We start from the raw sequence: 144,179 nt of genomic DNA, 5'->3' as shown, positions 1-144,179 counted from the left end.
TTTTTTGTTCACTCACTGATTGAGGATGCTAGAGATTGGTTTAGAAGATTTCCTGATGACAATATCAAATCATGGAATGATCTTGAAATTTTGTTCAAAGGATAGTATGGTGATAAGACTAATGCTAGTTTCATGTTAAATGACTTCAACAACATCAAGAAGAATCTGAATGAGTCAACTTTTGATTTCAATGTCAGATTTCAAAAGGGTATGTATAAGTTATTCCAAGTGATGAGATTAAATAAAGATGTTTGTCTTACTACTTACTTCAATGCTTTTGATAGTAAGATGGCTTATGTTCTTAGAGATAAAGATCCAAAAACATTAAGGGATGCTTATACAATGGCTGTAAATATTGAAAATAATAGAAGAGTTGCTAGTAAACTTGGGAAAAGGGATAACCCTAAGTTATTCAATCCTAGAGGTAAGAAAGATAATGAAAAGCCTTTTATATGAAAGAAAAATGAGGATGATACAATGGGGTAGGTTTTAAGTTTACTAAAGAAATTGAGTCCTCTAGCTTACTAAGCAAACAAACCAAATGTTATAGAGAAGGCTCCTTTTAATAATGATTTTAATAGATAGCCTAGGATGAAAAATTATCCTTATACTACTTAGTGGAAGGATGGTAAGCTAGTTCCTAATCTCACTCAAGGAAATAAAGATAAAGGAACACCAAATTCTTTGCAAAAAAATTCTATAAACATGGCAGGAGAGGTGCCTCGGTGTTTTACTTGTCAGTCACCTCACTCCCCTAATTTTTGTGCTGTGACTCAATATTTTGTTTCAAAACAGCAAGTGCAAAATGATGAAGAATAAAATCAAGAGGATGTTACATGTAATATGATCCATCTTTGTGACAGTGATGGAGAATTTGATATTAAGGAATCTGAACATGATGTTGCAAATCAAAGAGATTTGTATCACACATATCATCAACAAATATTTTGTGATAATGAAGATCAAGATGAGAATGTTATATGTAACACTTTGGCTGCAATTGATCATATCAATTTGTAGAGAAAACCTTCCAAAGAGGAAATTGATAGGATCACTTCAAAAATGGTTGCACGGGTCCAAAGTACTTATAATTTGAGGAATAGAACTTTAAATGTTGCCTCGGTGAATCTAGCAAGCATTTTTATCAAGGATAATACTGCAAAGGTTACTAATGAGATTAAGAAAGATGTTCCTAAGATTTCTAAGATCAAGGAAAATAAAAATAAGAAATGGGAACCAAAAAAGAGGGTATATTTTCAAGAAATTGAAGCTACCCAACCAACTACATTAGAGAAAGGATCAAAATCTGAGATTGTTAATTAGAAGGAGTCATCTGTTGTTCAAACTTTTATGCCCATAGGTATTAATGTTAAATCTACCAATTATGATCTAGTTGATATGATTTCAATGCTATCACAAATCACTATCAAGGTTCCTTTGTCAGAAATGTTTAGGATAGAAGAACATAAGAAAAAGGCTTTGTCTTGGTTAGAGGGAATAGGGAGTAATAATAATGTTGTCATACAAGAACCAATAATTATACAATAGATCCCAATCCTAGAAAAAGAAAAGGAACAGATTGGAGTCATGTCTCAAATACTTCAAATGTACTTGGACAATTCATCAGTTGCATACTTACAAAACATTGACTCCTTTTTCTTGAGCTTGATCATAAAAAATATAACTTTAAAGAACTGTATGATTGCTTCTAGTGCCTCATATAATATAATGCCTTTTAAGGTTATGGAGGCCCTTGGTCTAGGAGTTGACGCTAGGAAAGGTAGATGTAGGGCAATGGATGCTAGAGAAGTACCTATCATAGGCACTATTAATGCTTTACCTTTTAGACTTGTTGCATATCCTGGTGAAGAATTAACTTTTTCAATCCTTGTAGTAGATATTCCCCCTCACTATGGGATGTTGCTTTCAAGGAATTGAAGTGTTGCAATAGGAGGTAGTTTGCAATGTGATTTACCATATCCTACTTTCCAAGTAGGAGAAAAGGCTATCAAGGTCAATAGAGAGCCAAGAGTAACTTACATTTTTTAGGAAAATATTGAAAAAGATACAACTTGTTTCATAGAAATAGATGTGAATGCATTCAGAGCTGAATTAATTATCCTAGAAGTTGAAAATTTTCCTGAACTAATTGAACAAGAGGTCACATGCTATATGGATTCTCCAAAATTTTGGAGCATGTATTTTGATGGAGCAAGCTCAAAGGAAGGATTAGGAGCAAGAATTGTTTTTGTCTCCCCTGACAAAAATACATTTAGATATTCCTTTTCTCTTAATTTTGCATGTACAAATAATGTTGCAGAGTATGAGGCCTCATTGTTAGGATTAAAAGTTGTAGCATGCCATGGAATCAAGAAAATACATGTCATAGGAGATTTAGAGTTAACTATTTCTCAGCTTAGAGGAGTGTATGTTTCAAAAAATAAAAGATTGAAACAATATAAGAATGCTATATGGGATATGATTGAGTCTTTTGATGCCTTTGTACTAATGTGGAAAGACATGAGTAATAATAAAATGGCTTATTTATTGGTAAATGTGGCCATAAAACCTAATTACATATCATTTGTTGGTGTATCTACTATGTAAGTGTAGAATAGGCCTTCAATCCCAGATAATTTACATAGTTGGCAAGTTTTTGAGGATGATAAGGACATCTTGAATTTTCTCCTTAATGAGGATAAATATCATGGATAGGAACTTGATTATGGTGTTTGGGTAGAAATAGTAGATGGAAAAGAGAATATTTTTGGCCAAGAAATCTTATAGCTAAAGACTAACAAGGTATCCAAGGGTTTGGTTGTATTGGAGAATGCTTTTGATAATCAAGACCGAGTACATTCAAATACAAAGGATAAGAAACCACACAAGCTAGAGGAAATTAATCTAGACACAGCTGATTCCCCAAAGAAGGTATACATTGGTAAAACTTTAACCATTGAGATTAGGAAATCTTTGATAGATGTGTTAAGAAAATTTAGACATGTTTTTGCATGGTCTTATGATGAACTCAAGAGTTATAAGCAAGATTTATTCCAACATGTTATACCTCTTAAGGAAGATGTAAAACCTTTCAGACAGAAGCAAAGACCTGTGAATCCTACTTTAGCTCCTAAAATGCAGGAAGAATTATTGAAGCTTAGGGATGGGGGGATAATTAAGCCAATTAGGCATTCTTCATGGGTGTCTAATTTGGTACCTATCAGAAAAAAGAATGGTGATATTAAGCTTTATGTTGATTTTAGGAATTTAAACATTGCATCTTTAAAAGACAATTATGGATTACCTAACATGGAGGCTATGTTACAACAAGTGACTAGTGCAGACTTAATGTCCATGATGGATGGTTTTTCAAGATATAACTAGGTCCTTGTTGATGAAAAAGGATAGTTCAAGACAACTTTTACCACTCCATGGGGAACTTGTGTGTATGTGAGAATGCCTTTTGGTCTCATAAATATAGGAGCAACTTTTCAAAGGGCTATGGATGTTGCTTTCAAAGAATATATTAACAAATTCATGGTTGTATATCAAGATGACTTGACTGCTTATTCTAAGAGATCTGAAGATAATTGCAAGCATCTTGAAAATATTTTTATTAAGGCCTTGGAATATGGTGTGTCCCTAAACCCAAGAAAGTGTACTTTTGAGGTCATAGAGAGGAAGCTTCTTGGACATATTGTTTCAAAGGAAGTGATAAAGATTGACCCTAAAAGGGTAGCAACAATTGATAAGCTGATAAAGCCAAAAAGTGTTAAAGGTATATAGTCTTTCTTTGGACAAGTCAATTTCTTAAGGAGATTTGTGACTAATTTTGTTGAAGTTAGTAGGCCAATTTCAAAAATGCTCAAAAAGGGAACTACAATCATTTGGGAAGGTAAGCCTACTGTTGCATTCCAAGAAATAAAAAATGCAATTAAGAATGCTCCAATCCTTAGAACCCCTAATTATGAAAAGCCTATGCATATTTTCTCTTTTGCATCTTTTCATACTATTGCAATTGTTTTACTTCAGAAAAATGAAGATGGGTATGAGCAACCCATAACATTCTTTAGTAAGTCTTTGCAACCTATAGAACTTAAATATGACATAAATGAGAAGTAGGCATATGCCCTAGTCAAAGCTATTAAGGCCTTTAGGTGTTACTATTAGGTGCTATTGTTATTTCTTTTGTGCCTAATGCAGCAGTGAAGGACATTTTCTTTGAACAAGAAGTGTCTGGCAGAAGATGTAGATGGATTAACAAAATCCAAGAATTTAACATAGACATACAAATTACCAAATTAGTAAGGGGTCAAGGATTAGCTAATCTCATGGCACAGACTAATTTAGATGCTAATCAGATAAATGTTAAAAATCAAAACCTTAATTTTGGTAACGGTGATATGGATCAATGTGATTGGTACAAAGATGTAATATATTATTTACAACATATTCAATCTCCACTTCATCTAATAGATAATGAGAAGCGAGCTGTAAAATTGAATGTAATTAGATATATTGTAGTAAATGGAGATTTGTGGTGGAGGAATTTTGAGGGTGTGTTGCTCAAATACATTGATCAACAGAAATAAGAAAAGATATTGAATGACATGCATACAAGACTATGTGGTGGGCATTATATGGCAAAAACTATTGCCCATAAGATTATGAGAGCAAGCTTTTGGTGGCCTAGCTTGTTTAAAGATGCCCAAATCCTAGTGAGGAAATATGACTCATGCCAGAGGTTTGCAAGAAAATTAAAGTTTGTTGGGAATACACCTTTGAAGTCAGTTCAAGTCCAGGCACCCTTTCAGCAATGGGGAATGGATTTTATAGGTGAAATTTCACCTAGTTCTAGTAGTGATTTTTATTGGGTACTAGTTGCAACTGATTACTTTACAAAATGGGTTGAGGCAATACCTGCTAGGAATTCTACCAATAAAGTGGTAAACAATTTTTTACTAAACAATATTATTACAAGGTTTGGGTGCCCTAAAAAAATAGTAACTAATAATGCTATGGGCTTCAAATTTGAGGAATTCATCAATTTCTATGAAAAGTATGGTATTACTAGATTAGTTTCATCACCTTATCATCCACAAGGGAATGTACAAGAAAAATCTACAAATAAGAGTTTGTTAAATATCATAAAAAGGACCTTGAACGATAACAAAAGGGCTTGGGATTCAAAGTTACAGTTAGCTATTTGGGCTGATAGAGTGACAATAAAAATGGCAATAAGGGTATCACCGTTTGACCTTATGCATGAAATTCAGGCCAGAATGCCTCAAAACAATCTAATGGGTTTGTATAATTATATTCAGATGTATGATGATGATATTTTTGATGACATGCATGAGAGGATGGACGAATTAGTTGGGTTGGTTGAAACAAGGAAAGAAGCCTCTATCAGGAACATGAAATTACAGTTGCAAACAAAACATTTATATGACAAGAGGGCAGTGGTTAGAAAATTTCAATCTGATGACCTTGTCTTAATGTGGAATGCAAGATTAGAAGATAAAGGAAATCATGGAAAATTTGACCCCATTTGGCTTGGTGCTTATTTGGTTGACTCATCTTGGGGTGAAGATTCATATTTCATCAAAGAATTATCAAGAAATTTTATGGAATTGTTAGTTCATGGACAATTCCTAAAGAAATAATTCTCCTAAAGATATTTATCTTCTGTAAACAATAGTTAGGTTTTTTACTTATGTACATTTTTTTTGTAATTACCTATGCATATGTGTATAACCCTTGTATGTGTGTATATTTCTTCTATATAATTTCAAAAGGTTGTTACCTTGAGTTATCAAGTTTGTGGTCTACTTAAACCAAAAATTCTAGATTCTTGCATAGATACAGATTATCTATCATCCTGAGACAGAGCCACTGATAGCTCCTATTTTCACTGAGCCTATTTTTCAAATTTATGGTGAAAATGTTGAATTGAAACTTGGGGTTGAATTTATTTTGTTTCCATTTGTAGAAGAAACCTTAGAATATTTTGTCCTGGTCAAATTTTTTTGTGCTAGTTTGTCCCAAATGTGTGGTTTGGTGCCTTAGGATTTGAATTTCATCTCACATTGTAAAAATCGTCATGAAATTTGTCTAAACCCTAACCCTAGGTTTTTGAAAGAAAGCAAGTTTTTATTTTTCTTTTGACATCTTCCTTTACAATGTTACAATGAAGGGGTTAGCGGAACATCACAAGCACATATTTTCTTTGCTACAATCTTAAAATAAATGTGTCATCATAATATCATGAATGGTATAAAAAAATTTCCAACCATACGACTTCCTTTGTGTTGTAAGATTGTGTCACAATTTTAATGGTTTAGTGTGTGGCCATCCCCGACATTGTCACAAGGGAGGTCATCGTGGCATTGCAAGTGATGAAAAGGGATATTATGATATTACAAAGCAATGTATATCATAGGATCATGAAAGACATAATGGAGTGTTGCGATAATACGAGGTACCAACAATTGTAAGATCGTAGAGGTCTTAAAGGTAAGCAGTGGTGATCATGCATTAGATAGGTGTCTGATTTTTCATTGGTCAAAATAGAAGGTACAGATACCAGGTGTGTGCTTAGTCAAGAAAAGTGGGACCAAAGAAAATATTATATTATTTTTACATGGTATATAGTGATCTTGTTTGATGCTATGATGAATGGTTCATCATAGCATCTCATGACAAAATAAAGTGTGGCTCGTGATACGATGAAGCCATGATTGTAAGATCACACATAATAATTATAATGATAGTGATGATATGATGCAAAGGGTTAACCATCATTGAAGGATCATAAGAGTTCTAAATGTAATTGGCGATGTTATGAACTAGCAAATGTGACCGAGATCATAAGATCGTATGATAGGAAAGGTCAAGTTGTGATGCTACAAAGATGTTTGTCGAGACATCGTAAAGGGAGCAAAGGCTGGTACCCATGCCATGACAATAAGGTTATCATAAGATCATAGGAGGGTTTTTCCATGGGGCCCGATTGATCAACAAGGGTTTTTCAAGGGTTTTTTTAACATCGAAAAACCATTTTTGGAACAATAAGATGTTATAAAAGGTCTTTTCATTTTCATTGCCATAACATCAGAAGCCCTACTTTGACATTAAAAAAAATTCATTTCTCTAAGCTGGAAAACAACAATAAAGATCTTGACCAATAGGAATTGAGTTCAGTACAAAAAGTACATTTTTGTATAGTAATGGTGATGCTCCATTGAGTTGACAAAATGGATTGATATCATATTTCAAGCATGTTGAAATCAATGTAAAGTGAACATTGATTTGCATATATTAATTTGTAAAGATTTTCCCACTTCACAATCACAGTTCGCCATTTGTAGAGAGAAATAATTTGAGCAATTTCAAAGTTTTTCAGTGCATTCCAAATTATTGTTTCCAAAAATTTTGAGAACATATAAGTTTCCATATCCAGTGTTTACCTACATAGTATCAAATTGTCTAACCAAGAAGTAGAAGAGATTCAAATTTTAGACATCGTAGTTTTAGAACCTTCAACTTCTAAAAAAGGCAAAACCAGATAGAAGAAACTACATAGATTTGTTGAAGAATGGATAAATCTTTTCCTGGTTCTTCTAATGCAAATTTTGCAGATGATCAAGCTTTTATTGACCCATACACTTTATAGAGAGATGCTATATGCCCTAGTGTTACAAGATCAGAGCTTTTTAGATATTTCTATTATAATAGGGAGAAGAAAATTCGTATATGCAACCCATGGAAGAAGAATCTTGCCAAATTGATATTTCCAAAGGTTTTTGTGGATGTTGACTTGATGAAGGCCCTATTTTGATGCAAAAATCTGGCCACAAAATCTTTCCATAAGAGGGATGGAACTATCTTATGTACCCTAGACTGAGAGTCATTCATGGAGACCTTTGGATTGGATGGAGCTATGGGTCAACTTGTAAATCTGAAAGATTTACAAAGGAAATTTGAAGCAAACACTAAGGCATATACTGGTACATCAATGCTACAACATATTGCCATGGATTTGAAGAAAGTGGGTGATTACCCTAAGAAGGTTGAGAAAATGATGCCACTGGAAAAATTTAAAAATTATTTTGTTAAAACTGTATATGGTGTCCATAAGGTGGTGGGTAAGGATGGATCTGATGTGGTCTGTGGAGTAGAATTTAGAATTGTAAGGGATGTACAGGATTCCCACCATGCTAGGGAGTATGATTATGTTAATCATGTTTTGGAAGTGATGAAGGAAAATATTGCCCGGGCTCAGAGTGGGAATTTAAAAGACTTCACTTTCCACCACTATTCTTTACTAATGCACTTGATTCTTTACAAGAACATATGGTACATCAACTCTAATTTCATTGATCAGACTTCTAATGTAAATGGAGACTTACCATTGCAACTTTGGACATGGGTATGGGACAATACTTACCATTTCTCTAATTCTGTATCATTTTTCAATAATTTTAGTGTTGTAATTATGAAAATGTTAGATCCAAGGTACTTTACAGCTCTTGATATAATGAAGGGTCTTTTGAGACCAGCCTTGCTTCCTAAGGAAAAGAGACTTGACCACAATTGGGGAGATATTTTCTTGTTTCCCCTATTTTCTTTAATGAGATTCTATCGTTGTCCTTGACCACCCCATATATTGCCTAAATTTATCCCTCCTAGGCTAGGAATAATTGAATTTATATGGCAATTGTTCATGTTCAACATGGAGTATTTAGGAACCAAGGTGCATAGAGGAACCTTTTTATGCAGGTGTTTTAGGATTGGTGATTTTACAATTGGCAAAGAAGCCCTGGACCAAATTCACTCTTATCTTCACCATTACAATTTGTGCACTGGCCCTTATAGAATGTATGAATTTGATGGTTGGAAGAGGGTTGCCCTTAAGGAACTGAGGAATTATGTATTTCCAACCACCAAGGAATTGCCTCATAATAATATTATTCCAAATATAATAGTAGAGGGTGAGGCAGTTGATAAGCTAGCAAAGCTTGATGATGTCATAAAGGTGGAGAAAGAATTAAAAAGAATAGATCCCCAATTTTTGGGATTCTACATGTATATCCCTTATCCTTAGAGGATTACAAAGATGGTCATGGACCATGCTGAGATCATGTCTAAAATGCCAGAGGTCCCAATAGGAGAAGAAGATATAGTTTTCCCTGACAACCCTGAGCCAGATGTAACCCTTGAAATAGAAGAGGATGATGCACCTTAGGCATCATGGATGGAAAAGGGAAATAAAAGGTAGAAGATTATCCACATCTCTGCTTAGGTCAAACAAAGGACATTGCAGATTTTACCAGAGAATAGTCAGTATTTTTCTAACTTAAGATAGAATTATTTACAAAATAGAGTTAATGCAGTTGAAAATACTCTCACAGACTTGGAACTATTAGTAGCAAGGCTAGATGATAGGATCATCCAAGCACAATAGTTCTTAGAGGATGATGAATTCATCAAGTCCACTAAAATCAAGAGTTTCTTATATAAGATAAAATAGAGTGAACTTGTGTTGAAGATGACGCTAGGAGAATCTAATGAGTAGAAGATGGAACTTATTGAGAATTTGCAGGCCTATGATCGTGAGAATGAAGTAATGACTCTAGAGGAGGCTAGGGATCTTGTACAAAGAAGTGGTATGTTACTAGTGCCTGGATGAGGTTTGGAACAAGCATTTATGCTTGATCAAATGAGGAGGTAGGAGAAAGCCATTTCATATGAGGCAATTGGTGTAGATGGATTGAGAAGAGGGACTGGTTTCAACATTGATACCAAGTCTCTTATAGTTTGGAGTATGGCTCCTACCTCAAATAAGTCAAAATTGATGGATGTATAGAGCACTAAACAAGGTAACATGATTGTATGGACTCTATAGGGTACCTCTAGCACAAAAATCTCCAAGGCATTTAAATATTTTTCATTTATGAATGAAGCCAAGGTAGAGGAAATGGAGACAAGATTAGCCAAATCCATACATGATTACATTGATGTCAGGAAGCTCTATGAAGATGAGCTTAGGAGCAGCCATGTGTATAAGGAGAGAATTGTAGAGCTTGAGGTTAGAGTCCAAGAACTTGAAGATGAAGTTGCATCTCTTAGGGAGCAACTTACACAGGCAGAGAAGAGGGTTCTTCCAATTTAGAGAGAAGAGGAACATGAGAGAAAACAACTAGACAAGGATAAATAGAGGATATGGAAGAAGAGGGAGCATTAGAACCAAGAAGAATGAGCATTGATGCTCCATCTACTCAACAAGGAGGAGATATAAGGACAATTGTCCTTAAAAGTATGATGAGTCACAAAATTGAAGTGTTGAAAAACATGTCTCAGCAGGCTCATCATTTTTATGTTGCTTTACAAAGTGCTGAGCAATTTTGCAATGAGGCACTGTCATGGCTATCACCCACATTCAATCTTTCCGGGCCATATATTCAATTCCTATAGAGGCTAATTGTATTGATGGCTAAGAAGCCAAATTTTCTTGACAAAATAATTATAGTAAAGGAGGGACTAGAGCTAGTGAAGGAATTGATGGGTTTCTTCACTAGAAAATTGCAAGTTATACTAGGGAAATTGAATATTTTATCTTAGGGAATACAACCTTGTATACCATCAATTTTGGATACTGCTAGCACATTGAAAGACTGGAAGGACTAGTCAACTTTATTTGATAATATTTTTACCTAAGAGGCTACAGTGTCAATTTTTGAAGATGTTTTAGATATTTCTTTTAATAAATTGATTGATTCTTTGTTTAAAGTAGAAATAGATTTAAATAAGTTCATTGTTAAATCCAAAGTAGTCATGGATGCCAAGTGGACTAAGGCCATTGAAGACTCGCAAGAAGTAAAGGCTATAGAATGGCCCGCTAAAAGAAAAAAATATTTATGGGAAGCAGTGGGGGAAATTAAAGCTTTTCTGACAAGAGGTAGTTGAGATATTTTGTAAATAGGATAGATAAAGGAAAAAGCAGAAAAAGATCAGATGCTTGATATAAGTGCTCCTTTACTTCCTCAGCTACTTATCTTTATGATTGATATTTTGAAAAAATGTCTATGTCCCCTTTTGTTCTTTTCTTTGAAAGTTTTGTGTCCAGTAACTTTTTGATATGTGTCATCCTCTCATCTGTAGCTTATTGCAATCCTATATATGGATTTCTAGGATTAGAATTAGAGGTCGGTTGTCTGTAGAATTTTTCACATATATCATGTATTATTTTGCAATCCGTTCATTGGTTCTATAGTTAGTTGAATGAGCTCAATTGTATGCATATGTAAATACAAAAAGTGAACATTTGGGACACATGCCTTATCTTTGTGTCATATTGTGAGTTTCTATTAGCAGTATTAAGATCTAAATGAGAAGGATTTATCCTTAATTATCATTATTTTTGAGGTTTTGTCTTTTTTGCACATATCTATAACTTTGGGACTAAATGAACAAGTTTCCTTCAGCTTAATGCAATTTAGACAATTGTATATCTCTTATTGATTGCTGCTAATTTAAAGAATTGGGTAATTTCTTTCTATAATGGATAAAGTTTAGGGTTTGTGAAAAGGATGAGAATTAGAATGAAACTTAGAGTCTAATGTTGAAACTTAGAGTCTAATGTTGAAACTTATAATCAAAAGTTGATTAAAAAGGTCCAGATCTAATAATCTTTTACTCTATATCCCATTGGATAAGACATCGGTCCATTCTAAAGTTCAAGGTTACACTGATGACTCATTTCATTATGGAATTTTTACAACAACAAATCAATTCACTATTTAATGTATCAAGAACTTTAGCGTTGGTCATCACTTATTTGCATTTACCTTTTGGTTATAATTAGCAATTGTTTTCAAAGGGTTTATCAGCAAATTACAGAAGAATATTGACCATTTCTACTATAAGGAATAATCTAGAAAGAGAAAATAATCAATTAGCTAGATTAATTCCTTAGGTTTGCTTGCCTTGGCCTTGTAGAACCTAAAGTGAAGTGAGTATTGGTGACTCTGTTAATGTTGGCCCAGAACTAAGATTTGAGCCTGGTGATTATAGGATTTAGCTCATCTTTAGGCTTGCCTCTATCTTTGTTTCCTGGTATCAGGTTGTAAATCTAATTGATAGGTTCCATACCAGAAAGAACTCCAATAGAATGATTGTAATCAAGGGACAAAACATTAGAGAATTTTGTGAAGCAGAAATAAGATATCTATTTAAGGGATGAATTAGTTATTCTATAACACCCCTCCAAAGAAACCCAAGAGAATTTAACCTATAATGAAATTATGTTTTCTAAAGTTTTTTTCTTCAAAAGATTAAAACAATGAAGAGATAACAAAGTGGAAGTAATAACTCACATACATACATAAACAATACAATAGCAGATACATCTCTCAAGGTTTCCTTAATGTTAAATCACATATATATGTTTCATTAAGTTTAAATTTAGCAATTACACAAAGACGATGTCATAAAATAACCAATGTACAAAATTAGTCGGCTACAAATATTACTCTAAACAAATATATGTTATTTCATAAAATAATGAAATCCTTTATTGGCCGACCCTGCTTGATAAATACTACTTCTAGAAATTTCTTGAGTTAACCTTCTTGACTCGATTAACATTGCAATATCTGTAAAATCCTTTGGCTACCAAGTTTATTCGGTAAGAACTAAATTTCTTCATGAGAGTTTGGTAAGAACTATTTCTGCCACATTTCCTTTGATGACCGAGTGAGCTCGGTAAGAACTATTTTTTCCAAATTTCCTTTGATGACTGAGTGAGCTCGGTAACAACTATCTACTCGGTAGACACTGTAAGCCTTCTTTACTGACCTTCTGAGCTTGATAGACTCTTTCCTTTGCCTTGCTGACCAACTAAACTTAATAGACTTTTTTTTTTGCCTTGCTGACCATCTAAGCTTAGTAGACTCTGTCTGATGACTGATATGACATTTGTGTGACATCAAAGATCAACACACAATTGAACAATTGTATCCAACAATCTCCCTCTTTGGCATTGATGGCAACACAACATGTCATAGCAGAATGAAATTTGAAAACAAGTCTTTTACTAATAGAATACTTCACTTTCTTCTTCAAATACAACAAACTCCCTCTTTCATGATAATCTCTCCCTCTTACACAAACTCTTATTATTTTGCAAATTTCAAAAAGATATGATAGTATACTCTCCCTCTTTGACAACACATGCCAAAGACAACTTAAAACAACTGAATAGCATTGTACCTGATGTACTGATTCATATGCAATGTTTTCATTGGTTTGTTGCATTAACTAATAGATCTTCAATTCTATTCCTATTGATGCATCACTAAAACTATATTTTAGTGAGCTTCAAATAGGGGAATGACCCCTAACTTACCTCTTAGATACAAGAGTGCATACTTAGGTGAAGGCTTTGTGAATATGTTAGCAATTTGTTCCTTTGTATGGACATATTCCAATCTTAATTCCTTTTCCTGCACCAATTCTCTAACAAAGTGATACTTTATGGCAATATGCTTGGTTTTTGAATGCATCACTGGATTCTTAGATATTTTAGTTGCACTTGTCTTATCACAAAACATAACAACGGGTTCTTTGATTTCTTGCTTCATAGCTTCCAATAATTGTTTGAACCACATAATGTTTGAGCAGTTTACTACTACTGTGACATATTCAGCCTCTGCTATGGATTGAGATGCATAATTTTTCTTTTTACTTGTCCAAGAAACCAACCTTTTCCAAGAAAGAAAGCTCCTCCACTTGTGCTCTTTTTGTCATCAATATTCCCTGCCCAATCTGCATCAGTGAAAACCTTTAAATCCATATTTCCTTCAAGTTTATACCATAATCCATAATCTTCAGTTCCTTTTAAGTATCTCATGATCCTTTTGATTTCCATCATGTGATTTTCTTTTGGTTTTGCTGGGAATCTTGCTACAATTCCTACTGCAAGGGCAATGTCTGGTCTTGTGTACACTACATATTGCAACTTTCCAATCATAGATCTATACAATGTATGATCCACTTCCTTTGATTCATCATCCTTGGTAAGTTTTAATCTAGTACACATAGGAGTCCCAACTAGTTTACAGTCTTCCATACCAAAAATTTTAAGTATCTTCTTGATGTATTTAAATTGAGAGATGTAGATGTCATTCTTACTCTGTTGAATTTGAAGACCAACAAAGAATTTGATTTCACCAAACATTGGCATTTCAAATTCCTTGTTCATTTGTTCTAAAAATTCTTTGCAAAGATCATCATTTTCTGTGAACAAAGTATCATCTACAAATATTTCTGCCAAAACAATCTTATTATTTGGTCTTTCCTTTATGTACAAACTACTATTGTCATTAGTTCTTTGAAAACCAATCTAAATAAGATAGTTATGCAATATTTCATACCATGCTCTAAGGGCTTGTTTCAGACCATATAATATTTTATGCAATTTGTAGACCATATCCTTCTTGTCTAGATCAACAAAACCTTCAGGCTATTCAATGTAAACATCTTCATCCAATATGCCATTAAGAAATGTTGACTTGACATCCATCTGATAAACTTTGAATCCTTTGAATGCAGCATATGCAAGTAGGGTTTTGACACCTTCCAATCTTGCAACAGGAGAAAAAGTCTCTCCACAGTCTATAACTTCTTCTTGAGAGTATCCTTTGCATACAGTCTAGCTTTGTTCCTTGATACCTTACCATCTTCATTTAACTTGTTTCTAAATACCCACTTTGTTCCAATCACATTCTTGTCTTTGGGTCTAGGTACAAGAGTACATGTTTTTTTTTTCTCTATCTATTCTATCTCTTCATTCATAGCTTCAATCCAACTTGCATTGTCTAGTGCATCTTTGATATTTCTAGGTTCAAAATCAGCAAGTAAACAAGTGCCTTTCAACTTACTTCTTGTCATTGTTCCTTCTGATTTATCTCCAATGATCTGATCTAGTGCATGATATTTTCTGACATACTTGGCTAACACAGGCTCCTTTCCTTTTGAATGACTTTCATTGTTATCCTTTTGTGTCTCAACTTTTGGTTCTGATTTTGGTTACTTGGGCTCAGTAGATGCTAACTTGGTAGCTTCTATTTGCAAATCGAGTTCTTGCAGCTCAGTAGGTATTGACTCAGTTTGAACTTCTTGTGACTCAGTTAATGAAGACTCGGGAGTTGAAGATTCCTGATTGATAGATGTATTTGGTATTGTATCAGATTCAATGTAAACAAATGTTCTGTAGTCTTCAGGTTCCTTTTTTCTTTCTTCTTCTATTCTTTCTACAAACTCATCAACTTTCACATGTGCACTTTCTATGACTTTGTGAGTAGATAAGTTCAAACATCTATATGCTTTACTTTTGCAAGAGTATCCAAAAAATATTCTTTCATCACCTTTTACATCAAATTTACCTTTTCTAGAGTCTTTCAAAATGTAACATTTGCTTCCAAATACTTTTAGATAACTTACATTGGGTTTGTAGCCATGCCATAACTCATAGGGGGTATTGAATGAATCCTTTATTCAGTTGTACTCGGTTCAAGGTATGAACTGCAGTGTTGATAGCTTCCTTCCAGTATTGATAGCAATGTTTTTTCTCAATCATTAAAGTTCTTACATAGTCCATGATAGATCTATTCCTTCTTTTTTCAATTCTATTTTGTTTAGGAGTTCCAGGTTCTAAAACCTGTCTTTTGATTCCCCTTTCAATGCAAAATTTATTGAACTCATGTGAAATGAATTCACCACCTCTATCAGACCTTAAGCATTTTAGTCTTTTGCATGTTTCCTTTCTTACTCTGGCCAAATACCATTTGAACTTTTCAAATGCTTATGATTTCTCTCTTAGGTACATGATAGTCATCATTCTTGAATAATCATCAACAAATAGAATGAAAAAAATTTCACCAGTATAACTTTCAATGCCAATAGGTCCACACAAATTATTATGCACAATTTCTAGAACTTCTTCAATCTTATAGTTCTTGCTTTTAAAATTAGTCTTTCCCATTTTACCAATTTGACAATTCTTGCATAGGCCAACCTCAAGTTTCTTTATGTTAGGAATACCTCTTACTTTCCCAAATTTACTGATCTTTATCAAGTTGTCAAAGTTTACATGACATAACCTCCTATGCCATAACCAACTTTCTTCAATTTGAGCAATGAAACATGAACATTCACCAAGTTCAAGATAAAATAAGTTACCTTTTGTTTGAGTGCTTGATCCAATCAACTTTCCTTTTCCATCCAGCAATCTTGCTTTTCCATGCATAAATTCCACTTTGAATCCATTATTGAGTAGTTGTGCCACACTCAACAAATTATGCTTTAGTCCTTCTACCCAATATGCATTATCACATACAAGTTCCTTGGTTAGTGAGATTCTTCCTTGTCCTTTTATACAACAAGGTTTATTGTTACCAAATCTTACACTCCCACCATCATAGTCTTCAAAGTGTTCAAATTTAATTTTATCACCAGTCATGTGATGAGAACAACCACTATCTATAATCCATGTATCATTTCTGCTCATATGAGAAATGAGTGCCATTTCTTCATCATTATCAGACTCATCTTTTACAGCTATGTAAACAATTTCATCTTCTTCTTCATCATCAGAATTATTGAAATCTTTTGCCATGAAACATGTTTTCTTACCTTTATCCTTGAAATATTTGAAGTCTTTCTTGCCATTGTACTTGTGACCTTTCTTCTCATCCTTATTCTTCTTATTTGGGCACCTAGCAGCAATATGTCCAATTTCTTCACAAGAAAATTAGATTAGAGGAACCTTACCTTTGTATTCTCCTTTGCCTCTTGAATATTTTCTTGCTAGTAGAGCTTCAACTACCTCAAGATCACTATCTAAAATTTTTTATGATTCTTCATCATTGTCTATCTGTGTGTCCTTTGTCTTCTTCCCTTTTTCTTTGAGTGAAAGCTTGGCTTCAAATGCTGATTCAATGTTCTTGGCAGCTGGAACATAATTATCATAGTTGTCTAGCTCGAATGTAGTCAATCTTTCAACTATGGCTTCTAAATTCATTTTATGATTTGCCTCACATCTTCTTTCTTGAATTGTAGAGACTCTAATTGCATAAATGGGAAGTAGAGTTCTAAGAACTTTACTTATAACTATCTCATCATTGATATCTCCTCTAGATGATTTGATTGCACTAACACATGCTTTAACTCTTTCAACATACTTTGCAATGTTTTCATCCTCTCTCATCCTCATTTGATCAAATTTTCCTCTCAAAATTTTTTCTTTGGCTCTTCTCACATTATCATCTCCTCCATAGATCTCTTTCAGTTTGTTCCACATTTCAAAGGCAGTTTTGCAATCCTTGATGTCATCAAATTCTTCATAACTCAGAGTAGATGCTATATCTATTATCATGTTGTTGTGAGTCTTCTTTTCAGCAATATTATTGATAGATAATGTACCAGAAGGTTCTTCATATTTTTCATAAAGGTACTTTAGCCCTATATCACCAATAGAAGCTAGATGAAGCCTCATCAATCCTTGCGATGCTGAGAAGTTTTCCATGTTAAGTCTTGGAATTTCCCTTTTGTAAGACATCCTGATCTTTGGCTTAGATCCTTGAAATCTTTTCCTATAAGCACCAAAAGCTCTAATACCAATTGTTGGGATTAAAGATAGAGTAATTGAGAAGGGGGGGTGAATTAGTTACTCGCAAATATTTAATCCACGGATCCCTTAGATATCTTAAAGATCTAGTTACTACTGATACTCGGTAAACAAATGTTGTAACTCGATAAATTAAACTATTACTTATCTTCAAGCATTCATGCATATAACTGAAAACAAAATGAACACAAGAGACACCAGATTTAACGTGAAAATGCAATATGGGAAAAACCACCAAGTAACTAGTCACCAATTTTTCACTCTTCTAAAGTGAGCCCTATTAGGGGCCAACCCTGTTAAAGGTTACAATACACACTATTAGGTGTGATCTTGTTAGAGGATTTAATCACCCTATTAGGAGTGGCCTTGCTAGAGGTCTTTAGAACAATTCAACTGAACTGTCACCTTGTTAAAGGATTTACAAAATGGTTGTTAAACCAACTCTATTAAGAGATTTGAAATCACTACTACAATGGTTAGAAAGAAACAATGAATTGACCTAAACAAGATGCAATAGCATTTGCTGACTACAGGTCTCTATTCAGCATCATTAGATCCTCCTTGATCAAATATAGCTTTGTTGCTCCTCAATGATCTCTGATCATCCTTCAAATTTGCTTCCACAATAATCAGTCCTCATATCACATTAAGTCCACTTCTACTTCACTCACACTTGGAATTCGCAACTTGACCTCTTAATTATACCATTTAGATTGTCAAGTCGGCCCATTTACATGTTACATTTACCAATAAACCATACAACAGTTGGCTACAAATATTACTCTAAACAAATAAATGTTATTTCATAAAACAATGAAATCCTTTATTGGCTGACCCTGCTCAATAAATACTGCTTCCAAAAATTTCTTGAGTTAACCTTCTTGACTTGGTTAACATTGTAATATCTGTAAAATCCTTAGGCTGCCGATTTGACTCGGTAAGAACTGAATTCCTTCATGAGAGCTCGGTAAGAACTATTTCTACCACATTTCCTTTGATGACCGAGTGAGCTTAGTAAGAACTATTTCTGCCACATTTCCTTTGATGACTGAGTGAGCTTGATAACAACTATCTACTCAGTAGACACTGCAAGCCTTCTTTACTGACCTTCTGAGCTTGATAGACTTTGTCCTTTGCCTTGCTGACCAACTAAGCTTAGTAGACTCTATTCTTTGCCTTGCTGACCATCTGAGCTCAGTAGACTCTATCTGATGACTAATATGACATTTGTGTGACATCAAAGACAACACACAATTGAATAATTATATCTAACAGAGGTAACACACTTACTTTTGTTAATTCATTATAACTCTATTAATGAAATTTTATCACTTATTAATACAACTTACAATGGTTTACACAGGCAACCTCTTTAAGACTTAGACCTCCATTGCAAGCCACTTTCCAACATACACATAGATAACCTACCCTAAGCTCATAAAAGTATATCTCATAAAAGTAATAATCACATTAGTCTGATAGTAGCAATTGGAAAGCACCAATAAATAATTGATCGAAACCTCAAAGGTTATATCAAGAAAATCAAAATGTGTGAGCTTACAAAGAGAACTAGTTGATCATAGAAAATACATGAGTGTGGAACATCAGTTGAGAATGAAATAATCATGACTAAACAACATTACATATAGCCATCATAAAGATCAACTACTTCCCAAGTCTCTGGTAAACATTCCTATTTAGCCAAGCTACAAGCTTTTCCTAAACCCATCACAAGGTAAAGCATAACATCACAATTGACATTACAAGTGTAATTTCCACCCGTTTTAGTTTACATAATATTTCATAAAGTTTTATTGAGTAAAATTTGAAGGTTTTTTTTGCCAAAGTTTCTCAGTAGATATTGTTTCTTCAAGTTTAGTTCAATCAAAATATGAGTTTCATGTTCATAACTTAAGTGCCTATGTTTTCTAAATAACTACATATTTATTAGAGCCCAATAATAATCCACATAGATACTTATTTAATTTAAAAAAAAAAATTTAATCAATAAATGACCAAGGCCTTTGATTAGAGTAAAATAGATGGATACAGTTGAGATTTTCCGTTCAAATGGGCACTGGTAGGAAAGAACAGAGAAGAAAACCTCTAGTCTTGCCTAGGACTGGAGTCTTTTATTATTACATTCTAAAAGGTGCATACCCTAGTTGTTCAAATGAGACTAATTTACAGACCAAGAAGATGAGTTTCCATATCTGAACAGTGCTACTCTAGAGGAATAGACACTAATCAAATGTAATTACTCCAAATGCATCATTTGTACTGAACTTTAAATACTTAGACTCTTTCTTCCTTACATATTGTCATTTATTCTCTAAACTAATTAAAATAACATCACTTAACAAAAAGTCATTAGTGTAGTTAGTGAGTGATCAGATCTTGAATGTTGAACAATATTAATTACTATTATTAGATCTACTAGCTCCTAAATATATTAAAGCCAAATCTGCCTGAAAAAATGTGCAATGATGCAACTCCTCTTGAATGATATTTTTAATATTACAAAGATAAATCCAATAGGTGACTACCTACTTACCTGGGCACCATAAAATAATCAAAAATATAACATAGCTTCTAGTCTTGAAATAAAGAAAACTTGGTGAGAGATTATTAGATTTTGTCAAAATAACCAGATAAGCTAGAATACTAATGACAACTTAGTTTGGAAAAATAAAAATTGTATCTATGGCATAATATATTATGAAATAGGGAAGAAATATTGGAACTAAACAACACTAGTTGTGAAGGACAAACACATAATCTCCTGAGTCCTAACTCCAAGGAAGAGAGGATCAAGAGAAATTTAACCTAAAAGTTACAGAAAGGAAGTATGCACTTTAAGAAACTATAACAAATGCCAAATGATATGTCTTCCTTAGGGGATAATTAAAACATGATATTGATTATTTTCATTTTAAACCAGATGATCTGCCACTGCAATAATTTGAAGCACTGGAGCTTAATAACCTAGATGAACTGGAATTAAAATCAGTTTCCTTTTAAACAATGTTCATAACTAAACAGAGACTTATTTGAAAAAACCTGCATATAAATCTTGTAATTGCTAAAATTCCATAACAAATCTTCCATTGAGAGAAGAACACTAAAATTTACCAACATAATCTTTATATATATTGATAGCAATGTATTACAAGAGTTTGAAAAGATAAATTTGAACTATACTATGACAAACCACCTACTGAGAAACCACCAAATAGAGGAAATAACATATACATTTTAACCCAAAGACCACTATATGACCATATGACAAAACAAAACAAACTAAACATACCTACATCTTGCTAATCCCTAAGCATTAAGAATCCAACCGATATATATATCAAGCTACAAAAAACCTTGGAGAACTGAGTGAGACCCAGCTAGCCCTAATACTTCCAAAAGACCATGATAACCTCATCAATATCATTAGGGTGTTCCATCTAAAAGTATGGAGGAAATTCCAGGGAGAACTTAACCCTACTAGATAGTTCAATGTTGGGGATACAAAATTCCAGGGCCTCCAAATTATCTAGCTCTACCCCTGGATGGATATATGCATTGAACAGTCCAAGCTAGCTACGGATCCAATCCCTACCAGGATCCACCACCACCCCTCTCCAATGAAGGAGGAAATTGAATCTAGCTTCCATTTTGGGCCATACCTTATTGAAGGTAGGAGGATCTTGAACTACCAACACCAGTCTTCTTGGAACAATAGCCAATTCAAAGTTCCCAGGAGGGCAGACCATATAATATTCTAGGAGAGGAACCCTAAACCTCTCATCTAAGTGCATTATCACTTCTTCTAGCCCTCCACACTAGACTGGATCAAAGATGTTGAGGCAAAGTCTCACCATGTCCCATTTCGCAATTCTAGCTTGAGCCATGCAGCTAATGAAGGTTCCTATGATATCACTATTAGTCCTCCAAGTGAAATCATACTTCAAAAAAATTTCACCTAATGCCCTACTAATTGTAATCCTAGTCATCATGTCTACTGCTCTAAGTACCCAGTTACATCTTTCTGGCTTTATATTACCACGGAAGGCCATATTATGAATTTCCAAAGTATGAAAAACACTTACAAAAGAATCCATGATAGAGACAAGGCTAGAAAAGACAATATAGGTTCCAATCTGTATATGAAGCTAATAGAAATAGCCCTAGAAAGTACTAGAAGGTCTGAGAGGTGCCTACATCAGCTGCATCATAGTTCTGATGTCATCTTGAGCATACCAAAATGCAAAGAGTGAGGGACCATAATTAGAGGTCAGAAAACACTAAGAGATTAGATACGGTCATAAAGCCACATCCTATTGTCCAATAATTACCATATACTACTAAGTTTCCTCCACTATCTTTTGTAGGACTATCAGTCCTTAGAAAGGCTCAAGCCTAAATTGCTAAATAATAGTGATAGAATAAGCAACTATATCCGAGTCTACTTATCTGTGCGAAACCTATATTCCATGATATTATAAAATCTGGGTACCACTATTAAGAGTATATATTAGAATATCTTTCATCCATATTACAATATACCTCATGAAAGCTAGGATACCTACATGACTAAGATAATATATACTATATAGTAAAAAAGACATCAAACTAAAACAATTGCTTGAAGAAATAGCTTAACCAAATATATAAATAAGAAAACTAGAGCTTTATGCTAGGTGAATGAGTGTTTATTAACAGAAAATTCCCACCATCAGCTTCTTTATTAGCCAGTTGATCCACCTTCTGGTTTCCTTCCCAAAAGATATGAAAATTTTGAATATCTTTAAACTTGTCTAATATAATAAGAACTTCTTCCAATTTTGAGTTAAGAACCCAGTTGGGCATGGCTCTTTTCTCGATCGCATTAAGAACAATTTGAGAATCCCTTTTGATGATGACCTTGCTTAAATCTAATTTAAGAGAAAGTTGAAGGCCTTCTACCAATGCTTCAAGTTCCACCAAATTATTGGTAGTAGGGTTGATAGATTTCGCTCTTTTAGCAATCCATTTACTTGTATTGTTAGTGATAATGCAGCCAATTCCTGCTACACCTAGATTGCCTCTAGCAGCCCCATCAAAGTTAAGTTTTTCCCATCCTACTGGAGGAGGGGACCAACTATAATTATTCCTAGCCTCTTTGCTCTTCTTAAGATACATGAGCAGAAAATTAATCAAGTTAGTCCATTTCTTTCTAATATTCCCATCCCAAGTTGAAAATGAACCTTCTTCTTTCATTGATTTCGTAAGATGAGCATCAATTGCCTTGACTATACTAGCTTTTATTTTTTTAATAATTTCTTCTGGTTGCATTACTTGATCATAGAATATCCTTTTATTTCTTTCTTTCCAAATTTCCCACAGAAGGTTGGATGGACAAATATTCCATAATTTGTTGTAAATGCCTCTACAAAGATTTGTAAGCTAGCTTTTGAGCAAAGCGGCAAAGGAACCAGGAAGAGGAGAATACCAACCTAACATATGTCTGATCCAATCCCAACAAATTTGAGAGTAAGGACATCCAAATAAGATATGGTTAGTATCCTCACTATGTTGTTTGCAAAGAACATATCTAGAGAGACTAACAAAACCAAGTTTGTAGAATCTTTCGATCATCAAGATTCTATTTTGAAAAGCGAACCACAAAAAGAAGCCTACCTTAGGTAGATAGGATGGGTCCCAACAAGGACTTAGGGGGATTTCCACTTCATCCCATCTTTGGGATTGAATAATGGCTTAGTATCTATCTTTCACATTATAATTGCCATTATTTGATGCTACCCAAATAATCTTATCATTCCTATCGAATTTCTTAACTTTCCTTTGCTCAATAATCTGTTCATATTCTTTTTTTGCAGTTGGATCCACATCTGAATCCTTCAAAGATTTCCAAACCTAGTCAGGGTAGCTATTTATAAAAAAATTTGTTTTATAATTGCTAATCTTACTTCTCCAAAGATGAATTAGTTTCTCTTTGAGATCTCCTGAAATCTTACTGCTATCTATTAGTGGGTGCCCGTCCCAAGAGTCTTCCCAAAATAAAGCATTATCTCCCTTACCAACACCCCATGTCAAAAAATTTCTAGTGATGGGCCTGCATTTTACCATAAAATTCCAGCTCTCCGACCCTTTAGGTAGGGTTTTCATCCTAAAAATTGAATAAGGATCTTCTGTGTTGCTGTACATGATTTTGGCTCATTTGTTTTCTCTTTCAAAAAAAAGACACCATACTAACTTGACCCCCAATGCTTCATTTTGCCAGCATAGATTTTTAATACCTAAGCCTCTCGCTTCCTTTGGTTTACAAATGTTATCCCATCTTATTAGAGCTATTTTTTTTGTATCTTTGCAATCTTTCTAGAGGAAGTCTCTAAATTTTGCCTCTAACTTTTGATTAATAAACTTGGGAAGCAAGACACAAGAAAGCAAAAAAGTAGGAATTGCCAAGAGAACTGAACTAATCTTAACAATTTTTTCAACTTTTGAAAGCCACTTGTCTTTCCACCTACCAATTCTAGTCTCCATTTTCTCCAAAATTCTTTGCCAAGCCTTACAAGATTTAGACCCTTTTTCTAACTCTATGCCAAGATATTTGCAAGGAAAAATTCCTTTCTTATATCCCATTATCTGGCAGATCTATTTTTCTATCTTCAGTTTAGTATTAATAATAATAAAATTAGATTTTGAATCATTCACTTTTTGACCTAAAGCTATCATATATTGATGGATGATAGCCTTGATATTCAACACTTCTTTAATAGTGCTTTCACTAGGCAAAATAGTATTGCCTACATATTGTCAGTGAGTAATGTTAGGAATATTTTTTGTAACAAAAATACCATTGATCTCCCTATTATTATAAGCATTGGTGAGAGCCCTACCAAATGCTTCTTCCATGATGATATATAAAAATGGAGATAAGGGATCCCCCTATCTAATACCTCTTGAAGTCTCAAAGAAGCCTTCTAGGGTACCATTGATGAGAACCGACATCTTAGTTGTAGAGATAAATTTGAAAATGAGGTTGATCCATTAATGGGAGAATCCAAAAGCTTCCAAAGTTTTACAAAGGAACCTCCAATCAACCATATCATATGCTTTTTGAATTTCTAGTTTCATGAACATATAAGCCTTATTATCGCTATTGGTTGAATGTAACATTTCTTGAATAATAAGAATTCCATCAAGGATTGATCTACTAGGAACAAAACCCATTTTTTCTTTAGATATGATTTTAGGAAGGATAACCTTTAATCTATTAGCTAAAATTTTTTATAAGATTTTATAAATAGTATTACATAGAGCTATAGGCCTAAAATCCCTTGGATTCTTTGGGTTCTCTTTTTCAAGAATCAGAGAAATAAAGGTGCAGTTTATTTTAGATAATAATGAACCATTTTTTCTTGATGCTTCAATTGGCTTCCAAAGATCACAACCTAGAATGTCCCAACATTTCTAGTAAAAGAAAGCCTGAAATCTATTCGGACCTAGGGTCTTATCGGATTCATATTAAAAATTTCCAATTTGACTTCTTCCATAGAGATCAGTTTATTTAAAGCTTTATTATCTTCTACTAAGACTAATTTAGGAATGACTTCTAACATTTTAGATTGTGCTAACCTATTGGAACCTTCATAATTATTTAGGGTTTTTTGAAAATGACTCACAAAAATCTTTGAGATATCTTCTAGATTTTCAGAGATATTACCCAAATGATCTCTAATTTTAGTAATTTTTCTTTTGGCTCTATTTTTCAAGGTTGAATTATGGAAAAAATTTCTTATTCCAATCTCCCTCTACTAGCCAATTTTCTTTCAATTTTTGCCTCCAAAAAAATTCTTCTTTGGATAATATCATCTCTTGTCTAGTGAGTAACTCTTTCTCTAGGAGATAGCTATCATTATTCATACCATTCTTAATAACTTCTAGGTTTAATTCCTTTAAACTATCTTCAATTTCTAGTTTCTCTTTGAAAATATTATTAAAATGTTCTTTATTCCATTTGAGAATCTTCTCTTTGAGCATTTTCATTTTTGAAACAAAAATAAACATTTTGGAACCTTTGAAATTGCCTTGAGACCACCAATCTTTGATACATTCTAGGAATTTTGGATCTAAAAACCACATTTTTTCACATTTGAAAGGATTTCTAACTGGTTTACATGGCTTAGAGAATTCAACTCTTATTGGAAAATGATCAAATCTAGCAATAGGAAGGATAGAAGAATTAATATTGACATTGAGTTCCCCCAAATCTCCTTTGAGAAAGAACCTATCAAGTTTTTATGCTATAAATGAAAAATCCTTCCTTCTATTATTCCATGTATAATTTTCATTAGTACACGAAATGTCAATGAGATTATGAAAATCACACCATTGTTTAAAATCTTTAGATGCTTGAGAAATGTGTTGGGAACCTCCATATTTTTCATTTAAATTTAGAATAGTATTGAAATCTCCTCCTAGTAAAATATGATTATTTTTATATTTATTAATGAATTTACTTATTTCATCCCAAATAAGTTTTTTGTCTGAGTTATATATTGGTCCACATATATTTATTAATGTAAATTGAAGATTGGTTTTAATACTTTTGACTATACTACTAACCCAGTTATTATTTGAATTTATAATATCCAAGGATACTTTCCTTGGATTCCAAATAATGTCTAAGCCCCCAGACACCCCATTAGATTCTTGGAGACTTATGTTCCAACTACCTAATTTCCTTCCTAGTTTTATTCCTTCTATCTTATTTAATTTTGTTTCTTGCAATAAAATGACTTCAAACTCGAATAACTTTAAGTTTTGTTTTAATACCCATTTTTTTTCTAGGAGCATTTAATCCCCTAGCATTCCACATTGTGATCTTCATGTTTCCTTGGGAAGGAAATTCCCCTTCCCAACATTCAGTAGCTGACTAATCTTTTGTTGTTCCTTTTCCTAGCCATCTACTTCTCTGAATTCTTTGAGGGATTGCCTTCCTCTTTTGGATTTTATTTTACCACACTTTGGTGATTTGATTCCTTCCTGTTCATCTGAATCCCCAACTTGTTAAAATTCTTTTGTGCAATTATAGTTATGCCTGTTTGGAATCCTTCTGTCCTTTCCTTATCTTTACTTTCCAATTCCTATAATAATTGATGTTCTATGTTTAATTGGTTTGAAACATAGTCCTCCTCAGATGGTAGTTTATTAATTTCCTTCCCTTCGATATTCTCATCTTTTTTTTCCATTAATTTGGCTTCAACTATCTATATGGATCCCTTGCCTGAATCAACTTTTTGTATGTTTAACAAGTCTCTTCTTAGATCTTCTATAGTATAATCATCTCCTCCTAACTTTAGGACTCTTTAGATCAGGTTCTCTTTCTCGATATCACTATTGTTATTTATTTTTTCATAAACTAAATACTTGTATTAAGTCTTCCATTAATAAGTCTAAATTATCTATTTCAGACTTGGAGAGGTTCACATTTTCCAACTCTTCATCCCAATTCACGTCCCTATGAAGAAAATCCTAAAAAACCAAAAAAAGTTGTCTTTCCACTTTGCTTTGTTCACTAATCTTACCCTTGTGATTGCTTCCAAACTGAAGAGGAGAGTTAGACTTGGGGTGGGGGGTCTGCCAGAATTTAGATTGCCTATTGTTAGGCTCTTTATTTATGATATCATGTTGTTTCTCTTTTTTCCTATTTTGATACTGTAGCAGACCAAAGTCTTCTTGTTTATTCTGAACCTTCTTATTACTTGCCATTTCTTTTTAATATAAGAGTAGGTTTTCTTGTTCTTCTATACTGATGTCCTCATTATCTAGAAGCTTCTTAGTATGCTCATTCTTTTTACTTCCTGCTAGGACTACTTCTACATTTATTTCCTTATTATTAGTGCCAACTCCCTGTAACTAAATCTTTGTCAAATCTTGGTTGCTAAAATTACTTCCCTTAATTTCTCCTATCAGACTCTACTTACAGTTGGAATTCTGCCATTTTGGGGGAATTATGTTTTTATTTCCTATTCCCCTATTTGATGCTTCCCTATTTCCTTTTCTACTATCTGTTGATGTTGGTTTCCTTTTTACAGTCCTTTACTTATCTATTATCTTGTTTGTTAGTCTAGGTTCTATAACTTCCTTTTGTGCCTCTCTTGCCTCCGATAGGAGATTATGTCTAGTCCCTAATGCTAGTTTTTTTGATGTGCCCTTCTCTTTCCTGACTGTCCCTTTGTTCTGAGTTATTTCTAAATGAATCTGCATCTTTTGATGAGATTGAGTTGCTTCATTTTGAGATTCCTTGAGATTTCTAATATTAATTATTGGAAAATTCCTAATAAGATCCATTGTATGATGTAGTTTTTTGAACATGATTTTCCTGTTGTCATCTAATCTTATGCATTCTAAGATTTTGCCTTCATATTTATAATACTTCAATCTATACATAGCTTTGTTGGTGATTATTTTAATTTGACTGGAATCTAACTTGTTAATCTTGCATTTGATCGACACTTTAATATTATTGTAATAATGGAATGACAAATCTATTCCTATCAAATCACCTAGAGATGAACCTAATTTCATAATAATCTCCAAACTGATAAGTTCTAGAGGAAGGGATTGAAAGACAAACCAGGTTGGAATACAGAGATCTAACAAATTTTCCTTACAATCCATAATCCAATCAAAAAAATTAATAGTATAACCTTTAAAGAAAGATAAAGAAAATCTTTCTTGATATATTCATCCCTATAATGAATATAAAGTAATATATCTAAGTGGTGAGAGATACTTACCTGATTCTGGAAAAATTCCTATAACTAGCTGGAGAGATTGAGTAATTCATCTTTTGGGCCATTCAAAAATGAAAAAATACCTACCTTTTGGCAATCTCTCCATCAGTCTTCACTTTCTTGATTGCTAATTATGAGGGTTTTACCATTGAAAATGGATGGGGATTAGACATAGGAAAACTTGTTATATGGATCAAGAAAACTAGGAGACATAGTTGAGATCCTATGATGGGGAGGAACATATGATTTGGGTAAACCACATGGAGTTGAAACTCCATCGCTTTCATTCCTACTGGGTTGATCTTGATATAGATGAGAAAGACTAGGATTATCCTTCAAGAGAAACCCTTTATGCTTGTAAAACCACTTATTCTAGTTTGAGCAAGCATATTTTTGAAGATTGAAGACTCTAATCTAGTGATCCAAGCTCAATGTAGAGAAAATGATGGGATAATTTCTATGGAATCCCTATTGATCTGAGGGGCTAGGGTTAGCATCATAAACATGTTGAAATTTTTTTGTAATTTACCATTTTCTTCATAGCAGATCTGGTGCTGAGATGTCTGGAATAATGATTACGTGATCTGATTTCCATCCTTCCCTACCTTGATGTTTTTGCCATTTCTTTTTTTAAAGGAGTTATTGCCTATAAGTTGAGTGTGTCCTAATGTCTTATTTTTATCTATCTGCTCCTGCTTATTTAAGGCATCAAAAATGTTAGAAACAGGCACCGCATATTCAATCTTAATGTTAGATTTGTTGTGAGGAACGGAAATAGCAGGCTGCTCAGTCTTATTCCACTCATTCGGATAAGAAGTTTTTGATGAAACATACTACCCTAGGCCAGTGTCCAAACTTGCACTAGTCTTAGGGTTTTCCTTCTCTTTGATTTTCCATACAAATTTGTTTGATCGATTCGCTTTTTTTGCATATTCTGCTCTGCTTGCCATCGATTCGCATTACAATTTTTTCCTTATTTAATTTAAAAGTTACATATAATTTCTATTTAACAATATTTTACAAGTTCAACTGTAGAAATGAAATAATAATTATATTTAATAAACATTTAATTTAATTTAATAAAAAAATCAAATTTAATATTATTAAGTTATAACTAAAATTTAATTACACTAAACTTTAATTTAATTATATTTCAAATTAAACTAATTTTAAATAGAACTAAATTTATTTTTAAATAAATATCAAATATTATAATTTTCAAATTATATTTAAATATAACAATAAATAATTTAAAAATATTAATTTTAAAATATATATATATATATATATATATATATATATATATATATATATATATATATATATATATATATATATATTATTGTTGTTATTAAAAAAAAGGGGAAAGAAAAAGGTTGTCGCGGCAGCCTTGCTAGAACAACAACAAGGTATTTCCACGATAGTACGTGCTGCTACAATAGCAAGCCTACCACATGGGAGCTTTCAAAGCCACAACCATGGAGAGTGGGGGGTGGTGGCCCCCCACCCCACCAAAAAAAATTAATTTTCTTTTTAATAAAAAAATAAGTTCTCCCCCATAAAATATGATTTGCGAAAGTTACAAGATTAATATTTTATTACTGTGGTAATGAATATATATTTTTTGAATCTATTTTCATTATAGATCTAATAGAAAATCAACCAACAACCAATCAAATCTTTTAAACAATAATCTTTTCTCAGTTTTCAAGCTCTAGCCACGAATTTCTTCCTTAAATTCAAGTTTTCTAAGGGGGTTTCAATTTTGTTTCTCCTAGATAATTTAATAATGAAGAACAATTATTTTCCAAACAAGGTTTTTAATTTTGAATACATTTCCAACAAGCAATATTGATATTCCAAACACAAAGAATACACAAGTTTTTGAGATATTCCTTTCAATAATTTCTACAAAAATCCCTACCTTAATCTTATGCTCTAAATCTAGCAATAACTCAAAGCTTGTGAATTCACGTCTCCCAAATCCTTCAGGAAATTCCCATCTTTCAATTCCAAAAGTTGCACCTCTAAACCTGTGTGTAGAAATGACTTTCAGTTCATGAACATGCAATGGCTTCTCATTAGAATAAACTTTTATTATTTTAATTAATTTAATTCCTTTATGCAAGCTTTGTGCCTTTAATTAGAATAAACTTTATTTAAATTATTCCCACTTCATTTTTAATAAGACATTTTTAGATATTTATTATTTTAACTAATAATAATATTTAAACTCCACTATTTAAACACAAATTTTGATCATCATTTTTGGATCGATAAGAGGCTGAAGCCAAAATTAATTATTATGTGTTGTGATTAATTATTGTTTTTGATCAAGTAAAACAGGTTTTACAAGGATCCTAAAACTCAAAATTTTTTACAACATATCAAAGATAGAAAAGATTAGAAAAGTCCAGCTATATAGAAACAACTTAACAAAAGCCAACCCAAAACAACAGGCTCATGGCCAGGAAACAAAAAACCAGCTACACTAGAACAAGAAAAAATTAGCTACACAAAGAGAAGATGAGACAACAAAGTAGCACTAACTATTAGTCCTCTTTGTCAAGAATCTACAGGGTCTCTGTAGCTTCATTGGTCTTCTTGTCGTTTGCATCCTCTTGGTCTTGGTTCTGAGCATCCACTTGGTCCCTGGTTTCTTTCATATCATTCTCAACCTGCCCAATTTCCAAGCTAGCCTTCTCCATCATTTCCCCACCAAATATAGCACTAATCAATGATTCACCCAAACTGTTAATGTTCTCATTCAGGGCATTCAAAGTGGCGATCACCTGATTAGCCAAGTTCTAATGAGAGAACTCCATCCTTTGAACTCTTTGTTCAACCTTGGTGATTTTTTTCTCTTGGTTAGCCTTGTGTTCCTAGACGTTGAAGTGCCATTGGCTTCCATCCTGGCTTCTCTCCTCTTCATTGTGCCCCTGGTCACTGCTGATATTTTGGCTTCCTTCCTAGCTTCTTTTCCCCTTTAGTTCTTCAATTTCATGGAATAACCATTTGATAGACTAAAAGTTTCCTATCATGCTATTTTTAGCATTGTTCAAAAGGTTAAGCCTGATTTCCCTCACATTATCAAAGATCATGACTAGAGAAGGATCGATGAGATCATCATAGTGGACTTTGTCGTCAATTTCCTCCATCACTTGGATATTCAATGACTCCCTAATAATCCCCAAATTGGCAGTATTCAAATTAAAATTCCTCCAAGACCTCCTCCTATTTTTTGTTACCACCTCCCCACTCTCTTTTCCCTAAATTGGAGAGGTAGTGGGACCAGGGCTTGGAATCTCAGGAATCTAGTCATTGGTTTCAAAAGCCTCATTTGCTTTCCTTTTCTTGGGATTCCCTAACATTTTAGTTGAATCCTTCTCCTCCTCCTTTTCACTTTCCCTCCCCTTCTCCACCTCCTTATCATCATCCTCCCCCATCTTCTCTTCCTCCAAGTCAGTATCCCCATCGTCATCATTATCCTCCTCCTCCTAGGGATCAAGCTTAGGGGGAATGGGGGGTAAGCCTCTGGGGCTCTTTCTGTAGGGGATGCAGGTAGAGGGAGTGACTTTCCTTTCTTCCTTGGGGGCTTTACCTTTAGAGGAAACATTGACCTCTTCTTCTGATTTTATGCTCTGCACATCCTTGGAGTCTGAACTCGCATTTTCCTCAAATGCACACCCAGTATCACCAAGGGATCATCCCCTAGTTTGAGTCTTCAGATACTCATAAACCAAGAGGAGTAATCCCTCACGAAGAGCTAGGTTAGCAGTTGGTTTCCTCTTAAAACCCTCGATACCCTTGCTCATGGAGGTGAAAATGTAAAAAGGAAAAGAAATTTTGATACCATGCCTAAAGTGATAAAGCAAGACAAAATGATACATTTTGATCCTATCAAATCAAGGGTCTAGGGAAATATATTCAATGGTAATCCTAAGGACATACCTCCAAATATTTTTAGTTGACTCCATCTCATAATACATCTCCACCTTGATGAGCTTATTCAACTCCTTTTTGTCCTTCACAAAAACTTTGACAGCATTTGTCAATATTTTCTTATCTCTGAAGAAATTACTCCCATTTAGAGGAATTTCCACAACCCGAGCGATAAAGTCCGCATTGACATGGTGGGTGACCTTCTCAATTTTGACTCTTCCATTTTTCTAGGAATCTACCATAATCTTCATGATGCCCGCATCAAAACCATGGAGCTTCTCCATGAATCTAGTGATTCCACCCTTTTCCAACTTATGCCAAACCTTTGGTTTCTTCTTCCAGTTCTCTACCTCCCCCAACAGCTCCCTCCTAATTCTCTCCCCTACAAGCCCCCACCTACTCACAGATTGCTTATAGACCTTAGCCTCCTTCAAGCTGTGAAACTCAAAAATGTTTTTGAATTTACTAGTATTAATGGTAGTATTCAAGATAGCCATTAAAGCATGATGTATGTACGTGTTATCATGTTTTGAAAAGAGTTTCGCATGAGTTTTATTAACTCCCACTCTGACATGCATTCTAGCAAATCTTCCCATCATTAATTTTGGATTTTTCTAGTACTTCCCTGGATGCAATCTTGCAGTATTAAATTATTTACTTCTACTAAAAAGTTTTTTCCAACATGCCATGTCATCTCCAAATTATTGGCGACCGCTTCATTGGTAAACCAGTCGGCAGCTGAATTAGCTTCCCTGTACATGTGGTTGATATAGGTCTTGTTGAACTTACCCAAGTCAGACTTTAACTCATCGATCACATTCACAATGGTCCAAGAAGGCATAGATTTTTCATTGAGATAATTTATGATATTTAATGAATCCCCCTCTAGCCACAAGTTCTCAATCCCAGAATACAAGGCACATTTAACAATGTGATTGGCAACATTGGTTTGAGTGAAATGGTTTGTCTAATGTCCAAGCCGGTAGGAAAAAGCCGTGATTCCTCCACCATAGCTATTTTTGATGATGCCTCCATTGCCAGCAGTGCCAGGGTTCCCTTTAGTAGCCCCATCAAAATTGGCTTTGTACCAATTTATGGGGGGAAGACACCACCTGGCCGCTTGTCTTTTCTTGTCCCTATTCTTTTTCCTTTGTATGTTGTTCCTACCTTCAATATTTCCTTCCTTTTTCTCTAAAAAATTTGGTTATTCCACTCTTTCCAAATACCCCAGCAAAAATGCGGGAGGGACCAGGAGTAAATTAATTGGGTGATCAAACCTCTATGTGAACTCCTCCATTGGCTGAAGAATTCTTGAATGTTGACCGAGGAGCACCAGCTGACCCCAAAGTCCTTGGTCAAGAGGTTCCAAACTTTGGAGGAAAAGGAGCAATGAATAAATAAGTGATTGACCATCTCCAAGTTGTGTTTGCATAAACTACATCTATTGGGCATGATCTAGCCTCTCTTAGCTACATTATCCAAAGTAAGGATTTTGTCTTGGAGCAAAAGCCAAAAGAAGATGTTGATTTTTGGGGTAAGGCTAGGAATCCATACCTTATCCCAAATGGGTTTCTCCATTCTGTCCGATAATGAAAAGTACTCAGAGGTGACAGAAGATTGTCCATTTGAGTTACCTCCCCAGATGACTTCATCCCCATTGTTATTTAAGAAAATAGCATTCAGGTTAATCATCAAAGAATTAAGGTCTGAGGATATCATAGATAGGTCCTACCATCCATTACCTATTCTATAATCATTGACATTCAGATTGTATCTTCTTATGCATGGCTCTGCCCATCTACCATAATTGGGGTAATCAATAAGAGGTCCCTAGCTCATCCAATCATCCTACCAAAATAAGATATTCTCACCTTTATCAATTTTCCATTTAGCCTTGGACTTAGCTAGGGCTTTTTCCTTTAGGATCCCATTCCATATGTAAGATCCTTGAGGAATCTCAATCTCATGAAGCAAGAAGCTAAGAGACTACCTTCTCATGTACTTTTCAACCATAATTTCCCACCATTCTTTAGAGCTCTAGAAGATGCACTAGATCTGTTTAGCTAAAAAGGCATTATTGAGATGTTTGATTCTTCTAATATCAAGGCCCCCATAACATTTGGGGAGGCAAACAAGATCCCAGGTGACAAGATAATATCTTTTGTGCTCTTCAACCCTTGTCCAGAGAAAGTTCCTCTGAATCTTCTCCATTTTGTCAGCTTGCTTAGTTGGAATCCCAAAGAGGCTTAAGGCATAAGTGGGAGGATTTTGCAAAATTTATTTCACCAAAGAGCATTTGCTAGCCTGGCTGAGAGTAGCACCTTTCCAACCAGCTAATTTCTTGTTGAATCTATCAATGATGCTACTCCAAAAAGATTCTGGGGTTTGGACCCCAAAGGCATACCAAGATAACTAGCAGGAAGGGTACCAATACCACTTCCCAAGATACGAGCAATTTTCCTCTGTCTCTCCAATGGAGTATTGATGAAGTAGACCAAACTCTTGTCCCAATTAATAGCCTAGCTAGAACCCCTAGTATAATAATTTAGCAAGCCATTAAACACTCTAGCCTCTTGGACCGTGGCCTCTCCCCCCAGAATAGTATCATCCACAAATTGCTGGTGGGTGAAAGAAAGATGACCAGATGAAGGCTTGAGACCTTGCAAACTTTGATCCTATCTTTTTCTTATAATAAGCCTTGCTAAACAATCAGCCAAAATGATGAAGAGAATAGGGGATAGGGGATTACCCTCTCTCAGCTCTCTTGAAGGGAAAAAAAATTTGAAGGGGAACCATTAACCAAAATAGACAAAGAAGAGGAAGAGACAAGTTGAAAGATGAGTTTACAAACCTAGTAGTCAAATCCAAAAGCTTGGAGGACCGCCATTAGGAAATTCCAATCCACCCTATCATAAGCTTTAGACATATCAAGCTTGAGTAGGAAACCTTCCCTCTTGCTAGCTTCAAGAGAGTGGATCACCTCGTGCACCATGATAATAGAGTCCAGGATCTGTTTCCCTAGGACAAAGCCAGTTTGTTGTGGGGAAATAATCAGGTGAAGAACTCTGAGAAGCCTAGAAGTAAGAACTTTGGAAATGATTTTGTAGAAAGAGTTGCAAAGACTGATGGGCCTAAACTTATCAATCGCATCTACTCGTAGAATTTTTGGAATGAGAACCAAAAAAGTGGCATTGTTATTTATTAAGTGCGAGCAGATTTGAACCCAAGACCTCTTCGATAAGAGGCTCACAATTTACCATTGTGTTGTAGGCTCTTGCCTAATGCAACTTCTAAATTTATTATTGTTAAATTAAATAAATATAATTATACCAAATTCAATCTTAATATTTAATTGATTTAATTTCTAAGATTAGCCTTTTCATTAAATCTCTTAAATTTAACTCTTTTATATAATTCATTTCTTGATTAATTAAATATAATAGAATTAATTTTTTTTATCTTTTAAATTTTTTGTTTAATTAAATCATTTTAATAATCTCTTTGGCTAATTTAATTACACTGTAAAATCATAAAAGACTCACATACTCAAATAAGAGAACTCGACTAAAAGACAAAGTAAGAAATCAAACTCAAAGGTCAAGATCTCAAAGTCACGTCACCTTGATGAATTTAGAAAGGTAAAGAAATTAGAGGCTTTCCCTTTATCTTAGTACAAGTAGGCTTAGATTCAGGATTTGAACTTGAGAACTATCTCCCCTCTTTTACCATTGAGATAATGTGATAAGGTGTGCTCATCCTAAAAATTTAGGGAAGTCAATGCCCAATACCTACAATCTATATAAAAGTTGAACATGTACATATGCATATACATCTAAACTAAACAAGCAATGGTAGAGAGTGGTGCATCATGTAGATCCTAACTAACAACGACTCCCTCCCTCAACCACATCAGATATGTTAAATATAGAGTAAAACATACATGTACACCATACACATGCAAGTATGGGATAAGTAACCACAAAACCACATACAAATCATCCATATAACTGTCATCGTGAAAACAACTAAAATCACTATATGAGGTATACAAAACATCATCATCAAATGAACAACCATGAACACATAAAATATCTAAGTATGAAGTAGCTCATCAAATATATAATCCAAACATGTAAATAGTATCAACCAGATCAGGTAACCAAGTACCACATAATCATGAAAGCTAGCTTATAAGAATCAAGCAATATAACATAAAGAAAACTAAGGTGGGCACTACATGTTCAATGTTGTTGATCAAGTTCTTGTTGAAGTTGATACCAAGTGGTTATTGAGCATAATCATATTGCCAGATCAAGCAAGTGAAGTGTGAAGTTGATTTCTATGTGAGTGGATCAACCAAAAGGGAAAAAGAGGAATAACAAAAGAGGAAAGATGAGTGAAATGAAGATTATAAATAACAAAGGTAGTTCCATTACTTGTTAGATAATTTCACTATTACTCTCTAACAATTGTAGCAGTAAATCTCTTAGCCAAGTGGAATTAACAATCTTGCTGTTAGATAACTGAGAGGTGGGAGTGCGGGGCAGGGGTGGGGGGTGAATCAATTATATCTAGTTATCCTATAGGCTTTTAAAACAATTCAATATCAAATCAAACTTCATAAATTGTCATAACAATAACTCAAAAATCATATTCAACTTCTCAAATAAAACTTATAATCTTTTAACATCAAATTGTCATCTACTACCATTACTTTACCAAGTATCAAAGATATAACTTAGCTTATACCAAATTGCAGCAATAAGTAAATAACATGAAAATCAACTTACAATACATAAGAAATTACACATTTGACACAAATATTTTAACATGGAAACCTTGTAAAGGGAAAAACCACATGTGAATTGACAACCCAAATATTTCACTCTTATGAAGTGAGCTCTATTAGAAGCCAACCTTGTTAAAGGTTACATAAACATTTTTAGCGTGACCTTGTTAGGGGATTTTAACCAAAGATCATATTGACCTTATCATTCCTTGTCATCACTAAAGAGTGGCTTGCTCTAAAGGACTTACAAACATCACTAATCGATGTTACTATATAGGATTTTAAAGACTTGTTAGGTCCACTCAGTTAAGAGATTTTATCTACTACAATGGTAACAAAGTAATAGTCAAATGATCTATTAGGTTTACCACTACCTTGCTTTTTCAAATCTTTGTTTCTCTTTGTCTTCTTCCTTCTCATCTCTACCTAGCTAATTTACATAGTTTCTCTTTTACTTTGCACTTCCTCTGCTTGGTCTTTCTTCCTTTTCTCTACTCAGTTCACCTTGTTCTTCTTTCACTTTCAATAGTTCACACTTTTCCAGCATCTATTAGCAACCAAAAATAGTTTCAGTCATCTCCTTAAATAGTTAACTTCTTCCTTCTAGATCCTTCCATATTTTGGTGGTTATTCATGATCGTAGATCTCAGATTCATTGTATTTAGTCACTCAAAAAATAAAAATTGAACTTTTTTCTCAGCTTTATCTTGCATAAATATCCTTCATTAGATCTTCATTATATTTCTCCAATTGTAGATCTTGTAACTAACTTTGACTTTATTTTTTGAATTTTTTATCATTCTTTATTTTCACCATAAATAAACCTCATATTTATTCCTTCTTAACTAGTTCTTCTTGTTCATACTCAATGCACATTTCAACTTACTTAGGAAATACACCACTCACTTAACACTAGAATTACTCAGTTAACACTAAACTTCAACTTTTCTTTGTTAGGCGCTCAGTGATAACAATAATCACTCAGTGTATACTATGTCTTCTTCTTTCACCTAGTTGCTTGGTGTAACTTGTGTAGCTTGATAAATACATGAACTTCATCACAACATTACATGATTGTAAAATAATCAAACCAACATTATACTATCATAGTCCAATTCATTCAAGTACCCATTGAATAGCAATACTTACCAACTCTATTATCATACTTTCTTCGAATCATCTTCATTAATTAAATGATATGGTGCTTTATTGAATTAGCATAATGTCTAACCAACTAAGGCTTGACATCAATGACAATATAACAACTGATATGACTCTTTTACATACAATAATAGCATTATCAATTACATTATCAGTTTGAACTAACAATCTACCCCTTTCTCATTGATGGTGACACATTAACATAATATTTTACATTACACATAAGATAATCAAAGGTATGCATTGTCAAAAATATAAATTTTCATCTCTCTAACTTTATTTAGGTTCTTTGCAATAGATTTCAACAATATAATTCACTTGGTTAGTATCTTTATCATCTTTATCTCCACAAAGTCTCAATTTCTTCCCCTTCAAGTGTACTTCTCTATGTCTTTGTTCATTAGTAACTCCATCAACATGTATATCTTGCTTTTGTTAATCTCATATTGATTTTCACATATGAGTGAAAATATACTTAAGTCACTTACTTAGTTCATGTCGAGCAAATAATGCATGCCGATCATAATTTGTTAGATAGTATACATTGAGTGATAGATATTTAGTGTGAGCTAAGTAACTAGTAAGTGCCAAGTCACCCAAGTGCTAAGTAGATGATATGTGTTGAGCTATTTAGATGTCAAGTGGTCAGTGGATGCCCAATCATTCAAAGGCTAAGTTACAACATTGAAGTTGTAGTTGATGTCGAGCATTAGGGACTTCAAGTGTCAAGATACATAGTTTTGACATAGTTGTTTGTAATGGCACAAACTTCTATGTAAACCATTTTTGGATTGACTTGAGGATTGATTTACGATCTTTGTCAATAAGGATGAGTCTTAATTGTGAATCTCTATGCTTTACATGCATCCAATCAAAAAAAGGGAAGGTTTAAGTAGCAATATGGGTGAAACACTACCATTGATTCATACCTAACCCTAAGTCACCTAGGTCTTCTTAAGGAAGAAAAACCCTAAACTTTCTATGGAATGCTAAAGAAGAATTGAAGTGAGTTTTGCATGTGCAAATAGAGCATTCATGGTGATTAAGGTGTTATGAATTGAATTACATTACAAAATTAGTTAAAGGAGAACATAGGAAAGGAATTAGAGGACAATAGAGGTACATCTAATTAGAAAGGATCAAGTACACATCAATATAGAGGTGATCTGACATCAAGCACCAAAGTAATAACCACAAGATCATTTCCAAGATATTCTAATAGGTGAATCAGTTAAATCTCTTAACAACAGAGTAGTCCTAACAGGATATTGTAAATCGTTTAACAAGGTTCTTACTTCATTGTAAGTTAAAGTCCTCTAATTAGGCACACTTTTAGTAGGGTAAGATCTAACAATCTTGTAAGCCTTTGACAAGGTAGACCTTTCACAAGGTAGATCATTTTTCATGATCAAAAATTGTAACCTTTACTAGATACACTTTATAACTATAGTAGTGAAGATTTGTGGGTGTCATCCCCACCCCATTTTTACCTTCTCCTTGGAGGGTTCTAGGTCAATTTATATGCATAGATTGTGAGATGGATGTGTGGTGAATAATTTTAAAGGTTGAAAGTTTTATGTGTTGATTTAACCCCTGCAACCCCCCCCCCCCCCCCCTTCCCCCCTCCCGGGGTTTACTTCCCTATTTTATTTCCAACAATTGGTATTAGAGCATTAGGTCTCTAAAAGAAAAGCTTTGCAGCTTTGAGGAAAGATCTTGGAGATGGAAGTCTACATATTGGGAAAGACTATTGAGAATTAGAAGATTTAAATACAACTTGCCTTACATCAGCTAAATGAAGCAAGAAATGATTTGAAGATATCACTAAAGAGAAGGAGGGAAATTTCTATTGAAGAGAATGACACAGAATACCAAGAGATTGACACTACTAAATTATTTGCTAATGGGAACACAAAATAATTTGATGTAGTAGTTGAAAATCTGATAAAAAAGAATGGAATCCTAATTGAAGAAGCCATAAATCTAAAGAGAGAATAAGAAGTCCAATCAGTATTGCTATGTGAGGTGACCGAGTAGAAAAATAAAGTTGAAGAGGACAACGTCATGATTGAAGATGATAAAAGGATTTTGACCAACAAACTAGAAGAGACAACATTAGAGGTAACCAGGATTGCTAACATGCAATTGGAAACTTTGGGTCAAATGATGATTACAAATCATGAATTGAATCCAAAGGATATTGACATCACAACATTGAAGTTGCAGAATGAACAACTAAGAAATGATCTGAAAAGAGAAAAAGAGTTTGTTGATAGTTTCAACAAACTAAGCGAAGCCATCAAGTACTTTGAACAACTAATGAGATCCCCTAGATCCAATAGTGATACTTGTAGATTGGGATACACTAGTACTAAAGAAAGAGAATCATCCAAAAGTGGTGAAGAAAGAAGTTACAAAGGTAAGAACTCCAAACCTACTTGTCAAAATTATGGTAAGATAGGCCATACTACTAGTGTTTGCAAGAGCAAGACTGTAAATTAGAATCCTAAGCAAAAGTTCATGGGTAATCCCCATAAATGCAACATACAAGGACACAAAGCACATGAATTCAAAACCAAGACCACAAGCACACAAAGATTTGAAGGATACTATCATAACTATCAGAATTATGGACATAGAGCATATAAGTGCTGATCTAAGCCTAAATGGTCATCAAACAAGCACCATACAAAGGTAATGCACAATGGTAACTCTTATAATTGGGATTATAATACAAGATAAACTTGTCACTACTATCAAGATTATGGACATGTTGCTGAAAATTGCATAAGAACACATTTAGAAGTGACTACAGTAGATGGTTGAGTCAAACCACATTTTTTAGCTATTTGAAAACTAGTCACATTAGTAAAATTTATCTAACAAGGTCAAAGGCACCAAGAAAAGAGTTCAACAAAGGCAAAGGAAATTCAGATGTTGAGAATGGTAGAGATGAGATGAACAAGACATGGAAGAGAAAGGAAGAGTGCAGCACATCAAGTTCAGAAGGGATCACTTCACCCAATGGGTCAGCTAATCACACCTCCTCCAATTAAGCAATCAAGAGGTATGTGGGATTGATATCTAAAAGATATTTTATACATCAATTCCAAGGACTTAGCTATGAAAAGATTACATATGCATGAATAAAGATGCAAAGTGTTGTTAAGAATCTAGAAGAAATTTTTAAGTTTTTCTAATTTTCATGTTACTATCAAGCATGACAAGTTTCACTATGGTTGCTGAGTGAAATGGGAACTTCATGGAAGCCAAGTGAGTTGAAATATTTATTGGAGATGAGCTTATAGTTGTGTAAGAACTAATCATTAAATGCAAGGTTTTGAGGTCTATATAATTGATTTCTACTCATTTGATATCATTTGAATTTGAAAAAGAGTGAAAGACAAAATTGAAGAGGATATACTAGCTAAAGAACCATTGGCCTTAACTCAAGGTCAAGGAGAATATCAAGCAAAAGAATTGCAAATTGAAGAAGGTGTCTAGGGAGAAGAAGCCGATGAAGTACCTGAGACAAAGAAGAGAAAATCTAAGACACTAGCTACTAGCAAACTAAGCAAGGCTACAAAACCTAAGCCTACAGTTCCCTCTACAAGAGAAAGCACAAGGGATACTACAAAGAAGGCTCAATAAGTAGTCAAGCCAAAAAATAAGAGGGTTAGACTAGTCAGCAATGAAGAGGAACCTGAGAAGAAATCGGGAGAAAATATGTTTCTCTAGTTGAATCTTATGAAGAGAAGATAAAATCTAATGACAACAACCAATTTCAAGTGGTAAGTCACAATCCTTCTTCAGATATAGACAATATATGTGAGAATATAAAGAACAATGTTGATTTATATGGTCTCTCACATATTAAATTTGATACACTTGGAAAATTTGAGATGAACCAAGTAGAGGAGTCAATTTATTCCATGATGGCAACATTTGAACAAACTCCAATTGAGATTGCCAACTCTCTACCCAAGGAATTATCTGATAGAGTTGATAAAATGTGGCAATATAATCTAAATATAGAAACAAAAATTAGAGATACTACACTTACCGGAGTGATGCCAGAAGTAGATAGAGAGACAATGGCCAAGGCATTGAAAAAACATACTAGAAAATTTGCACCAAAATACAAGGCATTCAACATATTACAGAACAAGATTGAGGATGTTGTATAAAAGACCATTTTGATTTGGAAATCACTATATGGTTTAACAAAACCCAAGGCAATAATGTAGGCACCTATTGAGGTAGCTGAGGACAAAGAAGAGCAACAACAGGTAATTGAGGTAATTATAGTTGATACTAAGCCAGTTACATAAGAGGAAGATACTAAAAAAAATGTAGATATACAGGCACTAGCTAAGGATGAGTAGCAAATAGAACAGAGTGTACCAGATACACTAGTGTCTAGTGCTAATCCTCCATATGAAGTAAATACATAAAATGATGTTGTAAAGATAAAGGATTTTTATGATACAATCACTCAGAACATCAATCCCTTCATAGTGGATGACTTGAAGAAGATACTAGTGAAATCCACTACCTAGGCCAAACTTTGTAAGAATCATGTACTGGTGAGTGTTGATGAAATTGAGAAGGAAAAAAAGGTATCTACAGGGGAGGAAATATAGAAAAAAGTTACACCTATAGCCCCTTCTCAATTTTTTATGATACAACCTATATTACTCCTTGTGGTATATCAAAGGAAGGAGCCAACTACTTTTACCATCAGTAAATTGGCACAAAGTACTCCAATCTTAGTCACTATAAAGGAAAGTGAACATGTTAAGGGTGAGACAGTTTGAGAGCAAAAAAATGAAATAGAGAAGACTAAAGGAACACAAGTTCAAATAGGTTAGGTAGACACTCATGTACCTATAGAAAAAGAGCAAGGTGCATCTATAAATGTAGAGAAAGAAAAGGATAAGGCTGAAGAGCTAGGTATGACTACCAAACTTGAGGAGCAATTAGCAGTACAAATACTGGTAACTTTACCAAAAACTACTACTACTCCTAGTCAAGCTCTTCATAGGTTGAGTATAGATGTTATACCCCTATAAATCATCATGACCAAGCCCAAGCACATCTAAGGTAGATGAAGTCACATCATTTGTTAATGTGAACTTGGATGTGGTGATTGAGTTCCCCAAGTTTGATTATGCAACTATCACTATTGAGCAGCTGGGCATACTCCAGGAAGCTCTAGCAAAGAAGAAGAATCAAGAATTTCTTGAATAGGAGCATAGGTAGAAGCAAGCCTTGAAAGATACCAAGGACATATTTATTAATGCATTCATTCTACTAACTCTAGAGGAAAACAAGCCAATAATTGAATAGTTAACCAACTTAGTGGAGAAGCTAAAATACATAGACCTAGATTCAAATGTAAAATTACTTGAATGGTCTGAGATAAAGTTCCAACATAAGGTTGATGAAAAGATATCAAGTGATATTGCACTATCACGGGTTGAGTTAGCAACCAAAATAGATAGTGTGAAGAAGGTACTGGAGAACATCTTCTCTTTGTACAACAAATTGTGTAATCCCACACTCTTCACACAAGAAATAAAGAGTCATATTCTAAGTTTGGAGAGTCATATATAGTCATCTAGTATAACTCTTCCAAAATATGCAACTCAGAGTGAGAAACATTTTAGACATCTCCTCAACTCCCAAAGTTAGTTAGTAGTGTTACAAATAGATGAAGCAAACATCAAGGCTAAACTAATAAGAATCCAGTCAATTCTAACTCCACATATGGAGATATTGCTCAAGGAGCTAACCTTTTCTGAAACACTCATGAAGAAAGATCCACATATTTTTACTCATGAAGGCATAGTTCAAAGAAATATCCACATATTTCTACTCATGAAGGCTTAGTTCACCTTGCTGCCAAGTTGACCATCCAAATCAAATCATTGGAGGTAGGTTGTGATAATTGGGATGTAGCATTGAAAATCATGCTTGAGGTCCACAAATCATTTTTGGACAAACACACTCTATGTGTATAACCCTTTGACATTAGTGTCAAAATAGGGGAGAAATAAGGTATGGGGGAGAAAAGAAAATATTTTTGAGGGAGATTATAGAAATAAAGTACATACAAATCTACTGAGCATGAGGAATAATTTTGAGTTTAGATAGATACAAAACAACACAATTAACTCAAGGGGAGTTTTTGAATTTTGAGGTATGATTGATGAGTCACAAGCTTTTGCAAAATTTTGAAGTTTTGAAATTTTGTATGTATATGGATATTATCTGAGTTATGATTGAAAGGCTAAAGGTTATTCATACATGATCAAGTTTTTTTCCACTCATGTCAAAGGGCGAGATTGTTAATCTCATACTAGTTTTGACATATGAGTGATAATATACTTAAGTCATTAACTTAGTTCATGTCAAGCAAGTAATACATGCCGAGCATAAGCTATCAGATAGTATATGTCGAGCGATAGATATTTAGTGTGAGCAAAGTAACTAGTAAGTGCCAAGTTACTCAAGTGTTGAGAAAATGATATGTGTTAAGCTATTTAGATGGTGAGTGATCAATAGATGTTGATTCATTCAAAGGTTGAGTTACAACATTGAAGTTGTAGTTGATGCTGAGCATAGAGACTTCAAGTGTTGACTTACACAGTTTTGACATAGTTGTTTGTAATGGCACAAACTTCTATGTAAACCATTTTTGGGCCAACTTAAGGATTTTTTTATAAGGACAAATCTTAATTTTCAATCCCTATGCTTTACATGCATCCAATCAAAAAAAGGGAAGGTTTAGGTGGCAATATGGGTGAAACACTATCGTTGATTCATACCTAACCCTAAGTCACCTAGTTCTTCTTAAGAAAGAAAAACCCTAAAATTTCTATGGAATGCTAAAGGAGAATTGAAGTGAGTTTTGCATGTGCAAATAGAGCATTCATGGTGATTAAGGTGTTATGAATTGAGTTACATTGTAGAATCAATTAAAGGAGAATAGAGGAAAGGAATCAGAGGACAGCAAAGATGTATCTAATTAGAAAGGATCAAGTACACATAAATATAGAGGTGATTTGACATCAAGAAATAGAGTGCTAACCATAGGACCATTGTTGAGACATTCTAACAAGTGAATCATTTAAATCCTTTAACAGGGTGCTTACTTCATTGTAAGTTAAAGTCCTCTAATTAGGTACACTTTTAGTAGGATGTTTAAATCCTTTAATAGGGTGAGATCTAACAATCTTGTAAGAATTTAATGGGTAGACCTTTCATAGGGTATATCATTTTTCACGGTCAAACATTGTAACCTTCACTGGATACACTTTATTACTGTAATAGTGAAGATTTTTGGGTATCATCCCCTTTCCATTTTTACCTTCTCCTTGGAGGGCTTTTGGGTAACCAAATATCTTGTGTCATACATGTGTTGAATATTTTACTTTCATGCTATGGATGTATATGCTTAATTTGGTATTTTAGTATATATGCATAGATTGTGAGATAGATGTGTGGTGAATAGTTTTAGAGGTTGAAAGTTTTAAGTGTTGATTCACCACCCCCCCCCTCCTCTCTTAGAGTTTACTTCCCTATTGTATTTCCAATACCTTTGACAATAATATTCATTCTTCTCCATAGTATATCACTCCCCGTTTAGTCATTCACTACCCCTTTGACAACAATTCCAAAGGTAAATATAAGTTCCAATGTGAAACTTATAAAACCTTGTAGTAATACCTTGTACCTTGCATGTACTATTTACATTAGTTTCATTAAAATTGGTTTCACATCTTTAGGTTACATCCCTAAAGAGTGAACTCTTTCATCAACTCCACAATGATATATCTAATCATCCATGAATTGGTGCAACATGCATCTTTTCTTAGTGAATCTTTGATAAGGGAAGGACTTGCAATTTACCTCTTAGATACTCAAAAGCATCCTTAGGAAATGGCTTAGTAAATATGTCTGCACGTTGTTTTTTAGACTTCACGTATTCAAGCCTTACTTTCTTATCTTGTGTTTCCTCTCTCAAGTAGTGATACTTGATAGATATATGTTTTTTTTTTCATGCATCACTAGATTCTTTGATATATTTATTAGACTAGTATTATCACAATAAATAGTAATAGGTTCAACTACCTCCTCTTTCATGCCTTCCAACAATTGCTTAATCCAAACAATATTAGAACACTTAATTACAACATCAACATACACAGCTTCAATAGTATATTGTAAAATTAAGCTTTGTTTCTTTCTCAACCATGTAATTAGTCTTTCACCTAAGAAGAAATCTCCACCACTTGCACTCTTTTAGTCATCCACATTACCAGTCCAATCTACATCAGTGTATATTTTAAGTGTAAAGTTTCCATCTTGTTTGTACCACAATCCAAAATCTTCCTTTTAGATATCTAAAAATCCTTTTAACAATAGTCATGTGTGTTTTCGTAGGATTAGAGGAAAACCTTGCAAAAACTCCAACTGCATGTGCAATATTAGGTCTATTATGCACAACATACTATAATTTACCTATTATTGATCTATATTGTGTTTCATTTACCTCTGTAGGAGTATCCTCCTTTGATAACTACATCCAATCACCATAGGTGTACCGACTAGCCTTGACTCATCCATTCCAAATGTTTTTAGAATTTATTTCACATACTTAGATTGGGTCACATAATACCATCTTTCATTTGATGAACTTGTAAGCCAATGAAAATTTTGATCTCACCAAACATAGACATTTCAAACTCTTTTCTCATTTGATCAGCAAATGACTTGCACAATAAATCATTCCCACCAAATATGATATCATCCACAAAAATTTCAGCAATCAACACCATGTTATCAGTTTGACTTTTCAAATGCATATTATCATTCCCACTTGTTTTAACAAATCAAATTTTAATCAAGTATGAATGCAACCTTTCATACCATGCTCTTGGTGCTTTTTTTAGTCCATAAAAATCTTTATTCAATTTTCAAACCATGTGCTTCTGATCAAGTTCAATAAATCCTAAAAGGCTAGAGGCTACCAAGAGGTAAAGAAAAATTTAAAGGCAAATTACCCCTTATTTGTTTCAAATAAAATCAACTTGGTCCTATTGCATCTAGATTTCCTAACAAGAGCATAAATAACAAGAGTGACAAGAGATAGAAATATTATAAAGACAAGGGAAATAATTCGTGTAACCTAGCTAAGGAAGAACATACTGAATTAGAATCAAATAATCAAAATGAAGGTGAGGTAGTTGTGTATGTTATTGTGAAAGAAGATTTAGAGGAGGAAAGGTATGAAGAAGAAAAATCTATTATATTTCATGTTAGTAAGAATGATACTTGGATTATTGATAGTGGTCATTTACATCATATGACCGATGATATTGATAAGTTTGATAAACTAGAGGAGTATGATGGTGGATTTGTTAAACTTGGAAATGATGGTTCATGTCATGTGAAAGAAAGAGGTTCACTAATGTTGAATGACAAGATCGGATGTGATGATGTTAAATGGTTTAAAGTCTAAATTACAATTTTTTGAGTGTTGCAAAAATAAATAATGCAAGTCACTGACAGGAATTTGAGGACAAGAAGGTGAAAATATTTGATGGTGATGGAAAACTAATTGGGATTGGTGATCAAACAAGAGGTAACTTATTCTACCTAGATTCTACTACAAATATATTCTTCTTTTCTAGAATTGAAAATATTTGGTTATTGCATAGGAGGCTCTATCATGTGAAATTTGATAATATGATTAAAGCTAGTAGAAGGAAGAAAGTGAGAGGTTTACCGAGTTTGCATAAGCTTGATAATGCTATGTTTAAAGAGTGTCAACTTGATAAGATGACTAATTCTAGTTTCTCAAGAAAATCACATCCATTTAATGATAAATTAGATTTGATTCATACTGACCTTTGTGGACCTACCAAATTTGAAAGCTATTATGGAGATAGATACTTCAATCTATTTGTTGATGATTATTCAAGAATGCTTACTGTAATGTTTCTAAAAGTTAAATCTATTGCATTTCAAATGTTCAAATGGTATAAGGCAAGAGTTGAGAAGGAAAATGGTAAACAATTGAAATGATTAAGATCTAATACAAGGGTATAATTCATATATAATTAGTTTGTTGAGTTTTTTAATGAGAATGGGATTAAAAGGAAAGTATCTGCACCAATGACACCACGATAGAGTGACATTACCAAAAGAAGAAATGGATACATTGTTGATTTTGCTAGAACATGGTTGATTGAGAAAGGAGTTTCACAAATATTCTAGAGAGATGCTATTAGTAGCATTTTCTACACTCTTAACCGTGTATAGTTGAAGAAAGGTACAAACAAGACAGCATATGAACTCTGGTATGGACACACACCAAATGTAAGTTATTTCAAAATATTCGGAAGTAGGTTTTATATTCATAAGGATTCTAGAAATGGAAAGTTTGATTCAAAAGAAGATGAAGGAATATTCTTAGGATACTCTACTATGATAAAATCATATAAGCATTTGGATAAAGCTACTGACACTATGGTTGAAAGTAAAAATGTGAGAATTGATGAGTTTGTGGATAAAAATGATTTTTCTATAATAGATTTGTATATGTACAAGAAGGAGTACTTGGCACTTTAACCAAGCAACAAACCAAGTCACAAAAGAGGTTTATCCAACTACATCAAAGAACCACCAAGCAATAAGATGAAGTACCTAAGCCACAACAAGAGCATATTGAGAAAATTGGTGAGCCCCAGCTAAGTGATGTAAGTCATGGAGAACTAAGAACCATGTTTTAGCAAAATATGTCAGAAGGCACCATTCACAGAACCAAATAATTGCAGATAAGAGCATTGGAGTCATGACAAGAAGTAAATCAACAGATAACACATGTTTGATATTAGTTTTTGAGCCTAGAATAGTGAAAAATGCTTTAGAGAATGAAAAATAGATCAATGTTATGAATGAGGAGATAGAAAAAATTGAGAAGAATAAGACATGGAAAATTATGTAGAGACCAAGGACAAAAATGTGATTGGTACAAAATGGATTTTCAAGAATAAGTTAAATGAGAAAGGAGAAGTTGTAATGAACAAAGCAAGACTAGTATGTAAAGGATATGTACATGAAGAAGGAATGGATGAAGGTGAAACATTTGTATCTATTGCAAGGTTGGAAGGAGTAAGAACATTTCATGCATATTTTGCATACAAGTGATTCAAGGTTTACCAAATAAATGTTAAGTCTGCATTTTTTAATGGAATTCTAGAGGAAGAGATTTATATCTAGAAGAACATGGTATGTAAATTGCACAAAGATTTGTATAGATTCAAGCAAGCACCCTGAGCATGGTATGAAATATTATGTTCATATTTGATCATAATTGGTTTTGTTAGAACTAATGACAACAGAAATTTATACTTGAAAAGTGAAGCTAAAGATAAGGTCTTAGTAGAAGAAATATTTGATAATGATATTATATTTGGAGAAAATGAATTGTTGTGTAAATCATTTGATAATGAAATGAGGAAAGAGTTTGAGATGTCAATGTATGGAGGAAAACAATTCTTTATTAGTTTACAAGTTCATCAAAACAAAGGAGGAATATATGTTACTCAATCCAAATACATCAAGAATATACTGAAAAACTTTTGGCATGGATGAGTCAAGACTAGTGAGTACACCAATGGTTTTTGGAAGTAAATTGTCTAAAGAATATAACTTGATAGAAGTGAATGAAACAATGTATAAATCTATGATTTTAAAATTGCAATATGTAGTTCATAGAAGGCCTAATATTGTACATGTTTTTGGAATAGTTGCAATATTTTTAACCAATCCTAAGGAGATAGATATTGTTTTAGTGAAAATAATCTTTAGATATTTGAAAGGAGTGGACAATTATAGATTATGATACAAGAAAGAAGGTTATTTGAGCTAAGACTCTACACAATGCTAATTGGGTAGGAAATGTTGATGACAAAAATAGTACTAGTGGAGGAGCTCTCTTTTTAGGAGAAAGATAAGTGACATGGATAAGTAAGAAATAAAGGTGTATCTTACAGTCCACTAGTGAATCTCAATATGTAGTTGTTGCAATCAATTATTCAAATATTGTATGGATCAAGCAATTGTTGGAAGGTATGGAAGAGGAAGTCACCAAACTTGCCACTCTATTGTGACAATACTATTGTTATTAACATATCAAAGAATCCTATGATGCATGCAATGGAAAAGCACATATCTATTAAGTATCACTACTTAAGAGAGAAAGCTCAAGAAAAATAAGTGATATTGGAGTATGTGAAGTCAAAAGAGTGGATAACATATATCTTTACTAAGGTATTACCTGAGGAATTTTTTGAGTATCTCAGAGGTAAACAAGGGATCCTTCCCCTATCTAATATTCACTAGATGAGGATGCATGATGCATCAATTCATGGTTTATCAAAATATTTTTATGGAGTTGATGCAATAGTTTACTCTTTATGAACTATCCTAGAGTTGTAAAAATAGTTGTAATGAAAAAGATATAATTAGTACATGCAAGGTACAAGGTATAACTACAAGGTTTTATAAGTTTATAATTGAAGCTTATAGTTACCTTTGGCATTGTTGTCAACAGGGTAGATTATGAAGAAAGGGGGAGTGATGTAAAGAATGGTCAAAGGAAGAGGATGAAACAAAAAGGGAGATAATTAGAAATTTGAGAGAATGATGATGAAACATGATGTAGATGAGAGTGATGTTGAGAGTATTGATTAGTACTTAGAGATGATGTATGAAGATTATTATTTTACACCCAAAGGCGGAAAATATGTGAAGTTGTTGAGGGAGTTTATGGAGAATATGAATAGAGCTACAAGCTGCAGCCGAGCAGAGAACCTAATGTAATGCACAAACATGAAGTTACAAAGAACCTAAGGAAGTCAAAGCTAGAAATGTTGGTATTGCATGGTTTATATCATATAACGATAATGTATTTCCATCCATGTTAAAGGGGAGATTTTTAGCCCCAACTAATAATGTTGAAGAGAAGGGAAATAATGTATTTGAAAGAGGCATATCAATTGTTATATTGTTATTGATGTCAACGCTAAAATGGTAAGCCGTCATGCTAATTTGGTAAAGTGCTAAATCATCTAAAGGATATAGTATTTATTGATGAAGAGGATTTGGAAAGGAAATGGAAGAAAGTATTGATAAGTAAAGGATTTCAATGGGAATTTGATGAGTTAGACTTTAACGATATAATGTTGATTTGATTATTTAATTGTTGAGAGAATGGGTGTTGCACACATTGCATAATATTGTTATATTTTATTATTTTATTTTATTATGTAATGTTGCACTCAGATGGATGTGAAACATGTAAAGATTCCCATGGGATATACTTGATGAGTTCTATTGTAACATTGTGATAATATTTGATGTAATTATTTAATATTGGAAAAAAAAAGTCCAATATTAAATGTGGGGTCAATGGGTTAGGTAGCACATGGTTTATGTAATACCACTTGGTGGTTTTGTGGGACTTGCTACTATATAAAAAACCACAAGGGTAGTTGTTGTGTGTAAGAAAAGAAGAAGACAAAAAGGGAAAGAGTCGAGTAGGACAAGGCTTGACAGGTTAGTCAAGAGAGCATTTGTGAAGGTTGGAAGTATGGCATGGGATGTGTGGATTCATTTTTATTCACATAGATTGTTTGGTTGTGGCTATGGAATAAAAGGCTTCCAAGGTTGTTATGTAGTGGTATTTTTTTTTGAATAATACATGGTGACGGATGCTTTTGGAGGCTAGGTTTTTCCCTCAATGAGGGTTTCCCAGTGTATATCTTGGGTCACATTTTTTTGGGTATGTTGTCTATTCTCTTGCATTTGGATTTTAGTTACATATTTTCTTTAGATCTATTATGGGTTATGTGGAAATAGTTATATTCTTTATTGCAAGTTTCCTTACAAGTGATATCAAAGCTATGGTTTGATTATTGTAACCCTAGATTGAGTCCATGGGAATGCATGAGAGGATAAAAGAAAAGGCAAGATATATGAATTGTTTATTATAGATCTGAGGGTTTTGGATTTGTTGTTATGATGGGATGTTGGCATATTTTGGGCATTTGAAATTTTTGGTCAAAAGGGTTTTTTTGGATGTTTCATTTAAATGAGGATTTTAGGGGGAGCTTATAGAAATGACCTCCTAGGTAAAACCAAACCTTGCCATTGGATCCGCATTAATGTTTCCATAAATTTTGATGTATAATATGCCCTAGTTTGGCCATATTCAAAAGAAATGAAAGAGTTTTTAGTTTCAGCCCATGATGGCCATCAAATTTAATTCTATTGAAATTTTTTGTCACAAAAAAAAAATCACAGTGAAAATGGGAAAAATACTATCTTAGTAAAATGGTCATAATTTTCTCTCAGGATATCAAATTTTACACTTCTTATAGGTGATGGAAAGCTAATTCAAAGCACTACAATTTGGTGTAGGTTTGGTTCTATGATTTTGAAATTTTGTCAAGTTTTAATAGTCTTAAAATCAAATGTTTTTTATTTTGAGAACAAATTAGGGCATAACTTGGACATACAGAGTTAGAGTTTGGACTTTGACTAGTCAACAAAAATTTCTTGGAGAGCTCTACATATTGCTTCAGATTTGGTGTAGGTTTGGCATGATTTATTTGGAGGTATATTTATTTGAACAGTTTATGATATGTATTGACTATGGTAACATTGTGAGTTTATGACATTGTATATTTTGGATATTTGGATTTGATGTCATTGTATACTCAGTTTATATTTTAGATTGGTCTAATGATGTTATAGTTATCAATGTTTGGTTTGGATATGTATGATGACTTGTTGGGTCTACAAGTTATGTAGTGTTGTAAGCGGACTACACTTATAGGTTGCATTTATGGCTTGGTTATGGGTTGTCTTTGCCAATTGATCTTTCATTATTGCTGCATATTCAGATTGGTGGCTTGTATTTGGGTTTTATATGCCCTAAGTCACATAATTTTTTGATTTTCCCTTCATGCAAAAGGGATGAGATGTTGTTAATAGGTACAGTCATGGTGGAGAATTGTGGTTGACTATTGTATGTTCACAGGTTGGACACTTTGAGAGTTAGTTACTCAGTTCATGGATGTGATCATGGTGTCATGGATTTTGGCATGACATGATTGTTTATACAAGTACATCCTTGATGTTAATTGACTTGGATTCTTGATTTGGTTATGGTGGTATATCTTATTGGTTGAGGATCATGGTTATTTGGTTTCCTTTGAGGAGCTTATGATGTGCATTTTGAGTTCTTTGATGGTTTGATGCCTTGCTTGATTCTCATGGTTAGAGAATGTTTTTTTCATCATAATGTCATGGATAGTTCGGATACACAATTTAGTGGGAGCTTGTCGTAGTGATGGGGTGACAGTAGAGGATTAGTTCCTAGTTTGGTTTGTATCTTCTTGGTTTGGAGCTCTTGGTTTCACTTAGTATTGACATTTTGTTTGTCTATGTGGACCTAGAGGATATTCATATAGGAGATGGATTTATATGATGCCATGGATGACTTGGTACCACAGTTGAGTGGGAGTTGTTGGCATTGATATATTATTGAGTTTTCATAGATGTTGGAGGTTTGTCTTAGATCCTATTGTTGCAAAAGTATCTTTGACATTTGCACGGTGCACTTGTTATCCTCATGGTGTATGGAGATAGTTCTTCATGGTATGTGGATATAGTTTTCTTCATGGTGTGTGGATATGGCTACATCTTGAGGACTTATGGAGTTCTTGGTAAAGGTGTGGTTTATGCTTTCATTTCACATTTTGTCCTTGGTATTAGGATGGTCTCATTATTATTTCATGGTATACTCTTGATAAACATTTAGAGTTTTGACATATTATGGTATGTTCATATGGAGCATGTTATCTCTTTGATTGAGATGGTTTAGATCATGTTGTCATATTTATGTTCCTAGGGCCATGGTTGGAACTTTGACATTGATCTTAGTTTAGTTTCTTGGTATTGAGTACATTGATCATAAGTTGGATACTTCATGATATTGCTATGTTGCATTTGTAGTTGGCATTGATTGATTGGTCACAAGTGCTCATGGATACTTAAAAATTATGGTGATGTTGATTTCTCTTGGATTACAAAAGTGTTTGTTGGGATAGTTGATGGTTTCAAAAATAAGTCCAATGGGTAGTCACTTGATATGACTTTAGAGGATATTGTTCTTAGATTAGTTTTGGTTGGAGACTTGGATATCTTGATGAGAATTCTCATTCCCCACACTTGGTCTACTCAGCAATTTTTTACTTGAGAGGTATAGCCCATTATTTCTCTCAGGTGCATTATATTTATACTTTTCTTTCATGGATATGGATCTTGAGCTATAGTACATGAGCTAGTTCTAGAGGGTTCATTTAAGAGATGGTTTAGCATTGGTTATCTCCATTTGCATATGTTTTTATGTTGGTTGAGTTTGAGAGATGGTTTTATCTTGGGCATATTCCTTGGATTAGGAATGGTTTATGATTTTGATCTTCTTATGAAAGGCTTACATCCATGATTGGTTATATGGTATTGTTTGGGTGTTGTTGTGGCTTCTTGGTTGGGGTTTTATGGAGGAGATCATACTTGCATAGTTTACATCTAGAGGTGTGTGTAGAAGGACATGATACATAATATGATTTGCATGGTTTCTCTTTGGTCTTGGTTATCTTCCTAGATGTTTGGCTTTGCTTACATTAGATTTGAGATTGATTAGAGATTGTGATCACTAGTTTGTGCTCATGTATGTCATGTGAGAGATGACATGGTTATTACTTTATCTCTTTCCTCTATTGGTTATGGAGAACTTGGGAGAGTGTTGGAGACTTGCTATGAGAGTTGTTCTTGCAAGTTATTGGTTTATGTATTGTGGATGTCCTTGAGACTTCATGAATTCATTTTTTTGAGATGTTGTGAGTGAATTAGTTATAGATTTGGCATTATCTTTTGTAGTGGGAGCTTCTTGGTATATATGTGTTAGGTATTACCCTTGAGGCTTGTGATTGTAGGTGACAGATTAGATATATTGATGATGTGACATTCACTTGGTATACCTTTGGAGGTATGGATAGTTGAATGGGTTTGGCACTTGTTGTGGGTGTTATTTTAGCTATGGATATTTTTACAACTACAAATACATGTGATTACCTCTAGATCATGTTTTTTATGCTTGGTATTTCAGTTGGTACAAGATTTTATGATCTTCTAATGTGAAAGGTTGGGTGGCTTTCTCTTTGGATGGGTTTTATGTATGTCCAATGGTAGTGGCATAATAGGAGGTGGCTTTATTCATGTTTGAGATGCTCGATACTTTGATTTTGTTGTAGGTACCAGGATGGAGCACATGGTGTACTCTTATCCATGATGGTGGATGTGCTAGAATGGATTGTTCCCTTGTTCATTAATGTGGCTACCGATTGACCCTATGCAACATATACAACAAGTGGGAGATTGTTGAGATAATGGGTGTTACACACATTGCATAATATTGTTATATTGCATTATTTTATTTTATTATGTAATGTTGCAGTTAGATGGATGTGCAACATGTAAATATTCCCTTGGGATATACTTGATGAGTTGTATTGTAACATTGTGATAATAATTGATGTAATTATTTAATATTGGGAAAAAGAATTAGATGTCCAATATTAAATGTGGGGTCGCTGGGTTAGGTAGCACATGGTTTATGTAATACCACTTGGTGGTTTTGTGGGATTCGCTACTATATAAGCAACCATAAGGGTAGTTGTTGTGTGTAAGAAAAGAAGAAGACAAAAAGGGAAAGAGTCGAGTGGGACAAAGCTTGACAAGTTAGCCAAGGGAGGATTTGTGAAGGTTGGAAGCATGGCATGGGATGTGTGGATTCATGCTTGTTGATATAGATTGCTTGGTTGTGGCTATGGTATTGAAGGCTTCCATGGTTGTATTGCAATGGTATTTTTTGTTGAATAATACATGGTGATGGATGCTTTTGGAGGTTGGGCTTTTCCCTCGATGATGATTTCCCAGGGTATATCTTTTGTCACATTTTTGTTGGTATGTTGTCTATTCTCTTACATGTGGATTTTAGTTACATATTTTTTTAGATCTATTATGGGTTATGTGGAAATAGTTATATTCTTAATTGTTTCCTTACATTAATATGAGTTGATTATGTGTTGAGATCATGTGTAAGAAAGATATGTTAGTTTAAAAAGAAGGAAAAAAGTTATGAAGTAAGAAGATAATGAAACAAGTGAGTTGCATTGAGCTAGACAAATGATGTTGGTAAATGAAGGACTAGTAATCACTGAGCATTCACAATATTCAGCGAGCATAAGATAAGTGAGTGAAGCATGACCAATATTAACCAAGCATGAACTATGTTAACTGAGTGTTGTATTAACCAAGTGAGTGTAGTGTTAATCGAACAAGGGAAAGATGAACAATTTCTAGAAGAATCCATTTGAGGTAAATATTTGATGAAAATATGGATTAGTTGAGAAGTTTATGAGATAAGAATGAAGTTTGTGTTGGAATTATAAGTGGGAAAGGTAAACTTTTGAGAGGTGGGGGTGAATCAGGAGTTTAAACTTGGACCCATAAAACTTTCACCATTCATACATCGCATGCATTAACATATTGAAATAACATGTAAAGTAAATGCATCTAAAACATGTAAGCAATGAAACACACACACTTGACACCAGATATGATTACCCAGAAACCTTCCAAATGAGAAGGTAAAACTAGGGTGGGGATGACACCCACAAATCTCCACTACTATAGCAATTAAGTGTAGCCAATTAAGGTTACAATGGTTTGACCATGAAACATGATCTGCCCTATGAAAGGCCTACCCTATTAAAAGCTTACAAAGACTGTTAAGTCCCAACTTGGTAGATAATTTTAACACCCTATTACAAGTGTGTCTAGTTAAAGGACTTTAGAACACTCACTTGGAATGTCACCTTATTAAAGGATTTGGTAAGGCCTGTTAGGACCACTCTGCCTAGGAGATTTAACTAAAATCACCTGTCAAAATGTCTTAGCATAGATCTTGCGGTTAGCACTTGCTTTCCTGATAACAAATAATCTCTATCCAATCTCTAATTAATCCTTTACAATCTCATATAATAATGTTGCATCCTCATTACTTAACTAATTTTGCAATTCACTCTCACTGCTAAGTCACCTTGAATGCTCTGTAAACTGTCTTGTTTGCTCCTTCAATTAAATCATTCACCCCTTCACAATGCTCTCAACTCTCTTCTCTCTCATAAAAATTTTAGGGCTTTGTCCTACTTAAGAAGAATGAGGTGGCTTAGGGTTAGGTATGTATCTATGACTAAGATTCATTCATTTTGCCACTTAAACATTCCCTTTTTCTGATTAGCTGCATGTAATTACATAGGGAATCTACATGTAGATTTGTTCTTATCTCTAAAGAATTGAAATCTAACCTTATGTCATCTAAAAAATGGTTTACATAGTTCTTTGTTCCATAACAAACAAATACAACCAATCTATGTTGCTTAGCATATGTAGTTATTGATGCTCGAAATATACTAAAATTTTGCTTATGACTCATCAGCACTTAAACTGCTCAGCATCTACTATTCACTCAGCAATTGAATCACTCGGCATGGTCTATCTACTTGGCACTTGAGTGACTCGGCACTCATTGCAACTCCGCATGGTCTTGTATTTACATATTATACTTTGCATGTATTACTAGTTCAACATGAATGAAGTAAATGTCTTAAGTCTGTAGACACTCAATTGTCAAAACCAATCTGAGATCAACAATCTACCCCTTTGACATGAGTGTCAAAAACACTTGAATATACATAAAAATCTGATCTTCTTGAGTATAACATATCCATAACTCGGCTTACATACAGAACTTCAAAAAAATTTAAATTTTGCAATAACCTATGTACCTCAAAATGTATAACTCCCCCTAAGTTAATGTGTTTGTTCTATATCCAAACTCTATTATCCATTCTAAGTAGATTTTTCTCTATTGACTGATACTCTTTGTCTTCAATGCACATATACTCTTTATACTCTACCTTTGTTGATATCTACTCTACTATGTTTCTATCTCTCCATTGTATTTCTCAAAAATTGTATGTCACTAGGGTCAAAATTGATAATTCTTGATTGCTACCCCTTTGTTCAAACTTTCTTTATTCATCTCTCCACCTTTCATTATTCTCCCCCTTTTCTTCTTGCATATTTACTCCTCCTTTTAATATGTCTTCCTTGCTTCTTTATCTCCCCCTTTTTGACACTTATGTCAAAGGGGCTATACACTTATAGTGTATTTGTCCAAAAAGGATTTATGGACTTCCATGATTATTTTCAACATCCAATGACTCTACTTGGATAGCTAGCTTGGCTGCAAGGTGTACTAGGCCATCAAGTGTAGAAAGATTGGGATCTTTCTTTAACAAAGTTTCTGGATAGCATAATTATTTGTGGAGGATTTCTGTGTGTGGGATGAGAGAGGCCTAAATTTGTGTCAATTTGGCTCTTATATTAGCCTCTTCTACTGTTAACACAACTAGTTGACTCTGTGATTAAAGAAATGTATGGAAATGCCTCTCACTCTAAGCTAGGTTCTTAGGTAGCTATGTACTTGATATGCTTAAATTCCTCTCCATTCATAGAATTCTATGTCTAGTATCTTGGGAGAAGAGTGTGGGATCACACAGTTTGGTGTATAATGAGAAGATATTCTCAAGTACCTTCTTCACATCCTCAACCTTGGTTGCCAATGCAACTTGTGTTAGTGCTATATCACTAGATATCTTTTCATTTACTTTTCCTTTAAACTTTCTTTCAAACCATTCTAAAAGTTAAGCATTTGTATCAAGGTCTTCATTATTAACCTTTTCTACAATATCTAACAATTGTTCCAATAGTGGCTTGGTTTCTTCAGGAGTAGGCAAGCTGAATGCATCTAAGAAGATGTCTTTAATTTCTTGCAATGCTTGCTTTTGCCTATACTCCTTCATAAGAATTTCTTGATGTTTCTTCTTTTCTAATGCTTCTTGTAGAATGTTTATTTGATCAATTTCCATTATGCCATAATTAAATTTTGGAATCGCTATCTCTTCATCTAAAGTGATATCACCATTTCAACTTTAGAAGACCTTGATCCTGACACTGAGATTTACAAGGGTATTGCTTATGTGCTTGACTTCTGAAAAAGTTTTGTAGGTGAGGAGCCAAATGTTGGTAAAGTTACCAATGCTTGTATGGGCTCTTGCTCCTTTACCTTTGGTGTTTTTTCAACTTCTTTAGACTTATCTTAATCTATGATAATGACATGAGTTGCACCTTTTGTCTGTGCTTCAGGTACAGATGTATCTATCTTGTTGATATATCAGTCAAGTTTGTTATTAGTGACACACACTTATTTAGATTATATATAGCTACCAAGCTCATTGTACAGTTAACAATGTTTTCCATGTATGTCAATTCTCACCGAGTTCTACAGTTGCTACTGAATCGTTTGGACAAATCTTAGTGCTTACCTATTGAGCTATCATTTTACACAATGCTAAATGGCAGGAATTCTTGCGAACTCCTCTCTTGAAAAGCTAATTTAGTGAATCAGCTCCAAGGTTCTAGGTGACCTTGCAACCTACTAGAATCCACTAAGTTGAAGATAAATGTGAATGTTCATGAGGAGGCCTTTGTTTTTTCAACCCAATTTTGGATCAAATGACCAATCTGCTTGTTTTTTCAAAATTAACCACAAAAAAAAAAAAGATGTGTTTTTGGTATTTTCTGTTTATAATGAATGCAATTTTAACAATGTAACTAGTATGAATTCCTAATTTAACAAGGGTTTAGTAAAGAAAATAACATGAAAGTAAAATCCTAATGGACATAAGCTACAAAAACAACACATCTGCAAGTTAAGCTTTCAAAGAAATCAGTAGGTAAATAATGAAAGTAGGAGCAGTGCTTCCTTAATTCTACTAATGCAATTGTCGGTGAGAAACTTAGTAACTATATGATGTTTCACTCGTCATCAAATTGCAAGGCCATAGAAAATGCGCTCATGTGAGACAAAGAGTTATGCAAGTACAACTTGGTGATTTCTTCTCGGGCTAGATACATCAGTGAAATTCGTAAAGCTAAAATATCACACAACCAAAACTAAAATATCACACAACCAGAAACAAAGCAATAAAATTTTGGCTCAATCATAATTCCATGAACATAAATTCACAAAAATATGACACATCTATGCAAGAATTACTACACTCCAAATTGGAGCACCAAAAGCATAATTTTATTATAAAATAATGGGGGCCTCAACTACATATTACAATGGAGTATTTATAAGAAATCATCTCCTCAATTTGTGTTGAGAGTGAGAGATATCTTCATGAAATAAAATACTTTTAAATAATAAAAAACTAATTATATACAAACTAACAATCTAACTGGTGCTAAACAATACTGCATCTATATTTTATTCATTAATTAGATGCATGAACCTTTACATGTTGAAAAAAAAAGAATTATGAGAGAAGAAAGAATGAGAAAGCTCTAAGTCAAAGTGGAAGTGGCTGGAAGTGCAAAAATTGGAAGCTGATCCTTCACAAGGCATTTTTAGGAGTTAAACTACCGTTAGAATGCATTTTTGATGCATGGAAAGCTCTATTTTTGGAACTAGCAGTTAACTGTCGGCAAAACTTTTTCAAAAATGTGTACCTATGGAGCTGCACATCTCCAAAATGTGCACTTGTTGAAAATGTGCACCTATCGAAAATGCGCACCTCCTAAAAATGTGCACCTCCAAAATGTGCACCTACTAAAAATGTGCACCTCCTAAAAATGCACTCCTCCAAAATGTTCACCTGTGCACCTGTGCACCTCGAAGGTCTAAAAATGCAAAATTTTACTTAGTGCCAAAAATGAAATTCTGACTTCTGGGTTTTGTTCCCCTTCATACCAGAGCTATGTCTAGATGTTTGCCCTTGAATTTCTTAATAATCTCAATGACCTTCATCACATCTGGTAAATCTAAGGCATTATATTTATCTTTGACCTTTTACCTATAATTATCTACCTCTATAAGGGTTTCAACAAAATCCTCGAGCTTGGCATCAAGTTCTAGAAAAGCTTCTTCTATCCTGAAGGCCTATCGGATGTCTTCATTGGTAGAAACTTCTTCAAAAATATTTTTCAACCTCTAAAAAAAAAGCACTTTGATTGCTTTGATGATTTATAACCTCTTTATAGCCAAAAAACTTGCATACACTTGAACTCCTTCTGCTTCTTCTACTTGAAATTCCAAGGCACCCGTGTTGAATCTTGTCATTACATAAGATGAGGACCATGTTCTGGTTCATGTGTCCAACCTCTGTATCTTTGATCTTTTCTTCTCTCCAACTACCCTATCCTTCTTGGTGAGAGACGAGGTGATCCAAATTATCCAAAATGATCAAATGTTTGAAAAATTTTCACAAGATTTTCTAGGCATTTTTTAAATGGCTTTTTTGGAGGTCTTCTGCTCAAAATTTCAAGTTGAAACTTTCATCGATCCTTAAAATTGGGTAGATAAAGGCTCTCTATTTTAGGGATTAAAATTAGATCTTCAATTCTTCTTTCCAACAGTGTAAATGGTTCTAAATTCTAAGTTCTAGGTAAAAAGTTATGACCCCAACAAGTTGAGGGTATCCTTTTTACCTACAAAAGAAGCAAACATTAGTCCAGAGAGTTGAAAATATTTAATTAAGACAATTCCTAATAACGACAAGAAATAACCAAAAAACCCTAAGTGTTGAGAATACCTTAAAAACCTAATTTTACCCCTACAATGCAAAAAAGGGATGCACCTAGGGCACCTTACAGGTGTGCCTAGTGTGCCTTTCATCAAATTTTAACATATGGTTGCGTAGCAGTGCACCTCATGGGGTGCGTTGATGTGCACCCTATGTTGACTTAAGTGTATTTAAACCAAAAAAATGAATAATAAAGTGCACAGCAGGCGCACCTCATTAGGTGTGCTACTACAGACCTTAACTCAAAGTTTTAACATTGTTCCATTGCTTGAGTACAGGTAGGGGAGGCAGTGATGGGGTGGTGCGCACCTCTTCTAGTGTGATGATGTGATGAGGAGAGCCGGAGGAAGCAAGAATAACAAGTGGGGGAGTGAGGGGGTGTATAGCTATGCACTTACTTATAATGAGTGTCATTTTATGTGTTTTGGCTCATTAGCGCACCTAGGTCAGTGTGTTGGTGCACCTTTTTGCTTTGCAAAAAGACTTCTCCTTTGACGATGAAATGTGGACTTTGGGTTTTTTGAACTAGGACCAGAATCTGACCAAAAACACTAGAAAAAGACTTAGACCCTAGACTAGGGATCTGAAAAGCCAAAAAATTATACTAGGGGGTCACCATTTCTAGGCAAAATGGGGCATGCATTGTGAAACCACAACATTACCAAGAAATCATAGTTACAATAAAGATCAGCAGTGTAAACTGTGCATCTCAATGTATGCCAAGTTTACCAATGCAAGCTGATCTATGTAGTGTTCACTGAGTTTGCAATGTATATCATGCAATTCTAGTGTTAGTCAAGCTTCTCAGTGTTAACCAAGTGACTTAGTTTATACCAAGCTCAAGGTGATAGTGTTTATTGATTCTTGCCATGGTAAACAAGTGATTTAGTTTATATGATGAGTTTCACAATATCTACCGAGTCACCAGTGTAGATTGAGTTCAAGACTACTTGGAAGTGATCAGTATGGACCGAGCTTCTATGTCTACCAAGTGCATGACAATGTTGAGCATTCATAGTGGATGTTGAGTAGCAGAACCTCACTAAGTCAATCTTAAAAACCCAAGTGTCTTCATGTGGGCTGACTTTGTAATATTTGTGTTAACTTGTATTGTAATTGACCTTATAATTTGTATAATTGGATTGGTATATATGTAATGTATTGTATCATATCCAAAGTGTGTGTGTATGGTGAAGATGTGAATGCGAATGAAATCAGAGAAAGGCAAAAGGAGTGAACTACAAAAGCTACAGTAGTATAAGGAGCATCAAAGTCATATCTATCACAGCAAGGTGATCAGTACTTAAAGGAATCTCATTCAACAAACCAAGTTGCAAATTAGAGATCATCTACTATTTCATCCTAATAGGTGGATCAGTCAAATCCTTTCACAAGGTACACCTAACAGTCTTTTGTAAATCTCTTTATCGAGTGCATACTTAATTGTATGTTTGCAAATCATTTCACAAGGTGCACCTAGCAATCCTTATTGCTCCTAACAGGGTAGATCATCAGAAGCGATCAACGTAATCTTTAACAAGCTAACTTTATACTACAGTACTAAAGTTTAGGGGTATCATCCACACCCCAGTTTTACTTTCTATTTGGAAGGTTTCTGTGTCAGCAAATCTTTGTGTCATAGTGTTATGAATGCTTTCATATTTTTAGTTTCTTATGCATGCAATTAGATAAAATTATATGTGATGGATTATATACTAATTGGATTGTTGGATTAAGAGTTGAAATTTTTGTAGTTTTAGAAGTTATTTATTTACCCCTCCCCTCTCAATAATTTAGCATAGGCTTGAATATTTCCAACAATTGGAATCAGAGTTTTGTGGTTCTCAAGAGAAAGTTTAACAAAATGAGCAAAGATCAAGGCTATGGAGATATTCAAACTTGACAAAGCTATTGATAATGAGAAGCTAGATTTGGAAATGGCCATTGCCCAACTCAAGAAAGTAAAGGAGCAACTTTCTCAATCTCTGAAAAGAAGAAAAGAACTTGCAATTCAAATGAATGATCACCTCTACATTGAAGAAAGAATTGAAGAGCTTCATTCAAGAAATTCAAATGAAGCCCATGAAGCAATCAAAGAACTGCTAGAAAATAATGGATCCCTTAAAGAAGAAATAAGAAAATGAAGAAGAGAACAAGAAATTCAGTTAGTAAGGTTATGTGAAGTCATGGAATAGAAAAAAAGATAAAAGAAGAGATAGAAGGAAGGAACAATGAAATTCAGAATTAATCCCTTCAGCAAGAAGACCTTATTGATTAGCTCTCCAATGCAAATGAGGAAATCATGAGCCTAAGATTTGAAAATGAAAGAATGAGAAACGATCTAAATTCTAAAAAGCAAATCAATGAAAGAATGAGAAATGATCTAAAATTTGAAAGACAAATCAATGAAAGATTACAGAATGATCTAAACTCTAAGAAGAAAATCAATGAAAGAATGATGAAATCTCAAGTAGACATGAATCAACTAAATGAGAAAAACCTTTATAGGAAAAAAGGAAAAGTAGGAATTGGATATATAGAAGAAGGAGAATCATCCAAGCAAGGAGCTCACAAGAATCAAAAACCTACTTGCAATCATTGTGGTAAGATAGGTCATACATCAAACAAATGTTGGAGCAATGGAAAAGTAAAATTCAATGGAAAATGCTACAATTGCAATCAGCATGGTCATAAGGCTAATGAATGCAAAGAGAAACCAAGATTTAAAGGCAAATGTCACAAATGTAAGAAACGTGGACACAAGTCATCAAAATGCAAAACCAAGGTATTGAATCCAATAAAGCAAATTGTGAAAGCAATATTTGGTTGGGACTACAACACCTAGTGTAGATGTCATTATTGTGGAGAATTTGGACATATTGGAATAAATTGTGTAAAGCATCATTTGAGAAAAAGAGACACTACTAAAAGATGTTTCATTTGTATAGAACTTGGTCATCTTGCCAAGAACTACATGAATACCAGTAGAACTGAAGATGAGAAAAAGGAAAAAGTTGACAACATTCAAAAACATATGAGATAGCAATGGGTTCCTAAGTCTTCCAAGGATACAAATCCAAGTAACGATGATCAAGTCACTCAAGAATTGGGTGACTCTATCATTTATACTTGAGTTCTCAAAGGAGAAATTGGAATTATGCTATCAAAGAAGACATTCAAAACAGTTCCAAATTGAAAGAGAAAAATGATCCAAATTAGTATTTAGGATACAAAGGGATCATTGAGTTCAAGTGTCTACCGAGTTATCTTCTCTACCGAGCAAGGTCGGGAGTATAAAAGATGTATATAGTTACCAAATCACAAAGACTTCATCGAGTGTTCAATGCAAGTGTAGTGGATGATAGTCTATCAATATGATGTCAGTTGATCTACCTTTGTACTAAGCATTTATGTCAAAAATTTAACAAAAAACATGAAATCAAAGTCATTTCTTATTGTGAAATTTGGAGTGCTATTGCGAAAGTGCAATCTTTAGAGCTTCCAAGCGATTTGAGAAAATTTCCAGAAAAAGTTTTTGAATTCCCTCAAACCCTACTGAGTGAAGATGGCATCCAGCAATAGAAAGGTTAAGCAAAGATCTGACATGTTGGTTCATGGAGTGGAATGGAAAACACCTAATTTCAAGCTCACTACTACGATTGTCAAAACCCTAGATTTGAGTGGAGTGCAATCTAAAATCCTTCCAAAGGTACTTCTGATCAACAATATTCGAACTCATTTCAAATGTGTTATTCAAGAAATTGGTACATTGGAGATGGGTGATGCACTAGGCCAACTATGTGTGAATGGATTTTTGAAACCCAACCAACACTAGGAAACCAAAGGGTTAACTCATATCCCTCACATGCCCCATGAATTTCAAGTTAAATGGATTAGGTTTATCCTCAGTTGGGTGCATAATGGTTAGTTGTGGTTGGAACAACTAGTGTTGATCATAAAGAAGATGATTCATCAAATCACTGGCCTCCCAATGCTAGCCAAGGCCAAAATGATAAAAACCCTAGGTCAAGTAGAGTTAGAAAAGAAAACCCTAGTAGAATGGGACAAAAGAGGAATGGAAATTAGCAATGTTTCAGATATAGAATTGAAGTTTGGTATTCACATCATTGAACATATGATTTATAGCTCTAGTAGACTGAATAGTGTGTCATGTGAAGCCATGGACTTGGCATACAAGGTGGTAAAGAACAATCTATCATTTGACCTTGTTGAGCTATTGCTGAGATAGTTCAAGAAAGACATGGAAAGGATAAGGACATCAAAGAATAACCCATATAAATTTGGTTCCTTGTTAACTTTTCTATTCTTATATGTTTAGAAATTCTTCCCTTAAAAAGGCACTGTTGTGTGGAGAAAAGATGTTCCTATGTTATATAAAATAAATAAGTTTATTGTTGAAATGGGTGAAAATTAAAATAGTATTATGGATAATTATTTTGATGTATTCAAAGAGAAAATGAACAATAGGTTCTAAATCCATAAAAACTAGTTGAGGATTATACGGATAATGTATGTTTTATGGTGGATTGTGACAAAGTGTACATTCAGGTAGTTAAGCCTAGAATTGCATTGCTAAAACCTATTGGTTATGAGGTCAATATCGATGAAACTAAAGACATCATTGAAGCTCTTGTCAATGAGCTAGTTGATCCTAAGGCTATGTATTTTGGAACATATGATGAAGAAAAGTCCAGGATTGAATTTGAAATAAAGCTCCCTCAAGTGGTGAACAAAGGAAAAAAGAGGATTGCTAAATTGAAAACTAGTTCTACTTTTTTGTTAACTAAGGGAAAAGGTGAAGATGAGGAAGTAGGGGATGAGGAAGTGGGAGATGAAGAAACTTAGGAAGAAGAGCCATTAAAGAAGAAAGGCAAGGTAATTATTACCAAGCTAGCCAAGCCATCCACTGCAGTATTTTCTAGAAGATCCTCAAGGAAGAAATCTGACAAGGAAGGGGGAGATATTATATTCATAAAACCTCCACCCACCTTTTAGGATAGACTGAAAGAACTTTAGGAAGGAGTAGGTATAACAAATTTTAAAGCATTAAAATATGAGACTAGGACTGGGGAAGAAAAGAAGCAGATTGAAGATCTGGTGATGAACAAAATGGGTAAGTGGAAATACTCACCAGACCAACTTACTTCTCAACTCCCTAATATTTTGTTGGAAAAGATAAATCCAAGATGGGATTTTGCCATGCAAATTGTCAAAGACATATATGTATAAACCTTGAGGCATCTATTACCGAGCATATCAGATGTTGAGGTAAAAGAGCCATTGAAGAAAAATGAAGAAAAATTAACTCTAAAGTTTAATACTTGTTTGGTTTTGATTAAAGGCATTGAGCATATTGTAAGGAATGCACCAAATGCTTGGAAGAATATTTATTTATTACATAGACCAAGTCATTTTCCAGTTGATGTTAAAGATGATGATGATGAAGAAGATAAGGAGAAAGATGAAGAAGAGAATATTGAAGAACTAACTCATTTTGGCAATGAAGAAGATGAAGAGGATTAAGGACAAGACGCTATTGAGGAAGCCAAGCAAGATGATGAGGAGACTAATCTAGTTAAGATAGTTGTAGTATTCATTGCCTCACTTCCTCACTCTCCAAACAAACTAGTGACCACATCAAGCACAGAGACAGCCCCAGTAAGTTTGATTGTGACCACCAATACCAATCCAATTGTCCAATCACTCTTTGCTCCCTCTCATCTTAGCACATCATTGATAGAAGTGACCACTTTATCTATCAAGCTACAGACTCTTCCTTCATCAACTGAGTTGACTACTTTAGTTTTGACTTCTCTAGTTTTGAGCACGACAGTTTTGAGCACACCAATTTTGGATTCTTCAGGTATTTTTGTAAATATCCCTTCAATAAGCAGAGTATAAGTTATTACAACAAGTCCTAGCATGTTTACTATTATTTCTATTTTGGGTACAAAAGCAATAAGTGTAAGGATAGTTGAGCCCAAGGTTCAACCGAGCACAAAAATTTTGAGTAAAGGAAAAGAGCTAGAGGAAGAAATTCATTTAGATGAGGAAATTGTAATCCCAAATTGGGACATTTCCAAGCTTACTTCAAACCAAATGTAGTTATTTGGTAAACTCCTCTAGAAAAAGGCTAAACAGCAAAAGCTAAGAGAGGAGAGAGATAAGGAATTTAAAATAATTGAAGATGCAAAGAACATTTTGGAAGAGGCCATATGTATTGAGGTTGACTCTTCTCAACCAATTTTATATCAGCTAGCAGAGGCAATATAGAAATTTAATGAAGACACTGAGGGACAAAATAAGTTAGTGCAAAAAGAAAAGAAGAAGTTTGATAATAAAGTGTTGGAGCACATTGCTTAGCAGATAGCCATTTATCAAGTAGAACTTTCTACAATTTTGGGCAATTTAGAAGCATCTTGTGCAAATGTTTGATCACTTTTTGGAAAGCTTTGTGATGTTTTTGAGTTTACTAAAGAAATAAAGGACAAATTGTCCAAAATAGATGAAGATTTGAAAGCTAGTGCTCAGCAGCTACAACTTGACCCTACTTCAAGCTCTGCACATTTTCAAAGGATAAAATTTTTGTTAGATACGCAAGCAAAATTTCTTAGAGAAGAAGCAAGAATTAGATCCACATTGATAGATATACAAAATATGATTCTTCCCATCATGGATGCACTACAAAAACATATTGTACATTCAAAAACTCTCATCCATGACAATAACTTCTCCATTGTGGATCATATGATATAATTGTCAACAAAAGTCCAAAAATTTGCACTTCATACATGCAAGATCCTGCAAGACAACTGGGATAACACCTTGGCGATCATTCTCAAGGTACATTCAAAAAAATTATCTCATTTTGGTTTTACTATGTAAATAAATAGAATAAATCTTTTGCATTAATGTCAGAAAGGGGGAGAAAGATACATGTATAAAGAAAGTCAAAAATGGGGAGATCATGTAATAAGTTGAAAAATCAATGGGGGAGTAAGATATGTACAGAGAGATATGTTGTTTATAGCAAGAAGATGTATAGTATACTAAATAAAAGTACCTTACCATTTACAGATATATCCCTTACAAAATCAATTTTGAAAAGTCTCAAAAAAATAGTATACTCTACCGAGCTAGTATCTCAAGGTGATGGATAAAAGGTATTCAAAAAACTTTTTGAACTCAGTTTTGGTTGATGAGTGTTTTTGTCACTAATGCCAAAGGGGGAGATCGTTGATATATCAGTCAAGTTTGTTATTAGTGACACACACTTATTTAGATTGTATATAGCTACCAAGTTCATTGTACAATTAATAGTGTTTGCCATGTATTTCAATTGTCATCGAGTTCTACAGTTGCTACCGAGTCCTTTGGACAAATCTCAGTGATTATTGAGCAATCACAGTTATAGTGAAGATCAGTAGTGTAAGCTCTGCATCTTAATGTATGTTTAGTTTACCAATGCAAGCTAACCTATGCATTGTTCACCAAGTTTGTAATGTATGTCATGTGAGTCTAGTGTTAACCAAGTGACTCAGTTTATACTGAGCTCAAGGTGATAGTGTTTATCAAGTCTTTCCATGGTAAACAAGTGATTTAGTTTATATCATGAGTTTCACAATATCTACCGAGTCACCAGTGTAAACTGAGTTCAAGACTACTTGGAAGTGATCAGTATGGACCAAACTTCTACATCTACCAAGTGCATGATGATGCCAAGCATTGATAGTGGATGTTGAGTATCAGAACCTCACCAAGTCAGTCTTCAGAACCTGAGTGTCTTCATGTGGACTGACTTTATAATATTTGTTAACTTGTATTGAGGCCAAATTTGTAATTTGTATGGTGAAGAGGTGAATGTGAATGAAATTAGAGAAAAGTAGAAGGAGTGAACTACAAAATCTATAGTAGTATAAGGAGCAGCAAAGGCATATCTATCATAGCAAGTTGATCAGTACTTAAAGGAATCTCATTCAACAAACCAAGTTGTAGATCAAAGATTATCTACTATTTCATCCTAACAAGTGGATCAGTCAAATCCTTTCACAAGGTAGACCTAACAGTCTTGTGTAAATTTCTTTGCCGAGTGCATACTTCATTATATGTTTGTAAATCCTTTCACAAGGTAGACCTAGCAGTCCTTATTGCTCCTAATAGGGAAGATCATCAGAAGTGATCAATGTAAGCTTTAATAGGCTAACTTTACACTGTAGTACTAAAGTTTATGGGTATCATCCCCATCCCAGTTTTACTTTCTATTTGGAAGGTTTTTGGGTCACAAAATCTTTGTGTCACAGTGTTATGAATGCTTTCATATTTTTAGTTTCTTATGCATGTAATTAGATCAGATTATATGTGATGGATTATATGCTAATTGGATTGTTGGATTAAGAGTTGAAATTTTTGAATTCTTAGAAGTTATTGATTCACCCCTCCCCTCTCAATAACTTAACATAGTCTTGAATATTTCCTACACTATCTATCATGTTTGCTCTGTTGCTATCTCTTTTTCCTCTTCTTTGGTAGTCTACCTTTGCTTAGTTGTGTCTATTTTGACACTTTATCAACCTTAATTGATGTATCTATAGTTGTTGGAATTAATGGTTGATCACTAGTAACTTTAGGGATGGTAGAAAGTGGTTCTTGTGTATTCACCTTATCCATTATAACCTTTGTTACTATCTTTTGGAGTTCTTCTACACTAATCAAAATTGGATTTGTGCATAGTCATGCTTGCAGTGTAGATTGATCTAGAATCTTCTTCAAATCTTCTGTAGTTAATGGATTTATGTTCTAAGCTAATGCATCAGAGACATCCTTAACAATTATAGTCTCTATAGATGCACTTGTGTCATGAGAAGGACTGACAATCAACATTTGTGTGTCATGCACACTCTATTCCTCATGCTTCTATTCAGTTGTTGCTATGTTAGTGTCCATATTTTCAGTCTCCTCCTCTATATTTCTCTCTTCCTTGCTATCTTCTTTTTCATCCTCTTCTTTGTCATCATTTTTTCCCTCAATGGGGTCCTTCTCTCCTTGCTTTACTGTAGTTAATCCATGGATTAATTTCCACATTTTAGTGGATTTCTTCACAACATATTTAATATCATTTTGAAGAATGCTAAAGGCTCTATACTTTGGTGTGAACCTTCCCCCATATTTCTTATTTGCCTTATCAATTTTCCCTTTAGTTAGTTCTGGCATAACTTGGGCCAGAGTAGTCTCCCTTATTTGTTTTTCCAAATTTAAACAATAGTGCCATTTTTGTTCAACTAAATGATACAATGCCATGGGTACTAAATTGGAAAATTCTAATGGTGTATTCTTTAATTTGGACATCATTGTTTATAGGGATTCTTCTACTAACTTTTTCTCCTCTTTTTCAAATTATCAAAATTTACATTCTTGAGACCAGACAAATCTACATTATTTATGATATTTTCACACATATTTTCAAGATTAGAAAGTGGTGTATGACTTACCACTTTGAATTGGCTTTAATCATCTAACTCAGTTCTTTCCTCATCTGAGTCAAGTTGAGCAATAGATTTTCTTTTCTACTTTTTCTACTCCTGGCCTCCTTGTTCTATCTATTTTTTTTTTCTACTTGGCCTTTTGAGTGGTGGCTCGAGTGGTAGCTCTTGTGGTAGGTGTTGTAGGCTTTGTTGGACTAGGTTTTGCAACCTTCTTAGCTTTGACCACAGGCTATGCCTTGGCCTATCTCTTTTTAGGTTCAGCATGTATTGGTGCTTCCTCAGCACCTTATTCTTCTTCTTTGTCCTTACCCATGCCTTGTGTTAATGCAAGAGGTTCTTTAGTCTATTCTTGTTCTTCCTTTTCATCCTCTTCATCTCCTTCCTTGTCTTCCTCTTCAACACCTTCACCAAATTTGGCCTTAAGTTTCTTCACTAATTTGTCTTTCTTCTTTAGTGTGGAGGCTATCTTCAACTCCATTTCTACTTTTTACTTCATGACATCATAATTTCCAAAGATTTTAGCTATTTTATCAACTTCCTTAGCAAGAAGTGCAGTAATGGCAATTGAGGCTTCATCAACATTAATTTCATAACCTAAGGGTCTTAGCCATCTTACCCTAGGTATGGTAGCTTGTACATATGTGTAGTCAATATCTAGAAGAAAACATATGTCATTGTAATACCATTCAACTAAGGAGATAGGTATTCTCATCCTCTACTTCATAGACTTCTTAAAGTCTTCAAAATAGCTTGTCATTAGAGTTTCAAAATTCTCACCCATCTGCTCAATGTATTCATTTATCTAGGTAGCAACTATCTTGTTTGTCTTCCAGCCTATTTTGCCCAAAGATGGGAATGTATTCTATACATAGAAAAATATGAAAATATGAATTGATCCAAATTTTCATTGTGAACTCTTAGTCTTCCTGACTACTCCAAGGTTCTCCATTATTTGTTGCAATTGAAGCTCAGCTAGATCATAAGTATGATCTTTCTTCACAATTTTGTATCCCACATCCACTACAATACAAGGCACATTGTTCAGTCTACTTGATTGATAAAACTTGTGAGAAATTACCCTTACTAAAAATTTTATTAGTGGATCTTTGATGGTGTCTATTGTCATTCCACATTTATTCCACTTTGTACCCATATTCTTCTCTATTACCTCTTTAGAATGACTTCACAGAGTCTTTGGCCGATATAGGGTTGGAAAACTAGTCACCTTATGGATTATTCTACTTGAAATCTTTATTGGCCCTTCTTCCATCCATAGGGATCCATCATGAATTTGGCTCAAAACTATTCTTATCCAGTCAGTTTTGAAAACAATGGGAAATTCTAGGGCATGCATCAAACCCTTTCTTTCTACAATTTTGAATTCTTCTTTTAAGATGTTGTTTTCACACAATCTTTCATAGGCTTCCCTTATCTCCATATCACCTATTCCACCTATCTTATAGTTATAACATTTTCTAATGTCTTGGACCATAATGACTTTCAGGGGAATCATGGATAACATGCCTAAGGGATCTTTTTTATAAGCAACATCTAGAATTGCTTTAAAATCTTTTTTTTACCTCATTACTGACTAATTACACATTTAATACCTCTTTCCTTTTTGCATTTCTTGAGCTTGATACCATAATGAAAAACTAGGGTTTTCGCAACTGCAAACTATGTAGCTCAGCTTGTGACTAAATACCTTTAAAATTCAAAGAACAGGAGTGAAGTCATCTCTAAGATCTTTGCAATCACTTCAATCAAACTTTTGAATTTCCTTCTGCTCTTTTAGCTCTTGCTCAAATTTGAAATGAGCAAAAAATGACTATAACCTTCAAAAACCCTAAAATTAATGCTTAGTGCTTGTATAGCTATAAACTCAACATCAACACAATTTTAGATTTACTCAGCATATATAGGTATTATCATCACTCGGAAACTATTACAAACTAGGCATCAACTAGCTAACCTAGTAGCTCGGCACTAACTAGTATTCAATCTAGCATCCATTGAAAACTTTTTCATGCTCAACAACAACATGAAAACTTAAAAATTTATTCTTGAATTTTCAACAACATCTTGCATCTCCATTCATGCTAATGTAGTCCTTTTAGTACTAACTTCTTTTGGAACTGATGTATGATGTGATACTTTGAATATCAGTCCCACATACCTCTTGTTTGCTTAGTTTGATGAGGTGTGACCGCTTGACCCATTGGGTGAAGTGATCCCTTCTCCATTGGATGTGTTAAAACCATCTTTATCCTTCCATGTCTTATTCATCTCACTTCTGATGTGTTCAACATCTGCCTTGCCTTTATCAAATTCACAACTTGGTGCATTTGACCTAGTTAGACAATGCTTGCTAATATGACTAGTCTTCAAATAGCTAAAGCATGTGGTTTGAATCAACCACCTTTTGTAGTTACCACTAAAGTAAGTCCTAATACAATTTTTAGGAACATGTCCATATTCTTGAAAATAGTGGCAACTATATCTTGTACTATAATCCCAATTATAAGAGTTTCCATAGCTTCTTACCTTTGTTGGCGTGTTTGATGACCATGTGGACTTCGATATGCATTCAAAGGCTCTATTTCCATACTTTTGATAGTTGTAGCAATATCCTTCAAATTTTGGTGCATGCATGGTTCTGGTTTTTCATTCATGTACCTGATGACATTATTTATTGCACTTATGTTAGTGGACCATGTTCTTAGGCTTACCATTCTGATTTGTATTCTTGCTCCTACACATTAGTAGTATGTCCTTTCTTTCAACAATTATGACAAGTAGGTTTGGAATTCTTACCTTTGATGTTCCTCTCTTCAACAACTTTGGATGATTCTCCTTCTTCAATACTTGTGTAGCCAGTCCTGATGTATCTCTATTATATCTAGGGGATTTCAGTATTTGCTCAAAGTATTTGATAGCTTCATTTGGCTTGTTGAAACTTTTAGAAAATTCCTTTTCTTTTTTCAGGTCATTCTAGAGTTGTTCATTCTGCAATTTCAATGTAGTTATCTCAATGTCCTATACATTCAACTCATGATGAGAATTCATCATTTGGCTCAAGGTATCCAATTACATATTTGAGATCCTGGATAGTTCTGTTGACTTCTCTTTAAGTCTGTTTGCCAAAATTATTTTGTCTTCTTCAATCATGGCCTTCTCTTCCATGGCCTTCTTCTTTTGTTCAACCACCTCACATAGCAGTATAGCTTGTGATTCTTTCTCCAACTTGAGATTTATAATTTCTTCATCTTGTGCTCTATTCTTTTCCATTAGATCTGAAATTGCTACTTCAAATTCACTAAAATTACCATCTGCAAATAGCTTTGTGGTGTTGATCTCTTTGTATTGTGTGTCATATTCTACAATGGGAATCTCTTTCCTTCTCTTCAAGTAACTCTTCAAAGCATCTCTAGCTTCATTCAGTTGATGTAGTATAAGATGTATCACAATTTCTTGGTTCTCAATGGTCTTTCCCAATTTGTAGACTTCCATTTCAAGATCTTTCCTCTAAGCTACAAAGCTTCTCCTTTTGAGAACTTGGCTCTAATACCAATTATTGGAATTACAAGTGGGAAAGGTAAACTTCTAAGGGGGGGGGGGGCGGGGGGCGGGGGGGTGGTGAATCAGGAGTTTAAACTTGGACCCATAAAACTTTTACCATGCATACATCACATGCATTAACATACTGAAATAACATGGAAAGTAAATGCATCTAAAACATGTAAGCAATGAAACACACACACTTGACACCAGATACAATTACCCAAAAACCCTCCAAATGAAAAGGTAAAACTAAGGTGGGGATGACACCCACAAATCTTCACTACTACAGCAGTAAAGTGTAGCCAATTAAGGTTACAAAGGTTTGACCATGAAATATGCATGATCTACCCTATGAAAGGTCTGCCTTGTTAAAGGCTTACAAAGACTGTTAAGTCCCACCTCATTAAAGGATTTCAACACCCTATTAGAAGTGTGCCTGGTTAAAGGACTTTAGAACACTCGCTTGGAATGTCACTCTATTAAAGGATTTGGTAAGTCCTGTTAGGACCACTCCACCTAGGAGATATAACTAAAATTACTTGTCAAAATGTCTTAGCGTAGATCTTGCAATTGGAACTTGCTTTCCTAATAATAGATCACCTCTATCCAATCTCGAATTAATCCTTCATGATCTGATATAACAATGTTGTATCCTCTATCCTTTGTTCTTCACTTAATTGATTATGCAATTCACTCTCACTACTAAGTCACCTTGAATGCTCTACAAACTAACTTGTTTGCTCCTTCAATTCAATCATTCACCCCTTCACAATACTCTCAACTCTCTTCTCTCGCATAAGAAGTTTAGGGCTTCATCCTCCTTAAGTAGACTGAGATGGCTTAGGGTTAAGTATGAATCTACGACTGAGATTCATCCATTTTTCTACTTAAACCTTCCCTTTTTTTGATTGGCTGCATGTAATTACATAGGGAATCTACATGTAGATTTGTTCTTATCTCTAAAGAATCAAAATCTAACCTTATCATGTCAGCTAAAAAATGGTTTACATTGTTGTTTTTTCCATAACAAACAAGTATGTCCAATCTATGTTACTCAGCATATGTATTTATTGATGCTTGACATATACTAAAATTATGCTTCTGACTCAGCGCCTGAACTACTCAGCATCTACTGTTCTCTCGACACTTGATTCACTCAGCATGGTCTATCTGCTCAACACTTGAGTGACTCGACACTCATTGCAACTCGACATGGTCATGTATTTACATATTATACATAGTCTGTATTACTAGTTCATCATGAACTAAGTAAATGTCTTAAGTGTGTTGACACTCAATTGTCAAAACCAATCTGAGCTCAACAATTTTTTATAAGATCTATGGATGGAAAAATTCAAAGAAGATATAATGATAGAGATTTAGTGATTTGAAATGAAGCTCAAAGTTCAAGGAGAAAGTGTGATACCCGAGTGTCTATATTCAAGATATCTAAACTATATGAAGATCGAATGATTGGGATTAAGCATCAAAATCTTGGAGAATTTGGTGAAGTGGCAATAAGTTGTCTATTTCAGGGATGAATGAGTTGTTCATTGTTGATGATCAGGTTATTGTCAAAGTTGATAGCCAAGGGGTCACCAAGTAGATCAATATTTCAAGATCAAGCAAGTAGGGTGTTTTTTAGAGGTGAATATTTGTAATTTTGCGAATTTTAGAAATTTTTTGCTAGTAATTTGGCTAATAATTTAAGATTTAATACAACCTAAATTGCCACATTTTTATTAAATTTAGTTCTAAAATATTTAAAATTGCTCAATAATTTATTTTATTAAAAAAATTAAACTCAAAGATTCGCCACAATATTCTATAGGTGATTAGATTTGATTCACCTAAATATTATATATTATCAAAGAAATTAAAATTAATTCACCAATATTATCATAATTATTAGTTACTTTAGGGATCTATTACCAATATTTAGTTTTCACTATAGATTTAAAATATAATGTAATTATCCTCATAAATTCCATGAGATAAAACATGTTCAATTTTGATTTGTAATATTTCGTGACAATTAAAAAACTTCCTATTATTATTGAGGTTCGCTAATATTTTCTACTCAAAAATTATGATTCCAAAATAACTACCAATGTAAATAATTTTTAAAATTAAAAAATTGAGAGATTCGTTGATAAAACTAATTTGGTTTTTCAATATAATGAAATATTTTCCAATACTTTATATCTTTTTTTGGAAGGGGGTTTCTTAAAGTTTACCTTGCAAACAAGTGAAGTGTGAAGTTCATCTGTATGTGAGTGGATTAACTAGAATGAAGAAAGAGAAAGAATAGAAGAGGAAAGATGAGAAAAAAGGAGATATAAAACAAGAAAGGTAGTTGCATTAATTGTTAGATCATTTCACTATTACTCTCTAACAATTGTAGTAAAAAATCTCTTAATCGAGTGGACTTGACAATCTTATTTGTAAAGCATTTTTAAGGAAACATTCCATTGAATGTTTATAATTCCTTTAGAGAAGGCCACTCAAATGAGGAGTGATAAGTTCTAGATGATATTTGGTGTAAATCCCCTAACAAGTTCACATATAACAATGTGCATGTAACCTTTAACAAGGTTGGCTCCTCACAGAGCTCACTTCAGAAGAGTAAAATTTTTGGGTTGTCAGTTCCCAAATGGTTTTTCCCTTAACAAGTTTTCCATGTTAAAAATCTTTGTGTCAAAATATGTGGATGAATTTGTTGCATGTTATTTCTGGTTCATTTTTTATTGCTACAACTTAGTATATATAGTTAATTGCTCTAATAATTGGTTTAATGAAGTTAGCAGTTTATCGGTAATGATTGAAGTGAATACATTTTTGAAGTCTAGATCCATTACCAAGCTAGATTGTTGAAAGTATAAAGTGTTAAGTTGCTATAAAGATATAAAAGACCTAAGGACAACTAGTTCACCTCTCCCCTCTCATTTATCTGACATGCTTCTCTATGTTTAAAAAAATCTTGTACTATGAAATAGTAAAACCCAATCTCCCAAGGAAATTCTATGGAAAGCTAAATACAATACGCAAATGAATTCAAGATGAGTTGGATATTGAAATATGACTTGGATATTGAAATTATTCATTTTATTTATAGAAATAGAAAAATGTATGCTATCTTCATATTGAACTCTGAGAATGTAGAACAAGGAACAAAGACTTTCATTGTTGCAACCACTCATGGGACATAAACTTCTTCCACCAGGAAATCCATTTCATCTTGGGCATCTGTAATACCAAGATAGAATACAATGTAGTTTCAAGGGAAGTTTAAATGACATATAGTGGAAAAAAATTACTAAATAGGTTGAAATAATAATTCCTTCAATGGCTCAAGTGCCATCTACATTTGTCATTCTCAAAGATATACACACACCTTCAAAAGGATTTATACACAACTTGGGCATTGATTTAGTTTGGATGATTGAGAAATTTCCTTTGAGTTAAGAATGTGCTTAAAACCTAAAGGAACTCCTTCAATATAGATTCATTTTGATGTGAGAGCCTAGACTTCAAAAAATATCTTCAAAGCTAATGGAGTAAGGATTTTATAGGGGGACTAAGCATTTTATCCTCTCATAAAAGATGAAAACAAGTTAAGTTTAAGAACAAGAAAGATTTTTTTAACTAGTTTGAGGAAAAATTCAACATCAATAAGGACCTAAGGAAGGTGGAGAAAAGTATTATAGATTTTGATCTGTCTCAAGTGCTCCAAGAGAGAAAAGGATTTACTAATCAAATAGGATAGAGTTATTAGAATGAAGGAGGTTTTCAATATAAAAAGTCTAGAGTTAAGTGGTTTTTGGAGAAGGGTTGCTACACTAGCTTCCCTATTTATCTAAAAATATTATATGAAAACAAATAAAACTTCTCCTATATTTATAAGGATAATGTTAAGGCTAAGGGTTAGGTTGGGTGGAACTAATATTGAATGGGAGCTATAGTTCTTATTCCCCTACCCTACTAATGTATTAGGGAAGGTAGTTGGTATATGGCATTGAAGGTACCATGAGTGATAATAAAGTAGAACCGATGGCTTTATAGCTGGTCATTTTTTGGGTCCAACTTCATATGTTATGTGTGTATGCCTATCAATGCTAATGAGTATGTGGTGGCTATTTGGGAGGAATTCGGGTATTATTATTTTTCATTGCTAATCACTTTATCTCATTTTGAGCTTGAGCCTCAAAAGGCTCTATTGAGTAATATACCTTCTATAATCATGAGAGATCATAATGTCCTATTTAATACCCATTTTCATTTAAGGAATCAAGCATGTATCCTTCTCTTTGGAGACTACGAAATCTTGGAGCTTGGATGGGTTTAAAGATTAATTTTGTAGTAGTTTTAGGAGATTGCGGGAAGAGATTTTTGAAGAGAAATGGAGAAATGAAAAATAGGAAATCAATGATAAATCTTGGAGTCATACTTTTTATTACTCATGTGCTTAATAAAAATTCACATTAGTATTCTTATGATTTTAGACCTATTGTCCCTCAACAACACTATCTACAAAATTCTTACTAAATATACCAACCAATTGGTTGAAGAAATACTTAAAGAAATTTTTTTAAGATGAATTTAGAGTACTTTTCTTTTTGGTAGAAATATCTTGAATTGGGTTACTATGGCACATGAGATATTTTTTCTAGGAAATTGAAATAAAAAGGGAGTGGTTATTAAGCTAGTTATTAATAAGCTTTATGATTGATTATGGGACTTTCCAATCTAGGTGGTGAGAAAGTTTGGTTTTTACAAGGGTTGGTGTGATTGAGCTTTCAATTGTATTTCTTTTCTTATTTTGTTGCCCTACTCAATGACGTTGCTTATTTATTTTTTCCTAAATAAGGTTTCAAGTAGGGAATTATTTTGTCTCCTTTCCCATTTAGCTTCCTATTTAATCATTGGTTAAATCATTCAACCATAAATTTAATTGTGGTGACCTCAAAGGGTTATATCTTTCAAGACATATCAATAATATTACTCATCTTCAATTAATTGGACCCTCTCATTTGGTGAGGTCATGGATAGAGAGGTTAAAAGTATAAAGAAGATATTGGTTCTCTATGATAAATATAAAAATCAAGTTGTAAATGATGATATATTTAATATCTTTCTCCACAAAGATAATTGTCTACAAAATTGTGGATATCTAGTGCATCCTTGGTTTTGAAGTTTGATAAGTTGCCAAGAATGTATCTTAGTCTATCATTTATATAGTAACAGTTTTTTCAATTAGCAATAGGAGCATTGTACTAGATAGAATCTACAAGAAGCTTTCCTTAAGGGGGAATATCGGTTTCCTTTACCCAAGTGAAAAATGACTATCAAGTCTTCCCTGTAAACTATCCTAGTTATAACTATGGTTGTATTTCAGATCCTTGGTAAAGTTGCTAAGATTTTGGGGAGGGCTCATTGTTCCTTCTTTTGGGGTAGAAATAATAATTCCTAATAACCCCTTCAATTAAAACTTGATTAATTGGTCCAAGATATTAAAATCATTGAGGAAAGAGGGGTTGAGTATTAGAATATATAGTAGTGCAAATAAATCTTTAGGAACCAAACTTACTTTGTGCTTCTACGTTGTAGGCCATAACTAATTGAGTAAAATATTTCAAGATAGATATCTAGAAAATTGTAGGATGGATTTTTCAAGGTTTGGATCCCTAAGGGATCTAGTATATGGAACTTCCTTAGATTGTGTGTTGTTCTTATTGTTCTTGACATCAAATTGAGAATGGGTAGTAAGGCCTTTGGCTGGTCATTTTGAAGCTATGCTAGGGGAGAGAGTTAGTGATTGCATAGTGAAACACAATGGTCATAAATGGTGGTTCCTTATTGTTGCCCTAGATAATGAGATTAAGGTCAATTTAATATTGAGAGGTGGCTTATTCTTTATTTGATTATGGAGGATAGTAGAGAGCGGGATATTAAATAATGTGGCTATCACCTATTTTGTAAAGGTACTAAAGAAGGGAAAGTGTAGTTAACCATGTGATTCATGTGGTATAATCATGGCCTTTGAAAACCAATGTTTTAATGTGGATATTGAAAAGATAAGAGATCTCACGTAGGATCATTTGTACAAGTTGGGTAAATACAATCCATTTAGATGTGCCCTATTCTTAGGGTTGAAAAAAAGTAATGATAACTTTTTTCCATTCTCCATATGTTGGATGGTTGTGGTACTTCTTCCTTATCTAGTGGGGTCTAGTGTCCTTCCCCATTAAACATGCAAGTGTACTCATTCATGAAAAAAAAATTGCCAAATAATGTGTCATCACTTGGGTACTACAATGAGCGATTGTGGCAGTCCCAACTTATCATTGTTGAAGTGACAAATCACCAAATATATAATTGAGTATATATAATTATGGCTCCGCTTAAAACATCAATTATGATTATATTACTAAATAACCTCTAGCTATGAAATTTATATCCAAATCTTATGTATATACTCGTTCTAAAACAAGCATTAAACAATTATATCCCATCAATGTTGCCAACATCCTAACATTTGAAGATGAAGAGTTTGGGCTTGAAATTTATATGGACGACACCACTAGCTTCTTCTTTTTTGAATATTTAGATTGATTGCAAAGCATGAGTGTTCTAGGAAAAGAAGGTGGTGGTGGAGAGAATGTGGGATAGGATAGGACTATAGGGTGAAGTACAATAATTTGAATGAGGCTTGGACTTTGTAGAAAGCATCAAATTTGGCTAGGAGTAAATGGTGATATATTCTTAGATTTAGAGAGATTCAAAGATATTTCTTGTGGATTTATTTGGTAGGAAGTGAATATTTGATGTCATAGGTGGTTATAGAGAAGGCCTTCTCATCTAAGCTTATTTTTTTTTATTCTAAATGTTCACATATTAAGAATATCATGGTAATAGGATTACAAGTTATGTTGCTAACAATGTTGTTGGTAGTTTTTTCTAGCATGAGATAGAGTTAAAAGTTAGTGGTTGGAATTACTATGTGGTGTCATTAAATTGACATGTAGGATTATATCAGGGTGCATCCCCTTGATGACTAGGATGTTTCCATCTAGTGTTTTGGTTCTCCTTGGTATAGTTTGTACTCCCCTTCAAACACTAATATTTGGGTGGGTCGGGTTATTGGTATTTGCATGTTCACTAGTATTCCTTTTAGTGTTGTTTTATAATTTCTTTGAAAATTTGTGGTCTTTTTCCATTTTTGTATTCTAGTTCTTAAAGCCTATAATTATATTTTTTTTAAATAAAGAAAAAATTTTAGTCTGCAAAACTAATAATAATATATTTATAATAATTAAAATCTAAACAATTATATAATACTATTATCCCAATGTTAAATATAAAAAATGAACAAAATAGCTCAAAAGGAACTAGATGCAAATGGCACATCCATGGTAGAGAAGCAAACAAGGTGTGTAGGACAATGTTGACAAATGGGAGAAGGTCTCATTGTCCATCCCTACCTTTGTCACTAAATAAAATCACATCCCACTTATTGTTGGGAAGGAAAGAAAAGGATATTAGCATAAGACATATGTACCAAGATATTTACACAAGAGATAGCCAAGAAGGATAATAACTTGAATAGGGTATATTAAGAGAGGTTTGAAAATAGTAGAGTAGATAGTAGAAAAGAAAAACTGCAAAAGTTGAAAAATAATAAGGTATTTGTGCTAGCATAAAATATCACTATTCTAGTCATGGAACATATGAAGGATTGGGTTCTTCTTATGAAGTGGTGTAGCAATAGATTCATGTGTGAAATGATTTTGGATTGGTGGAAGAAAAACTTTGAAGGCATGGTAAGTATCCATTGGTGTAATTAATTATTCATCTTATCACACTTTACTCAAGCTTACTTAGGATAATGCATATATAAAAGTTCACATATGAGACACTTAGAATTCTGCACCTTTAATTACACATGGTGTAGGAGAAATTCAACTTAAGGTGGTGATAGATATTATCACATTCCACTTTATATGTCGTTTCCACCTTTTGTGCACTTATAACCTTACTATCCTCTATATGTTGCACATACTTCATTGTACAATAGATAATGATCCACCTATGGTGGACATGTGATTCCATATTGTGTGGGTGATAAGTTACCTCTTTCTTATCTTGTTATCTTATTTCTTTGCCTATATAAGCATGAAACTCTACATTGTATATCAATCAATCCATCAATTATGGTATTATAATTTTATTATTTCATCATTGATAAGGATACAATTTGTTCTTGTTCATATTTTGTGTATCTTTGTGTTATTCATTAGCCTATAGATCTTGGGTTGTTGCTATTGGAAAATTATTACATGGTATTAGAGCCTTGAGTCCCTCCCATTAGTTTATTGAACTTAAATGTAAGTGAAGTGCATTTTCAAATTTACATAGGCGTAAGTTTATTCTCACTATACATGTCAGCTATATCCCAACTCTTTGATAATAAAACAAAGCACGTAGTTCCAAGTGACTATCTAATACCTCTTAACCCATATATTTGTTGGCATTATGATACATTTTTGTCATTAGTTACAACACTTATTGGATTCTGAATGCTTACCGAGCTCTCACCAGACATTCCTTTGTAAGCCAAGCTTTACCTAATTCTCAGTATTTACCGAGTGATCGAGGTGAACAAAGAAGTCAGTGTTTACCGAGTGATCGAGGTGAACAAAGAAGTCAGTGTTTACCGAGTGTTCGAGGTAAAGAAAGGAATCAGTTTTGACCGAGTGAAGATGTACTTAGTATTGACCGAGAACCTCATGATAACCGAGCTCCTGAGGTTATCAAGGAAATTAATTTTACCGAGCTCAGACGGTTATCAAGGAAACTAACTATCACCGAGTCACAAGGTTCTATCGAGTGTTTCCTTTGATCACCGAGCTACAGTTCAGATAGAAGTGTTCACCGAGTGACATCTCTTCTACCGAGTCTCCAGTGGTTACCGAGTTCAGAACTACTCGAAGTGTTTAGTATGGACTGTGCCTTCACTTCTACCGAGTGCATGACGATGCCGAGTAACGCAGTGGACGCCGAGTATCAGAAGGACACCGAGTCAATTCAGTGAACTCGAGTTTTTACCTTGGGCCGACTTTGTATAGAGATTTGCACTTGTTGTTTTGGCCGACCTTGCATGTATTGTTTATTTGGATGGTATATATATGCAATGTATTGTATCATTCAAATATGATGGTAATAGTAATGGTAATGAATGAAAATGCGAAAGTGTGAAAGAAATACATGCGTGCGAAAGTATGTGTGCTGAGTTGTGAAGGTATTCAGCAAGGTCAAGTTTTGGAGCAGAAAAGTTTTATCTATCACATCAAGGTGAATCAGAGCATAGCGGATCTTATCAGAAATCAGTTGTAATCAGATCCACTGTTTCATTCTAACAGGTGAATCAGTTTTTGTAAATCCTTTAACAAGGTAGACTTAACAGTCTTTTGTAAATCTCCTAACAGAGTGCATACTTTATTGTATGTTTGTAAATCCTCTAACAAGGTGGATCTAGCAATCCTTTGTGCTCCTAATAGGGCAGATCACCAGAAGTGGTCATTATAAGCCTTAACCAGCCAACTTCATACTGCAGTAATGAAGCTTTGTGGGTTTCATCCCCACCCCAGTTTTACTTTCTATTTGGAAGGTTTCTGGGTCACCAAATCTGTGTGTTCAAGTGTTGCAAATGATTTTGTTTCATGCTTACAGTAGGTTACTTGGATGAATGGTGAATATATCAATATGCAGTTTTATTGTTTAAAATTTTAAAGTTACTGATTCACCCCTCCCCTCTCAGTAACTTGTCATATCTTGAATATTTCCAACAATTGGTATCAGAGCAATAAGGTTCTCAAGATAAAAGTTTCACAGCTTGAGCAAAGATCAAGGACAATGGAGATATTCAGACTTGACAAAACTATTGAGAATGAAAAGCTAGATATGAAAATGGCCATGGCTCAACTCAATGAAGCAAAAGAACATCTTTCACAATCTTTGAAAAGAAGAAAAGAACTTGCAAGGCAAATGAATGACCATCAGTATGTTGAAGAAAAGATTGAAGATCTCTCACCATCAAGTAGTTCATATGAAGCTGACAAAGCAATCAAAGAACTTTTAGAAAAGAATGGATCTCTATAGGAAGAAGTAAGAAAGCTCAAAAGGGAACAAGAAATCCAGTCCATCAGGCTATGCGAAATCTTGGAGCAAAGGAACAAGGCAGCTGAAGACTTAGAGGTAAGGAATAATCAATCCTCTCAACTTGAAAATCTTGTAACTCAATTATCTAATGCAAATGAAGAAATTATGAATCTAAGATCTGAGAATGAGAATTTGAGAAATGACTTAATTACTGAAAGGCAAATCAATGCAAGCTTACAAAGTGATCTAATCTCTGAAAAACAAGTCAATGAGAGAATGGTAAAATATCAAAAGGACATGGATCAATTGAATCTGCAAAATGAAGAAAACTTTCATAAACAAAATGGTAAAGCAGGCCTTGGATACAAGGAAGAAGGTGAATCCTCCAAACAGGGTACTCAAAAGAATCAAAGACCTACTTGCAGCCACTGTGGTAAGTTAGGTCATACATCTAACAGATGTTGGAGCAATGGAAAAGCCAAATTTAATGGAAAGTGCTACAATTGCAATCAGCATGGACACAAAGCCAATGAATGCAAAGAGAAACCGAAATTTTAAGGTAAATGTCACAAATGCCAAAAGCAAGGTCATAAGGCATCACAATGAAAATTCAAATCATTTAATCCAGCTAAACAACTTGTCAAAGCAATATTTGGTTGGGACTACAACACTTGGTGCAGATGTCATTATTGTGGAGAATATGGTCATACGGGCATAAACTGTGCAAGGCATCACCTAAGAAAAAGGGATACCACTGTAAGATGTTATACATGTACAGAACTTGGTCATATATCTAAAAATTGCATGAACATAAAGAAAGTCGAGGATGAGAAGAAAATCAAAGTAGACAATATTCGGAAGCAAATGAAGCAGCAATGGATTCCTAAGTCTACCGAGCCAGATAATTCAAGTGATGGAATGGTCACTCAAGAAGTGAGTGACTCTACCATTTCCAATTAAGACTCATCAGGATAAAACTAGGACTGTATCTACAAAGCAATATCCTAAGCAGTCCTAGAATGAAAATATGATCAAATCAGTATTTCAGATACATCAGGATCATGGTCGATACATGACCTTACCGAGCTCAGTCGGGTGCAATAAGGCTTCTTTCACCAAGTTGCACTTACCGAGCATGGTTGGTTCTTCTCTTACTGAGTTAAGGTCAGTTTAACCTATTTTCTTTTGGTAACCGAGTTGCGAAGTTTAAGCTGAGCTAGTGGATGACAGTCTGTCAATCGCAGCTACCTCCGTACTGAACATTAATGGCAAATTTTTCATCAAAAGGGCAGATTTCGACCTCAATTTTTTTTTTCACCGCGAATTCGAGATTTACAAAAAAAAAAGGCTTTCAAGTGAGTTCAAGCGATTTGAAGAGATTTTCCAGCGAAGTATTCTTACGAAACCTTTTCACTCACCGAGCAGCAATGGCATCCGCAAGCACCAGCAGCAGCAAGGCGAAGAAGGGTTCCGAAATGCTTGTGAAGGGAACGGAATGGAAGGCACCTACGTTCAAGCTCGTTCCTGCCATCGCTAAATCGCTCGATCCCAATGGAGCTCAATCACAGATTCCACCCAAGGTACTCCTCGTGAATGACATTCGCACTCATTTTAAGTGTGCTATTCAAGAAATAGGGACATTGGACATGGATAATGCCCTAGCGGAGTTATGTGTAAATGGTTCTCTCAAAATCGAGCACAAGCATTTGGAAACTAAAAGTTTGACTCACATCGCGCATATGCCTAGAAACTTCCAAACCAAATGGATTAGGTATATCTTAAGTCGAGTGCATAATGGTCAGTTGTGGTTGGAACAACCCATTTTGATAACCAAGAAGATGATTCACAAAATCACGGGTCTCCCGATGCTCAGCAAAGCCAAAACCACCAAAACCCTAGGACGGGATGAGTTACAGAGGCAAACCCTAGCCAAGTGGGACGGTAGAGGTTTGAAGGTTAACATTGTAACAGATCCGGAACTAAGATTTGGCATACATATTATTGCATATAAGTTATATAGTTCCAGCAGGTTAAATAGTTTACCGTGTGAAGCTGTGGATTTGGCCCTGAAAATTGTAAAGAAGAATCTTGAGTTTGATCTGTTAGAAGTAATGTTGAAGCAGTTAAACAAGAACATGGACAGTATAAGGACATCAAAGAATAACCCCTGTAAATTTGGATCTCTGTTAATATGTTTACTATTTTATGTACAAAAATTCTTTCCATCAAAGGGAACCGTAGAATGGAGAAAAGATGTCCCAATTTTGTATCAGATTAAAGAGTTTATAGCAGAGATGGGAGAAAATTTTGATAGTATCATGGATAACTATTTTGAAGACTTTAAGGAGAGGATGAATAACCGATTCAAAATTCCTCCTAGGCTTGTTGAAGAATATAAAGATGACGTATGTTTTATGGTTGACTGTGACAAGGTGTACATACAGGCAGTTAGACCCCGAGTTGCATTGGTGAAACCTCTTCCATATGAGGTAAATATTGATGAAACAAGGGATATCATTGAAGCACTGGTAAATGAGCCAATAGACCCAAGGCAACAGATTTTTGGTACTTATGATGAAGCAAAGGCCAGAATTGAACTGGAAATCAAAATTCCACAGGCCATCAGCAAAGGTAAGAGGAAAGTGGCCAAACTGAAAACTGCAATGGGTCCTCTTATGCTCACCAAGGGAAAAGGTGAAGATAAAGAAATTGAAGAAGAAGAAGGAGGAGAAGAAGAATCAGAAGAAGAGCAACCGGCAAAGAAGAAAGGCAAGGTAATCATTACCAAGCCCAAGAAGTAGCCTACTGCAATATTTACTCGGAGGACAAGAAAAGGTATTCAGGAACCTGTATTGATCAAGCCTACACCTACATTCGAGCAAAGGCTCAAATCATTGGAAGAAGGAGCTGGCATCACAAATTTCAAGGCATTGAAATTTGAGACAAGGACTGATGCAGAGAAAATGCAGATTGAGGAACTGGTACTTAACAAAATGGGAAAATGGAAATACTCCCCAAACCAGATTGCTCCTCATATCTCTAAAGAACTACTGGAGAGAGTACAGTCAAGATGGGAGTTAGCCACCAAGACGGTAAAAGATATATATGAGCAATCCCTGAAGAATCTTCGACCTAGTCTCACTGGAGCAGAGGTAAAATCTAAATTGAAAACCTACGAAGGTAAAATGATGATCAGATTCCACACTTGTTTGATTTTGATCAAAGATATAGAGCATGTTGTAAATGATGCTACAAACATGTGGAAAAACATCTATCATCTACATAAGCCCAGTGTAGACCTAGTAGAAATAAAAGATGATGACAGCAGCAGCAGCAGTGATGAATCAGATAGCGCTCCATCCATCACAGTTACACCAGGAGAGTTGCATGCAATGATGGAAGAGAAAGAGGAAGAAGACAAAGAGGAAGAAGTTGAAGAGGAAGATAAGGAGGATGATCCGATAAAAATTGCAGCAGCAGTTATTGCATCCCTTCCTCACTCCCCAGCTAAACCTGTGACATCATCAAGGTTGGAGTCAGCTTCAGCAGGTTCATCTACACCAGATTTACTATCTACACCTGCCATATCTCAGCTCCAGGTATCATCAGTGGAAGTGACCACCACTTCGTCTACCGAGCTGCACCCCTCTTCATCTACCGAGTTGGCCTCCTCGACTCCATCATCATCAGTTGGTATTGCTGTGAGTTCTCCAATTTTGACTACTCCAATTTGGTCTACAATTTTGTCGCCATCTACTTCAGGCACAGTGAGCTTAGATACTATATTACTGAGTGTATCACCATTTTTGGCCAATACTCAAATTTTTGATCCTGTACATACTCCTATTGGCACTCAACCCTCAAGCATCCCAGTTTTTACTGCTAGTCCTTCTGTCTCTACTGTTGTGTCTATTCCAAAGGTCAAACCAGTCATCTCAGAAGTCAAACAAAAGCAACCATTAAGACTTATGATCACTGGAAAGGAAATTCCTGAAGACATTGACTTGGACACAGAGATAGTAATTCCAAAGATTGACTTTGATAATGCTACCATTGAAGAAATGAGGTATGCTAGTCAACTTATTGAGAAAAAGGCTACTCAGATGCAGTTAAGATCGGAAAGGGATAAGGAATATAGGATAATTGAGGATGCCTAAAACATAATTACTGAGGCTATAGGTGTTGATGTTGATACTTCTCAACACATTTTGATTCAATTGGAAGAGGCAGTTAATAAATTCAATGAAGATGCCTCCGGACAAGAAAAGTTGATTGAGCATGCAGCAAAGAAATTTGATAATAAGGTGTTGGGGCACATTGCCCAGAACATTGCAATAAATCAGGTTGCATTAACCTCAGTTTTGGCAGATATGGAAAATTCTTTTAATAATGTAACATCTCTTTTTGCTAAGCTTTTTGATGTTACCGAGTACACTAAGAGAATAAGAGAGAAACTAAATAAAATTGATGAGGATCTGAAGGTAAGCGCACAGAACTTGAAACTTGACCCCAGTTCAAGCTCATCTCATCACCTCAGGATCAAATTTTTGTCAGAGAAGCAGGCAGAGCTGTTGAGAGAAGAGGCAAGGATCCGATCTACATTGATAGATATCCAAAACATGATCCTTCCCATCATGGATTCAATGCAAAAGCACATTGCACATTCAAAGACATTAATCCATGATAATAACTTCTCCATTGCAGACCATGTGATTGAACTTTTGGCTGAAGTTCAAGTAGCTCTTTCCACCTGCAAAATTTTGCAAGAGAATTGGGATAAGACTCTCCAGCTTATTCTTCAGGTACATTCAGAGTTCATCTCTCATTTTGGTGTTTCTATATAAGTATATATATTCTTTTATTCTTTGGCATTATTGTCAAAAAGGGGGAGATTATTATTGTTGGATATGTATACTATGGGTGAATAAGTGTTTTCGGAAAAATTGTACAAAGGAAGAGATATACAGCTCATGTAAATACTGTATGTACATTCTATGGGGGAGTTGTATATAACAAAGCTATGTATATTCAGAATCAGTCATCAACATGTCAGATAAATTTTGTCTCATAAGTGTTTTTTGTCACTAATGCCAAAGGTGGAGATTGTTGGCATTATGATACATTTTTGTCATTAGTTACAACACTTATTGGATTCTGAATGCTTACCGAGCTCTCACCGAACATTCCTTTGTAAGCCAAGCTTTACCTAATTCTCAGTGTTTACCGAGTGATCGAGGTGAACAAAGAAGTCAGTGTTTACCGAGTGATCGAGGTGAACAAAGAAGTCAGTTTTTACCGAGTGTTCGAGGTAAAGAAAGGAATCAATTTTGACCGAGTGAAGATGTACTTAGTATTGACCGAGAACCTCATGATAACCGAGCTCCTGAGGTTATCAAGGAAATTAATTTTATCGAGCTTAGACGGTTATCAAGGAAACTAACTATCATCGAGTCACAAGGTTCTATCGAGTGTTTCCTTTGATCACCGAGCTACAGTTCAGATAGAAGTGTTCACCGAGTGACATCTCTTCTACCGAGTCTCCAGTGGTTACCGAGTTCAGAACTACTCGAAGTGTTTAGTATGGACCGTGCCTTCACTTCTACCGAGTGCATGACGATGCTGAGTAACATAGTGGACGCCGAGTATCAGAAGGACACCGAGTTAGTTCAGTGAACCTGAGTTTTTACCTTGGGCCGACTTTGTATAGAGATTTGCACTTGTTGTTTTGGCCGACCTTGCATGTATTGTTTATTTGGATGGTATATATATGCAATGTATTGTATCATTCAAATATGATGGTAATAGTAATGGTAATGAATGAAAATGTGAAAGTGTGAAAGAAATACATGCGTGCAAAAGTATGTGTGCTGAGTTGTGAAGGTATTCAGCAAGGTCAAGTTTTGGAGCAGAAAAGTTTTATCTGTCACATCAAGGTGAATCAGAGCATAGTGGATCTTATCAGCAATCAGTTGTAATCAGATCCACTATTTCATTCTAACAGGTGAATCAGTTTTTGTAAATCCTTTAACAAGGTAGACTTAACAGTCTTTTGTAAATCTCCTAACAGAGTGTATACTTTATTGTATGTTTGTAAATCCTCTAACAAGGTGGATCTAGCAATCCTTTGTGCTCCTAACAGGGAAGATCACCAAAAGTGGTCATTGTAAGCCTTAACCGGCCAACTTCATACTGCAGTAACGAAGCTTTGTGGGTTTCATCCCCACCCCAATTTTACTTTCTATTTGGAAGGTTTCTGGGTCACCAAATCTGTGTGTTCAAGTGTTGCAAATGATTTTGTTTCATGCTTACAGTAGGTTACTTGGATGAATGGTGAATATATCAGTATGCAGTTTTATTGTTTGAAATTTTAAAGTTACTGATTCACCCCTCCCCTCTCACTAACTTGTCATATCTTGAATATTTCCAACAATATTATAAGTAGTTTTTTCTTGAATTCATATTCTATACAATGTTAATTGTTAACTTTTAACATTAAAACATCAAAAATTGAATGTGAGATTAATACATGGGTAAAAGTGTACTTGTTGGGAATATAATCTATCATTTGTAATATTTTACAGTTCTATGTTGTTTAAAAATAACATCACACCTTAAAAAATATGATTTAGTGTGTAGACTCCAAGAAAAATGATTTGCATGTGCACTCTATTGGTTTGCTTGGTGTCTTTTTTACCACATTAGCATAGAAGTTCCATTGTCATTCCTAACCATAGCAAGACAAGTGACACACTCTCCAAGGACACACCACTATCCATCAATAGGAGGACATATGAATGACCACATCATCATCCTTTCCAATGAATATTATGTTTATACAGTAACACTACATAATATATGTGTGGTGCTTTTAGTTTTGACCACATTAACTCACCCATGACAACTTTCTTAATGACATGTATGGTCGAGTTAGAATTTTCCACCCAACCAAAAAGTTTTTTTGTAGTGGGAATCATATGGTCATCTAATTTAATCTCATGATGTGTTGATGTTAGAACTATGTAAAACAAGTTATAAAACTTTTAAATCCCCTTTCCATTTGCAATTTAAATTTTCTAGGAAAACTTTGACACCCCATAACTTGGTCATTTTGACTCCTTTTTTATGCATTTTTTTTCAATTTGGGGTATAATTTTTCACTCTTCACTCCTTTATAGATTTTTTAATTTTAGTGGATAGATTATTCATAAATTATAATTTTTGGTGATTTTACATGTCCAATCCTTAATTTTGCAACTTTTAGGGCTTTGTTTAGCCTCATACAGTCATATTTTAAAGTGTCATCTTTTAATAGTTTATAGTTTTTTGTCTATTTCGATAATTTTCTATTATATTGTAGTCATTGTGAGTGGACATCACTTTCAAATTTTTTTATATTGTAGCCTATTAGTGGCTCACTTGTGATAAATAAAATTAAAATTCCACTTTGCCTTATTTTACAAGAGGAAATTGTACACACACTAAGTGCTAAAGTTATTGTTTATTTATTTTGGAGGTGGGAGGAGGTTATTTGATTGATTAAATTTATGGGGGGGTCTTCCTTTCTTCTATATGTTGTTTATTATTTCATTGTGTGCTCTCATTAGTGTCCTCTTTAACTCCATATAAATATACATTATGGAAAATGCATTCTTGGAGAAACTCGTAGAAAAGTGATTCACCCATTACATTGATGGTATTATTATGGTGCCATCTAAGCCTAAAGTTGATCCAGATTCTCAATTTTTATGGATCACTAAAAATACTATGGCTTTTAGAACATTGAGAAAGTATATATCTCAATTTTCACATTGATAAGTACAAAAAATTCAAAGAGACTTGGGATAAACTTGTTAATTTGTATGGCAAGATTGATGCGGTTAGAGGCTAGGAATTAGAAAATGATATCACAAGAAATCCTAAGAAATTTGACACTACCCAAGACTATGTAACGCATAAAATTATCTTAGAGAATAACTAAAATATTTTTCCATTAACAAAAAGTAATCTCAATCAGTTTCTAATCTACTAGATAAACTTCCACCATATTTTGCAACCTTTGTCTCTAGCTTCAAAGCCCAATATTGACAAGTAGTTCATACACCACATCATATTTTAATCTATTCACATAAATGCTTATAATTGAACAATATAAACTGATCACCATGGGGGTTATCAATTCATCTAATTCACATGCTTTTGTGGCCTATCAAGGGAACCAAAGTAATAGGGGAAAATGAAAGAACCAACATTCATCCAAGCTAAGTCCACACAAAGGTAGAGCACTTTCATCCTCTCATAAGGGGAAATTAACAAGAATGATTTTCTTAATTTTGCATGTTTCAAGAATAATGAACAATATGAACGTCATTATTACAAGAAGGATATTGATGAATTGAAGCATATTCTTGAGAAGAATAGTATCAGTTCACAACAATCCAAAATTTATAAGAAAAAGATTCACACTTTTGGACAAATAAGAAGAAATGAAAAAAAAATTGTGCTACAATGGGTCATGATCTAGGGAGATGACTTCTAGATGAACAAAGGCTTCTCATCATTTCACATCTTCACAGTCTATGTTCTCTTTATTTGAGTCTTATAAAATGCCATTGAGTTTGATGATAAATCATACATATATGAATGTCATTGGACAAAGATCCATTAATTTTAGAGAGGGAACCTTCAATGATCTATTTTTTGTACCTCACTTAACCAAACCTATTATTTCCATCAATCAAATCACTCATGGCACAACACAAAAGATTGTTCATTTCACACCTGACTTAGTTATCATTAGAGACTTGGAGAGTGAAGATATCATTGCTACTAGGGTTGTGGATCATGCATGTTATTTTTATTCCTTTGCACTTTTCTTTTTTTAATCTCTAAGCCTATTTTATTTATTAGTGTCCAAAAACTTAGTCATTTACTAGGTAAGGATTAACGGTCATCATTGTGAATGAGTCATCTAGTAAAGGTCGAGCATAATGAAGGATTTGTTTATTTTCCATTACATGTTGAACAAGTTAGTGATTTCCAAGCACCCCAATTGAGACCGAGTGTATGTGCAAGCCAATTTATTTTAGTGGAGACCAAATAAATTGAGAAGATAGTATTTGTTGAGCAAACAGAGAAGTACATGCATATAGAAGCCGAGTGCCAACATGAATGACAATGACGACCGAGTGTTAGCATATTCAGATGTCAAGCAGTTCAGTTTTGTCATATGAGTTTGTAATTGCAAAAAAACTTTTGTAAACCATTTTGATCAACTTCCATATGAGATTTAATGTTTGTAGAGATAGCCAAGATAGAGATTACACATCATCACAAAAGGTCATGATCTCAAGGAATGCAATTCAACCAATCAAAAAATTAGATAGAAATGATAAAAAATGATGAATTGTAAACTGTCAATTAGGATCTAGAACTTTCACATAACATCTATTTAAGGAGGATTCTAAACCTAGAATTAATGGATGGGTATGTGAGCATGTGCGTGATGAGAAGAAGCAAACAAAGGATAAAATAGAGAAAGGAAAGCTAAATTTGGAATAAGTTCAGAAAAAGGCAATTGAAGAAATGAAGGACTAAAAAGAGATATCAGATTGAGAGATCAGATTAGAGATTGTGCAGAGGAGATCCAAAATTATCTTATAGAGAAAATTGAGGGTCAGGTACTGAGTCAATTTTGAATCAGAGAAAATCTCTTAACCCAGTGATCCTAACAGGTCTATGTAAATCTTCTAACAGAGTCCTTACTTAGTTGTAAGTTTAAAACCCTTTAACAAGGTAGGACTTAAGAGTCTTGAAGCTTTTAATAAGGAAGGCCTCTCATAGGGTAGATCATAGATTATGATCAAACATTGTAACCCTAATAGGTTACCTTTATTGTTGTTGCATCCCAATTTTACCTTCACATTTAAGTGTTTATGGGCTACCAAATCATTTGTGTTATGTATTGAATCTTGCATGGATGTGATGTATTTCATTTATGTTTCAGCATTATAGTTTTAATGTTAGATCTAAGATATGAGATGAATTAGGTGTGAATTCAATAATATGATTTTGAAGTTAAAGTTTAAGATCTTGATTCACCTCCCCTCCCCCCCCCCCCCTCCCCCCTCAATATCTTGTTTCCCAAGAATCCTTTCAACATTGTTTCTATTAATGATAATGGTTCCTAATGTGACAATCACACTTTTATTATGGGTTTGAATATTGAGGAGAAGTTTGGCTACTTAACTTAGGTATTCTCACATGTGATCAAGTTCTTGATCCGTTTATTTCATATCCTCCTATTGAGATCACATATACTAGGGCTCCTGATGATACATGTGTTGCCTTAGTTTTTTCCTCGTGATTCGATGTAGCAAGATATACATTATCTTCTAGAAAAAGTTCCTTAGGATGACTACTTGACATAAATTGTAGTTTTGTTTGTGGAGTCATACATTGCATATTTGAGAGATAGCATTGATGATACTCATCTTATCAAAATTGGAGATAATCCTTATTCATTTTCTTGTGAGAAAATACTTTGACCATCTTCTTCATTCTCTACATGATCATCCTTTATAGATTAAAGTAATTGTGGATGCTTTGGACTAAAATTTGGACGTCTCTTTATCTTCAAATAGGATAGTTGAGTCAGTGGATCTTGTTCTACATTAATCCCCATTAGAATATGATTTCCTTTTACAATAGTGTGGCCTAGTACACTTGAATTAGTGGAGGAATCTTTTAACATCATCATGGGGACACTTGAGCATTTTTCAAAGACTCCATATATCTTTATGTCTTTCCTACATATTCCTTTCAAGATTGGGGAGACTTCATTTATAAAACTTTCACTTTGTTTCTTCCTAAGGGATGAACTTTCTTTGACAATCACATAAAGCATCTACAATTAATCTACCTTATACATTAAGGGGGGGCACTTGGTCTCTCTTTTTCTCTCCTATAGGGAGAACATTTTCCTTATGTGGTTTTTTTTCCTTATCATTATTGATTGAAACTTCTTTTATGTATTTTTCTCTCTTTTGGTGGAGTTTTCCCCTTTTGGGTTTTCTCCCTTCTCTATTTATGAGAAATTGCATATCATATTGTACATGGGTACCTTAAATATTGAAATGTCCCTTTTTTGATTTTATATGATATTTCCAACCTCTAATCAGATCTTTAAGATCAAACAACTAATATCACAAAGATCCACCAAATTTCTCAAGAAACCCCAAATCGGGTATGCTGAAAATAGTGCCAAAAGCTTCACAACTTCACAAATTATTAATAAATCTGAAAATGGAAATTTTTACAGAAATTTCAGAAGCATAACATCCTAAAAGATGAAATTTCTAGATCCATATAGCCTTTACAAAAAAATTCACAAATGTAGGACAAAAACTATGCTCATCGGGCACCTGAAATTAACACAAAAATGTTCGAAAACACCACAAAACACTAATAATCTATCTCAGAAGTTTAATCATGTCCCAATAAATATATTCAGCTCTATTTTAAAACCTTAAAGTCTGAAATACAGCAACAACCCAAACTGATATGAAATACTCAACTGTAAACACCAAACTCATACAATAAACACACCCGAAAACCCACAAATCTGCACTGTTCAGCACAAAGGCAAATTCTGTATGAGCATGCACATGGAATGGATTCAAACTCCCATCCTTAGCCTTCTTGGAAACCTGCAAACTCCCATTCTTGGGTCTCCCTGGAAACCTGCAAACTCCCGTTCTTGGGTCTCCTTCTCCACAGGTTTGGCAACCTTTGAAGAATAACAAAGAATGAGCAAAAATCAAGTTCTGGAATCAGCCCAAAATGCCTCCAAACCCCTTAAAAGAGAGCATAACCATAACTCACATCCAAGAGAGGTTAATGAAACATATTTTAATAATAATTTTCATTTATTAGTCCAATGGTTTCCAAAGATTAACCCCCTTTTTCCGAAACTTCACTTTCTTGGGTCTGCCTGCCTTAGCAAAGATTATTATTTTTTAATTATTTGAAAAGGGGACATGACAAGTCCTCCCCTCCCAAAAATTGCTTGTCCTCAAGCAATGGCTGAACAATAAACCAATCAATCCACTTGGATCCCAAATGTAGTCATGAACTATACTACTACCAATTAACACAGGCTCCTGCAATATCCTCTGCAATATGACCAAGAGGAATCCATAATCAAACTGACAATTATAGCTCAATCAAACTCCAAAATCACCACTACCACAGTCAAAAACCCATGAGACACAAACTCTTAGAACATCAGAACCCAAGTAAAGTGGACAAATCAAACTACCAACACAGTAAATACCATCAACGCATTCCACTGGCCTATACGAAATGTACAATCCAACTCTGCAATAATGGTGAACGCTCTCAAATGAAACTGTACCAAGTATGGAGAATCCACACATTGTACAACTCCTGCAATCAACACAACTCTGCAAATCATTGGCCAATATCTCATAACCATAACTCCCATGCACTGTTGATGGTGAAAAGACATTACAAGATAAAGAGTAAAAAATGGAATCCAAACCAAATTTGCTTGCCATCAACTCCTCAAAAAAAAGATCAAATGCTAACTGATGTACATACCCTGCAATATAATGTTGATTAAAAAAACCAACCTCAATCAAAAGCTCACCATGAACAAGTGATACAACCCATTGTGACTGATCACTAGCTAAGTTAGGAGATGTCATAGCCAAAGGAGTAGAATCAATAACAACACCCACTGAAGCATCACTCCCAAACTCCTGCTCTAAGTCACATATTATCAAGCTGTCAACTGCAGAACCTATCACCATGTCATGCCCATCACAACTCTCATCTTGAGGCATCAAACTGTCCCATAACTGATGATAAGCACTAGGAACCAAAGTACATCTCTGTATCATCATCTCATCAACATGGTCATCAAAGGTAATTTGATGAGCATACCTCACAGTGTAATACCGATAGAATTCGCCAATCTCAGTCAGTGGCTCAGACTATAATCTAGATGAAACTAACTGCAATTGATCATTAACCATGTTGGAACTGACTACTACCTCTGAAGATATCACCAAGGGAGTAGTATTACTAGGAACCATGCCAACTGCCGACTCACCAACATCACACATGATCTTTGATACATCTCTAGTCTTCGTGCCATCAATACTAGAGGCCACCACCATGTTAGGCATACAACAATATGCTACAACACCCAACTCAACTAAACCTGACTCTAGTGGGAATGAACTTGATATGCCAATGTTAGTATCAAGGATGGATGCATCCCCATCTCCACTGTCTCTGACAATCTTGGCCATGGACATCCTCGGATCACCAAACACCACAGCTTGTGACTGTATAGAATCAGGTAAAGACTGTAGCCACTCTAACTCCTTGGTCACCTTAGCCAAATGAAATTGTGACTCCTTGAAATCCAACTGTGTACTCTCAATAATCTCAGAACTCACCTCAACCCGCTCAGTAAGCTCACTCACCTCATCTTCCTTGGCCAACAATGCATCATATGCTATACTACCCCACTCCATAAGATAATCTCTGTCGGCTACCAACTGCATATAATTCTGTCTCAAAATTTGAATAGCCTCCCATAAAGAGAGGATCTCTGTCAAGGAAAGATAACTGCCTTCCTTCTCATCACTAGTAGGACAACCCCATCCATAAACTACTAACAACTGACGAGTAGCATCGAAATGCTGGCAAGTGATAGCAATGTTTCGGTCACTAACTCTCAACTGATTAGACACATGATGGCACTGGCTTGACTGTCTCCTACAAACCTCCTCTGATGCACTGTCTAAAGGAGTATCCTCAAAGTTACTAGTCTCTAGAGTATTACCATCCATGTCTTATGAATCAACTCTAAAGCTCATATCAACATACGGAGTATCAAAAACTATAGCATTGTTGTCCAACTCCTCTGTACCCAAAGAAGCTAAGTCTTCAAAACTGCCCACTGCATCCTCCTGGATGTCATGAATGCCAATATGATCCTGGGACTCATCTGTACACACTACCAAATATGAAAGATCATCAATACATTCCAGCAAGTATGGTCGACTGGATATATGAACAAAGCCCAACACTGATGTATAAAAACTAATACCAACATCGGACAAGCTGCTAGCACAAGAAAAGACAACATCATGCAATTTGCTAATCAAATCCATGATAGCACCCAAACAAACACTGCTACCAAAAAGTGTTAAAGATCTCCTGTCAACTGAATCCCAAATGCCAATATAACAATCTTGAGTCCATATCTGTAAACTAGAATTAGCTAGTAACTCAAGCAAAATCCTCATGTGAGTAATATGACCAATACCAACTAACTCCACATACCTGTCATGATGAGATAATGAAGTCAAAATATTGTCTTCACTCAACTTCAGCTGGCGGGATAAATCATGTGAAGTACTACTAGCCTCAACCTCATGTGACGAAGCATCTAACTGTGCTCAGTACTCTCTCTTAAAAAAGTCATAAATGCTCAATGTCTACTCATCTCCACCAGGTATCTCACCATCATGCACAACAACATCCTCATAATCATCATCCTTGAGGTCAAATCTATCTATCACTCTTTGACTAAAATTATCAAATGTAGTTACATGATCATGACCTTGAGTAGTCATTCCATGATACCACCAATCATAGGCTACATCTTCCAAGTGTAGACTTGCAATTTGAACAGCATCACTCTCCTTCATGGGGTTAAGTGTGAAGAAGGTCTGCAATTTTTGTAGCCATACTCTAGCTGAAATTTTATTTGTTCCATCAAAAGTAGGTGCTATAAACTTGCTTATTTTATTTTTGAGCTCTCTTCCACTTATGTCATGCTCCCTTCTATACTCTTTCTTGGGCATCAAAGTGTTCATCATATCCACATATTCTCTAAAAGGAACCAAACTACGAAAGTCATCATCTAAGCCATTGTAAGTAGCTCTTAATGTAATCAAGTTACCTGTAACCTCTTCCACAGGATTAATGGCTGAATTTGGTACTGGTGGCTCATCTGCAGGCAAGAAAATAGTTTTTGTTGATTTAGATGGTGTGGATTTCAGATTTCTTGGCTCCTCTAAAGTGCTCCCTTTCTCATTAATAGATACAACTCCTTGTAGTTTTTCTGTCAATATTCGCAAAGCCTCCCTAGTTTCTGCCAAACTATCCGCTATTTGCTTCTAAGTATTTTGGATCTCTTGGAAGAATTTCTTTGCCATCTCATCTTGATCAGCCATACTTTTCCATTCCTTGGATTTTGTACTTTTACTTTCAACTGGGGGTTTGATCAAAAAAAAATTATTCTTTTCTCGCTGTAAATATCTCTTTTCTCTTTCACTTAGTTGCATGCAACCATAAATTTTGACATGCAGCTAATTAGAAGCAACATGCAACCACCAAATTCACCAAGAACTAACATGAAAATGATTATAAGTAGAATGCAACCATAAATTTTGACATCCAGCTGATTGGAAGCAACATGCAACCATAAATTATGACATGCAAGATTTGGGTAGTTATCAAAATTGACATGAAAGCTTCTACAAACCCTCAGGCTGGCAAGATCATGGCTCTGATACCACTGAAATGTCCCTTTTCTGATTTTATATGATATTTACAACCTCTAATCAGATCTTTAAGATCAAACAACTAATATCACAAAGATCCACCAAATTTCTCAAGAAACCCCAAATCGGGTATGCTGAAAATAGTGCCAAAAGCTTCACAACTTCACAAATTATTAATAAATCTGAAAATGGAAATTTTTAAAGAAATTTTAGTAGCATAGCAGCCTACAAAATGACATTTCCAGATCCGTATAGCCTTTACACAACAATTCACAAATGTAGGACAAAAACTATGCTCATCGGGCACCTGAAATTAACACAAAAATGTTCGAAAACACCACAAAACACTAATAATCTATCTTAGAAGTTTAATCAAGTCCCAATACATATATTCAGCTATATTTTAATACCTTAAATTCTTAAATACAGCAGCAACCCAAACTGATATGAAATACTCAACTGTAAACACCAAACTCATACAATAAACACACCCGAAAACCCACAAATCTGCACTATTCAGCACAAAGGCAAACTCTGTATGAGCATGCACATGGAATGGCTTCAAAATCCCATCCTTAGCCTTCTTGGAAACCTGAAAACTCCTATTCTTGGGTCTCCCTAGAAACCTGCAAACTCCCATTCTTGGGTCTCCTTCTCCACAGGTTTGGCAACCTCTGAAGAATAACAAAGAATGAGCAAAAATCAAGTTCTAGAATCAGCCCAAAATGCCTCCAAACCCCTTAAAAGAGGGCATAATCGTAACTCACGTCCAAGAGAGGTTAATGAAACATATTTTAATAATAATTTTCATTTATTAGTCCAACAGTTTCCAAAGATTAACCCCCTTTTTCTGAAACTTCACTTTCTTGGGCCTGCCTGCCTTAGCAAAGATTATTATTTTTTAATTATTTGAAAAGGGGACATGAAAAATAGCCTAGAACATGAGACTCATCTTGCATTGTGAGATTAACTTTACATTCCCTAAGTTGTAAGTAATGGGGGTATTGTTGTAATTAGTTATTCACCTTATTGAACTTTACTTAAACTTACTTAGGAAAATGTGTACATGGTATTTTACATACGATACACTGAGGAGTTTGCACCCCAAGTTGAACATAGTATAGGAAAAGTTCTACTTTAGGTGGTGATAGTTATCATAACATTCCACTTTATGTGTTGTCTCCACCTTTAGTGTAATTATCACCTTATCATCCTCTACATGTTGCACATACGTCATTGTACAATAGAGGATGATCCAAATTTGGTGGACATGTGATTCTACCTTGTGTGGGTGATAAGGTATCTCTTTGTTATTATGGACTCCTATTACCTTGCCTATATAAGAATACACTTATAAATTTTAATTTAATCAACTTATCATGGTATTGCAATTCAGAAAATTTCATCATTGAAGAGAATCAAATTTGTTCATGTCCATATTTGTTCTCTCTTTGTGTTATTCATTAGCCTTTAGATCTTGGTTTATCTCTATCAACAAATTCTTATAGTATAAAAACTCTTGAAAATAGATTTTTTGAATCAAATACATGGATTCATGATTAAAACAAGAGCTACCTCATGGATAGCCCTATTTTTAAAGGATCTATATTCCACTGCATAAATTGGATCATCAATTTTGACTCAATGAAGTAAAACATTGAGAAATTACCTAATAAAATGATCATTGTAGGATTTCTCATAGAATACTAGAATATTGATGCCCTAATTAAAATTAGAGATGACTTGGGCCTATCTTTGGGGATGCGTGAATATTTCCTTAATGGTAAAAAAAGATCTATGATAAACATTTTTGTAGAAATTGATTTGAAAGATGGAATTTTAGAGGAATCGAAAATTAGTTTTTGAAATTGGGAGATGATTCTAGAAACTTATCAAATAAAAGGAATAGATAATAGGTCATTTCCTTCAAAAGACAACCTTCAAATATAGTTGGTCAAGGTAGGGATTATACGCCAAGTGTCTACATTAGGAGGAGAAAATTATAGAAGCGTGTGAGGTTGATACGGGGCTTCCCAAGGAACTTCTTAACCTTGAGTAAATAGGTTGATCTAACTAAATTGTAGAGGGAAATAACACTAGTACAAAAATAATAGTATGTGACTAAAAAAACCACTAAAATTTGTATATATGTGAATAAAATCAGTCATGTGACTAATAGTAGTTAATATCCAGTCATTTATAACACTACTAAACAATTTTAGTCACTTACTTGATCACTGATTTTGATCATCGATTTAATCACATAGTGGTATATTTAGTAATATATTTAATCACTCATTTAGTATAGTTACTCACATATTTGTTAGTTTATTTAGTAGCATATTTAATAGTATATTTGGTCACATATTTAGTAGCATATTCAATATGTATATTTAGTCACATATTTGGTAGTGTATTTAATCATAATAGGGCATTGATTTTGATCATCAATTTAGTCACATATTTAGTGGTATATTTAATAGTATATTTGGTCAGATATTTAGTAGCATATTCAATATGTATATTTAGTCACATATTTGGTAGTGTATTTAATCATAATAGGGCATTGATTTTGATCATCGATTTAGTTACATATCTAGTGGTATATTAAGTAGTATATTTAATCACATATTTAGTATATTTACTCACATATTTGGTAGTGTATTTAGTAGCATTTTTAATAGTATATTTGGTAACATATTTAGTCACATATTTGGTAGTGTGTTTAATCATAATAGGGCATGGTGGAATCAAACTCCATCCTCTTTCTTGTAAAGCATGTGCTCTTCCACGAAAATAGCACCCCTTAAAGAATACATAATAAATTATTATTTATTTCATTTCATTCTTGATATAGTACCCAAAAAGGTTATGGACTTGTATTTCTTGAAATGGGGGGCAACAAGGCAACATCCAATCACTATGCCTCTAATGTCACCTAGGCCCCTCTTGAACAAATGACTATGAAACTACATACAAATTTGATAGTGGTTTTTAAAATCTAGAAAAATTCCATATGATTAATATTAATTTTGATAGAATCTCTCTTGCATCTATTATATGTTACAATAATTTTGATTGATGTGTGTTGATATTTGATTGAAAAGATCATTGGAAAAGAGATTGTTAAGAAAGTGATTGTTGAAGAAGATTATATGTCTCAATCATTGTTTTGTCACTGATGTCAAACATGTTATTTGTCAATAAGAACATTTCTTATAAGATTCAAGTACTATCACTTAGTTGATTGATGAAAAGGATTTGATCAACAAGATGTAACAAAAGCACCTAGAGGAAAGGTTGAGTTATGATTATGTAATGAAGTACAAGGATCAGTTAAGATAGTGATGAAATGATGAATTAATGATCTACTTAAGGTTACAAAATGGTTGGCTACACTTAGAAAGATTAGAAGAATAAGTTTAACAAAGTTTGCCTGCCAAGCTTGACCAAGTGGATAGTAGGTGTTGAGCAAGGTTAGTGCAAGCTAAGTACAAAGTTAGTTGGAGCTAAGTGAAAGCAAATTCTAGTGGATATTGAGCAAGATAGTTGATGCTAAGTAAATTTTAGCTGATGCCGAGTGATTTTACAATTGATGTCAAGTGACACAGTATGTGTTGAGCATCAGAAGGTTGATAATGCCAAGCTGTTGCATTATGATAAAGATCAAAGATTCATCAAATCTAAGCTAACACATTTTTTTTCTTGAACTTGTGAACCAAGAGGAAGATAAGGTTGATGAGTTGATGGCATAGAATTTGATGTAAACCATTTTTAGGTGAATTCAAATGGATTCTAGGAGAAGTTTCTAGAAAAGACAAGATATGGGGTAGATACATTGTATCCTACCTAATTCATACAAAACCCTAGCAGGAAAAATGTTATGATTCCCTTTATATAGGAATGTTTGGTCATGAAGCAAAGAGGTTAGAGAGGTTGGTGTGAGAACCTAAGGAGAAGAAGGAACTAAGGATTTTGCTTCATCAAGTGACCCAAGTGACCCAAGAGAAGATTTTGCAATGGCATACTAAGTATAAGATTGAATGAGACAATAAGAAAGGGAAAATGTTAGTGATAAAAGAATCTCCTAACAAGGTTGGAATATTCTACCAAGGATTCAAAGTCTCTCAAAAGGGACTCCATGTACTAATTGTATTCATTTGACTCCTAATAGGGTCTTATCATTTTACAAGGAACTTTTATATTAGTACATCATCTTATGGGCATCATTCCCACCAGGGTTTTTCCTATGATCAATGGTTCTCGTAGTTAACATATCTTGTGTCATTGTGTATGGTTATAATCTTGTGGTTGTTGTACCTATTGGTTATATGTTTTAGATTTGTTAAAGATTATTTAATCTTTTTAAAGTTCATAGTTGATCCCCACCCTCTCAGTTATATTGGTGGTCTTTGCTTTCTAACACTAACTAAATTGTAGAGGGAAATAAGATTGAATGAGAGAATGATAAAGGGAAAACTTTAGTGATAGAAGAATTTTTAAAAGGGTCTTCTAAAAAAAGGAACTCCAAGATTCACTATATCTAGCCCCTAACGAAGATCCAATTTAAGTTGTGGAAGATATTTTGGTTAGAACTCCAAGCCTACATACACAATCACATAACAAAATGAAGCATGGAGAGAACCACGTGGTTGCAATACCAAAAGTGATTAACTTGTAGAGCTGGTATGTAATATAATAGATCATGTGAGTTATTTTGGGATTGATTCCAAGGATGATTTCTATAATGCCAATCGAAACCTAGTTTTCGAATAAGATATGAAATTAGTATCATTAAAAGATGAGAAAAATATCAAATAGGAGTTGGCATTAGCTTGTATATATCCAATGTGCTTGGAATCAACCAAAGATCTAGAAGGGAACATAAAATATTAAGTATTATCTAAAGTATTGTGAGGGAAATGAAACTAGATGATGAAAAAGGAAAGGGTAAAGGAAAAAAATGATTCCAAAAGAAGTGGAATTTGAATGGTAATGCAAAAAGACAAGCCAAAATTACAACATAATTGAGATTTGGGAAGGGAGCTCCCCTTCTAGATGGTTCATGAGGCTCCTATATTTGAATGTTATGGGATTAAATGCCCTAATAGTAGCATATATTTAAGTGGAGGATTGAGATATCAAAGGTGTACATGTTTCCAACCTATGGGACAAAGCTAACCCTCTAATATGGAACAATTTTAGAGGAAAATTAAAATGTCAGCAATCTTTAGGGGTTCAAGAAGTTGATTCATTAGGAGGCATAACTACTATCATAAGTCCTCAAGTTGTGAGTACTGATCATTTGGAAAATGGATCTAGTTGGATAGTGTTCAAGGTAAGAAATGTACCTTCTAATTTATAATATGTTGGTCAATGTTTGGGGAGAAAATTCATGCATACTATATACACTTAAAAATTATCAATTCAATTAATTAAATATTTTAATATTTAATTAATAACTTTCCTCTATTAACTTTAATAAATTATTTAATTTATTAAGTTAATTCACTTTTTGTTAATTAATTAAATATTTTTATATTTAATTAATATTATTCTTCTATTAGTATTAACAAATTATTTAATTTATTAAGCTAATTCACGTAAGTCAGTTACACTATCCTGCGTCTTCTAAATAATCCTATTAATTTATTTATTTAAATTGCCCCCTTGATATTTTTTTGAAGTTTTTATGTGTGCAGGTGACTTACAAATCATTTCAACGCATCTATTTTGTAGATCTGCACATCTATTCGTTCATGTTATGCTTCCATAAACTTTTGTGTATATGTTCTAGCTTCCTATGCTTTTGTTCTATTTTGACACACATTTCTTATTTCTACACATCCATTCACTAGAAACTCACATATGTTTATCAAAAACTTGCATTCATTTATTTTGCACTTCTATTTATTTCGGTTGCACCTATCTTAGTTCTGCACTTTTGTTTACTAATACTATGCATCTGTACTACAAAAATATGCATTCATTTCAGTAGTTAGAGTTTGACAAAAAAAATTAGTTGCATTTTAGATTTCTGGCATTCTAACGAGTTGTTGCTTGTTCTAAAAATTTTTCTATGCTTTTTTTGTAGGGCGTTGTGTAGAAGACCCCTCAAAAACATATTTGATTGTCCTTTTGTTTGCAAGTTTATCTAAGGGGTTGTTAAATAGAAACCATAACCTTGATTTGGGCTTAAAATATGACATGTTTTTCATTTTTGTGTGTCTTCTTTAGATTAGATCATCATGTCAATTATGTCTTGTGGAATACTCACATTCTATTTTTTTCCCAATTTTAGTACAAAAAAAGTATCCTCTCTACTTGTTATTCATGGATCCTAGTTCTAAGAGAAACTTTGTACCAATATTTAGAGGGCCTGCCTCCTGAGATTTGCTTTAGCAAATCCAGTGAGAGGGAAAGACTCAAGTGGTAATGGGATAACATCAAGCTCTTTCGATCCACTATAAATAAAAATCCATTGGGACAAAAGTTTCATGGAGTGATTGTAATATTTTTATATTGGGACGTGATTCTCTCTTATTACCCACATGGTGCATTAAAATCTACAGAGAGTAACCTTTGTAGACTGAGGGATCCACTTAAGAAGTATAATTTGTTGAATGTATAAACTTCCAAATAGATGCACTTACTAAATATCTTGTTTTAGATTACCAAAAAACCTTCTATATGTTGGCACTAAGGGTTTGTAAAGATATCCCAAACCTCTCGTGGCTTTGTTGTGTGGTAGTGGTTCCTTAGGATTTCATAACGCTTGGAATTCATAGATTGGTGTTCCCAAGAAGTGAGTGCACTGTAAGGGGGAGCATGTGCCTCCAAGCTACGGTTCTATCCACACTAAGTTAGCATGGTTGGACCTAGTCCAAGTGGGAATTTAACAAATACTATCTTGGCCAACCTAAGATTTTGGTGTGTTTGTGCATTTCATTTTTAGAAACATGTTTAGGGGATCATTCATACTATTTTAAGTTCTCCCTTCTTCAAGATGCTTCAAGGTTTTGGAGATTGTGAACTTCAACGCAAGATCCTATCAAAATGATCCTAGGATATTAAATACAAGTGATGATGGACGGATGAGACAATTGGGATTCAAATGGAGATTGGATGAATAACTATGGAGTTGATGGCTAATTTCTTGTGAATTCTCTAATTGCTAATTGTGATTCTAAGTCAAAATCTAGGTGCAATTGTAAGTGTTGATATGAAGGGATGGAGATTCCTTTTATAGACTTTGGCAAGACCTTAACCTAGGTGGAAAAATTCAATGGTGGAGAAATAGTTTAGGACACATAGACAAATGAGATTGACTTGGTTGGAGAAATGGAGGAAATCAAGGACTTAGTTAAGATGTGAGATAAAATTTAGGGGGAGGAAATACACTTGGCAAATATCTCATCAAGACTTCATGAGAAGACTCTAGCTTTAAGGAGGACTCCATGGAAAAGTGTCGCATGAGTCAGTATTGACTACATGAGGTGGATTGACTAACTCCAACTTAGTAGGAAAAGTGGAAGAAAAAAAATTCACCTAGGTTTATCGAGAGACTTAGTCACATAAGGCCACATATCCTCTTCTAGTCCCATAAAATAGGACACATGAGTGAGGATAAATCAGATTTTTAAGAATTAATTAAAATTAATCATTAGTGCAAATATGAGGTGGCACACAACATGGACAGACTAGGTGGACTAAAAGGCTTAATCATTTAAGTGAGTTGATAATTAAGAAATTTAAACAAATCACTTAATAGGATTATTTAGAAGACTCAGGATAGTGTACCTAAGTTGAATTAGCTTAATAAATTAAATAATTTATTAGTACTAATAGAATAAAAAATTTATCGATAATTAGTCAAAGCCTAGATTATTTATTATTGTTAAGATTAATTATTATTATTATGTATTAATTTTGAGTAGGTTCAAATCCAATACCTCCCTAATGAGAGGCTCACAATTTACTGTTGCATTGTAGGATCTTGCCTAATAGAAGAATAATATTAATTAAATATAAAAATATTTAACTAATTAATAGAAATTGAATTAACTTAATAAATTAAATAATTTATTAAAGTTAATAGAGGAAAATTATTAATGCAAGAGCCTACAACACATCGGTAAATTGCAAGTCTCTCATCTGGGAAGTCTTGGGATCGAATCTGCTCAAGATTAACACATAATAATAATTAATCTAACAATAATAATAATAAGAAAGATAAATAATCTAGACTTCAGTTGATTACCTATAAGAAAACTAGAGGAAAATTATTAACTAAATATTAAGATATTTAATTAATTGAATTGACAATTTTTAAGTGTATACACATACATAAATGGAAACTTTGGGTAGAGTTTGACCACTTTTTCAATCTCTATCCTAACTCCTAAAACATTATTAGGGAAGCTTCCATTGTGATTTTGGGTGATGGTGATAAGAGAAGAAGTATAATTTGCATGATATTTCTCATAAATATTTTATGCACTAGGTGGACAAAATTCTATTAATGGATATTTCTACTCTAATAACATCTATACTTGGATGAGTAGAACATTAGGTTTCAACATGATTTTTGAAAATTTGGATAGGTTTTTATTTTCTAGGGATTTTGGGTCATTTCCTTTCACCTTTGAAGGAATCATCGTTTCCAAACCAAATTTTGATAACTAACCTATATAAGGCTAGAATCATTGGGGATAAGAGTCTAGGAAGATGCCCTCTAGAATTTTCAAGCATGTAGTTGTAATATTTAGATTTTTTTTAACATTTTAGATAAATGGTGGAATGAGAAGAACCTAATGGAGTCTAGAATGTTATGCTCTATTGCCAAGCTAGAGCTTTTAAAAAAGAAGTTAAAAGATTGGAATTACAATTATTACAAAAACAAAAAAAAAACAAAGGAGGTAATTGAAATGAATTTATATGCTTTAGGAGAAGAGGTGGTTAGAAAAAGGATTGATCAATGGAGTATTAAAAAGGGGGAAAAGATCATGTAGGCTTACAAGTGTGTCCATGAAGGAGGAAGTAGTTTTTAGGCAAAAATTTTGAGAAACATGCATAAATGTAGGAGATATTTAACACAAAATTATTCCATAACTACACCACAAAAAGGAAAATATAAAGTAAAATATCAATCCCTAGACTTTCAAAAGGGGAAACAATGGATAATTTGTAGGATATTTCTTGATATGTCATTAATTTATTTAAAGACCTTTCAAACAACTGAAAATGGTACAATCTCAACGTGCAACATGATCTTATCAACCATATTCTCTCCCTAATATCAAAATAAAATTCTCAAGGAAACTTTTAATTGTGAGAAGATTAAGAATGATCTCTTCTAGCTCCACCTAGATAAAGCAGTAACATTTGAAGGTTTCCCAACTAGTTTTTTTAAAAGAATGTTAGAGCATGGTAGGAATGAAGGGAAAATGGGAGTATCCCAGAAAGCCATCTGAGTTCAATATGTACATCATGTATCCAATGATTTCTTGAATAGCTTCTAATAAGAAAATACAAGTACATACTACTATGCCATAAAAAAGTGGAAATAGACATAGTTGATTTCCCACAATTAAAACCTTAAAGGAAAGTGATTTCAATTTGCATATCCAAAAAAATTCAACAACATTACAACATACATAATTGATATTCTAGAAGCATAAAACTAGAAGAAAGAGGCATAATAGAAAACACAAATATATGTAGGGAAAACCCTTTGAGATTTTTAAAATTTAAAAAAAAAAATCCACACTCCAAAACATTGAGCTAATATATTATTTAGCAACAAGTTACAATACATTTTTAGGCTCTAAGCCTTCACATGGAGATTTACATCTTGTTCCATCCTAGAAAGTATTCGGCAATACAACTCTGTAAATTAGAAAAGGTGCCAACACTTATAGAGCTCAACACAAGAGGTAGGTTCCCCTAGTTTCCAAAATCATATTCAATTCATAATACATAAGTTCTTTCACAACACAAGAGACTTGATAATTCTATGACATGTTGCTCATAGAAACTTCCAAGGCAACAACACTTATCTTATCCATAACAGTCATCTTACCAAATACAAGGCAAGTAAATACCATGACTGGGATTAGGCACCTTCCTTACATGACACCACTTGTCAAAATTAAACTCCACCATAATTTTTTGTTGCTAATATACAACTCCAATGCACAATAGAAATTGTCAACCAAGATTCTTTATTTTACATAAGAATTTTTTAAAACAATTTTCACACCAAATGGAAATATATGACAATATCTTCCCATAACTTAGAAACTTTCAGGTGAGTATCAACTTCCTAAAAATATGGAATATTCTATCTCATCACCTACCATGTAGGATGCCACCTCACCAAGAGGTCTCACAAAATGAATGGAAACATAAGAAGTTAATAAATTAAGATAAATCAATAAATCATCATGTTAGGACTCTAAGGTTGAGACACCTTAATCTCAACAAGGACATGAAATAGTCAAGAAAATTGAATCTTAATGTAATTCTTATTTTTTAAGAGAGATTAATAATCATTCATAGATCTCATATCAAAGGAGTTCACTATCTCACTAGATGATTTATGACCCATCTCTCTTTGCATAACCATCTAAAAAACTTTATCAAATGTTATAGAAAATACATTGAATAATATATTATCTAATATTATCTCATATGAGTAGATATGGTTTGTATTAGGCATGACCATTCTTAGTAGATTCATTGAAGCTTGAGGATTAGTTTGCTCCATTCAAAAAGTCTAAGAAAGTGTGTTTTGTTGATCAATTTAGATATTAAGACAGTGTATGATGGTGGATTGGCATTTTCTTTTAAAAGTGATGGAGGCCTCTGGATGTAAAAAGTGATGGATGAATTTGATCTTTAATTAAATTTCTACCTCTCGGTTCTCGGTCCTTCTTTATGTTTTATTGGGAGGTTTCCCATAATATTCATCAAGTGGAATCACTATCTCCCTTTTTCTGTATCATCAAAGAAAAGTATTTGGGCTATTCTTTCAATAGAAGCTAAGCATTGGAAAAATTGAAGATAAAAAAATTACAAATGCAATTTCCCTAATGTTGCATCAATCATTTGGTGATGACACTATAACATAAAAATTAATAGTATTATCCAAATGTAACATAAAAATTAGGGTGATTTTTTGGAAATTCATGTGAGATTTAGATTAAGATCAACTTCCACTTTTTTTTAAATGTTACATTAGAGAAAGTGAAAAAATTACCCTTAAGCATAACCTCTTAAAGAGACTCCTAAACCTTGGGAAGATGCAAGTTTTTCCAGTGATAAATCTATGACCTTTTTCAAGATTTATACTCAAAGAAAAACTCTCTATAGAGTTGTTTTTCCCTTAATTATAATGTTATAGATTGTTTTTTTTAAGTGCAAGTTAATTGACTAATTTAAATGAAAACAATTAACAAACTTCTATGATAGCTATAAGCATGAAAGGATCAGATATGAAACATAGAGATAGATGAAATGGGATGATACATGAAACAAAAAAATCATCTTGAAAGTCAATGAGGATGATCAACTCATCTCTAAAAAACTGCTATAAAAAACCATCAAAATTTGAAAATTTTATGGATCAAGGACCTGGAAACTAATATCTTCATATTTTGTTAATATGAAGGTTTTTGAATAGGTATGATCTAGACTTTAAGGATGGCCTAGAGGTCAATTATGACCTAGGTAAGGATGAGGACATCCCTCACCTGAGCTACACAAAAAAATTTGACCTAGAGCTTCACATATAACCTAAAACTCTAATTCTAAGATTTGAGTCTTGTAAATCTAAACCAACACACAAGAAAAATGATATTTTGTTGGGGGGAGGGAATTTCCTCAATCAACCCCCAATTAAGGAATCAACCTTAAAATTATCAAGCATGTAAATATTAAGAAAAATATATGTATTCACATAGCTTGTCAAATCTCCATGGGAGGGTTTTGATCCGCTATCTGCCAAGATGTATCAATGTGTGTATGTATGGTGTCTCTGCAAATAAAAATGGATCAAATAATACCAAATCATAGATCCATGAATATACATATTCCCTTGAATGCTTCTTGAAAGATTGCTTGAATAAATCATGACTTGGATGATTTTTTTCTCTCAAATGAATGCTTGTGGATGGTAATGGATTTCCATATATAGATTTTATAAATAATGCATGGAAAAATGAAGAGAGAATCCCTTATTTTATATTAATTTTAGAATGAAAACTAAGAAGGGTCAACTCAACAAAGCGAGAAACAAATTAAAACCCTCAAAATGGACTTGTTATCTAAGGCAAAATTCCTCAGGTAAGGAACAACCTTTTCCCTTACCAAGGGTTAGGGATGAGGTTGTCCCTTACCTAGGGATTAGGTATGACCTCAATCCTTACCCCAAGGATTCTGGACCCTAGGATATGCATTGGAATCTCAAGGATGCAAATAGGACAACCACAAATAGACAAAAAGTTGAGAATATGGATCAATAAGAGTAGAAGTGAATTTATGGACCTATGAGATCATTAAAATGAGGGCTAGAAGGTATTACAAAGAAAGTGTTTCCATTTTGAGACAATACATTTATCCCCCACTTTAGCAAGAGTATGAGTTGAACTCAAATTCTTGGTAAAGTAGATAAAATAACATAAGACAATCTTATCAAGACTAAGGAAACCAAGAAATAATAAAGCCCCCAATAGACACGAGTCCTCTTCAAGTCCAAAATAAAGACAAGAGAGACATCAATGATAAATAAAAACCAAAAAGACTCACCTAGTAAGATGTGTATCTCTCACTATGAACCACACAGAAAGCGATGTTGCAACAAAAGATGAAATTGATAGTCTAGCGATTGTGTGTAGCATGCTAGTCAATTCATCAAGGATATATTCTCATAGACTTATTCCACTAGGAATATCCAAAAATATGATCCTAGCATAAGAATGTTTGTCTCCTTAAGGGATCAATAAATGTAAATGTGGGGATCAAGCCTCAAGGATTGATAATAATCCAAAGAGGGATCCAAAAATCTAGGGATCGGGCCTTATGGATTGTTATTAGTCAAATAGGGATCCAAATCTAGGGAACATGCCTTACAAATAGTTAATAGTCTAATAAGGGATGTAGTGCCTACCCATAGTTTACTTTTCATGTTATATTACCAAATTCTTTTAGGCCAACTTTATGGTTATGTTTTATGATTAGTGGTACTTGGTTACCTAATTTGGCTGGATGTTATTTCATACTCAGTTGATATATTTGATGAGCTACTTGATACTCGAATTATTCTTTCGATGTTGATGCTTGTATGTTCATATAGTGATTTCAATTATTTCATAATGATAGTTAGATGGATGATTTACATGCAATTTTTTATGGTTACTTACTATGTATTTGCATGCGTATGGTGTGCATGTATGTTTTACTTTATGTTTGACATTTCTAATGTGGTTAAGGGAGGGATTCGTAGTCACCTTCTAGTAGGGATCTACACAGTGCACCATGCCCCGCCATTGCATGTTTAGTTTAGATTTATATGTATATGTATATGCTCAACTTTTATGCAGATTATAGGTACCAGGCATCGACATCCCTAAATTGCCAGGATGAGTGTGCCCTATTGCAATATCTCAATGGTAAAGAGGGGAGATAGTTCTTGAGTCCAAATCCTAACCCGAAGCCAATTGTCCTAGAAAATATGAAAAGCATCTGGGTTAGTTACCCTTCTAAATTCGTTAAGTGACATGAATTCAAGATTTTGACCCCTGAGTTTGAATCTGTACTTTGTCTTTAAAATGGGTTTCCTTCTTTAGATTTGTGGGTCTGTTGTGATTTTCAATTATAATTAAATCGAATAAAAAGATTAATGATTTAATTCAACAAAAAATTTATTTTAAAAAAATAAAAATTTTAGTTATATTTAATTAATTGAGAAATTAATTAAATGGAAGAATTAAATTTAAAGGATTTAATTAAAGTTCCAAATTTAGCATAATAATATATATTTTATTTAATAATAATATTTAGAGTTCATTAAAAATGAACTCTAAATATTATTATTATTTAAATTAATAAATATATTATTAAATACTTCTTGTGATTTAATAAAAGAGAGAAAATAAATTAAATAAAGTTTATTTTAATTAAAATGCAAAAAGTTTGCACATGAAATTAAAATAAATTTAAATAATAAAGAAAAAGGGTTCGTGGGTTTGTAAAACTGAAACCCTAAAGGAGAAAGCTCGTTATTTAAGAAATCGGAGCTCATTTCTCTACACACAGGTTTGGAGGAGCAAATTTCAAGAAAGAGGGTTTTCAAGAAGACATGAATTCTTGCAAAGTTCTAAGCATTCATTTGGTTAGCATCAAATCAAGGTAGGATTTTGTTGAGATTATCACAGTAATTTCCTTCGAATTTCTCTTTGTCTACTTCATGTTTGATTGTAGATCTTGTTTTCAAAGATTGGTTCTGGTTGAAATCCTTGTTTGGGAAATCTTGATATTTGTTAGTTGAATTGACTATGAAAAATCAATTGAGAAATTCATATTAGAAATTGGATTACTTTAGAAAGTTAAGATCAGGGTAGGGTTTGAAATGAAAACCTTATTTAATTCATTAAATTTTGATTGTTTTATTTCTTTTCCCTATCAGATCTATTTTGAAAATGTATTTTATATATATATATATATGGATTGCATATATGGGAGGGCTTTGTTTTAAAAAGGAAATTTAAAATAATAATTATATATATATGGATTGCATATATGGGAGGGCTTTGTTTTAAAAAGGAAATTTAAAATAATAATAATAATAATAATAATAATAGTTTTTAGGGAGGCAAGGCCACCAACCCCCACCACCCCCTCCTTCCTCCTCCTTTTTGGTTTTGTCGGCAGCCTTTTTTATAAGGTCTACACATAACAGACCTACTGTTGTAGCAACAAGTATTACGTCAGTAGTACCCTGTTGCTACGATAGCAAGGTTGTTGCAGTAATCGTATAGCCCACAGGCTTTAAATAAAGGTAACATTTATTTTAAATTTAGTTTTTTAATTAGTATTTTTAAATATATAAATTTTTTAATATGTTTTTTATAGATAAAATTTAATATTATTTATTATTATTAAATTTATTATTATTATTATTAAATCAATTAATATTATTTATTAGTAATTTAATAATATTTTTATTAGATTTTAATAATATTTTTAATTAAATATATTTTTTGTCACTTGGTTATTATTAAAATATACATATATTAAATTGATAATTGTAATTTTTGATTCTTAATTTGGAATTTGTAATTCAATTATTTATAAATGAGAGAATTGCCTGGCCTTTTTATATGACTTGAATTTTTGTTTTAAATGGTTCATTTTATATGAGACGATTTTTCTACCAAGGAAACTTTATTACTTTTGTGAACCTTAAAACTGTGTTTTATATGACAATTTGGAAATGGAAAATTAGAACCCTTTTTGGTAAATTGAACTTCTATGATTTGAAAACCAAATGAACTATGAATCTACACTTATTATACACTTGATGTGATGTATGGTTTACTTTGTGTTGGGTTTGGGTTTGACTTAGTATGTTGACCAAATTTGGATGTTTACCAGAGGCTTGGGAGTTATTATTTTATGATGATGTGTGAGATGTCGTGGTTATGTGTTTGATCTTTGAGCTATGGATCAATTGTTATATTGTGATTTCGAGTTGCTTGTATAGAGTTGATGTGGTCATCATGACCTTATGGCATTTTCTACTATGAGCTTAGGGTAGGTTATCTTTATGCATGTTGGGAAGTGGCTTGCAATGGAGGTTGGAGCCCTAAAGAGGCTGCCTGGGTAACCCATTGTAGTTGTTTTAATAAGTGATAATATTTCATTAAAAGGGTTTAAAATGAATTAATAGGAGTTAGTGTTTTACCTTGCCCATGTCTCGAGTGCTAGTACAGGCTAGGATGGGAGTAGAAAGTATGCTTGGTTGCGACCTTGCCTCATTAGTATGCCTTGTCTATACGAAAGAATATTGATGCCGCATAGAGTCACTAGGGGGCTGAAGTCCAGAGAGGCTGCCAGGGTAACCTTAGAGTTGGATCATGTGATGATACTTTCTCACTTACATAGTAGATTTCCTACGTGTCTTTGTTGTTGCCTTTGGGTTTAGATGTTACTTGTGTCTTGGTACCTTTGAGATAGATTGCTATCAGGATTTCCTTGACCTAGATGTTGGTTTGACTTTTGGGATTGATATCTATATGGGACTTGATATTATCTCCTCAGCACATTGGGAGTGGTCCATTTAGCTTCCATGAGATCAGGTAGTAGTGTTTCTTATATCATTGAGATTCGACAGTTGGATGTCATAGCTAGATGTACTTGTGCAGTTGTTCCTTTCATTTTGATCTTATGTTTATGTTCGATGGTTATATTCTAATGTTTGTACTTGATTATTTAGAGATCTTGTGAGATGTTGTATTTATTCATGATGTATATTCTTTGAGCTTTTCATACCGTGCAACTTTTACAGCAATGATTATGTATTCTGGTTATGCCATGTGACATCTTATGTAATTGTATATTATTGCATTGGATTCATACCTATGGTTATTCTATGATGTGGATTTTGTTATGTATCAGATTTTGTTATAATAAAACTTATGTATGTGATTCAATGTCATGGAACCCTTAAGAGATGTAATCTATTTATGGATTATTTGTATGTATGTGAGTCATTGCTTCTGCTATGTTATCTCTTGTTGTTTTTAATCTTTCAAAAAAACATTGTTTGGCAAACTTAGTGACATATTACGTTAATTTCTTTTTGGTTCTCTGGAGGGGCATTACATCTAGTATCAGAGCTCAAGTTTCTACATTAGGAGCTCTAGGTATATTGGAACACCACTAGATGGCATCTAGTTAAACTTAAATGAAGCTTAAACTACTATATATAGTTATTACAACTTGTACACATGAAATTCAAACTCAAATTTCTTAAACCTTGAAATAGGAAAAATTGGAATAATTTGGATTTATGTTCAAACATGTTTCTTATGTTTATGCTTTACAATAGTATGCTCTTGTTGATATTTTTACATTTCATTTTTCTCTCTTGGATATTGTTGTAGGATGATATATGAGACTAGATCAATAGTGAGAGGCCATAGCTCAAGTTGTAGTAGAGGTCATGGTCAAGGTAGGGATATCAGCTTGCACGAGTCTAGTCGTGAGAGTCTTGTTCATGAAGAGAATAGGGAGGAACACCATGGGGAACATCAGGATGATTCAGAGGAGGTTGATTTGAAACAAATGATGAGGACTATCATGGAGTGCCTACCTCCTCCAAGGGGTGTTGATAAGGAGATATCACATCATGCTAGGAATGAGGAGAGGCAGAGATCTAGGAGTCCTTGGGGAGACCCCCATAGTGATAGATAGAGTTTGGTTAAGGTCACTTAGATGAGGGACCTACAAAGGTCCAATATTAAACCTCTCACCAAAGTAGGTACAAGATATGTTGCAAAGTAGTGGCTAATTTCCTTAGATAGATGTTTTGTGATGCAAAACTTTGACTCTAATGTCAAAGAAAGGTATGGCATCACCCACCTAGAACTATTTGGGGTTACATGGTGTAACATTGAGGAAAAGAAACTAGATGTGAATATGAACACTATTACATGGGAGTTATTCCTTGAAAGCTTTCATGATTTCTTCCTACCGGAGGAATGGCACCATCAAAGGGCAGATGAATTTCACAATCTAAGGTAGTATACTATGATCATGGTAGAGTATGAGTAGAAATTCTATGATCTCATGCCTTATGCAGGGGTTGGTGATAGTTCTCCACTAATGGTACAATATTTCATTTGAGGTCTGAATAATCATTTCATTGGGGATGTTAAGGTGTTCCAAACTAAAACTCTGAAGGATGTGGTGCATTAGATTATTCTTGTGGAGTAGAACATCACTTTGGGACATAGTGTTTTTGTGGGAGCACCTACAGCATTAGGGTCTAAAGGTAACCAAAGCACAGTCGATAATAGGAAGCCTCCTTATCCCAACGCAACCAAGGGCAACAACAATAGTAGAAGCCATAGCAACAACAATAGTATAAGGGATCCTATCCTCCAACATAGAGTGGTGGTGATGGTTCCAATTATTGAAACTTCCAAAACTCGCAGTGCAATAAGTGAAGTTAGAATAATCAGCCTACGCAGAGTAATCACTCCTTTGCTAGTAGAGATAGCCATCAATAGTCTAGTGCACCTCCAATAGAGAGAGGTTCAAGAAGAGGTACATGGTGTTTCTCCTATGGATAGTTTGGGCATATTGTAGCCAACTACCCACAACATACATCTCACTATTCGGGACTTAGGCCAACAACATTTGAGCCTATAGTTGGTGACGCTAGGAGATCAAATAGAGTGTTTATAGTGGTAGATCACTGCCTAGCAGATCACTAGGGAATTGTAGTTTATATTGGGGGAGTGATCAAAGGTACACCTCTTTTTATCTTGTTCAATTTAGGTGCTACAGATTCCTTCATATCACCTTCCATAGTTGTTAAATGTAAGCTTGAGGCAGTTAAACAAGGCATAGGTTGGCAAGTGAAACTAGCTTCAAGAGCTAAGATTCCCATAGATTCTCTAGTGCAATAGTGTGAATTAAACCTAGGAGGTTTTTTACTTCAATAGACCTTCAATTTATTCCCCTTGGTTCTTATGATGTAGTGTTGGTTATGGATTAGCTTGGCTCTCATGGAGCTAGTATTGACTACAGGAAGAAGATTGTTCAATGTAAGGATGACCAGGGTAAGGACTCTGAGATTATAGGCATCCAGATACCTATATCCCTCTGAATGATCTCTATTATTCATTTGAAGTGGAGCATTCATAAGGGTTGTCAAGTGTTTGCCAATACTATGAGTGAACTTGAGGAGGAAGACCCTACAAGGAAGACCCTAGATCACCCTATCTTATAGGAGTATGTTGATGTCTTTTCCAGTGAGATTCTAGTTATACCACCTAAGAGGGGCATTGATTTTTGCATTGATCTCATCCCAGGAGAAGAACCCATATCTAGAGCTCCTTATCAGATGAACACTTAGGAGTTGAGTGAGTTGCACCTAAAGCTTGAGGACCTTTTGGCCAAAGGTTGTATTAGACTGGGTGTTTTTCCATGGGGAGTACCAGTGCTCTTTGTAAAGAAGGATGGATCATTACACTTGTGCATTGACTATAGATAGTTGAACAAGGTAACAATTAAGAATAGATATCCTTTATTGAGGATCGATGACTTGTTTGATCTGATCAAGGGAGCCAAAGTGTTCTCTAAGATAGATCTAAAGTCAAGATACCATCAGCTACTCATTCAAGATGCTAATATACATAAGACAACCTTCTGTACTTACTATGGACACTATGAGTTTTACAATGGTTGTATTTGATTTGACAAATGCTCCACCAATGTTTATGTGCTTGATGAATGGAGTATTCCATTCTAACCTAGACTGATTTGTACTTGTGTTCTTGGATGATATATTGATATATTCCAAATCCTAGGAAGAACATGAGGAACATCTACAGTTAGTCCTTTAGTGCCTTAGAGATAATTAGCTTTATGTCAATTCAAAAAAGTGTGACTTCTTTCAGTCTAAGATACAGTACTTAGGAAATATCATTTCAGGATATGGTATCTCAATGGACCCTACGAAGATCTAGGCGATGGTAGATTGGCCTAAACCCACTACTATGTCTGAGATTCGTAGCTTTATGGGTTTGGCTAGATATTACCACAAATTTGTTTAAAACTTCTCTAAATTTGCATATCCCATCACTTCACTCCATAGAAAGGAGAAGAAGTTCATTTGGATAGAGAAATGTGAGAAAGCATTCCAAAAGCTCAAGTAGCTTTTGACTAGTGCACCAATTTTAGCAGTACTTGATCCAATGAGTGACTTTATGGTGTGTACTGGTGCTTCCCTAGAAGGGATTGGAGTAGTCCTAATGTAAGATGGACGAGTGATTTCCTATGAGTCTCGCAAGCTCAAGGATCATGAGTTGAATCATCCCACCCATGATCTTGAGCTAGCCACAATTGTTCATGTTCTAGTGAGATGGAGACACTTCTTGTTGGGGCATCATTTTGAGCTTCATTGTGATCATTGCACTTTATAGTATATATTCATGCAACCTAATTTGAATAATAGGTAGAGGCATTGGATGGAGTTTCTATGTGAGTATGACTTCAAGATGAAGTATATTCAGGGCAAGGAGAATGTGGTAGCTAATGCTTTGAGTTGTAGGAGACATGAGACACTATCTTTGGCTCTTAGTGTGGATTTGAGCAGTTGTATACTTCAGGTACTTCCTACAAATACTTGGTATTAGAAGGTGAGCATGGAGATAGACTCGAGCAAACCTTTAGAGGGTAGATTTTTAGGTTATGTCCCAAAGTCAAATATCCTTTTGCTCTATATAGGGAGGATTTATGTACTACTATTGGATGAGCTTCGTACATTGATCCTATTTGAGGCCCTTCATGCACCTTACTTGACACATCTAGGTGTTAAGAAGATGCATATAGATTTGCAACATTTATACTTTTGGAGAAGGATGAAGCATGATATCATTGATTTCGTAGCTAGGTGCCTTTAGTGCTAGAGGGTTAAGGCTAAACACCAATATCCAGCTAGACTTTTACAACCTAATATCATTCCTTCATGGAAGTGGGATATTATTTCTATGGATTTCATTATGGAATTACGTATGAATACTCATTGACATAATGCTATCATGGTCACCATTGACTAGTTGACCAAGGTGGTACACTTTTCACTAATGAAGTCATCCTACACAACAACTTCAGTAGCCAATGTCTTTATGGGTGATATCATGATATTACATGGTAGTCCTTGAAAGATCATTTTGGATAGGGATCCTTATTCACATCTACATTTTTGGACATCCTTGCAGCATGATCTTGGAGCACATTTGAACTTCAGCTCAGCCTATCACCCAAAGATAGATGATCAAACCAAGAGAGTAAATCAAGTTTTGGAGGATATGTTGAGGGTGTATGTTATGGATAGACAAACTCTTTGGGAGGATTATCTATACCTAGTAGAGTTTGTATATAATAATTGGTATCACGGTTCTATTGGGGTGGCACCTTTTTAGGCTTTGTATAGTCATCCTTTTCGTACACCATTGATTTGGGATAGTTTAGAGGATCACATCTTTTTGGGTCCTAAGATGCTTCGAGATATGGAGAAACAAGTAGTGTGCATTTGTGAACACGTGTCTACAACACAAGATAGGATGAAGAAATATGTCAATGCTCACAAGACGGATAAGCAGTTTGTTGTGGATGAGAAAGCTTTCTTGAGAGTGCATCCGTAGAAGAGTCTGATCCATTCTAGAAAGGGTTTGAAGCTAGCACCTCATTTTGTGGGGTCATTTGAGATTTTTGAGAGGATAGGTCTAGTCTCCTACCATCTTGCATTGCCATCCAACTTCGCTAGTGTTCATGAAGTTTTCCATTTATTTTTTCTTAGACAGTATATTCCTGATGTGATACATGTTCTTGATTAGAATGTGTTACAGGTGGAAGAGGGGCAGCTAGCTTTGGAGTCAATTGTGCATTCTTCAGTAGTGGGATTTGACCCTTAGGGGTTGAACCATAGAGCAATTAAAGGTCTAATGGCACCCTTCTAATGAGTCATCAGCTACTTGGGAGGATGCATCTAGTTTATGGGATCTATATCCCTACTTATATATAGGCTTCTAGGAGTAAGCCTAAGTCTAGGGGGGTGGATGTAGTGCCTACCCCTAGTTTACTTTTCATGTTATATTGAAGAATTATTTTAGGCTAGCTTTATGGTTATGTTTTATTATTAGTGGTACTTGGTCACTTAATTTGATTAGATGTTATTTTATACTTAGTTGATATATTTGATGAGCTACTTGATACTCGATTATTTCATGTGTTCATGATTATTCTTTTAATGATGATGCTTGTATGTTCATATAATGATTTTAGTTATTTCATGATGGTAGTTAGATGGATGATTTATATGCATTTTTCTCTGGTTAATTACCTCATACTTGCATGTGTATGGTGTACATATATGTTTGACATTTCTGATGTGGTTGAGGGAGGGAGTTGTAGTCACCTACTAGTCAGGATCTACACGATGCACCACTCCTCACTATTGCTTGTTTAGTTTAGATTTATACGTATATGTACATGCTCGACTTTTATGTAGATTGCAGGCATCGGGCATTGACTTCCCTGAATTGCCAGGATGAGCATGCCCTATCGTAGTATCTCAATGGTAAAGAGGGGAGATAGTTCTTGAGTCCAAATCCTAACCCTAAGCCAATTGTCCTAGAATATAGGACAAGCCTCTAAGTTATTTACCCTTTTGAATTCGTCAAGTGACGTGAATTCGAGATTTAGAACCTTGAGTTTGAATCTATACTTTGTCTTTAAAATGAGTTTTCTTATTTAGATTTGTGGATCTATTATGATTTTCAATTATAATTAAATCAAATAAAGAGATTATTAATGATTTAATTTGACAAAAAAATTATAAGGAAATTTTTTTTAGTTATATTTAATTAATTAAGAAATTAATTAAATAGAATAACTAAATTAAAAAGATTTAATTAAAGTTTCAAATTTGGCATAATAACATATATTTAATTTAATAATAATTAATTTAGGAGTTTCATTTTAATTAATGAACTCTAAATATTATTATTTAAATTAATAAATATACTATTAAACATGCCTTGCGATTTAATAAAAGAGAGAGAAAATAAATTAAATAAGGTTTATTTTAATCAAAATGCAAAAATTTTGCACTTGATATTAAAATAATAAAGAAAAAGGGTTCGCATGTTTGTAAAAATGAAACCTTAAAGGAGAAAGCTCTTTATTTAGAAATTGGAGCTCATTTCTCCACACACGGTTCAGGAGCAAATTTCAAGAAAGAGGGTTTTCAAGAAGACAAGAATTCTTGCAAGGTTCCCAGCATTCGTCCGGTTAGCATCAAATCAAGGTAGGATCTTTGTTGAGATTATCATAGTAATTTTCATTCAAATTTCTACTTGTTTGCTTCATGTTTGATTGTAGATCTTGTTTTCAAAGATTGATTCTAGTTGAAACCCTTGTTTAAGAAATCTTGTTATTCGTTAATTGAATTGACTGTGAGAGAAATCAATTGAGACATTCTTATTGGAAATTGGATTGCTTTAGAACGTTAAGATCAGGGTAGGGTTTGAAATTGTTGGTATAAATAAGTATTTACTATTTACACTTTAATTAAGTTTACTTAGGTTAGTGCATTATTTTATTATTTTACATTATTTTATTATTTCTCTTTATGAGACACTTAGAAGTTTGTGCAACTTCTAGAGTTGTCATGTAGACAACACAGAAGTACACAACTCTAATTATGCACATGGTGTCCACACCACAGGAGTTTGCATCATTCACTGAGTTGTCATATAGACAACACAATTTTTCACACTCCTAATTTTGCACATGTTGTCTACAACACTGATGTGCGTGTTTCACCTTTGTAGGCTTATCCTCTCATCATCGCACTTACTTTTGTGCATAATGGAGGATAACCCATATCTGGTGGACATGTGCCTGGTTGTTGGACTTATCATGATGATGATTCTAAGGCATTCTAGATGCATCTCAGAGGCCTTTATATTGAGGCACTCCTAGTGTACTTGTACACAGAATTGAATACTATACAGTTATTCTGATCATACTCTGGTCTAATTTGTGCTTGTGTTTTGAGTTCCTTGGTCTTGGGTAAATTCTGCCCTAAGGCGGATTCTTACAAAAATGAAAACCAGATTGAATTCATTAAATTTTAATTGTTCTATTTTTTTTCCCTATCAGATCTATTTTGAAAATGTATTAAAAATATATATTTACCATAGTAATTGATAAATTACTATGGTGATTATATAAATATATATAGGGATTGTGAATATGAGAGGGCTTTATTTTAAAAAGGAATTTTAAAAAAAAATATAATAATATTTTCTAGGGAGGCGAGGCCACCACCTCCCACCCCCCCCTCCTTCCTCCTCCATTTTGGTTTTGTCAGTGACGTTTTTTATAAGATCTGCACATGGCAGACCTGCTGCTGCAGCAGTCGTATAACCCACGGGCTTTAAATAAAGGTAACATTTGTTTTAAATTTAGTTTTTTTATTAGTATTTTTTAATATATTAACTTTTAATTATGTTTATTTTAAAACATTTAATATTAATTATTATTATTATTAAAATTAAAAACTAATTATTAATAAATCAATAAATATTATTTATTAGTAATTTAATAATTATTATTAATAATTTAATAATAATTTTTTATTATTATTATTATTATTAATTTTATTATTATTATTAATTTTTTATTATTATTATTAGATTTGAATAATGATTTTAATTAAAGATTTTTTTTTGTTATTTGGTTATTATTAACATATACATATATTAAATGATAATTAATATTTTTGGTTCTTAATTTGGAAATGTAATTCAATTATTTATAAGTGAGAGAATTTCCTGGTCTTTTATATGACTCAAATTTTTGTTTTAAATGGTTTATTTTATATAAGACGATTTTTCTACTAAGGAAACTTTATCACTTTGTGAACTTAAAAACTTTGTTTAGTATGACACTTTGGAAATGGAAAACTAGAACCCTTTTTGGTAAATTGAACTTTTACGATTTCAAAACCAAATGAACTATGAAACTACACTTATTATATACTTGATCTGATGTATGGTTTACTTTGTGTTGGGTTTGGCTTTGAGTTAGTATGTTGACCAGTTTTGGATGTTTACTAGAGGCCTGGGAGTTATTGTTTTATGATGATGTATGAGATGTTGTGGTTATGTGTTTGATCTTTGAGTTATGGATAAGTGGTTATATTGTGATTTCTAGTTGCTTGTATAGAGCCGATGTGGTCATCATGACCTTATGAGGTTTTTTGCTATGAGCTTAAGGTAGGTTATCTTTATGCATGTTGGGAAGTGGCTTGCAATGGAGGTCAAAGCCCTAAACAAGTTGCCTGGGTAACCCAGTGTAGGTTGTTTTAATAAGTGATAATATTTCATTAAATGGGTTTTAAATGAATTAATAAGAGTTAGTGTTTTACCTTGCCCATGCCTCGAGTGCTAGTACAAGCTAGGATGGGAGTAGAGAGGATGTTTGGTTGTGACCTTGCCTCATTAGTATGCCTTGTCTATACGAAAGGATATTGATGTTGCATAGCTCATCACTAGGGGGGCAGAGTCTAGAGAGGTTGCTAGGATAACCTTAGAGTTGGCTCATGCGATGACACTTTCCCACTTACATAGTAGATTTCCTATGTGTCTTTGTTGCCTCTGCGTTTAGATGTTACTTGTGTCTTGGTACCTTTTAGATAGATTGCTATCCTTAACCTAGATGTTGGTTTGACTTTTGGGATTAATATTCATATGGAACTTGAGATTATCTCCTAAGCATGATGGGAGTGGGCCATTTAGGTTGCACGAGGTTGGGTGATAGTGTTTCTTATACCATTGACATATGAAAGTTGGATGTCATAGCTGGATGTACTTATGCAATTGTTCCTTTCATTCTGATCTTGTGTTTATGTTCGATGGTTATATTCTGATGTATTGTACTTGATTATCGAGATATCTTATGAGATTTTGTATTTATTCACGATGTATATTCTTTGAGCTTTTCATACCCTATGACTTGTACAATGGATGATTATGCATTCTAGTTATGCCATGTGACATCTTATGTAATTGTATATTATTTCATTGGATTTGTACTTATGGTTATTCTATGATGTGGATTTTGTTAAGTATCATATTTGGTTATAATAAAACTTATATATGTGATTCAACGTCATGGAACTCTTAAGAGATGTAATATGTTTATAGATTATTTGTATGTATGTGAGTTATTGCTTCGACTATGTTATCTCTTGTTGTTTTTAATCTTTCAACAATAAAAAAACATTTGGCAAACTCAGTGACATATTAGGTTAATTTCTTTTGGGTTCCCTAGTGGAGCATTATAAGGGATCCAAGTATGCAAAAGATTATAGGGTGTGTATGCAAAATGTGAGTGGAGTGTATTCCCCACATTAAAGTGATTGCTTATGCTTCAACATGAGAAATGACTTTAACAAACGCATGCATGCATCCAATAGAGATGTTTCCACTATGAAATGGCCCCAATCAATGACATATCAAGGGAAATAGGCACATGAAAAAAAATAGAGCACAAGAGGAATCTACTATCTCTAAGGTGAGTATGATCATATGATTATATATGAAATAATATGTCAAATATGAAATCTCATGCAAAGGAAGTAGAACTACAACATAATGGAGAAAAAAAACTGTAAGAGTTACAAAGAACTAGAGAATATTTGGATCGACATCACAAAGACCAAAAATGATTTGGTTCTACCATATCACAACATCCTAAGAAAAGCTACATAATGACACATTTACAAATGTCGGCACATGTACAATGCCACATATAGCAACATAAAGGAGAAGAGTGGTAAAAATGGAAGAATGATTACAACATGTTTGATTCCTTTATCACCTTGTACCAATAAAGCAATAAGGATTATCTAAATAAATCTAGAGAAAACATATAACAAGAAAAACATCATGGGGGAAGCATATTTTAACAAGAAATGACATAAAGACCACTGCACAAGAGGATCTAGTCAAGCGTATCATCTATATGGCCATGTTGGTTTATAATGTTTAGGGAAGGTAGGCAACTCACAAGAGTAGAAACATCCAACACATAAAATTGAGCTATAATTAGTTCTAAACAAGGACCATGGTGAGAAGTTAGGTCACTATATTCGGTACTATGAGTGATTGTTAATCGATGAGAAAGCATATTTGGTAAATCGTGATCAAGATCGATAATCTCATTTAAATTGTTAGGATCACTAGCATGTATTATATTTTTAGCATCAATAACATCATAATAAGAAAAGTTATCCAAAATGTTGAACATGGTATTACTCTTTTGTGTAGCATTTCCCATCTTGTTGATTCTAATGTTAAACCTTTAGTGGATAGTGCTAAAGGGATATGATATGTTCTCCCTACTACAAGTGTTGTGACCTCTCTTAAAATTTCCACTTTTGTTCTTAACATTCCTACTTATGTGCCACATCTTGTTACTAATTAAATTCAAAATTCCAATCCTACTTCTATGAGTCTTCCTAATCCCACTCTTCCTATGAGTGTCCTACCCATTTAGTTTCCTTTATGTGTGCCTTCTTATTGTGTCATTACATTTACATATGTTAACCCTCCTCTAGCCAATTTTTCCATGCTTTATACCTCTTATAATGTTTTTTCTATATCCCTTAACTTTCCTAACACTTCCAATGTATCTCTTCCTATCATTTCCTCTACCAATTTCACTATGAATAACCTATTGTAACAACAACTTACTTCATTGACCCATTCCAAATTCAATACTCCTACACGGGACATTGTCACTTCTTTATCCTTTGACATTATCCAAGCCATTATTCCTCCAAACATTAAGATACCTCATCTTGAGACTTATAATACTAAGGGTGACCATGTGACTCATTTTAAACATTTCAAACCTTGTGTAATTATTTTTCTCACAACTATAGGTTCATGGCTACGTTGTTTTCTAGAAGCTTTCAAAACAAAGATTTTCAATGGTATTGTTCCTTGCCCCCTTCTTCCATTGATTGTTTTCAAAAACTTTCTAATGATTTCATTTGAAAATTTCAAAAAAATATTGGTCCTCAAATTTATTTGTCTAACTTAATGCATTATAAACAATGGTTTAAGAAAGGGTTGGTGACTTTACTGGTATATTTAAACATTTGCATTCTTAAATTTCTCATCTCGTGTTTGTTGTTGATATACAATGTATTTTATTTATAATTTGCAAAGGAACAACAAAGATAAGATTATTCTTACCGAAGCTACTTTTTTTCATAATTACATGTGTAGTGCTTAATCATTATCAACTACAAGTGAGTCAGTTTCGGAGTAACACTCCAATGGAGCTTGTTTATGTTGATAAGAGTGATGTCACATCTCATCCTAACAAGTTCCAAAAGCCTAACAATTACATCAATATTGAAAAATAATCAAATATAGTAGATGATCAAGTGGAAGTGGCATCCAAAGGTGTAACTCCATTGTCCTAAGTTTTTAGAACTAATCATTCGTATACTCCTTTGTTTGAATATTTTCATAATGATGAAAAAATTACTCCATTCTGACATGATTAGACTTCCCACAATTCAACAATTAGATACTAGTAAACCTCTTCTTTTGATATGACTTACAAGAAATTGGCATTGTAGTCCCTCTAGTATGTAAGTACAAAATACTTACTGGTAGTTGCAAGCTTTTGTTCCTGCAATGATGAGTCGATAGAAGCTTTTGTGATAATATTGTAGAGAAGGGTATTTGTTATTATGTTGTAGAGAAGGAAATCTAAAATATAATATAACACTTAGAAGAAAATAATTTATATTCTTACCGTTATAATAGTTTTTTTTTTAAAATGCATAATAATTTACTTTATTTTTTTCTTTTGAATTAGTATTGTTCATTTTTCATCAAAGACAATAATTTTCAAATTATCTCTACTTGTTTATATAGCCCCACAACCATTGTATATGTCTTGATGGTTGATTGTTTATTTCTTATTTAAAAATAATATATAATTTCATGCAAATAAATTAGATGTTAATTAATATTAAATTAATATTAATATTTTTTAACTTATTCTAAATAAACTAAATGATATTATCTATTTATCAAACCATCACTTTTATATTTATTTCTTAAAATATTAAATCAATTTCCATTTTTAATGTCAAACTGCAAATGATTTGAAATTTAAAAGTTTTCTACCTTAAAAACCTAATTAACATGTAGCTATCTTGAAATTTTCTTTTCTTTAATTTTTCATCAGTTTAAATATTTTTGACTAATTATAAAGAATTTCATAAAAAAAATATAAGTAATTAATAGAGATACATAATGTAATGATCTTTATCCTTGTTTCTAAAAATCTTAATCCTTTACAAAATAAGAGGTTACAAGATGATGCACATTTCCCTTCATTTGCAACCATTCATGTCTTGGTAATTGTCTCAAAACAATCATTTTCTTATGAATAAATAAGATTGTAACCAAATTTCAAAGTTTAAATATAAACTTTCAATAATAATGAAATACACTTCTTTCTAGTGTATGTGTAAGCTATTAAATAGCACAAAGACATGTAATACATCATCATCAGATTCTATATCAAAACTATCACAAAAATATTTAATGGTGATGAGTACAAATGGATTTACTTACAGAAATTTATCAAAACTATCCAATCACTTTCCCTTTAAATGGGTTTTGACAAAAACCCTCTTAACCCATATGGTAAAACTAAAGTGAGATTTGTAGTCATCTCATTAATGCTCAATTTATTAATCTTCATCTTCTACAAATCATTATATAAGCACTCAAATATTCTAAGTAATAAATGAGTTTAAAATCTGATTTTAGACAAATAAAAAAGGAAAACAATAATGAACATAAAAATTGTATGGGTTGATATTAAATGAGTTGATATATATATATATATATATCAAAATCTATTTGTCCAAAATACTTTCTATCAATGGAGTGAAATTTTAAATAAGAATTTAATATATCCCACTTATTTTAGAAGCAACTAAATGTATTTAAATATTAAAAAAACATGTTATTTCAACATAACTAAATATATCAAATATGAAAGAGAACATGCAATCTACTTCAACCCTTAATCCATTATTTTTATTTATCCCTAAAATATGGCTCCATATGGTGAAAAAAACAAAAAAAATCTTAACCTTATTACATCAAATACTCATTGAAACTAATTGAATACTATACAATGGGTAGTCCCAAATGTTTGCAAATCACAATTTTTTCTCTTGATTACTACATGATGAAATACACTTGAGCAATCCTTGAAAGAAAAAGAAAAACAATTTACCATTATTATACAATCCATGAAAACTTAATAACAAAGAAACTAATTTGGTGCCTATAACTAATACTGAAGTTGATAATCAGTTGAGTGTACTAGTTTGGTTGGTAAGGCATTTCCCTCACATTACCCTCATATTACACCATTACCCTTTGCAAAATATGAACAACTTTGAAAACCATCCTTAATAATTTACACAAATATGAGGAAACCCACAAAAATATATAAAAGAAAAATTAGAAACTTGTTGGAAGGATTAAAACTAAAAAATGGTAAAAAGAAAGTAGGAAAAGAATAAAGTTTTATTTTTAGAAATGCCTAAAAATAGGTTTTTTGAAGTGCATCATCCAAAAAACTAAAATCAATGAAGATTGATAATATCTCTATCAAAAATACAATTTTTGAGAGCAAAGCTCCACACAAGACCTATCGGTTTAATTAAGATGTTTAATGACCATGGCTAGTTGAGCATGGGAATTGGGATTGCACCTCTATGTTGCCCTCTTTACTATCAAATTCATATTATTTTTTAATCATGGAATCTACAATTCGGTTGCACTATGCAAAAAGACATGTCTTTCCTATTAGAATTTGTGAAAACAAATATAAATCTAAAATCTATTGAAAGAGTTAGATTAAACAACAAGAAATGAAATTGGTATAGTAATATTATGGACCAATTTCTGATGTAAATGCTCAAAGACATAATAACATCAATATTTCCTAATGTGTTGTATGATATATTTGATATATATCAGAGATATGAAATACAAAGAGCTAGCCTAGGTAATATCCCTTGCAATTCTAGTTCTAATTTTTAGATTTCTTAACCTGGCAATCACTCAAGAAATTTGTATTTTTCAGTAGCGAGTCACTGTAGCAACGATGGCACTGTAGCAATATCTGACTTATTCCTTCAATCATACTCCATAATCTGGCCCTAGGCCACAAATTTGGCACAATGAAAAGATAGATTTGTCTTCTCCAATAGTTGCAACCCTTCCAAGGATCTTTCACCAATAAGCTTGAAAAGAACACCTGTATGATGTCCTCTCAATACCAAATTCACTGGGTATTTCACTAGCTCAAATGGAGGCACACAAAATAACTCTATTTCCCAATGGCAAATGTTGAAACCCTTTCTCAAAGCTCAAAGAAATCAATAATCAAATAAGCAAATATTGGATGCCTAGCAATGAAGTTCTCGCTTCTATTTATTCTTTTCCTTCACCCTTATGGAAGGAAATAATTGCATTCTCTAGAAGCTTCCCACTTTCCAATACAATAACTAGTTGTGCTCCTAGAAAATACACTCTCTAGAAGCTTCCCTCTTTCCAATATAATAATTAGTGGTACTTCTAGAAAAATAAATTAATTAAATATAAAGTCACCTTTAGATTTGTTTATTTATTTATTGACTTTAATTTAATTTATTTATCCTTATTTCTCCACTTAGCCTTTAGAGAATGAAAGGCTAAGAAATCCACAGAGGGCCTAAAAGATGGGGGACATTACAGTCTGCCCTTTTTGAAATTGCTTGTCCTCAAGCAACTTCAACTCCGAGTGCTGCAAACTCTCCTCATTCTCCCATGTCACATCCTTTATTGGCAAGTCCTTCCATTTCACCAAATACTCCCTTATATTACGTCACCTCAATTTCCTTTCCCTAAAATCTATGATAGCCTCTAGCACCAATACCAACTTTCCCTCATCATATAAGGGTGGAAGCATTGTAGAAGGAACAATATGATGTCCTAAGGTTTTTTTTAGACATGAAACATGAAAAACATTATGAACTTTTCTTTCTGTTGTAAAATCCAACTTGTAAGCCACCTCTCCAATTCTCTTGATCACCTTGAAAGGCCCATAATAACGTGGCTTAAGTTTCTTGGCACCACTTTATTTGAGATTAGACTGGCAGTAAGGCTACAACATTAGATATACCATATCACCTACCTCAAAAGTTTGCTCAGTCCTCTTCCGATCAACATACTACTTTTGTTGATTTTGTTCCTTAGTGATATTCTCCTTAAGAGCCTTTATAATGTCTTGGCTCTCCTATAATAAGTCTCCAACACTAGGCACTCTACTATCTAATAGCAAAAAATCATCAAATTGGGTGCCTCATATCCATATAATACCATAAATGATGACATCTGTAAAGACATGTGATAAGTGGAATTATAACAATACTCACATAGATATATCCACTTAACCCAATCCTTCTGCTACCCTTCTATGTAATTTCTGAGGTATCCCTCCACCCATTTGTTCACTATCTATGTCTAACCATCTATTTATGGGTAATAGCTATTACTTAGAGTGAGTTTTTTCTCGCACAATCTAAACAGCTCCTACTAGAAGTGACTCATAAACCTATTGTCCTTTTCATTGATGATGCTCTAAGGTAAGCCATGCAACTTGAATACCTCTCTAGAGAATAAATCTACCACTTGTGTAGTAGTGTATGTAGTGTGGATTGAGAAGAAGTGGACAAACTTTATAAGCCAATCAAAAACAACATATATACAGTCCCTACATGGGCTCTTGGTAGTCCTGTGATGAAGTCCATGGACAAAAAATCCCACTTCTTGTCAAGAATCGGAACTGGTTGAAGTAAGCTAGCTAGGTAAGAGTGCTCTTGTTTATTCTGCTAGCATGTAGGACACTCTCTAACATACTAAAACACCTCATCTTTGAGCCCTTTCCAAGAAAAATGCTCACAATTCTGTCTATAGGTTTTGTAAAAACCTAGATATCCTGCAATAAGTGAGTCATGATAAACTCTCAACACCATCATCCTCACCTCTGACCCTAGCACCAAATAAATGTGCCCTATGTAAATGATGATCTCATTCACAAGGGTGAAATCACTATTATGGACCAATCCATCTACAAATCCTAATGCCCATGTATCCTTTGCATACTCTACAAGGATCGAATGTCTCCAATCTTCTGATATGTTTGTCATTAAGCTCAAGTGAGGTCTTCATAATAAAGCATCTGCTACTACATTCAGTGTCCCCTTGAAATAGGTAATATCAAAGTCATATGCATGTAATTTACTTACCCATTTCTATTTCCTATCATTAAGATCTCGCTGCCCTAGGAAATGGTTTAGACTATTATGGTTAGTTTTTATGTTGAATTTTATACCCACTAAATACTACCTAAATTCGGCTAAAGCATGCATTATGGCCAACATTTCCTTATCATAAATGTTGAAGCTCCTCTCAGGTCCCCTAAGATTCATATTCTCATAAGAAATTGGGTCCTCATTCTACATAAGCACCACTCCAACACCTTCACTAGATGCATCGCAATGCAGTTCAAAAGGTTTGCTAAAATTTGGTATTGCTAGCACTGGACAAGAAGTCATCAATTCCTTGAATTTATCAAAATACTCATGTGCCTCAAGAGTCCATAAGAAAGCCCCCTTTCTCATTAAGTTCTTCAAGGGTGTTGCATGCGTAGAATATCCACTAATAAACCTCTTGTAGAACCCACACAACCCCAAAAATCCTCTCAACTATATCAGGATCACTAGAATAGGCCACTCAATAATAGTGTGAATCTTTTTGGGATCCATGTGTACTCATTAAGAACTAATAATGTGACCTAGATATAATAACTCTAATAATCCCATATCACATTTGGACTCCTTTGCATACAAAGACTCCCTGCTTAGAATGATCAATACAGTGTCTCAGTGTTGCACATGCTCATCCCATGTCCTACTATACACCAAGATGTCATCAAAGAAGACTAACACAAATCTCCTCAACTGAGGTTGAAAGGCCCTCTTCATCATGGAGTGAAAAGTAGCTGGAACATTATTAACCCAAATGGCATAACTACAAACTCAAAAGGCCCACAATGACACTTGAATATCATCTTCTCTATATCCTACTCTTTGGTTTAGATCTGATCATAGCCTAATCTCAAATCAATTTTGGAGAAGAAACATGCTCCATATAGCTCATCTAATAACTCATAAATCCATGGAATGGGATACCTATTTTTTATATTCTTCTTGTTCAAGACCCTATAATCTATGCACATCCTAAGAGTACCATCCTTCTTGTTCACCAAAACTACAGAAGAAACGAAAGGAGTCTTACTTGGTTTAATGTTCCCCATAGAAAGTAGTTCATTTATAGTTTTCTCAATCTCATCCTTTAATCTCTTTAGATTCATGTAGGGTGTGATCATGATGGGTTTAGCACGCTCCTCTAACTCAATAATATTCTCAATACCTCTATTTGGAGGTCTACCTAGTGGTATGTCACTAAAAACCTTGTAGTGCTTGATTCTTAGTTCATGTATGTCTGGGTGACATTCTATGGTATTAAAGTGCAATGGGTTTCCCACTCAGCCTAGTCATGTCTCCATGTGTCTCCAAGACATCATCCTAAACCCACTATCATGAATGGCCTTAAGTATATGGGTCTTCCCTTCTGACTGAAACTCCATCCCCATATCTCTTAAGTTGAGAGTGAACTCTCCAATATCGTGTAGCCAAGTCATGCCAAGAACTAAATTTGTATCACCCAGGTTAACAACATAAAAATCTACTTTGAAATCAAAGTTGTTGATCTTTAGGGGCAAACTTGTAATCTTCTTGTCACATTTGAGGATGTAGCCATTAGCTATCCTCACTCTTAGACCCTCAAACTACTATTTATGTATCTGATGCCTCTCAATCAACCTAGAATCAATAAAATTGTGAGTAGCACCTGTATCAAGCAAAGTGATAACTTGCTGACCAGCCAATACCCCTCTCATCCTAAATGATCCCTCTTTTTGTACACTAGTGAGACAAGCCTCCTTAAGTCTACCGTAAATCTTCTCATGACATGTAGCCATTTTGTTCAAATTTTCATCATCTATGCCTTCCTTTTCATCAATTGATTCCTCATTTTCAAATTGTTGGTCTGAATTTTCAGAATCAAAATCTTCATAATAAGCCCACATAATCATGTTTGTTTTCCCCTTTGGCCTCAAAGGAAAGTCATGGTTCATGTCATAGGGTCCTTTTCAATAAAAATAGAGGTTTTCCTTCCTTAAATCATTCATTGTCTCTCTATCCAGGGGAGAAAATGATTTGTCTTTATTTTCATCCTTTATTTCACTCCTCTTAGGTTTCGTGAAGAATGGTTTGTTGCCTTTGCTAGATGATGCACCCTTTGACTAAAATTTGTTTACTGGGGTTGATTGTTTCATACTTATAGCCTTCTTAATTGCTTCTTGAAAATTGAATGGATCAAAAGCTTTTACCCAACCCTTTAGTGGTTCAGATAATCCCTTAGTGAACAAAACAACCAATCTCCTATTTGAGATATCTAGCACTATAATAGATAGCCTCTGAAAGTTACTAATGAAATACTCCAATTTGCCTATCTATATCAACTATGCCAACTCCCTGAAGTAGACTTTTGGATCCTTATTATCAAACCTCTCTACTAACCTATCTACAAAGTCCTGATATGAAGTCACCTAGTTATGTTGAAGGGTAACCATTGGTATCACCAATCATGTGTAGCTCCCTCTAAATGTAGTGTGGCATATTTTACTACCTCCACTTTTGTCATAGGTCTCAGTGCTAAGAAGGTATCAAGCTTGTGAATCCAAGCTTGCATTGTCATTTTGCTACTACCAGCAAATGTAGTCAAGGAAAGCTTGCATATAGCATGCTTTAATTCATTATTCTTGCCATGAGGTCTCCTATCTTGTCTCGCTACCTTGTAATGCTCTCACCTTAGGTTAACAAACCGCTCAATTCTCATCCTCCATTGCACCTGTGGAGCTAATAAATCTCATTAATCATTTGCAGGCATGAGGATATCTACGAATGTCTCCTCTCTAGCATCTAATGTAGATGTTATCTAAGGCTCATCTCTCATGAAAGTAGGATGAGTAGGCCTATCTATTATCTTGGAGCGTGTCCTATGACCTCTAGAGACCCCACTGCACTCCTATTACCCCCTTTCTCATGATTTTGTCTATCTTGTGGGATCATGCACTAAACCATGTTGGTGAGTGCCTGCAAAACCTGAGCCATCTGCTCTCGTCCTATAACCATTGCTTTGAAAAATTCCCTTGTTTCTTGATCCTCATTCCTATTGCCTCTAAGTGGGCTACCCTCTTGCTTATCAAATTCTTGTTCCCTATCAAATATCATCTGCAAGTATAAAATCTATGAGAGCCAACCTCAAGTGGCTGCATGCGATTGCTAAACCCTCAAGATGGCAGGATTTTTCTCTGATACCAATGTAATATCCCTTGAAATTCTAATTTTCATTTTCTGATTTCTTAACTTGGAAATTGCTCAAGAAATCTAGATTTTTCTGTAGCTAGTCACTGTAGCAATGATGACACTTTAGTAAATCATTATAGCAATATCCAACTTATTCCTTCAATCGTACTCCACAATCTGGCCTTAGGCCACAAATTTGGCAATATGAAAAGATTGATTTGTTTTCTCCAATAGCTACAACCCTTTAGAGGATCTTTCACCAATATTCAAAAAAATAACACATGTATGATGTCCTCCTAATACCAAATTCATTAGGTATTTCACCAGCTCAAATGGAGGCACATAAAAGAACTTTGTTCTCTGGTGGCAAATTTTGAAACCCTTGCTCAAAGCTCAAAGAAATCAATAATCAAATAAGAAAATAATAGATGTGTAGCAATGAAGCTCTCACATCCATTTATTCTTTTCCTTCACCCTTTTAGAAGGAAATAAAATACTATTTAATTGCACTCTCTAGAAGCTTCTCCCTTTTCAATACAGTAATTAGTTGTGCTTATAGAAAATGTACTCTCTAGAAGCTTCCCTCTTTCCAATACAATAATTAGTGGTGCTTCTAGAAAATTAAATTAATTAAATATAAAGTCACCTTTAGATTTATTTATTGACTTTAATTTAATTTATTTCTCGTTATTTCTCCACTTAGCCTTTAGAGAATGAAAGGCTAAGAACTCCACTAAGAGCCTAAACGATGTGGGACATTATAGTTTATATAGGCATGAGCTAGGAAGAAACTTGGACAAGATTGAGACAAGTGTCTCAACTTGGAGGAAGTAGATTCCTAATGGAATCAACCACCTACCAACCACCTAGAATATAGAAGGGTGGTGTCCAAATTGGAATTAACCACATGTGAAATTTTAGGAGTAGTTGAAGTCAAAGAGATGACTCAACAATATCCTCCTAATAATAATATCCAAAATGTATAACTCCTAATTTATGAGTTCACCTAAGTAAACTTAATAGAAGAGTGAAATGGAAAATAGTCATTTACTCTAACACCCCCCCTTAAGTGTAACTTAGGGAGTACTTTAATGCAATATATAGCTAATGGGTCCTGTCAACAAAACCATGTTAGGTACCCATGTACAACTAAAAATATGCATACTCTTAGAAAAAGGAGAAAGAGGGAAAACAACATGGGAAAAACCCTCCCCAAAAAAGAGAGAACTGAAAAAAAAAAAAAAAAAACAAGATGCATGAATGGAAGGTATAATCGAGACCCCCACATTATGACATACGTCATGCATATAATATCAAGAAGCATGAGAAGAAGAGATACATAATATCTCTTCTTCAATGTAGAATGTAGATTGATAGAAGATTCTCCAAGCTCGATGTAGAAATTGTGTCATGAATGAATAACAACATTCCTTCCCTTAAGAAGAAAGAAAACCAAAAGTGCACCAATGAAGCCTCCCCGATCTGAAGAAAGAAACCTTAGAAAGTATGGAATCATTGGAATGTGCTCAAGTGCCTCCATGTCAATATTGAAAGAAGATGACACAAACCAATCAGGATCAAGCCCAATAGAAGAGGGTGACAAACAAGGAGCCAATAGTAATTGATGAATGTGAGAATGTGTACTTAAGTACTCTACTAAAAAAGACAAGTTGCGATCAACTAAGGATGAATTCAGAACATGTAAAGAATCAAGAGTCTTCTTTGAAGATGAAGTGATCTCCTCTAATTGTTGTACTAATTCACATGAAGATAAATTGATCTCCTCTAATTGTTGTACGAATTCATGTGAACCCATGGTTGTATGAATGCAAGCATCATCAAGAATATTGATAAATGCAATATTAATATAAGGAGAAGGAATGGATGACTCAGGAACTTGATCACATGTGAGAATATCGAAGTTCAAGTAGCCGAAGTTCTCCTCAATATGTGAATTAACACTAGAAGGGTTGATGCACCAAGTTGTGGTGCCAAAAACATGACACAAATAAATTTTTTTTAAAAATTCTAAAAGCACACATGTTCTTGGGCTTGGGTTCCACAACCTTAAGGCTTGTGGAGCCCAAGCCCAAGCGCATGCTTGCTTTTTAAAATTACAAGTTTTTATATATGGGCTACAAACATATGGCCCATTCCATTTCTTTTTGTTGTTGTCTTCTTTCTCCTCAATAGCATGCAAATGGTTTGTAAAACTTGAAGAATTTTCTCACTTGCCTCCTCAAAAATGCCTCCTCATCACCGAAAATCAAGATTGGGATCATGTAGTATGGTTTCTACTCTTGTTTTTGCATTGTTTTATATGTTTTTGCATTGTTTTGTAGGTTTTTACATTGTTTTGTAAGTTTTTTCAGTTTTGATTTAAATTTGTTTATTTACTTAGAATGCAATTGGTTTCTTATCAGGAAATGTGAATAATCAACTGCCAAATCCCCAACCTGATCAACAAAATCAAAATGAAAACCCTCCACGAGATTCAAATCAAAACCCTCCACAAGATGAAATTCAAAACGCTCCACAAGAAGAGCAAAAAATTTCACAACCTCCACCAATTGAAAGACCTCCTCCTGGCACCCAAGATAACATAATGAATGAAATAAAAAGAGGGAAAATGAATTAGAAACAACCATTGGTAGGTTGAAATCTTGTGGAAAAACCAATCCTATGAGGGCACAATTGGCATCCTCCCTTGAGACCATTATGAGCCATGTAGCTTATGTTAGTGGTTAGTTGGATATTTTCCATGTTAAAAGAGAAGAACAAAGAAGATATTATGCAAACCAATTATCCTATAAAGATGTAAGAAAAAAGACATAGCAAAAGGTAGCATTTGTGCATTGTTTAAAAAGCCTGGAGAACAAGACACTATTAAACATACAACTAAAATATTCCCCATCCATTGTTGCATACATGATGATATTAGAAATAACTTTTGGGATAGATGGTGGATGGTCTTTCATACACCTCCCTACAATAATCATGAGGTTTCAATGATTTCTTAAAGAAATTATATTGTGAATTTGTCATTGGGGAGATCCCCAATTATTTTGATATGTTAGAATCTTAGGGTAGAGGTGGGGGGTCATCATTTGAGAGGTCGGGGGCATATCATGACCCTAATGTAATTAGGGTGCATGTTGTCAAGCTACAAGGTAAGCATATGATTATTCCTTCAGTTGTGAAAGAACATGTAGAGACCATTACTCTAAGGACTATCAATGCTTTGACACAAATCCTCATTCATTGTGCCAATCCATTAGTTGAGGAGGAGTCTTCTTTGCATCGCTATCACCTATGCACATTATGTGGATCCATGTGCACAGTTGGCAGTCATGTTGGAGACACTATGGATGATGGGATAGTCATTGATGATTTCTTGAGTGACACATTTGGCATTGAAACATAGGTAAATTAAAATTATAATAAACTAATTTGTTCACATTTCGTATGTATAGTGAATGATTAATTAATTAGCATGTCTTGACATTGTTCAAAATTAAGGGTAAGAGTGTCGATGACCCTAGTACATATTCATCAGCTACGTTTTACATCCTATTGACGAGTCGAGAGGTATGTATCGATTTAATCATTTAAATTAATATATATATTTGTTAAGTAATCATATAAAGGATTGACAAAATAATTTATGCATTAGTTCTCTATTGGACCATCGACATTCACAAGGGACTATAAGCCTAGGCATGATACGAGCTTTGTAGAGGTACATTTGTTTCATGTTTCATATTTCATGTTACATGTTACATGTAAATTGCATTATATGACATGCAATTATTGACATCCAAGACTCCTCCTCATCTTCGCCAGTCCATTGATCATGGAGTTGTTGTCACAATGGCTAGTTTAGAGCCATTGACCAAGGTATGAAAGAGTTTTCTTAGTTTTAGTTGTTATTTATAATAGTTAGTATTGAAATTTCAAATATTATTTATAAGTGATTATATTGATTGGATTTTTGTAGGGCCTTGTTACACCCAATCATCTACAAGCCTTTGAGGTGGATGTACAGAGTGATTATTTAATAGCAATAAGAAAATAATTAATTTTTTGTGTACATATATTTGATTTAAATTTATAATAATTATTGATTCATATCTATTTTGTTTGTATCAGCTCTAGTTAAAGAGGATCCTAAACAAGAGGATGAACGAGCATGTGAGGAAGACCCCATCATCCCCATCATCTCCCTCCATGCAACGACTAAAGACCTCTAGATATTTGTTTCCTTCCCTTCATGGGAAGGAGAAGATATAGGGATAGACACACATGCATAAGCATTAGTGGACATATATATTGGATTTTATGTTAGTGGACACATTCGACATACATGTGATGTATATATGATATTTTATATTTGATGTATGACATATATTTGATTATGACATTATTAGACTTATGACATTATTGGTTATCATAATACATGGTATGTTTGTCAATGTATGACATTGTTGGTTATTATAATATATTATATGTTTGTTCGTGCATGACATTATTGGTTATCTTAATATGTATCTTGTTTTTTTGTTTGTTTGCATTTTAAGTACATTTCATATTTTTCATTTTAATATAATTTGCATCCAAAATGATGCAAAGTGCTCACACCAAAAGATAGTGGATTCCCAAGAAGAACACTTTTAAGGCAAACCACCTATTCCAAATGTCTCTACCTAACCCTTCACAAACTCAACCAACTACCTCTCACAGTACCCAATGCCTCCACTACCTTACACCCTCCGAGATCTTTCACAACACCATACCCCAATAAGATTCCAAAAAGCTTGACTCATTTCCATTTAAGTGATTTCAACATTCATAAGGTGCTATACACCCTAGTGGACTTCAAAACATCAATTCTCACAAACAAACCTAAAGAAGCTCTTTCTTGTAGACCTACCTTTGGGGTTTTAAGGTAGGGAATCAAAATATCTCCAAAAAAATACCAAAACAAATGAGGGATTAAGATACCCAATACCAAGCTTCACTAAATTCCAAAAATATAGACTCCCAACTATTCAATAAAACATATAACTTGCATGCCCAAATCTAAACAAATAGGCCTAAAACATACCTTCTAACTCCCAACTCATTAAACTTTCAAGTAAAAATAACAAATGAACTTGTTTATAGTTTTACCTTACCAAGATCTTACAAACTTCTAACTTTTAAAGTCCTAATTAATGAGGAGATACATAAACCTCCAAACCCTTGTTATAATGAGGGTTTTCTTACTGAATAAGATAACTATCTCACAAACTTTAGTCTCTCATCTATTCTAGCCTTCCAAGAGATTCTTCAACTATCTCACAAAGTTCTTTGTATTCATAGATTGAGCAATAAACTGCATGCTTCTTTAGGTTAAATGATCACAGTACGTGCATGTTATCTTTATATAAAGTGGAGGAATATTTAAAGGTTCCCTTGGTTGTTTTAGATCACCATCTTATGAGTTGACACCATACCTTTGTTTCTTATTATGGATATGACTGAGAATCAATAAATACGTTCTAATTGCATGGAAAATACAAAGAATCAACAATTGAAAATATGACAGTGGCTTGGTTAGAGTTTGCATTTGTGTTGGAAGGTTTTGAAGACAAGGCTTTGAAGAATCTGCCTTCTCCTCAATGACTACGAGCTCAAAAGTTAGTAGTTGGAAAGGTTTTGATAAGCTAATGGAGTATTAGAGTTTATTTGTTCAAGCTCTTTAAGAGTTTTGAGAGTTTATAGTTTATAGTTTACTATTGATAGGTGATTGGAAGATTTCCATACCTCGCATGAGCTCTAAGATATGCCCTATCAAAGATTGCATCCCTATGGAATTTAGTGACTCTTAGGTTCGATTCGGTTTGACGTGCCCAAGAACATTTGAGTGCTCAATGAGATAGGACAATCTTGGGACTAGGGTTTACTTGGCCAATCAAAGCTAACAGAACAAACAGTTCGATCCCACGATGAATAGTGAGAAAGATTTAGCAATCAACAATTTTGTACTAGCCAACACTACAAGTTTCAGCATCACTAGAGATGGGATCGCAAAATCCAAATAGAATCTGATTTCCAAAAAGTGAGAGAGGTTATTATAGGTCTCGACAACATGGTCCTGTAGCACCCAAAATTGCATCCATAGCTTGCATGAGCTTTGAGATATGCCTCGTCAAAAATCGCTCCCCTATGGCATTTAATGACTCTTAGGGTCAATTCAGTTTGGTGTTCTTGAGAACGTTCAAGCGCTCAACAGGATGGGATGAGCTTGGGACTAGGGTTTATCTGACCACTTGGAGCTAGTGGAATAGACAATTTGATCCCGTGATGAATGATGAGAGAGATTCAACAATTGGCAACTTTATACTAGCCAACACTACAAGTTTTAGCATCACTCGAGATGGGGCCACAAAATCAAAATAGAATCCAATCTCCAAAAAGAAAGAGGGTTTATTGTAGGTCTTGACAACATGGTCTTGTACCACCTAGAATCACATCCATACCTCGCATGAGTTCTAAGATATGCCCCATCAAAGATTGCATCCCTATGGCATTTAGTGACTCTTAGGGTCAATTCAATTTGGCGTGCCCAAGAATGTTTGAGTGCTCAATGGGATGGGATGAGATTGGAATTAGGGTTTACCCAGCCACCAGAAGCTAATGGAATACACAATTTGATCCCATAATGAATGGTGAGAGAGATTCAGTAGT

Source organism: Cupressus sempervirens, chromosome 6 (genome assembly GCF_028749045.1).
Source record: "Cupressus sempervirens isolate cs-2001-9-10 chromosome 6, ASM2874904v1, whole genome shotgun sequence".
Taxonomy (NCBI): domain Eukaryota; kingdom Viridiplantae; phylum Streptophyta; class Pinopsida; order Cupressales; family Cupressaceae; genus Cupressus; species Cupressus sempervirens.
This window is presented reverse-complemented; position numbering follows the sequence as displayed.